This window comes from Sarcophilus harrisii, chromosome 4 (assembly GCF_902635505.1).
Source record: "Sarcophilus harrisii chromosome 4, mSarHar1.11, whole genome shotgun sequence".
Taxonomy (NCBI): Eukaryota; Metazoa; Chordata; class Mammalia; order Dasyuromorphia; family Dasyuridae; genus Sarcophilus; species Sarcophilus harrisii.
In genome coordinates this window covers 320,782,420-320,910,079 of record NC_045429.1, presented here as the reverse complement: position 1 = coordinate 320,910,079, position 127,660 = coordinate 320,782,420, and the positions used below count along the sequence as shown (strand labels likewise).

Below are 127,660 nucleotides of genomic sequence, written 5' to 3'. Positions count from 1 at the left end.
AAGAATGAGATACACCAAGAACCTAATCTTATACATGAATGTATAACTAATGTCAAGCAGATAGTAAAACTAAGAACTCCTTTATCTAGTTATATAGGATAAGTAATTGACTACAAATTCAGTTTTACATCATATTTATATCATATCATGATAACTCAGAGATGAGTATTGCAAAAACTTCTATAGTTTATCCTCCCTGATTATGGAAATTTGCTACGAGAGGAAGAGGGACACAGTTATCACAATATTAAGATTATCTCCTCAAAGGCATAGACTTACCTGACACAAGCCATTAACAAGGGGGAAAGTTACCTCTGTTGGATTCCAGATTTGAGTTAGAGTTAGCAGCCGATCATGAAAAAAAAAAAAAAAAAAAAAGTTCCACATCATTCACAGGGTATTAGAAAGAAAAAACTACAGTGGGAATCTGACTTTTTTTAGCCTACTCCAAAGTCGTCTCCTCAGTCTTTTCCAGGTACAGTTATCCACTCACAACAGTTCCCAGACTACACTGACTTTGGGCATTTTGGGGGCATGAGACTATTGGTCTCAAGACAAATCAGACAACCATTCCTGAAATCAAAATAGAATAATATTAAATTATACTTCAGAGAGATTTTACCCCAGTAGCAAATTTCACTCATCAGATTAGGACTGCATTATTATCACTATTTTCCCCATGTTGCAACAACAGTTAACATTGAGCACATATAAAAATATTTTGATTACCTTTTATTTATAATTTAAGAATAATTATATTCTTAAGTTTCATCCATATAGTGAATACTTGTTAATTAACTCTAAACCTCAGAAAAAATGCTGACTATAGCAAGCCTCTAATCTGTATTTCCTAAGGCAGCATTGAAATCTTTGTATCTAAGGTCTATTGTTATTAAGTTGATTCAGAAATGTAACTTCAATATAGACTATTTCTTAATAGGTATAATTTCATAATTTTCACAAGCAATAGCCAAATAATATATAAGATAAAGATCAACTCTTTGAGTATAAGCAAACTAGTAAGTTTCCACGCTTTGGTTGGGTGTGGCCCCAGTTTCTCAAATTTCAGTATTTTAATGTTACAATACATGGTCAGCAGGGCTGATAAGATTTTATGACCTCGTCCAAGTAGAAAGTCCTAAGGAACCTCACAGTTTAGGACAACTTAAAGAAGACTTTGCTACTTTTCCTCCCAAAAGGAAATTATTGCTTTAATTAATTAATAAAATATTAAATAAGTTTTCAAACATTTTTGCTGCATTCTTTTAAGAGGTCAAATTATAATCTAACAGTATCCAAATTAAAAGAGAAGTTACTTTTCTAATTTCTGCATTTCTGATACAATGACTTCTCAAACAATATAAGAAAATATATACAAATGTATATATTACAATATAAGAAAAATGTTAAGAAACATAATATCAACATACATAATATTATATATTTAAAAGATGAAATAAAATTTGTCAGGTGACATCAATTCAGTTTAATGCAGCTCCAAATTATTTTACATACAAAATCATTCATTTTATCACTTTGGGCATCAATATTTATCTCATCTAAAACCCAAAATAGAGTAATCCTATATTGAGTAATTACACTGAATGAAAGAATTAATAATAATAATTATTATTATTATTTAAACACATATATTGTTTATCACATGTCAGATGCTGTGTTAAATACTTCACAATTATGTAATCTTCACAACAATCCTGGGAGATGGGTGCTCTTATTATTACTCTCTTTACAAATTAGGAAATCAAGGAAAACAGAGATGAAGTAACTTGATTAAAGTCACACAACTAATAAATTTCTGAAATCAGATTTTAATTCAATCTGTGAATTTTCCAGAATATTAGCTTAATGCTAAATAGCAAATGTATTAAGGTCTGCTCTAGCATAATTAACCTAACAAGAGAACATATCTTATTGTGAGACCACATGATTTTTTAGTTCAGAACAAAATTTCAACCAAAAGAAATCTAAATTTATAATCATTAATAGGAATATTTAAATCTCAGTTTTTCTAAGGATCCAGTGTTTTCAGTTAGCTCATATTTCAAAAATTTGTGGTAGCACACCCAGCTCCCTAAACTTTGTATTTATTTCTTTTTAATCACCCAAAGAACCAAATTAATTCTTTTGTGTTCTTGATACAGCCCTACATTTTCATGAAACTTTTCAATTGTAATTCCTGGAAAATCAAAGAAGATAGGACAAACAAAAAAAAGTTACTTATTGAAAAAGAAAGAGTATGCTGTTCTCAAATAACTAAAAGCTACACACATATTTCTATATTTTCCATATAATAAAAAAACAACTTTTCTTATATCCTTCTTATCTTAAGGGGATCAAAACCTCTTTTTCCAAAACCCTCTTTCAAATCTTTCATTCATATTCAGTATAAACAGACTATAACTTTAATTAGTTTTTCTACCTATTCTCTTCTCATTCTACATGCTAAAACTTCTTTTTTTTTACATACTCCTAGTGGAAGTTGATTAAAGTTCTTCAAAATCATCTTTCTTTTTTCTTTTCATATTCTGATTCAACACTTCTCTTACTTGCTTCTACTTGCTTGATTCTACTAATCTTTATTTCCCAATCATATTTCAGATTATCTATAGAACTTATCTTCATTCTATTGTTTTTTCCTTACATTTAGCATAAATTTTTAATGCACAAAACCAATTAATTGCAATAATCTTGTCATTGAGGCTCTTAAAAGATTACAAAAACAGGGTCTATTACAAGATCTTTTGGTAATTTTGCCACTAGTTTATCTCAGCAATTAAGTTTTATGACATCTTTAACAGAAGAAATACAATGTAAAATAAAATATTTTCCCAAATTAAATCTTACCATTAAGTTTCTTCTTGATTTAAACAAGCTTCTAGAAAAGAGGTAATAATAGGCAGTTCTTACATACCAGATAATTTTAAACTGCAAACCTATTTTTCCCCCATTTTGGAACTTCACTGATACTTTTTTCAAACTAGCTCTAGTTCTCTTTCTCTAATCAGTTACCTTTTCCTCTTGCACTAAAACAATAAATCTGTTACTCTCCAGGGAAAGAGTGATGGGAAGTCTAAGTACTGTTTGTAACTGCCACTGAATTTTGTTCTAATTTTTCCTTTAAAACAAATTTTATAGAATGAGACCCTAAAACTCACTAAAATATTTAGCATTTATAGAAACATTAAAACCACAATTTGGAAATTTATAGTAGAAAAAATAAATTTAGTCCCTAATTAGTTTTACAATTCCATAAATTCCTGCAGACTGGGAATAAAGATCCCCTTCCTTCTTATCTGTGTCTTGTTTGTCTCCCTAATCTGACAAGAGTTCAGAAGGCAAAGATTTACTTTCTGAAGACTCAGATAATTTCCTCAGAAAGATTTTCACTTCTACCTTCTTTTTCCTTTTGGCTGATCAGGCTACATAAAAACACAAACAATATGACAAGAAATACACATAGAAGAAAATTTAATCTAAGAGTCAATGCATGTAACTTTCTAAAAGCATTCCTGAAGATGGCAGAGAAAAGTCAAGAATTTGCTTGAGTTCTCCCTAGTTTTTCTCAAAACAACTTTAATTCAAACCTCAAAACAAATAGTGGAGTGGCAGAACTCACAAAAGAACAAGGTGAGACAATTTTTCAGTCCAAGATAACTTAGAAGGACTTACAGAAGGTGTATCTCAATTGGGTAAAGGGAGAGCACAGCCCAGTGGAAGTGATGTCTGAGCAAGTCAGTGGAAGGCTCTTGGAGCCAACAAAGGTCAGTAACTGAGGCCTTGTGATCTTGGCTCAGTAGGCTAGTAGCAGTGAGTCAGCTGTAAGGTTATCAGCCCAGGGCAGCAGGTGAAGTGCCAGCTCCACAACCATCAGTGCGATAGGCATGGTTAAGCTGAGCAACCCCAGTGCAGGGGGCAAACCAGCACTGAGCCCTGAGTCCTGGCAAAATAGGTAAGCTACCAGCTGTAGAGGCCCTGGCATAGAAAACCAGGGACTGGGCCCCTTTCACTGGAGCAAGAATTTTGGGACAATGCTCTAGTAACCCAAGAACTGAGTTCAATTTTAAAAGTTATTAAATAGTCTGGAATATGAGGGAAGAGAGAACACTAAAATATCCCTCACCATAGAAAACAACTATGGCAACAGGGATGATCAAAACATAAATTCTGAAGAGGATAGACATGTCAAAACGCCTATATATATAAAATTCCAAAGACAAATATGAATTCGTCTCAAGTTCAAAAAGTCATCCTGGAAAAACACAATAAAGATTTTTATAAATAAAATAAGAGGTAGAAGAAATAGGAAAAGAGATGAAAGTGATATCAGAGAATGATGAAAAAAAAAGTCAATTCCTGGTAAAAGAAAAGAACTCCTTAAAAAGTACAATTGAGCAAGTGGAAGCTAATGACTTTGTGAGATATCAAGAATCAATTAAACAAAATCAAAAGAATAAAAAAAAACTACTCTATAAAATAGATGCAGGAGAGATCATTTAAGAATTGTTGGACTGCTTAAAATCATGATTAAAAAAAAAAAAAAAGAACCTGGATACGGTCTTTTAAGAAATTATAGAGGAAAATTGTCATGATATCATACAATCAAAGGGTAAAATAAATTGAAAGAATCCACTAATCACCTTTGAAAGTAATCTCAAAATAAAAACTTCCAGGAATATTGTAGATAATTCCAGAACTCTCAGGTGAAGAAGAAAATACTGTAAGTATCTAGAAACAATTAAAATATTGAGGAGTTACAGTCAGAATTACACAGGATTTAGTAGCTTCTACATTAAATGATTGGGGGGCTCCAAATATGATAATTCAAAAGGCAAAGGAGTTTGGATTACAACCAAGAATCAACTACCCAGCAAAACTGAGCATAATCTCTTAGAGGAAGGCTTGGGAGAGAGGGGGAAGAGAATGGCTATTCAATGAAATAAAGGATTTTCAAACTTTCCTTATGAAAACACCAAAGCTGAACAGAAAATTGGATGTTCAAGTACAAGACTCAAAAGAAGCATAAAAAAGTAAACAGAAAAGAAAAAAAAAAAAACATGTTATTCAATAAAGTTAAACTGTGTCCATCCCTACATGGGATGATATTTGTAATTCTTAAGAATTCTATTTCTATATTGTATTTAATTTATACTTTAACATATTTAACATGTATTGGTCAACCAGCCTTCTGGGGGAGGGAGTGGGGGAAAGGAGGGGAAAAATTGGAACAAAATGTTTGGCAATTGTTAATGCTGTAAAATTACCCATGCATATAACTTGTAAATAAAAAGCTATAATTGAAAAAAAAAAAAGAATTGTATTTCTATTAGAGCAGTTAGAAAGAGTATACATAAACAGGATACAGGTATAAGTTGACTTTAATGGGATGATATAAAAAAAAATTGAGAGGTGAAAAGGAGGATTGGACTGGGAAAGAGGAAAGGGAGAGGCAGAATGGGATAAATTGTATCACGTAAAGAGATATCAAAGATTTGTTACAGTAGCAGAAAAAAAGGTAGGAACTGGAGGTGATGAGCATTGTTTGAACTTTACTCCCATTGGAATGGGTTCAAAGAAGGAATAACATACATTTAGTTGGGTATAGAAATTAACTTACTCTGTAGGTGAGTAGGAAGGGAAGGGGACAAAAAACATGGGAAGCTGACAGAAGAGAGGACAGATTGAGAGAGAAGGTAAGAGAAGCAAAACACTAATGAGAAACAGAATAAAAGTACAGAAAGAGAAAAAATATAAATAGGATGAAGGGAAATAAACAGTAATCATAACTGTGAGTGTGAATGAGATGATCTCTCTTACAAAAAGAAGTAGATAGCAGATTTTATTAAAAAACAACAACAAAACCCACCACCAGAATCTTACAATATGTTATTTACAAGAAACACATTTGAAGTAGAGAGATATACCCAAAGTAAAGGCAAAAGGCTGGAGCAGAATAATTTATGTTTTAACTGAAGTTTAAAAAAAGTAGAGGTAGTAATCATGATCTCAGACAAAACAAAAGTAAAAGTAGATTTAATTAAAAGAGACAAGGAAGGAAAGTACATTTTGTTAAAGGGTACTATAAACAATGAAGTAGTAATGATATTAAATGTGTATGGACTAAGTGTCAGAGCATCCAAATTCTTAGAGAAAATTTTAAGCCACTTAAATGAAGAAAAAGACAGCAAAACTATATTAGTGGGGGACCTCAACCTTCCCCTCTCAGAAATCAGACAAATCTAACCACAAAATAAACAAGAAGGAAACTAGAGAGGTTAATAGAATTCTAGAAAACAGATATGATAGATCTCTGGCAAAAATTGAATAGAGACAGAAAGGAATACACCTTTTTCTCAGCAATACATAGTACCTAAATAAAAACTGACCATGTATTAGGGCATAAAAACTTCACAATCAAGTGTAAAAGACAGAAATAGTAAATCAATCATAGTTGATCATCACCCAATGTTATTGTTACTGTTATAATGTTCTCCAGATTCTGTTCACTTCATTTAGCATCAGTTGATGAAAGTCTTTTTAAGTATAAATTTCATGCAAGCATAATTTCATGTAAGGCTTTTCTGAAATCTTCTTGCTCATCATTTCTTATTACATAATAATAGCCCCTTACAGTCATATACCACAGCTTATTTAGTCATTCCCCAAATGATGGATATCCCCTCAGTTTTAAAATTTTTGTTACCACAAAAGAACTGCTGTAAATATTTTTATACATGTAGATCCTTTTCTCTTTTTTTATTATCTTTCTGGAATACAGACTTAGCAATGATATTGCTGGATCAAAGGGTATAGATAGTTTGATTGTCCTTTGGACATAATTCCAAATTATTCTCCAGAATATTTGGATCAGTTTACAACTCTACCAACAATGTATTAATGTTCCAATTTTCCCACATCTTCTCCAACATTTATCATTTTCCTTTTGTGTCATATTAGCCAATCTCATAGGTGTGGGATGGTGCATTAGAGATGTTTTAATTTGCATTTCTTTAATTAATTGTGATTTGTATCATTATTTTATCTGACCATAAGTAGCTTCAATTTCTTACAAAATCTGCCTGTTTGTGTTCTTTGACCATTTATGAATTGGGGAATGACTTGGATTCTTACAAATTTGACTCAGTTCTCTATATATTTTAGAAATGAGACCTTTACCAGGATCACTTGCTAAAAATTGTTTTCCATTTTTCTTCTTTCCTTTTAATCTTAGCACCCAATTACTAAAGAAGTTAAATGAATTACAAGAGCAAAAAGACAGTAAAACTACACTAATGGAGGACCATAACTTTCCCCTCTCAGAACTAGATAAATCTAACTATAAAATAAACAAAAAAGAACTTAAGGAGATGAGTAGCATTTTAATAAAGTTAGATATGATAGACCTCTCAAGAAAATTGAATGGGAATAGAAAGTAATATATCTTTTATTAGTGGTACATGTCACTTCGACTAAAATTGATCACGTATTAAGCCATTAAAACTATATAATCAAATGCAGAAAGGCAGAAATGTTAAATGCACCTTTTTCAGGTCATGATGGAATAAAAATTATATTTATAAAGAATTATGGAAGGATAGATTAAGAATTAATTGGAAACTAAATAATCCAAGAATAAGTGGATCAAAGAATTAATAATAGAAACAATCAACAATTTCATCAAAGAAAATGACAATAATGAAACAATACACCAAAATTTATGAGTTGCAGCCAAAACAGTATTTAGAGAAAAATTTATATCTCTAAATGCTTACATCAATAAAACTGAGAAAGAGCAGATCAAACAGAAAAAAAGCTAGAAAAAGTAGAAAATAAAAGCAGTTTTAAAGTTCTTTTTTCTAAGTCAAATTTGAGAACTGTTGAGTTAAAATTTTTTTTAAAAAGTTAAAAAATATTTTAGACCAATTTCTCCATGATTTGATAGTTTTATTTTTAGTCACTATGGTCTGACTTTGTCACTTTGTCCTCAGGCCATACTTCCATAATGGGGTTTCTATTGGCTTATTAGAGTTGATTCTCATGGCTCCCTTATCAGGGACCTTCTGGATATTGTTTCAGGAGGTTGTGAAGGGTCAGGGATAGGTAAGCCTTCCCTGAAGAAGTCTATCAACAGAAATCTTACTTAGCATATTCTTTCAGATTCCCATCATTACACAGAATCTCTCAATCTGAATTCCTTCATAATCACCATAACCATTATGGTAGAAAAAAGAAACTGAGCAATTGTATCCAGGCAATGATTTATTTGGTAATATATGTGGCTGAAAAATAAACTGGTAGCCAAGGACCCTGAAGCTTGGTTTCTCACAATTTGGAAAAAGTTAAAAACCAAATTATAGAGATTGAAACATCCGGTTTCTTTTAATCTTTTTTTTAAACTTAATTTTTTTTTTTTGCATTTGATATTTTACTTTTCCCAGTTACATGTAAAACAATTTTTAACATTTGTTTTTAAAAGTTTGAGTTCCTATGCCCAAAGGGCTATAAAACTGTGCATTCCCTTTGACCCAGCAATACCACTATAGGTCTGTATCTTAAAGAGATTTTGTACCCATGTGTGCAAAAATATTTGTAACAGTTCTCTTTGTAGCGGCAAAGAATTGGAAATTGATTGGATGTTAATCAACTGCGAAATGTCTAGAAAAGGTATAATTTATGAATATACTAGAATATTATTGTTCTATAAGAAATGATGAGCAGGCTGATTTCAGAAAAGCCTGGAAAGACCTGCATGAACTGATGCTGAGTGAAGCGAACAGAACCAGGAGAACATTGCACACAGTTATAGCAAGATTATGTGACAATAAACTTTGATAGACTTGGTTCTCTGCAATACAATTCTGTTCTGAGTCTGGCAGTTCTGAGACTTGAGATGAAAAATGTCATTTGCATACAGAGAAAGAACTAGCAAGACTTAATATAGATTGAAGCATAATATTTTCTTCTTTTTCCTTCATATGTATTTTTAAAAAATAATTACAACTTTTTATTGACAGAACCCATGCCTGGGTAATTTTTTTTTTTTTACAACATTATCCCTTGCACTCACTTCTGTTCTGACTTTTCCCCTCCCTCCATCCACCCTCTCCCCCAGATGGCAAGCAGTGCTATACATGTTAAATATGTCACAGTATATCCTAGATACAGTATATGTGTGCAGAACCGAACAGTTCTCTTACTGCACAGGAAGAATTGGATTCAGAAGGTAAAAATAAGCTGGGAATAAAAACAAAAATACAAACAGTTTACATTCATTTCCCAGTGTTCTTTCTTTGGGTGTAGTGAAGCATAATATTTTCACCTTTTTTTGTTTGCTTTTTCTTTCTTGTGTTTTTTTCTCTTTTGGTCTGATTTTTCTTGCACATGATAAATATGGAAATATATTTATTTATTTATAATTTTTTTTTTATTTTTTGCATGTATTTTGCAAAGATAATTTTCAACATTCACCTTGGCATAAAGGTGATTTGTTCCAAATTTTTCTCTCTCTCTTCCTATCTTGGCCCTCTTATAGATAGTAAGCAATTCGATATGGGTTAAACATGTTGTTCTTCTAAACAAATTTCCATATTAATGGCTTTGTGCTAGAAAAATCAGATAAAAGGGAAAAGAAAAACATGAAAAAGAAAAAAATAAGCAAACAAGCTACAATAAAAAATGAAAAAAACTGTGCTTTGATCCACATTCAGTCTCCATATTTCTCTCTAGATTGGAATGACTCTTTCCAATCCAAGTCTACCAGAATTGCCTTAAATTACCTTATTATTGAAAAGAACCTTCATCACATAATCTTGTTGTTGCTGTGTACAATATTCTCTTGGTTCTACTCATTTAGCATCACTTCATGTAAGCCTTTCCAGGCTTTTCTAAAATCAGCCTGCTTGTCATTTCTTATAGAACAATATCCCATTAAATTCATATACCATAACTATTCAGCCATTCCTCAACTGATGGGAATTTACTCAAAGGAAATATGTTTAAAAGGATTGTACACATATAACCTATATCAAATTGCTTGCCATCTTGGTGACGGGGTAGGTAAGAAAGGAAAGGAGAAAAAAAAATTGGAATGTTGAAAACTAACTTGACATGTATTTGGAAAAATAAACTATTATTAAGGGGGGAAAAGTTTGAATTCTAGATTCTCTTCCTCTTTCCCTACCCCCCCCACATTATGAAGTTATACAAAATATTTCCATAAAAGTCATGTTGTGAAAGAAAACATAAATCTTTCCTCCTCCAAAAAAATTCTCAAGAAAAATAAAGTTTAAAAAAAAAGTGTTCTTCAATCATTAGTCAGACATAATCTGTTCTTTCCCTGGATATGGATTTCATTTTTTATCATAAATCCTTCAGAGTAGTCTTGGGTCACTGTATTACTAAGAATAGCAAAATCATAGCTGATCATTCTAGAGTATTGCTATTACTTTGTACACAGTACATTTCACTTTGCATGAGCTCATGGAAGACTCCAGTTTTTCTGAAAGTATCCTACTTATTATTTCTTATAGAAACATCTGGTTTCTTATTGGTGGGACAGGGTTCAGGAGACTGAGATGAAAGGGAGAGAGATATTGAGACATTTTTTAAGTCAAGTGAAAATAGGAAGTACTAGCTAGGGAATACTCTTGTGAAATCTAAATCAGATGACTTACAGAGAGTTGAAACTTAATTTTTTTCTTTTTTGTTTGTGTGAAGCAATTGGGGTTAAGTGACTTGCCCAGAATCATATAGTTAGGAAGTGTAAATCAAGTCCTCTTGACTCCAGGGCTTGTGCTTTATCCACTGTACCATCTAGTTGGCCCCCACCTTTTTTTCTTTTTTTTTTAATTAAAAAAGCAATTTATTTGTTTTGCTTTATTAAAAAAAAAAAAAGCAATAGAAAAAAACAGAAAAGGAATACAAAACAAAAGAAAAGAAAACATTGTCACGTGTCCAGCAGAACACCAGAGAAGATTCAAAATATATAACAAATTACCAGTTCAAATAAGTATAAATGTTAGTAGAAGAAATTACATTCATGAGTGTCCAACTTTTCTTTACTTGTTTGTAAATTCTTCTTTTGTTCTCCACTTTGCACATTTTTTATTTTATTCTTTTTTCCCTCCTTTCATCCCCTCCACTACCTTAAAGCAGGTTACAGTTAACAAATGATATATTTATGTATACATATGTAGATATATGCATACATAAACAAACACATTCCTCCCTTCCCCCACCTAAACATTGACATATCTTTCCTATTCCTGCTGATTCTTTGCTTTAATTCTGCTCCTTAACTTGCTTTGCCATTATTTAACCTCCCCCTATCCATGGATCCCTCCCTTGTCTTCTTCCCTCATCCTTTGCTTCCCTATACACTCATTCTTTTCCCTCACCCTTATTTCTTTATAGATTTTGGAGGATGCTACACCCTTCATAGTATATATGTAATGTTGCCTATTTAACCCATTCCCAAAGTGAGTAGGTTTTTCAGAATTTCTAACCCTTCTTCCCTCTCTAATACTTCTGTGTCTATTCTAACTCTGCACCTTATTTGTATAACATGATTATGATTTTTACCTTCCTTCTCCCCCAATCTTTCTTTCAAGCTACCTTATTGTTCATATCAATCTTAAACATATGGTTATATTTTCCAAATAAAAAAACAATTTGCTCATGTTAAGTTCCTTGAAATTGAACTTTGTACTGGTTCTTATATGTTAAATTTTCTATTAAGTTTGGGTTTGGTTCATAGAAAATCCCCAAAATCTGCAAGTTCATTGAATATACATTATTTCTGATTTAATATAAATTTGCTGTATATAATAGTTCTTTTGAGTGGTAGATATGATTTCAAGACCTGACATCTTTTATTGTAGCTGCTGATAAATCCTGTACAATTGAAATTGTAACTCCAGCGTATTTGAATTGTTTTTTGTAAAATTTTCTCTTTGATCTAGGGGTTTTGAAACTTGGCAATAATATTCCTATGTGTTTTCCACAAAGGATCTCATTGATGTGGTAATTAGTGGATTTTTTTTTCTATTTCTACTTTCCCCTCATGTTCTATCACTCCAGGACAACTTTCTTCGATTATTTCTTACTTTATTGTGGCAAGGTTCTTTTTTTGGTCACAACTTTTAGGCAGTCCAATTAGTCTTACATTTTCTCTTCTTGATTTGTTCTCTAGAATGCAGTGGCCTATTCATAACAATATGATTTACATGTATGCAAAATGAAAGGATTAGACTTGATGGACTCTAATCTCCCATCTGCGTATAACCTCCTTAGTCATAAAAATTCCCATTAGGACAATTTCCATTGTCATTTAAAAATCTATATTATTTTATCCCTTCCATTGACTTTTTCCTTTTTCTTTCAATGATCTAAGGATCTTAAAGCAATTTACAAATATTTTATTTATTTGCCCTCATTAAGCTATTCATATCTTACTCTAATAGAACAAGTAGAAATATTTGAGTACAAGGACTTGTTCAGAACTATATGATACATTACTGGTGCTGTTTTTCTTATAAAATGTTTCACAAATTCTATTCTATTTTTTCATTCTTTATAATCTGTTTTATTATTTCTTGTTTTGTCATAGATTCATTGGCTTCCCCTTGCCCAATTCTAATTTTCAAAGAGTTATTTTCATTTTTGAGACTCTGTATCTCCTTTTCTAGTTGGTAACTTTTTTTCATAATCTTCTTGTTTTTCTTGGGTAGTTTTTATTTACTTTTTAGTTTTTTTTCAGTGTTTCTCATTTGATTTTTTTTATTATAGCTTTTTATTTGCAAAACATATGCATGAGTAATTTTTCTTTGTGTGTGTGTGTGTGTGTGTGTGTGTGTGTTTATTGGTTTTCTTTTTTTTATTTTTTATTATAATAACTTTTTATTGACAGAACCCATGCCAGGGTAATTTTTTTACAACATTATCCCTTGCACTCACTTCTGTTCCAATTTTTCCCTCCCACCCTCCACCCCCTCCCCTAGATGGCAAGCAGTCCTATATATGTTGAATATGTCGTAGTATATCCTAGATACAATGTATGTGTGCAGATCCAAACAGTTTTCTTGTTGCACAGGGAGAATTGGATTCAGAAGGTAAAAATAAGCTGGGAAGAAAAACAAAAATGCAAACAGTTTACATTCATTTCCCAGTGTTTTTTCTTTGGGTGTAGCTGCTTCTGTCCATCATTGATCAATTCTCATTTGATTTTTAAATTATTTTTTGAGTTCTTCTATAAATTCTCTCTGGGCAAGGAGCCATTTCACATTACTCTTTGGAATAGAAGCTTTTTTTTCTTCCGTGTCCTCCATTGAAGATGAATTTCTGTCTTCCCTATTCCCATAGTAAGTGTCTAAAGTGAGGTTCTTTCTTCTTTGACGGCTCATTTTTTAAAAAAAAATAAGAGGTATTAGTGTAAACACCTCTAATAATGGGGTAGGGGATAGGTGCCTCAAGCTTCACTTCAACTCTCTTCTCTGATCTGGAACCTCAAACCAAGAACTACCCCCTCCAGCAAGTGCTAGCCAGCAGTGTTCTTGCTCCATGGCCTCTTCATTTAAGATTCTTTTTTGCCCAGGGCCCTATCTCTGCTGCACAACTACGCCTGATGTTCCTAATCAGCTGAGGTTCACTTAGTCTTCCTGGACTCAGATCACAGCTCCACAAGCAGTCCAGGAGGTGAAAGCTTTCTGTGATTCTGTGGAGCTGAAGCTCCAACAAAATCCAGATAGCCCCAGGGCTTCCCACCTGGTGTTTCTGAGGAGCTAGCCTAGAGATGTTTGTTCTTTGCATAGGTTAATTCCCAGTTTGAGGGTCTTTCTTCAGATCTTCTCAGGTTGTATCTGGAAGATCCCTGTTCTGTCCCAAGTCTTCTTGATTTTTCAACAGTCTATGTTTGCCCTGAAGGGCAAATTTGTTCTCTTTGGGGGAAGAGGGGGGGGGAAATCTGAAGAGCTTGAAATTTATCAACCTACTTCCCATCCTCCCAGAATCCTCCTTGGAATTTAATTTCACAAAATGATAGATAAAAGCAAAATGGAGTCATCAATGCTAATTTTTAATATAATCTTTTTTTTTTTTTTTTTTTGGTCAGCTCTGTCAATCTGATAGTTTTGAGATAAAACTTTAAAGTTGTTTCAATTTGCATTTCTCTAATTTGGTGAGTAGGAGCATTTTTTTCATATGGCTATTGATAACTTAGATTTCTTATTTTGAATATTACCTGCTCAATCCCCTTCCAAATAATTTTTAAAATTTATAAAATATTTGAGGGACAACCTATCAAAACCTACAAAATACTTATATAGATTCATTATAAAATGTTCCTTAAAGAAATCAGGAACAATTTATATTGTTGGAATAATATTCAATGTCCATGGTTTGACTGTGTCAATATAATAAAATGACAATATGGGAAAAATTAGCTTAGTTTTAATGTTGTACCAATCAAATTATCAAAAAATTACTTTATTGATAAAATACAGTGATCAATAAACTAGAAAACATATTCTCCAATTAATGAAAAAAGCCATTGGAAAAACTGGAAAACAGCAGAAAATAGGCTTAGAATAACACCTTATAACATTTTGATTACATTTTAAAGAGATATGTAAACTTAATATTAAAGACCATACTATTGAAAAAAATGTGAAGAAAAGCAGATCATATGTCTTTCACAGCTGTGGGTAACTCTTAACTAAACAAGGAGTAAAGCCAATTTATAACTGATAAAATAGAGAATTTGGATTACATGAAACTTTAAAACTTCTACACAAACAAAATTAATAAGAATAAGAAGGAAAATGGTCAAATGGGAGAAAAACAATTTGCACAAATTTCTTTGAAAAGAGTTTGATTCCCAATATACATAAATAATTAATGTTACATACATTCATTGTTTTGATCATACATACATACACATACATGTGCCTCTGCTGTTACATATATGTCCCTACTTTAAAAAATGCATACACATATCTACTGGGATACAAATATCTACTATTTCCTTGTTAACTCAAATTTATTTCTGTACTCAACTATATGTATATTCTTCCCTCTTTTTTTGTTTGCTTATTTTGCTTTTTGTAAATAATATTTTATTTTTTTCCAATTATATGTAAAGGTAGTTTTCATCATAGACTCCATATTCTTTCTCTGAATATCAATGGCATTTTCCATCATGAGTTTTTTGGAATTGTTTTGGATCATTGTATTGTTGGGAAGGACTAAGTCAATCATAGTTGATCATCACACATTGCTTTTTTAAACTTTGTACAATGTTTTCCTGATTCTGTTTACTTCATTCAGTCTCATTTCATATAAGTCTTTCCAGGTTTTTCTGAAATCTGCCTGCTCGTCATTTCTTATAACACAATAGTATTCCATTATATTCATATACCACAGCTTGTTCAGTCATTCCCCAATTAATGGTCATTCCCTTAATTTCTAATTTTTGGCCATCACAAAACAGATGCTAGAAATATTTTTGTACATGTATGATATTGTTGAGATACAGATATACTAGTGGTATTATTGGATGAAAGGGTGTGGACTGTTTGAGTGCCTTTTAGGCATAATTCCAAACTGTTCTTCAAAAAGATTTGATCAGTTCACAACTCTACCAACAATGCATTAGTCTCCCAATTTTCCCACATCTTCTTCAAGATTTATCATTTTTCTTTTCTGTCATATTAGCCAATCTTATAGGTGTGAAGTGGTACCTCATAATTGTATTAATTTGCATTTCTCTACTGTTTGATTCTGTATATATATATATATTATACCTAGGATATACTGTGACATATTTAACATGTATAGAACTGTTTGCCATCTGGGGGAGGGGATGGAGGGAGGGAGGAGAAAAGTTGGAACAGAAGTGAGTGCAAGTATCCCTTGTTGTAAAAATGTTGTAAAAAAAAAAAATTTACCCAGGCATAGGTTCTGTCAATAAAAAGTTATAATTATTTAAAAAATTTAAAAAATTTTAAAAATAAAAATTTAAAAATTTGCATTTCTCTAATCAATAGTGAATTTTTTCATGTGATTATAGATAACTTTAATTTTTTTATCTGAAAACTTCTTGTTCATATCCTTTGACCATTTATCAATTGGGGAATGACTTGGATTTTTATAAATTTGACTCAGTTCTGTATTTGAGAAATGAGGTCTGTAAGGACCATTTACTGTGAAAACTGTTTCCCATCATTCTGAGTTCCTTCTAATCTTGTTCATGTTGGCTCTATTGTTCAAAAGTTTAAAAAAAAAGTTAAAAAGAGCTTTTAATTTTCAAAATACATACAAAGATAGTTTTCAACATTCACCCTTGCAAAACTCTTATGTTCCAAAGTTTTTCTCCCTCCCCTGCTTACACTTATCCCCTACACACCAAGTAATCCAATATATGTTAAACATATGCAATTCTTCTATATATATTTCTACATTTATCATGCTGCACAAAAGCAAGCAAAGAACAACAAAAAACATGAAAATACTATGTTGTGATTCATATTCAGTCCCCACATGCCTCTTTCTTAATGGAGTTGCCTTTCTCCATCACAAGTCTATTGGAATTGGCCTGAATCACCTCATTGTTGAAAAGGGCAATGTCCTGATCAGAGTTGATCATCACATAATTTTGTTGCCATTGTGTACAATGTTCTCTTGATTCTACTTACTTCATTTATCATCATTTTATGTAAATTTCTCCAGGCCTTTCCAAAATCACCCTGCTAACAGTTTTTCATAGAACAATAGCATTCCATAACATACATATACCATAATCTATCTAGCCATTCCTCAACTGATAAACATCCACTGAGTGTTTAGAAATTTTTTAATTTGATGTAATCAAAACTATCCATTTTATATTTTATAATGTTCTCTGGTCATAAATTCTTTCCTTCTCCAAAGGGAATTCTTCCCTTCTCCTTCCTCTCCTAATTTGGTGTGGTATCATTTTTTACATTTAAATCATGTACTCATTTTGACCTTGACTTGGTATATGATGTGAAATGTTGGCCCATGCCTTGTTTCTGCCATGTTATTTTCCAGTTTTCCCAGCTTTTTCTCAAATCCCAGAGTTTTCCCAAGCTCTTATCCCAGAAGCTTACTACCATCATTTACTACTGTGTCTAGTATACGTAATCTATTCCATTGATCTCTACTCTATTTCTTAGCCAATACTAACTAGTTTTAATAATCGTTGATTTATAATGTAGCTTTAGATCTTCTTTTGCATTTTTAAACATTCTTGTACTTTTATTAAATTATTAAATTCTTGACCTTGATATTCTTGATCTTTTATTTTTCCAGATGAATTTTGTTATGATTTTTTCCTGGCTATGTAAGATAATTTTTGATAGTTTGATTGGGAAGGCATTGAATAAGTAAATTAATTTAGATAGAATTGTCATTTTTATTATGTTGGCTCAGCCTACTTATGAGCAATTAATATTTTTTAAATTGTTTAGATCTCACTTTATTTTTGTGAAAGGTGTTTTATAATTGTATTCATATGGTTGTTAGATGTGTCTTGACACGTAAACTTTCAAATATTTTATATCATCTACAGTTATTTTAAATGGGATTGCTCTTTCTATCGTCTTCTTCAACTTTCTTGATAATATATAGAAATGTTGATAATTTATGTGGTTTTGTTTTACATGTTACAATTTTGCTAAAGTTGTTATTTCAAATAGTGTTTTAGTTTATTCTCTAGAATTCCCTATCATCATATCATCTTCTTTTGACCAGTTAAAAGTGAGATTCAAGTGGTCCCACTCTCTCACCTTTACTTTATTTGTTTAATCTTCTATTTTTGTAGTTACTTATATGAGATTTTTTTCCCTTTTCTTTCTTTTCCTTTCTTTTTTTTTTTTTTTTAAGTAACCAAAGCATAACAAAATCACTTTTAGACTCTCTTGTTTGACCTAATGATATTTGGGTTTTCCCAAATCTCCCTGAACTCTCCTAAAATTCTCCTCCACGAAGTTTTAAAATAAACATCTCAACAGAAATTCTATATCAGAAGAACCAACAAATCCTCTCCAGCAGTTGTCATTTTCCTTTTTGTCATATTTGCTAATCTAAAGGATGTGAGGTGGCAGCTCAGAGTTGTTTTAATTTGCATTTCTGTAATCAATAGTGATGTAGAGCATTTTTTTTTCATATGATTAGTACTATTAAGAACTATATTAGTTCAGGATCTCAGAGGAATCTTAGGCTGGAGATCTGAAAACTTTTAGTGCTAAAGTAGTCTGATCCAGGACAAGGTCTGAACACTATTTTTCTGTCATGAGTTCTGCAAGCTTCTGACCTGGGTCTGAATCTGAGTACCAAATCTGTGGTCTTGCCCTATTTGAAATTTCAGGAGACTATTTTAGGACACACACTATCACCTAGCTGGGAAGCTCTGTTCATTCCTATCAAAAAAACTGCAGGCTTCCATTCGGCCTAGGATTCTTATTCTGGTTATCCCACTTTAGGTTTTATACTGTACTGAAAGTTGGAATTGAGATCCTGCTTTCCTTTTGGGGTCAGAGCCACACAGCTTCTTTTTGTTTCTGAACTTGCTCCATGTTCAGTGTACAGTCTATGTCCTTGTTCCTCACCTGGAATGCTACCTCTAGATGTAGGACTTTTTCTCAGTCAGCCCTGGATCTATGTTCTGGAATTGGGTAGTCCCTGAAAGAGAGGCCTATTGGAATCTATTTTTGAATACTGAACATAAAGGTAGGTCTTTCTTTGCTAGATTTAGAACCTCTTCTTTCCTTGGTGCACAGTCTCCCTCTGCACTGGAATGCTCTATGTAGGCATTTCTGGCTACACACCATATTCACTAAACATGGTCTTTCTCTTTTTCTTTATACTAGCCTAAGTTGGAAAAATGACTCATTGTGATTTTTTTGTTCTTGGATTTTCTAATCATTTCAATTTGGTGCATTGAAATGCACCAAATCTATTTGGAGAGCTGTTTGTGAGATAAAGCTTGGCTGCACTTCTATTCTACCATTCTCCTTCCACTTTATTTTTACATTATACTGTCTCTGTGTGTATGTCTATTCAATCCTTCTATCTACTACTCAGATGAGTGTGGTCCATGAATTGTCCACTTCCCCATTCCTGCTTCCACATTTATGTATTTTTCTTCTAATATACACCAATTGTGAGGAATAATAAGTCTCTTCTTAATTTTTACTTTAATATGTTCCTTTTTCTTTATTCTATTAAACCAAACAAAACAGTACAAAATTCCACACCAGTCCTGAAATAGACTTTCTTTGTTCTTTCTTTGGCTCTTAGGTTTTCAAGGGCCAATTATTTCTTTGTCTTCTTTTAGTATGTAAACAGTTTATCATTTATTCTTTTCACAATGCTTAAAGAAGTTCTCTCTCTAGGTTTTTCTTGAATTTTGATTCTGTGTTGAAAAGAACCCAGTTCTGGTTCTCCAATAGGAATGCTTAATGTATTTTATTCTTTTATTCTATGATCCAACTTCTCCCCCACAGAACTATACTTATATAGGATCTGTTATTATTGGTTATAAAACTTTTTCTTTTGCCCTTTGGTATATAATAATCCAAGATTTGCTTTCTTTTAAAGTAGATGCAGCTAAATCTTCTGTGATCCTAACTAAGGTTCTTTAATATATCATCTTTTTATTTCTGACTGCTTGTCCTATACCTTTTGAAGTTAATCTGAAAACTGTGATTTTGGCTATGATATTTTGCAGTATGTTTGATTTGGGGTTTTTTAAGGAGATAATTGGTAGATTCTTTCTTTCATCTCAAAATCTATTTCTAGGCAGCTTTAATAAATCAACAATTTCTTAAGATATGGTGCTCATGTTTTTCATTGGATTTTCCAGTGGTCCAGTGATTCTTAGATTTTCTCTTTTTCTTATTTTCCAGATCAATCATTTTTGATTATTGATAACCTCACTTTTTATAACTTTTCAATCCTTTGACTTTGTTTTAGCATTTCTTATTGCTTCATTGAATCATTTAACATTTTTATTTTTTCTATTCTTTTTTAGTTTGTTGACTACTTAAGTAAGCTTCCCCATTTTTCTTAAAAATTGTTCCATATACGTTTTGGTCATGTATACTTATTGTGTATCTAATTTATATTTTAATATATTTAACATCTACTGGTCATCCTGCCATCTAGGGGAGGGGGTGGGGGGGTAAGAGGTGAAAAATTGGAACAAGAGGTTTGGCAATTGTTAATGCTGTAAAGTTACCCATGCATATATCCTGTAAATAAAAGGCTATTAAATAAAAAAAAAATTGTTCCATATGTCCTGTCATTTAAAAAAATATATGTTTTAGTTCTTTATTTATTTTACATGTTCTTGGAGAACTTTTGGCCAATCTAGATGGATTTCTTCCCTTGAACTCTGTGATTTAAGAGTTATTTTCTCTGTCTTATGACTTATCTATGTTTCATCAAAGTATTGCTTTATTACAACAGAGTTTCCCCCCTTTGTTTGCTCATACTTATAGTGAATTAATGTTTTGGGTTTGTTTTGGGGTTTTGTTTTTTTTTTGCCTAGGGCCAGGTTCTGCCTCCTCTTGCAATGTTAGATGAACTGACTAGGCCCAACTAGTAGAAGAATGTCCAGAGATTGCTACTCTCTGGTCTCTAAGTAGAAGAATGCCTGGAGCCAGACTCTGACTTTTTCCACAGTGATGTTCTGATATTAATATCCTGGCCTAGGAACAGGAACTGGTTGCACACTCACTCTGACTTCTGAGGCTTCCCCAACTAGTCATGCTGACTTTGTCAATTTCTTTAGGTAGTTCACCTACTGGAGATATATGGCTTCAGGACTCAAATCAATTGATAGCTTGACCCACATGAGCCGGCTTCAACCTGGTCCTCTATGGAGTCCCAGAACCTAGTAATGCTAGTATCCATAGTTTCCTTGTTTAATTACCAACCCAGAGGTGTGAAGTTTCAAGCTCTGGTCTGAACCTTAGCAACTGGAGTAGTTCCACCAGAATTGAGGCTGGCTTGAAGCTAATCTCTTGGGGAATCCCCAAATACCAGGCCATCACAATTGGCCAGTTTCTTTGAGCTGTATCCACTCAGAGGCCTCCTGGAGATGTTTTATTTTAGGCTTATTTCTTTGTGCTGTTCTTTATAGGTTGAATGATCTCAGAGGGGCTTTTCTTTGGTTTTCAAATTCCATTTGGAATTTGTTATTTATTAACAGATGTTTCTAAAAGTTGTTAGGTCCAGCTTAAATTCCTTTGAGTAACCATTTTAGCTAGGAGTCTAATTTTTGCATATTTCAAAGCACTTTCATATATACTTTCTCATTTGATTTTTATAGTAGACAGTGTAGCTGTTAATATCCCTGTTTCACAGAGGAAAAAAATGAGAGTTTAAGTGACTTGACCAGAGCCATACAGCTAGTTGGTGGCCAAGTGTAATCTAGACTGGGATATATCTTCTACGTGCAAGATTCTTTTTGCTCCATCAGGTTGCTTTTTAGTATTATATTCTATCATCATATGCATTTAAACCTTTTTTTTTCTATAAATAGAATGATCTTGGGCTTTGTTCTCTCAAATTGTCATATCTATACTGTTTTTAAAAGTGCCCAAAGGCAATAAAAATTGAGGTCCAATTTGGTCTCAGACATTGAGTTACTGTGTATTCCTGGGTAAATCACTTAACTTCAGTTTGCCTTAGTTTCTTTATTTGTAAATGAGGCTAACAATAGCACCTATGTCCCAAGGTTGTTGTGAGGATCAGTTGATATATAATAATTGTAAAGTATGTAACATAGTCTCTGACATATAGTTATATGTCCATTATTTTTAAAGGGGATTAACACCTTCATGGATGATCTCTTGACGTTCTCATGAATTTAATTTGTGAGGCACATTTGCACGAAGCTGTCAGACTCATTCTTCCTTTCTGAGTTCTCTAAATCAGTGGCATGACATAAGTCAAGATGATTGGCAATGCTTCAGGATATACTGTTTAGGGAGAACTAGAACCGCTAGAATGAGGGTATTCTAAGCCCTTTTCAGAGCTGCTCATCTACCTTTGGTATGCACTTGTCACCCAATTCTTATTTGTGGCTCCAAGAAGCTGTAGCATATGCAGCAGCCACATCCGGGAAAACCTTTTTGGCAGAGGGTCTAAACCAGTTGAAGGTAACTGACAGTCCTCAAACTCATGGGTTAGTTAGAGGGATGTCTATCCCAAGCATGTGAAGACTTCCCCTAGCAGAATGTGTAGATGCAAACAGTTTGTTTCAGTGGCTATGAAAGCAGTTAGCACATAGTAATCACTATATAAATGATGGCTATTATTACTTTCTCCTTTCATCTACTCTGGGGACTTCAAATATTATTTTTCTGTATTTGCACACACTATATTAATTTCACTATCATTTTCTGTAAGTATTTTGGAAGCACTTGCAGTGAATAGAACTCTATAATAGAATGGTGGGGAAATGGAAATGGAGATACTAAGTTAAAAAAGAATGCTACCTTTGCTTTCATGGTGCTTAGTGGCACACTAATAGGTGCAATGCCATTAATCTGCATTATTAATATTTTCTCCATCACTTTCTTAAGTCTAGAAATCAACCAAACAATAAATCAAAACCTGATTTTTAGCATTTCATGATCTCCAAGATTTAAATACTCACAGAAAATTTAACAATTGGCTCTCCTGAGGTGATATGAGTCAACTCCAACATATTCCTGGATATGGAAATATATTCTTCACTTAGAACCTATAATTTAGTATGGACGTAGGGCACATACAAATAACTATAATATAGAAGAATACATGATATGATGAGTACATTAGAAAGATGCAAGTATTATGTGAAGTCTAAGGGAAAAGAAAGAGCAGTCCTTCCCTGGACATATCAGGACAGGCTTCATGGAAGAATTAATATTTGAATTAGGCTTTAAAATGTAAAAGGAGATGTCTAGATCTACAGTTTGTTTATAGCTGATCATATATGCTAATTTAATGCTTGGTTTCTTTGGGGATAATGAAGTCTGTACTTCAGGCATAACTGACTCAGAACTAAAGGCTTTGGTTCTTTGGGTATGACAAAGCAAACTCTTTACTAGCCACTAAGAAAGGAAAGCCAGAAACACCATGTATCTTTAAAAGGAAATGAACTGCCCTCAAAAGTCTCTTTCTGTCTGCAAATCATAGCGGTATTATTAAAATCTGTTCCTGTAGGGGTAGAAGAGAATTCCGGTGACCTTCTTACAAATGAAGAGAGTTGATGAACTGTTGCTAGCCCGTAATAGCTAGGAAGGGCACTAGATGATCCGAATTTAGGATTTGGTATTCCACACTGCTTTCTCCTCTCTGCCCTGCATCTACTTTGCATTTTCTTTCCTGAGTCCAGATGACTGAACAGTAATTCCAAGAGAGACACAGCCAGTTTTGGAGACAAGTCTGTGAGTTCAAGAGGTTGGAGATTCAGGGTCATTTAGTCATGTATGTTTGGCAGAACCAAATGAACTATAGATGGAATATGAACCCAGTAGTCATGAAAACTGCATATTCTGAGGTTTAAGTTCCCGCTCTCTAAACAATATAATTGGAGTTATCATTGCCATTTATTTAAGTTTCTTTTGGTGTCTTCTGAACATAACAGTAATTATGATATTGAATTATATTTCAAATCCTTTGATCAATTTCTGCTTGAGTCATCTGTATGTTAAGCATTTCTTTTGTGTGGAGGAAATAAGTATTTGTCCCCTATTTGATTTATATTATATGTTAGTATTTTTTTACTCCCCCTTTTGGCAAAACCCTAGACATGGTAAAAACCTAAACTTTAATGAATTTTTTTCTGGGCATTTGGAGTGGGAGTGTGAAGAGCCAAAAACTTTAGGGAAATGAATCTGACCCATATTTTAGGGTCAAGTTTCCCCAAGAATAAATCTGAACTAGATCACACATGTGGTTCTAGAACTCAGTAGTCTAATGTCTCTAGAGATCACCTCCTCATACCTAGCAGCAGTTGTAACATATTGGAAAAGGATAGTTGGGAATTCAATAGGAATGGTTCAAGAAAGTCACATAGGTAAGAAAATACACATGGGAACAAAGAGTAGTTCATTTTATCTAAAGAGTAGAGTATGTGGAAGGGTGTAATATGGAATAAGGCTGAAAAGATAAAAGTTATTTCAGATTGCACAGGCATTTTAATGACAAGCAAAGGAATATGAACTGTACATAAAGGATAATCAGTTGTCTGGAAAGTTTTAAGCAAGGAAGTGACATGATTTTACTTCTTTCATAATCCTGACCCTTTAGTTAAGCCTTTCAATAGTATACTATCCTGTATTAATGAGTTTGTGGCCCCTGCATTTTATTTCCAGTCTTTTTATAGTTGCTCAGTTGTTTCAGTCACATCTGACTCTTTGTGACGCCACTTTGGGGGTTTTCTTGGCAGAGGTACAGGAGTGGTTTTTTGCCATTTCCTTCTGTAGTTCATTTTACAGATGAAGAACTGAGGCAAAAAGAGTTAAGTGACTTACCAAGGTCACACAGCTAGTATTGACATTGCTAGATCCCAGCCCTGGGTTATTTCTACTGTCTACTTACTCTGCTCCTATTTGCATGTTGCTGGATGGAATTTAAAGGAATTGTGATCTTCAGATATGCATTTTGTATTATGTATTTTAATTAGCCTTTCACTGCTGCAAGGCAATCTCAATACTTCTTACAATTTGATTCTCTAGCACACCATAGTATCTGTAGGTGCTCTTTTAATTCCCATTTTCCTACCTCCAAAAAATATAGGCTTCCCAGATTAACAGAGGAGAAAGTAAATTGCTTAAATAGTCCCATTTCAAAAAAGAAATAGAACAAGCTATTAATTAACTCCCTAAAAAAAATCCCCAAGACCAGATGGATTTACATGTGAATTCTACCAAACATTCAAAGAACAATTAGCCCCAATGCTATATAAACTATTTGAAAAAATAGGGAATGAAGGAGTCCTACCAAATTCCTTTTATGACACAGATATGGTACTGATACCTAAACCAGTTAGGTTGAAAACAGAGAAAGAAAATTATAGACCAATCTCCCTAATGAATATTGATGCTAAAATCCATCTCCAAGATAATACACCATGATCAAGTAGGATTTATACCAGGAATGCAGGGCTGGTTCAATATTAGGAAAACTATCAGTATAATTGGTCATATTAATAACCAAATTAACAAAAACCATATGATCATCTTAATAGATGCTGAAAAAGCATTTGATAAAATCCAACATCCATTCCTATTAAAAAATACTTGAGAGTATAGGAATAAATGGACTTTTCCTTAAAATAATCAGTAGCATCTATTTAAAACCATCAGTAAGCATCATATGTAATGGGGACAAACTGCAACCATTCCCAATAAGATCAGGAGTGAAACAAGGTTGCCCACTATCACCATTACCATTCAATATTGTATTAGAAATGCTAGCTTTGGCAATAAGAGTTGAGAAAGAGATTAAAGGAAATAAAGTAGGCAACAAGGAAACCAAATTATCACTCTTTGCTGATGATATGATGGTATACTTAGAGAACCCCAGAGATTCTACTAAAAAGTTATTAGAAATAATCCACACCTTTAGCAAAGTTGCAGGATACAAAATAAACCCACATAAGTAATCAGCATTTTTATATATCACTAACAAAATCCAACAGCTAGAGTTTCAAAGAGAAATTCCATTTAAAGTAACTACTGATAGTATAAAATATTTAGGAATCTATCTGCCAAGGGAAAAAATCAGAAACTTTATGAGCAAAACTACAAAACACTTTCCACACAAATTAAGTCTGATCTAACCAACTGGAAAAATATTAAATGTTCTTGGATTGGGTGAGCAAATATAATAAAGATGACAATACCACCTAAACTAATCTATTTATTTAGCGCTATACCAATCAGAATCCCAAAAAACTATTTTAATGACCTAGAAAAAATAACAACAAAGTTCATATGGAAAAACAAAAGGTCAAGAATTTCAAGGGAATTAATGAAAAAAAATCAAATAAAGGTGGCCTAGCTGTACCAGATCTAAAATCGTATTATAAAGCAGTGGTTACCAAAACCATTTGGTATTGGCTAACAAATAGACTAGTTGATCAATGGAATAGGTTAGGTTCAAAGGACAAAACAGCCAATAACTTTAATAATCTAGTATTTGACAAACCCAAAGACCCCAGTTTTGGGGATAAGAACTCACTATTTGACAAAAATTGCTGGGAAAATTGGAAATTAGTATGGCAGAAACTAGGCCTTGACCCACACTTAACACTATACACCAAGATAAGGTCAAAATGGGTTCATGACCTAGGCATAAAGAATGAGATTATAAATAAATTGGAAGAGCATAGGATAGTTTACCTCTCAGACATGTGGAAGAGGAGGGAATTTATGACCAAAGAAGAACTAGAGATCATTATTGATTACATAATAGAAAATTTTGATTATATCAAATTGAAAAGTTTTTGTAGAAACAAAATTAATGCAGACAAGATTAGAAGGGAAGCAATAAACTGGGAAAACATTTTTACAGTTAAAGGTTCTGATAAAGGCCTCATTTCTAAAATATATAGAGAACTGACTCTAATTTATAAGAAATCAAGCCATTCTCCAATTGATAAATGGTCAAAAGATGTGAACAGACAATTCTCAGATGAAGAAATTGAAACTATTTCTAGCCATATGAAAAGATGTTCCAAGTCATTATTAATCAGAGAAATGCAAATTAAGACAACTCTGAGATACCACTAGACACCTGTCAGATTGGCTAGAATGACAGGGAAAGATAATGCAGAATGTTGGAGGGGATGTGGGAAAACAGGGACACTAATACACTGTTGGTGGAACTATGATTACATACAGCCATTCTGGAGAGCAATCTGGAACTATGCTCAAAAAGTTATCAAACTGTGCATACCCTTTGATCCAGCAGTGCTACTACTAGGCTTATAGCCCAAAGAGATACTAAAGAAGGGAAAGTGACCTGTATGTGCCAAAATGTTTGTGGCAGTCCTGTTTGTGGTGGCTAGAAACTGGAAAATGAATGGATGCCCATCAATTGGAGAATGGTTGGGTAAATTGTGGTATATGAATGTTATGGAATATTATTGTTCTGTAAGAAATGATCAGCAGGATGAATACAGAGAGGCTTGGAGAGACTTACATGAACTGATGCTAAGTGAAATAAGCAGAACCAGGAGGTCATTATATACTTCGACAATGATACTGTATGAGGATGTATTCTGATGGAAGTGGATTTCTTTGACAAAGAGATCTAACTCAGTTTCAATTGATCAATGATGGACAGAAGCAGCTACACCCAAAGAAAGAACACTGGGAAATGAATGTACTGTTTGCATTTTTGTTTTTCTTCCCGGGTTATTTTTACCTTCTGAAACCAATTCTTCCTGTGCAACAAGAAAACTGTTTGGTTCTGCACACATATATTGTATCTAGGATATACTATGCCATATTTAACATGTATAAGACTGTTTGCTATCAGGGGAGGAGGTGGAGGGAAGGAGGGGAAAAGTCAGAACAGAAGTGAGTCCAAGGGATAATGTTGTAAAAAATTACCCAGGGATGGGCTCTGTCAATAAAAAGTTATAATTATGAAAAAAACCCCATATATATATATATATATGTTTCACCCATATCAGATTGTTTGCTGTCTTAGGGGGGGAGGAATAGGGAAGAGAAGGAGAAAAATTGGAACACAAGGTTTTGCAAAAGTGAATGTTGAATATTTAATATGTATGGGACTATCTGCAACCTAAGGGAGGGGGTGGAGGGAAGAAAAGGAAAAATTGAAACAAGTTTTTACAAGCGTCAATGTTGAAAAATTACCCATGCATATGTTTTGTATATAAAAAGCTATAATAAAAAAAGTTAATGTCAAAAATTATTTTTGCATGTATTTCAAAATACCATTTATATATATAGTCAAGCAAATTATTTTTGCATGTATTTGAAAATACCATTAAAATATATATATACATATATATATATATATATATATATATATGTATAGTCAAGCAAAACATATTCCCCAAAATGATCTTGGCCACCAAGTCCCAATGTCTCAGCCTATAAATATGAATCCATTACTTTATCTCAGGAGATAGGTAGCATGCTTTATGATGGGTTCTCTGGAAACACAGGTGGTCATTGCACTGATCAGAATTCCCAAGTTTTTCAAAGTTGTCTTTGCAGTATTATTGTTATTGTATAAATTATTCTTCTATTTTGTTACCTTAAACCTGCATCAAATCCATACAAGTCTTCCTAGGTTTCTTCAAAATTATACCCTCCATTCCTTATAATATAATAATGTTCCATCACATTCACATAGTATATTTGTTCAGCTATTCTCCAATTGACTGGAACTCTCTCAATTTCTATTTCTTGGCCACCACAGAAAATACTGCTATAAATATTTTTACAGCTAGTTCTTCCTCTTTTAAAAAAATTTTTAATACTATTTCATTTTTCTAAATACAATCAAAGATAGTTTTCAATATTTACCCTTGCAAAATCGTGTGTTTCAAATTTTTTTCCTTCTTCTCCTCTCTTCTCTCCCCAAAAGAACAAGCAATCAGATAAAAGTTAAAAATGTGCAATTCTTCTAAACATATTTCATATTTGTCATGCTATGGAAGAAAAATCATATCAAAAGGGGGAAAAGATGAGAAAGGGAAAAAAGCAAGCATACAAACAGCAACAACAACAAAAAAGATGAAAGTATTATGCTTTCATTGTATTATGTATTATGTATTATGCTACAATCAGTCTCCTTAATTCTCCCTCTGGATGTGGATGGCATTTTCCATCATAAGTCCATTGGAATTGCCTTGAATTATCTTATTGTTGAAAAGAGCTACGTCCATACCTAGTTCTTTCAACCAATGCTCATATACCATGGACTCAGTGCTCTTCACCATTCTGGATATCCACCAGCTTATATTGAACTTGCAGTTCATTAGAACCCTCAAGGACTTTTTTGGAACTGTCTAACCATGCCTCCTTTAATCTTGTACTTGGGAGGTTGATTTTTTTTTTTTTTAATACCTAAGTATAACACTTTATGTTTGTCTCCATTGAATTTCTTCTTTTAAAATCAAACCCAATGTTCTAGGTGCCAAGATCCTATTGTATCCTGACTCCATCATCCACTGTTAACTCTCAGTTTTGTGTCATCTGAAAATTTGATGCACATGCCATAATAACTTTATCCCTAGTCATTAATTTAAAAAATGTTAACACAGAACCAAGCACAAGTCCCTAGGGCACTCCACTAGAGATCTACTATGTTGACAATGAATGACTGATAATTACTCTTTGAATTTGTCCATCTAATTAGTTCTGAATCCATCTGATTTTGTTATAATCTATTTCATATCTATTGATCCCTTCCATAAGAATAATATGATTTTTCCCCTTAAGGCAATTAGAGTTAAGTGACTTGCCTAGGGTCACACAGCTAGGAGGTATTAAGTGTCTAGGTTAGATTTGAACTCAGGTTCCCTTCTGACTTCAGAGCTGGTACTCTATTGACTGTGCCATCTAGCTGTCCCTTAATATCTTTTTTTTTTTTTAATCAAAAGCATCACTAAAATCTTGGCAAACTATATTTTCAACAGTGCCCTCCTCTATCCATTTAGTAATACTGTCAAAATTTTAAATAAGGTTAGGATAGCATGATTTATTTTTGATGAAACCATGCTGTCTCTTTATAATCACTACTTCCTTTTTTAGCTATTCACTTACTATCTTTTTAATGATCTTTTCTGTAATTTTCTTAGGAAATTTTCAGATGCAGTTTCTCTCCTGAATGATATTCTCATATCAGCGACTTGTTGGGCATTCCAAACTGGATGACCCATAGACACTCAAACCCATCATATCCAAATGATTAATTAACTAGTTACATTTTCCTGATTACAATTTCCCAGGTTCAGTCTGGTTTCATGGTTTAGGATGAAGTTAGGATGAAATAAGCTAATTGAATACCATGTAACACTTAACCAAAAGGAAATTCGATGAAAATGGAAAGGATTTTTGGCAAGTATGCAACATTGATCAACTAAGTTTAGCCCCACCTTGTCTCCATTAGAAGTGCTTTAAATTGGAAGATTGTGTTGACTCTCATGGCAAAGGGAAATCTGTCAATCAAGCTGCATGTGTTAGCCAATTCTTTCAACCAATCCTTATGTTATGGATTCAGTCAACTTAAGGGGCACCAATTTCTCAGGGGAATCACTTTCCTACGTAATAAATTTCACTAGTTCCCCATTATCTCTAGGATAAAATAGAACTTCTCAATTTGACATTTAAAGCCATTTGCAATCTAACTCCAACCTCTCTTTCTAGCCTTATTATACATTAGTATACTTCTTTTACCTTTTGGGGCATCCATACTGGCTATATTACTGTTTAGCAATTGGGAAAATGAATTCAAAGAATTCACGGTATAGTTGAAAGTAAACACAAACACATTTCAGTCACTTACAGAGAATTTTCAAACTTTATAGAGTAAGAGCTCTAATAGCCCATTTGCTCATCTTTAGCAGAAACATAGTGCCCCAGAAAAAATTTCCAGAAGATTCCACAAGTAGAGGAAGGACATTAAAGCCCCTGGGTGCTAGAGGCATGAGTTGCTTTGACCACATATTTTCTTTTTTTTTTTTTTTTTAACCTTTATTTTGGCATGTGATTGATGTGCTCTCTTTTGTTTTTTATTAAAGATTTTTATTTTCAAAATATATGCTTGGATAATTTTCAACATTCACTTTTGTAAAATCTTGTGTTCTAAAATTTTTCCCTCCTTTCCTCCTCCCTCTCCTAGATGGCAAGTAATCCAATATATGTTAAACATCTACAATTCTTCTGTACATCTTTCCACAATTATCCAACTACATATTTTCTTTTGTGTGTTGTTTTTATTTTTTTGCTGAGGCAGTTAGGGTTAAGTGACTTGCCCAGGGCCACACAGCTAAGACATGTTATCTGTCTGAGGTCAAATTTGAACTCAGGTCCTTCTGACTTCAGAGCTGGTACTCTATCTCCTGTATCACCTAGCTGCCCCCAACATATTTTCTTGACACATAGCCTCATTTGTTGTTTTTCCTTCATTTTTGAAGACATTATGGATGAAGACTTTCATATGAATTGGATTTAAGTAAGTTAACAAAGTCATCAGTTTCATTCTCTCTTCTAGAATCATGGAAATTTGTTTGATAAGATAAAATTCAAGACAACTAGCCTGGAATGCATTGGGTGACCTTGACATCTTTGCTATATCACCAAGCTCTAAGCACTTCACTTGCTTCAGCCACCTTCATAGTAGTTGGAACAAATTTTCATCCACCCATTCCATGGTAGGGGTGGGAAGAGAATTTTCACATGCTTCAGGTAGACATCCTCTTAGTTTACCAACTGGTTTGAGGCCTGTTGGTTACCTGCAGCCTGCTTTAGCCCATCTGCCATTTGATTTACTAGTTGCTGCACATGCTATAGATTTTTGGAGATACAGGTGACAGTTGGATGACAGATGGATACCAAAGGTGAATGAATAGCCTTGAAAAGTTTTCAGCAAACTCTTGGATATCCTATGCATACCCCCAGTGCCATATATGGGCTTATTCATTCCACTAACACTGAGTATATTTTTGGGAGGGTACACCCCAGCCTTAATGTAAAAAATATTTTGTAGATAAAAATCCATAATCTAACTACTTCCTGCCTTTCTAGTTTTTTACTCTTTACTTCCTTTTACAATCCAGTAACATTGAACCCTTTGCTTTTCCTCATATATGATACTGTATCTCTAGACATTTGCCATGACTAGAATTTTCTCCCTTTGGTCTCCTAGCTTCCTTTAAACTCAGCTAAAGTTGTTTGCTTGCTTTTTTCTTTCTTTCTCATTTTTTCCCCTTTTGGGGCTGGTTTTTTCTTGTACAGAATGATGGATGTGGAGGTATGTACAAAAGAGTTGCACATGTTTAACATATATTGAATTGCTCACTGTCTGGGATGGGGGAGAAAGAGAGGGAGAATAACTTGGAGCAGAGATTTGCAAGGGTGAGTGTTGAAGACTGTCTTTGCATGTATTTTGAAGGTTAAGAGCTACTATTAAAAATAATTTTAAAAGCTAAAATTCCATGTTATGTAAGAAGCCTTTCTTGGTCCCTTTTAAATGCACTATCTCCCTTTTAGGATATTCTCCACTATATTCTCTAAATATCTTGTTTGTACATAGTCATCTATACGTTATCTTTCCCATTAGATTGTGAACTTCTAAACAAGAACTCTCTGGGGAATTTTGCTTTTCTTTGTATTCTCAGAGCTTGGTACAGTGCCTGGCACATAGAAGGCACTTAATAAATTAATGTTTGTTGACTTGATTATGCTATCTTAGTTAAATACCTTTGCTAAGAGTTAATTGAGTCTGTTGACTAATTGTTAATGATAAGCATCCCAGTGGAGGTTCTTGAATTGTAGTTGTAATAATAGGTACCTGAATCTGTACTCCCAGCTACCTCTGGGATCCATTCTCAAGTATGAATGCGAGCTGGGGGATAATCTAGAGAGAATGTTCCATAAATAATACTCTAAACCTAATTATTTACAATTTGTTTAAAAAGCTGCATACACAAAAACGTCCTTTTTGTTTCCATTTTTCCTTTCGAATTAATTTTTTTTCTGTGAAGTAATTTTCAGGCATTTTCAATGTATTTTGATTCTCCTTTTTTCACTCATTTTGTATGTCAATATTTTTTTTTAAATTCCATTTTGTTGATATACCACAATTTATTCAAGTCATTCCCGAATCTTCAGACAAAAAGATGATTTCCAGGTTCTTTCCCTATTAGGAGCGATACTGGCATGAACACTTTATTTTTTTTGCACAGAGAAGACTTTTTCTCCTCTCTCATCTCTTGTCATCTTTAGGGTACCCTAATAATGGGTGATGTGTTATCATTTTTACAGCGCGCGCTGTCAGGAAAAGACACGATCAAGGCTAGCAAAGAGTTACAACCACTTCAAGAAGGCGAGAGGGAAGTCTGGAGGGCAGGAGGTGGCGTCTTTGCTCTGGTTCTCAAAACAGTTACAGCTTCCTTTAGGAGGTGGGGGAAGGGTGGATGCCTGCCCGCCTGCCCGCCTGCCCCTTGACACCTGCTCGGAGGCGGGCCGGGACCAGCGCTCGGGTTTGCGCTTGCGCAGAGGGACACTCCGCGAAGGTTTCCCCACCTGCTGGGCAGGGCCGGGGAGTGAACGCTTGCGCTCTGGGGCCCCTTTCACTGGGTGGCGGGGGAGGGGAAGTAGAGAGGAAGAGGGAAGTCTCCTGGGGGGGCGGGGCCTGGACGGGCCGACGGAGAAGAGGAAGTTCTCGCGGGAGTACATTGGAGGAGCGGAAGCGAGGCGGCTCTGGTGCTGCGGCTACCGGGCGGCGGCGGGCGCTGCTCTGCGGGGAGCGCCGGGATCTCGGCAGCCGCTCGCTACGAGTGGACGGGCCGGCGGGGCGGAGAGCGGGAGCGCGGCGCCGCTGTGAGTGCGGGGGGCTGGGCGGGGAGGTCGGGGCAGGCCCGGCTCTTTCCCCACCCCCCTCCTTTTTCTTCCCTTTCCTCGGGGAGGCGGCCCTGAGGGGGAGGCCGGGGCCGCCTCGGGCTGCGGGGCTGTGGCACCTCTGCTGCGGGTGTAGGGAGAGCAGGGACCTCCGTTCCTTCATTCCGCCTACGGGTAGGGAACGGCCGACCGCGGGGCAGCAGTCCCTGCTTGCACTGACTGACACATCCCTTGGAGCCGGTTCGTTTTCCGGGGCTCCATTCCGAACGATCCCCTCTTGGAGAACCACCCTCAGTCGAGTCCTTGGGGACTTCCCCTCCTCCCACGCCGGGACCCCCGGGAAAAGAGGCTGTGCAGCTCCCCTGCTGGGGGCTTTTGATTTCATTTTGTGTCTGTCTTGGGCTGGAGCGTTTGAAGACCAAGGCCAGGGAGAAGCAGAAATCCTTTACTGTGTTCTGATGACTACCAAGGCAGATGACTATTAATTCTGTCATAGTGCAGGAAGCAGGGGATTCAGAAGAGACTGCCGGGATGGTGGGACGCCAGTTCTCTGACAGCCTCGGGCTTACCCTCCTGTCAGTTGTTGTCTGGTGTCAGGAAGAACCCCCCCCCCTTCTCCCCCAAACTTCGAAGAAGCTTGCATTTGCTTAGGAAGAAAGTGTAGAGAAACCATTTGAAATGCATTTAGTTTTGTGGATTTATTTTTTACTAATGTCACTGAAAAAAAAAATGTGTAATTGAAGCAAAGACATGGGACGTGTAGAGAATAAAATCAATCACTAGAAATCTTGTTTGGAAAACTTTTACTATGAAACTGAATTTAAAACACTGTTTAGAAAGTAATTCTGGGTCTCTTCATATATGGTAGTAATATGAAATTCATTTTAAAGAAGAAACTTTGAAGTATGCATGCATTAGACCTTAGTTTCAGGTACTATTTAATCTTAAAAAGAATTGACCAAGTATGTTAGAAAAATAAATTTTAGATTTTGATATTTGTTTTTATGAGGACCATCTTTCTAAACATAGCCTGTACTGACTGATCCCTCCCATGTTTCATGTAAATAATTTTAGTTATCCTCCCATCTTTAACTCATTTTTATTCACTGCCCTGTGGATATCGGCATTTCCCCATTAACAAATCTCTTTTTTGTTTATTGTGCATCATCAATTTCCTGCTTGAGTTTTTTACTTCTCTTTAGAAAAAAGTCATATTTTAACTTTGCTGTTCCTATTCTTCCACTTACTCAGTGTAGCAGTAACTGTTCAGTTTGAGAAGGACCAAGCCAGATGCTATATACATTCCACTATATTCTTTCATTCAACCAGGAGGGTTGCCAGAGATGCATGTGAGACTCGGACTCCTCTCTGGGGATTTAGTGGACTCAAAGGATTGAATTCATCCCTAAGTAATTGACACTGCCGTAGGTCATAAGTGTAGTTCTCTCATGTCATTTGTATTGATTTTCTTCTAATCTCTTTCACTCTAGGATGGGCCTTTGTGTTTGCTGTACCCTGTAGGGGCCTTTCTCTTTGCCTGTGTGGGACACTATCATATTAAGGATTAGGTTATTCTGGGGTTTCTGGGAGTGATATGGATTTAGAATGATTTAGCTGTGAATTCTTAAAAATGAAGGCTGAAATAAGGTGCATGATGTTCTTATGGATCCACTTCAATTGTAAATTTATGTATTAGAACATAAAACCTTAGTGGAAAATAACTTCTTAGACTAATAGTGAATCAATTAAAGTGTGCATCTTTGTAGTTATAGTTACATATTTAGTATGAACAGGTCCTCTGTTCACATTATTTTCTTTGTCTAGTCCTTGAGAATTACCTAATCATAGAGAAGTGAAAATGTGTGTGTATGTATAAAATAATTGAGGAAGCTACTTCTGGAGGAAAAAAGCTTTCTCGTTGGGGCTATCGTGTTCAGATCTCAAGATCTTATGATTTGTATACAACAGTACAGGACGAAGCATTTGTGGTTAAGGTCCAAAAATTGTGTATTGTGATCCATTTGAAGCTTTAAGATTTCATTGTAATACATGTATTTTTGCTTAGTAATTGTAACTATATTTAAATTAATTTCAGATATAAAGTATCATAATTTTTCAGTTGCTTCCTCTGTCTTCGGGATTCTTTGTCCACTTATTCTCATTCACTTCTATGATTGTGGTTAGTGTGTACTCCATTCTTCTGGTAATACATGTATCTTGACTAACTACAAAAGGCCTACCTTCCTAGGAGACAGGTCCTGCTATTAAAAATGTATAGATTTCTCCTTCCTTTCATGAGAGAGGTTGGGGTGGGAGTGGTTATGGGCATGGTATATTGCATATGCTGTTGGATAGATGGATTTTTTGCCTTTTTTCCCCCTTAAAATAGATTTTTTTTTTTTTTTTTTTAAGAAAGTCCTCAGTGTAGGGGAAGAGTGGAAAAATACTTTTGGAAATGAATGTAATGTAAAAACAAAAAACAACAATAAAAAGGGATTTATTAAAAGTAATGTGAAAGCAGCCATTGCAACCTTCTTCCTCCCTTTACACTTTAGGTCTAATCCCATTACAAGTTAGGTTCTTTTCATTGCTTCTTTTCACTGTTCTTTATAAAAATCAAACTAATTAATCTATGAAATAGAATTCCACTCAGTATTTCTTTGGTTTTAGGGAATAGATCCAGAAAAAAGAAAGAGGTAAAACAATTCAGAATAGAGATCTGATTTTCCTGTGGGGCAAATTTAATTTCATTATTTACTTTTCATAATAATTTTCTAGACCTGGCTTCTGCATAGGCTACATGAGATTCCTCATTTTTTCTTATAACTGCTTTGGTACTTCTCATTTGTGGCAACTAATGTGTAGCTGTGCATTGTTTTTTTTTTGGGGGGGGTGTCATATAACACTTGTAGTACTGCACTTTAAAATCTGATTAAGGTGTCCTTATTGTACTACCACAAATTATAAAGTCATTAGAAATTCTTTTGTGGAACCCAGCTTCATTATTCACAATATATAGTTCTACTTGATAGTAATATTTGAAACAAAGTTGATGATTTTTCATTATTGTATATGATTAACTTTTATATATTTAAATATTTATTTGATCCTGTTAATATAATGTGTTTGGTTGTTTTTTTTAAAGTCCACTACAAGTGTTTTAGTTTTTTTAATTGAGATTTTTTTGCTAGTTAGGACAAAGAAATGAGGTTTTATCAAGGATCGAGGAACACTCAGATAAGGAACATGTTGACGTTTATAGAATACTTAAAATAAATTGGACCTGATTAGTTGGTCATAATACGGTAAGCTTCAGGGATTTCCTTTTTTATGAATTTGCAAGAGAAGGAAATTAAATGAAAAAAAAAGAAAAATTCAGAAAATAAATCTGTGAATTTAATTGTTACATTAATTGTTTAATCATGGAGTTGCACACGAACAAAAGTAATAAAATGTTATTTTTTTCTTGTGGAATGGGAAAGGCCAATTTCAGAAGTATGTTTAATATAATTGTTAACTTAGTCTTAAATGTTATATCCATTTCCCAGGATAATGGGATAATGATGTTAAAGATATTAGTGAGTAAGTAAACTTATTTTTTATTAAAGTTTGTTTAGATTCTAAGTGTTAGATGTCAGATTGCATCTATTTAGTTATTTAAGATATTCTTTTTAGTTAATTGAGAGTGGAATTTTTTCCTCCATCTTCAGGAGGACACACCCTTTTGAATCTTTAGCCAAGGAAAATTGGCTTATGATAGATAAATGTGGTATCATGTTTACGGTGAATGTTCTAATAACCTTCACTAAACTTATCATTCTGAGCACCACACCCAAGACATTTCTCTAAATTTTATAAATGGCATGTAAATTTTTCTTTGGCACATCAACAGAAATGCTAATTAGATTTGGTATCTTTTTTTTTTTATCAATCAAGCCATGTTTTACATAGTAACAATTGCTGGCCTAATTTGTGGCTTTCAGGGTCTGATAAAACCAGGTAATTCAGACTAGGTAATCAGCACCAAAATCGGTGTCAGAAAACTGTAAGAACAATTTCATGTTATTCAAAGTGCTTTGCAAACCTTAAAGCACCATATTAATGTTAGCGATTATTGTTGTCTTGAATCTTCATATATCTTTAAATATGGATATCATTGTAGCATGACATTTTTTAAATATAGGTCCTTTATTAGATTTAGAATAGAGCAAGGATGCTGGATTGGGAACTCAGACTCTCAAGGTCTAAGCCTACCTAGTTCTGTTGGTAACTATTATCATTTTTGATAAGTCACCCTATTAATCTGAAGTCTGTCATTTCTAAAATGAGGTCAGATTAATTCCAGCTGAAAACTTTGATGAATCGATTAGAGTAGGTTAGCTTGGCATATGTAATGTAGCCTTGAATTAGAGATTGCCCTTCCAACCCAGTGTTGGAAATTATTCTTAAGGTCATTGTAACAAATTGGCAGGTGTGGGGAGAGTTAGATAACCTCTTTGCTGTTTACTATGTGCAGAAATCATTTGGCTGATTTCTCCCAAATAATGCCTGTTTCTTGGGGCTGTAGGACCTTAGCCTGGCATCGTGTTAAAAATAAATAAATAAATAAAAAAGCTTTGAATTGAGCAAATGTTCCCAGATTAGCTTTTTTTGGTAGTGACTAATTTAATTCCACTTCATCAAGTTCTTTCCTTCACAAGCCACATCTTTGTCATGTTCCTATTTTTGTAAAAATTTCTTTATTATATGCAACAAAAGTCTTTAGAACCTTTTTTTTTTTTTTTTTTTTTTTTAAAGCCTACTCAGGCCTTCCTGATAACTTCTTCCATTTGTAAAATTTAGGGCCCAACCTTAACCCTATGTTAATATTCCCAGTTGGCAGGACTAGACAATTGCAACTGTGTCAGTCAGAATAATGTTCAAATTGTTAACTTGTAGGAGAACAAAAGAATAATAATCATCTGTGCCCCTCCTAAGAGCTCTCAGGGGTGCTTGTTATCTGATCTAGGTGTCACTATAAATATCTGTCCCTATTCTACAATTGTGGCAATGCTAAGTGCTATTTTTTTCTTTGTTATGAGTATAGTGACTAAGAATGAGAATTACAGTATAAAAGTAAGCTGGCATTTTCCCTAATCTCAAAAAAGCTAAGTTTTTATGGTATATTAACCTAGCTGAGATTCACTTTTTCCTTAGAGGTGATATTCTAAAGTCCTTTCTAAACTTGTGGCAAAAGAACTATGTCACTTGTTCAACCTCTAATTATAGTACCTATTTTATATCTTCTTTCTCTGGGAAAAAAAGTTTCTTTCTATTTAGACATTCCTGTGTGAGGATCTGATGCTTGGCCTTCTCCCACATTTATTCCTCCAGATGCCTGGAACCTCCAATTTTGAAAGAGAATCCATTTTGAATGTCAGTGGCAGGCAGCACCACTTACCCAGTACTCCAGGTTTGAAACCTTACCTTTCTTATACTTTTCTCATCTTTAATGGCCAAAGCATCACTAAGTCTTATCTTCTAATTTGATATCTTTTACTTTCTTCCCTCTGCTGCCATTTCTCTATAAGTCCTATTGTAGTAATCTAATAAGTCTTCCCTTTTTAACTTTCACCCCAGTGCTGATAATTAATATTATGTCTCTACAATTGTTACTCTTTTAAGCATCTTACAGTAGCCTCCTAGTGTCTCTTAAGTTCATATTTATCTTCAGTAACACATTTTTTTAGCTTTAAAATTTACAAAATGTTTTCTTCACAACTACTTTGGGATAGTAAGTATTATTTAGAAAGATCACCAATGTTGCCCTCATCCTGCTCTTTTTGTCCCCATGTGTTTGCTTTTGCTTTTTTTCCCCATTTCTAGTGTGTTCTTGCCCTTAATTTCCTGCCCAATTCAAACAATACTCTTCCATAAAACCTTCCTTAATTTACTTTATACCTCTCATAAGAGACACATATGAATTTTTTGATATTACATGCGATGTAGTTCCCTTCTATAATGGAAACGCTAAGGGGCAGGAATCTTATCTTTTGTCTTTTCAAACCTTTGTCTTACTCAATACCTAGCACTCTGTGCTATAAATAGTAAGCACTTAAGTAGTCCTCAGGCTTGAATTTGGATTTTAGTTCTTCAGGTAGTTGAGCATGATTCATTCTTGCCAAGAAATACATTGTTTTCTTTAGGGATGCTGGTCCCTAGCTGGTTTTCTCAAGATGGGAGATAAGCTCTACATTGTAGTGGATGAGGGTGGAAAGAACATGGTAGTCAGAGTCAAAGGATCTGGATTTGAATTCATCCCTGCTATTTATTAGCTTTCCAGTGTTAGTGTAAGTCGCTTAATCTTTCTAGGCCCCTGCTTATTAGCTCCAGAGTGAGAAGTTTGCAATAAATTGTCTCTCAGGTCCCTTTCACTTCTTTTTTTTTTTTTTTTTAATAGCTTTTTATTTTTCTAAATACATGCAAAGATAGTTCTTAACATTCATCCTTGCAAAATCTTGTATTTCAATTTTTTCTCCCTACCTACCCTTATCCCCTCCGGTAGACAGCAGCAATCCAATATAAATTGAATATGTTCAATCCTTCTAAACATATTTCCATATTCATCATGCTACACAAGATCTCTTTGATTTCTAAACCAAATGATCCTTTAAGATAAGAACTCTAGGCTCTGTGGGTATCCCTTTTTTTTTTTAAGGAGGCATACTTAGGCAATTCTTTCTATAGACAAAGACAGTTTTGAGGTTTGGTCATAATTTCTTAGGGCTATCTTATAACACAGGTGGGATGGCTGTTCTGGCTATGGGTGAGAAATGCACCAGGAAAACAATCTCTTTGAAGTACTTTTTCTTTTAAATTTATTTAGGGTAAGTTCCTTATTCTTTCCTCTTTCTTTACCTTCTGGTCTTTGAAGATAGGTTTATCCCCTTCCTGCTGGGGAATGGGAGTAGAGCAAGAAAAGCATTCTAAATCTGAAACTTATTCTCTGATTTGAGCAGCATCCAGCCAACCTTAGGTTCCCATGAAGTTTTTCAGTGGGGGAGAATGGAGGAAAGGTTGGTTTTGGAGAACTGACTCAACTTGGGAATTGCTGTCTGTGCTCTCATAGGAAGCTTTCCATGTCTTAAATTTTAGGTGGGAAGTGGGATAGAGAAGGGAGGAAGACTTGATCAAGGCTCCTGGTTATATATACACCTAGCCAGTTAAGAAGAAGCAAGTCTGGAATGAAGTAGCTTTAGCAGATGACTACTCTTGCCATCTTATTATTAGTTGGGGCCCAGAGCTAAGGCAAAAAGGGGAAGAAGGAGGGGAATGGGAGATTCAATGTAGAAGGCCAAGTAGAAGGTTTGAAGACTCAATATAGTCTGGGGTATTGTTAGATTGGGGCTATTATTAATGAGGACCACTCTTGATTCTCACTTATTATCTTTTATTCTTTTCCTTTCAGGGCAGAATCTTACATATCTTCTACAAGCAGTTTGACCAAATCAGATCTCAGAAAGGGAGGAGAATCTGAGCCTAGGTAGACTGCTGCAGCAGGGAGGTCTCCATTACCTCCTGCCCCAAGCTGCTGAGCATTTAGCAGATCTCAGCATGGAAGCCATCGCCAAATACGACTTCAAAGCCACTGCAGATGACGAGTTGAGCTTCAAAAGGGGTGACATCCTCAAGGTAAGAGTTGATGCTCAGTGCCAGTCCCTCTTCTAACCCACCAACCTTTCTTACTCAGAGATCCAAAGAAGCATTGCTTATTTTTCTATTTTCACACTATCTTTACTCTGTTATTTAATCTGAGTAATTGAGATAACTGCTGAATGAAATGTTTATTATCGTTTTGAAGTTTGTGTGTTTTTTTTTTTAACTGCCTTGATTGCTTCAGTCAATTGACAAGCATTTATTCTAATTATTTTCTAGGTTGGTTTATATGGATTTGACATTAGCACTATCTATAATTAAAGCAATGTGATTGAATAAATTGATTGAATTGGTCAGAGTGGAAGTATTTTCCAAGGGTCTCTTGGAAAGAGATTTTAGTGGCCAAGATTTTAAGACTATCAAACTGATTTGTACAAAAGTATCAAGTTAACATCATCTTATGTCATAGTCATAAACTTTGCTTTTCCATGGTCCTGACATTGGGAAAAGCAAGGAGAGTCTTTCCACTTGAGAAGGTATTTGTTCCAGATTTTATGGAGATTAGAATATATACAAAATGGGCTGCATATTTTTATCCCTTTAAGACAATAGTCATCTTGAGGGGTAAATAAGGTAGTTAACTTGCTCTTGTAGAAGTCAGATTTTTATTTTTTTAAAAGAAACTTGGGAAGCAATTACCCCATAATGTACTGTAATTGCAGAAAAGAAACTTGCTGACAGTTTAAAAATAAGCTTCTACACGTTTGCAACTCATTTTGAGCCCCGCTATTTACACTACGATTTTCTTTCCACCTGGCACATGTTAATTATATTGTTTACACAATTGACTATAGCAGCTTTGCCCTTTTAGATATATAATTTACTTTTACAGCTGTGGGTGTATGGAGCAGTGTGTCACCTTTAAATGGAGAGATTTTAAAGTTTTGTGTTTGGTCATTTGATTTTTTTTTTTTTTTTTTAAGTTGCTATATGTAATTTTTACTTCTGCTAATCTGAATTGCAGTCTTGTGGCTTGGGTATTACTAGGAACTTTCCTCTATCTACTGTGACTGAAAGAAACTTGTGAAATTTTCTAAAGAGGAAGAAAATGATGATGCAGAAACATAGCCTGTTGTAAAAGTGCTTGTGACTTTTTCAAACCTGTGTGATTATGGTTAGAATGATCTATTTTCCCCAATGTTCTCTTCTTTCTAGATGTAAGGTTGAGTTTTGTGGTTCTTCACAGAAGTTGGTTTTTTTTTTTTTTTTTTTTTTTTTTTTAAGTTTAAGTTCAAATTCCCCAGGAGCTTATCCTTTAAAAAAACAACAAAAGATTTTTTTAAGCTCTTATGAAATTGAGCTCCTTGAATATATGCTTAAAGATGTATAATTTAAATGATCTGCAACATATAGGACTAGTAATAGAATTTAGAGTAACAGATGTATACTTTTAGAATAATAATTTTTTAAAGGTACTGAACAGGTTGATTTTAAATATTTAAAAACTGATTACTGATTTCAGCTGAAATCAACATATTCTAGATTTGACAAAAGTCTCTTTTGGACTTTGGTTTTATGTATGCAGACTGGTAGATTTCTCCATGAAAATCTATTTTCAAGACTTGTACATGATGGTCTGACATTCTGTATCTGTCTAGATTCTGCTTTTTGTTGCATGTTCAGCACTGTGGATCAAAGAACTTGAGCTCTGCTTATGCAGAAATTTTCTGAAAATTTACACATGGTGACCACAACCATGAGTCAGAAGCATTTTGTTAACTTAGATGATCTCTGTATCCTGAAGCAATTGTATAATTCTACTTTGACATTCTTAAAAGAATAATTGAGAAAAACAATGCTTTTTGACATTTCCCCGAGAGCACATGTATTTAGTGTTTTCAAAGAGCTAAATCAATTTTTCAAGAAAATGGCTTTGGCATTAAAAAAAAAAAAAAGTTGATTAGAGTGTTAACTTTTTCCTTTCTCAAAGTACAAAAGTAAAAGATTGATTTATTGTTTGTCATTTTGGTAGATAATTTGAATATGAAGTCATAATACCATTACTGCATATTCTCTGGTCTCAATTGAATAGCAGTTTGTTAGTAATCTTGTGGCTTAACTCCAAAAATGAATGAAGATGGTTGCCTTCTACTCATAACTGAAACAGCTGGATGAAGAAGAAAATTGCTCTCTCTTTTTGGGGGAGCAATTAATAAAAAGCATATAGTTTTCCTTTTAATTTTTAAAAAAGTAACTGGATCCATTTTAGTAATTTGACTGACTTTTATTCTTTTTGTAATGTTAGCTTTCTAAAGATGTTTGGGACCCAAACAAAACAGCTGGAATTGTATATATAAATATTGAAATCGGCATCTGAATGCTCAATGCTAGTAAATGTTGAGTGATTCTATTTGATGAAATGTAGATCTTGGAGTTATTAGTTGCTGACTGGAACTGAGAACTCCTATCTTCTATTTCTCACCAGTTACTTCAAAGAATAATTTTGATTGTTTTTTCCTGTGCAATATAATATCTTTATGTTCTCTCTGTATGGTGGATAATATTGCTCCATAAATATCTTCAGAAGAGACAATATGATTTTGTAGAATTAATCCTGGCTTAGAGCTGTAAGATATGTGTTATATATTCTTAGTTTTTTTTTGTTTTTTTTTTTTTTTACCAGACTAATTGTATGATCTTAGTCAAGTCATTTCACCTCTCTGGGCTTCACTGTTCTCATCTACCTGAGGAGATTAAATTATTTTTGAATCTGTGAGGAGAATGTGCCAACTCTTTGCTTTCCCAAAAGCCTAGTATATACTGGTCCCACTTGGGATATATAAAAATGAAGAAAATTCTCTTATTCAGTCTAGTTATGAACCCAGGCTTGGAAGATCCCAAGAAAGCTGGAGAAATTTACATTTCTTTCCCCAGTTGTCCATAAGGTGGGCTCTGGATAGTCCCAGGACTCTTATACTAAATTAGACCCTGAAGCAGACCTAAATGTAGAATAACCTAGATGATGTTTCTCTTTTTGGGGCTGAGGAATGACACAGAATTGGGCTAAATTTCTTGGACCCGCTCTAGATTTGAATTCTTCCATCCTGAAAACTGTTCTTTATAAAGTTGTTGGCATTTTCCTATTTGTTAAATTCAGTAGTCTTCTCTGCCTTTTCGTTTGACCTTTCAATAGCATTTAATAAGCATTTAATCATTCTTTCCTTGATTTCTTCTCCTTTTAGTCTCTGGGTTCCCTTGCTCTTTGATCACTCCTTTTTTTTTTTTCATTGTTTCATCTTCCTTCTTAACTCTTACGTGTATGTATTCATCAAGATCTGGTCCTCTGCCTTTCCCTCTCAGCAAGCTAATGGCTAATGCCTAGTTCTATGGCTTCAGATGTCGCCAAATTCTATATTTCTCTACTATGCTTTAGTCCTATTACTTAGATTGTGTGTGTGTGTGTGTGTGTGTCTGTGTGTGTGTGTGTACTTATTCTTGAATCTGATACTGAGACAACTGTGGTTTTTCTTTTAATTGATATCTTTTGGTTTTGTATCATCTTCATTTCCTTTCCTCTTAGAGAACTATTTCTTATTATCAGAGAAGAAAAATCTGCCCAGCAAAACTAATACTTTAATCAAGTCCCAGTGCAAATTGTGTCTCCTTCACAGTGAAGGGAAGACCATAAACTCTTTAGAGCTATACTTAGTTGTTATAATTACATAGTATTCAGTTTCTCATCTTATGGTTATTGTTGTTCTTTTCATTTGCATTTTTGTAGTTTTTGCAAACCGTTTTCTGTTACCTATAAAGTATTTTAGGATTTTTAAGTTCAAAGCCAGAAGAGACCCCTAAGGCTATCCAACTTACTCTTTTTATTTTATAGATAAAGAAACTAAGAACTAAAGAAGTGAAATAACTTGCCCAGAGATGTATATAGAACCTATTGGAAGCAGGATGTGAATCTTAAGTTTTCTCACTTCAAAATTCAAGATTTACTACCTTTCTAGCTTTATTTTACTCTACTTCTTTTCATGTTCCAAAGAAATTGGACTATTTAGTCTTTCTGTCTTCTGATATCACAAGTTTGCTTACATCCTCTGTGTGCCCTTTGCTCTGTTATATGCTCTCACTTCGGTATATAAACCTTTCTACCATCCATCCAGAAGGGATTCTTGCATCCTTAAACCCTTCTGCTATTTTTGTTTCACTGCTATTAAATAGTCACATTCTAACACGAAGGTAGGGGATATCAACCCAGAAAAAAAATTTTTTGCTTATCTTTGTATTTGAAATGCCTTGTGTATAGAAGGTAGCAAGTGGCCTATGTTCATTGGACTCAAATTTTGAGCTGAATTGTGGGAACCAGAGTACCAGTCATCTACTATATACTCTCAGCATCACTTTTTATCTAATCCCTATAAAGCTGATAGAAATAAAATTTAGGAGTTCCTGTATTCACTAAGGTTCCTTCCTTCAAAAGTATAAATGGTTTCAATCAATGACACATTTATTAAGCATTTCCTGTATGTCAGATAATGTGCCTTAGTACTCTGAATGTGAAAGATATAAAAAATATAAGGCTTTTCCCCTAACTTTACAGTGCTTAGGATCTCATTGGATATGGGAGACACAAAGCTAACATGAAACTAGGAATAATATATCATGAAATGCTGAAATGTTTGGTAAAAATTTATTAGAGGAGTTACATAAATTTGAAGTCTCTGAGATGGAAATGTCTGTAAAGACTTTGTGGAGGAGGTAGGACTTGAGGTGAGTTTTTGTGAAAATTACTTTAGGGGTGGCTATGGGACAGTCTTGGCAAAAATGTGAGCTTACTTAGAATGTGAAGAGACAGACCTGATTGGATTTGAGGGTTTATGTTAGGGAGTAGTGGGAGATAAAGTTGAATTAGAAGATGAGGTCATAGACACCTTAAAAAATCAGAAAGGCAGAAGCGATTAGTTTAGATATATAGGACTAAGAGAGTAATTAGAGGATTTTTGAGCTTAGAGTGAGGAATGTGATTAATTCAACAGTTAATGGTATGTCCAATGGTATATCTATGTTAGGTGCTAGAGAAAATGCAAAAAAATTTTAATATGTGCAGTTCTCTGGACAGTTTCATATTTGTCATATACAAGAAAAATCAGATCAAAAGGGGGAAAAATCCATGAGAAAGAAAAAATAAACAAAAAGTGAAAATATTGTGCTTCAATTTCCATAGTTGTCTCTGGATGCAGATGACATCTATTCCAAGGCAATATGGAATTGCCTTGAATCACCACTATTTTGTGAAGAGCCAAGTCTAACACAATGGATCATCTTGCTATTATTGTGTACAGTGTTCTCTTGGTTCTGCTCACTTCACTCAGCATCAGCTTGTGTAAATCTTTCCAGGTCTCTCTGAAATCATCCTGCCAATCATTTCTTATAGAACAATAATATTCCATAACATTCATATGCCATAATTTATTCAGCCATTTCCTACCTGATGGGCATCCACTCAATTTTCAGTTCCTGGCCATTACAAAAAGAGCTGCTTTAAACATTTTTGCACATGTGGGTCCTTTTCTCTCTTTTATGATCTCTTTGCGATATGGACCAATAATAGTGAAACTGCTGGATCAAAAATTTCACAGTTTTATAGTCCTTTGGGCATAGTTCCAAATTATTCTCCAGAATAGTTGGATCATTTTACAACCCCATCAGCAATGTTTTAGTATTCTGGTTTTCCCACAACCCTTCCAACATTAATCATTATCTTTTCCTGTCATCTTAGCCACTCTAAGAGGTATGAAGTCTAACTCAGAGTTGTCTTAATTTGCATTTCTCTAATCAATAATAATTTAGAGCATTTTTTCATATGGTTATATATATATATATATTTACTTTCTTCATTTGAAAATTGTTCATGAGGCAGCTTGGTGGTGAAGTGGATAGAACACCAACCCCTAAGTCCAGAGGACCTGAGTTCAAATATGATCTCGGACACTTAACACTTCCTAGCTGTGTGACCCTGGGCAAATCCCTTAACCCCAGTTGTCTCAGCAAAAAAAAAAAAGAAAAGAAAAGAAAAGAAAATTGTTCATATCCTTTGAACATTTATTAATTGGAGAATGACTTGTATCCTTAAAAATTTGAGTCAGTTCGGCTATATAAAAATGTAGGTAAAAGAGACATCTTTTAAGAAAAAATTGATGGGACTTTTGATTATGTTTTCTTAATACCATGCAGTGGTATTGGTACCAATTATTCATTTGCTCATTTTCATTACATGTCCAAATGAGTATTTTCCTGAAAAATAGAAGCTCCTTTTTGACATATACCTAATAATGTAGGTCTGATGATTACTTATAAAAAAATGGAGAAGCAAAAATCTGATCTTAAGATTTTGGCTGGTCAGAATTTTTCATACTCCTGTTTCTTGAAATTCAATAAAAAGACTTCTAATTTCAGGTAGTTCCAAGCATGAATTACAAACTGAAATGGAAGGCATTTAATATGAATGTGCTACTTAAGGTTGCAGATATTTTGTTCCTATATATGTACTTTGTAGAAGGATTTCTTTGTTCATAAAAGATGAGTTCTTGGTTTTCTTCTTTGTTCATTAAATGCCAGAGTTAAAAGGCTACGTTGAATCCTTATGTATGGAAGAAAGTTCCTTGTTTGGGTTCTCTGATTTCAAATTACTTGTTTTCCTTGTACTGTGCTCATTTTTTTTTCCTGTCAGCTGAATAAATTGTTTCCAAATAGCAGGTGCTGAGAATGTACTTTCAGTTCCTACACAGCTGGGGGGGTGGGGAGAGAGGGTGGGTAATAGGGCAGCTGGCTAAAGATCTCATATAAAGACTATAAGGAAATGATTCTATATTGGGGTGGCACTGGTGCTGCTATGTTGTCCCTGAGGCAATTAATGTTGACTGTTTCCCAAATAAAAGCACATTACTTTCTCTTCTTTATTCATCATAGATTCTACCTTCCTACTTCCCTCCCTCCCCCCCTTAAACCTACTAGTGGAAATTGAAGCTAGAAAGGTTACTCTCATTTGTTCTTTGCCACCTCTAACGATCATACTACTTAAGGGTTCCTGAAAGTCTAGAAGTAGGATATAGTTTGTTGGTATAAGCTCTTCACTTCGATCCCAGATCCCATGAACAGTGTTGGAATTCCTGTCTTTTATTTCTTGTTTTCTTCTCTACTGAAATCTCTTTTCCTTTCTCCCAGACTTAGAAGAGAGTTCAATTGATAACCTAATCATTTTAATAGTTGTCATGTGGAAATGGAATTAAGACTTTCTGCTTAGCTTCAGAAAACAGAACGGGAAGCAGTTAGGTGTTTGTTTAGAAAAGAATTTTGAATTGACTGCAGAAAAAAAAGCATCTTAACAATTAAAATTGTACAAAAGTGAAATGGACTGTCATGAGGCATTTAGTTAAATCTTTCCTTCTACCCTGCTTGGAGATCTTCAAGCAAATAACCTCTGTTGAGAATATTAGAGAGAGAGAAGCATTGTGCTAGTGAGACCAGATGGCCTCTGAAATCTTTGTAGCTCTTAGTATGTGAAACAGATTCCCTTACGTGTTCTTGCCATAACACTTGTGTTCAGTTAGCCTGTGCTAAATAACTTTACAGTTGTTTATTTCTTTCTTCTCATCAATTACATTGTAAGATCCTGGCAAAACCCAGATTCTTATAGTTGTGTGCTATGTTCGCTGGTATTCAAGAATACCTTATGTCTGAAAAGATCATGTGTATATTTTAAGGGAGGAACATCATGTGATTAAAAGACTTGGGATCTATTGTTTAGAGCATGCATCCATTTCACTGTTTCTTCTAATAATAGGTGCTGATTATAATACTTAAATACTTTCAACATCCTTGACTTTGTCAGTGTGGATTTTCTTGCAGATTGCAACTCCATTGCAACTTGATAAATAGTTTTGCAGAATTGTTGTAGCCAAAAAAGTTAATCTGGTGAGGAACCTTTCTTAAGGGACTGTACATCTAGTCTGTTACTCTTCCTATACTGGAAGCCTTTTCCGTTTGGATGCAAGATTTGCCAGAGCTTAGGACCTGAGCTCTACTGAATCTTTCAGATACATCTTTTCAGTCTACAGACTCTTTCAGAATCTGTAGTTACCCCCATCACATGATAAGGCATTATTTTGAATTTAATGGAAGACTAATTACAAACCAGACATAAATTGGTAAAGGCTTTTCAAATTTTATTGTATTTTTCAGTTAAAATTAAGTAATCTTTAATCCACTAAACTTTAGTCACTAAATTTTAGTGAAATGATAGGGTATAATTTTCTTTTAAGAACAAACATAACTAGATGGAAACAGCTGATTGTCGATTTTTGCATGGACTTGATAATTTAAAAAGCTTCAAAACTGAGTTGAGAAATATTTGGTATCTCTGGCTTTGTATCATGAACTGAGGGAACACAGAAGAGAAGATATTCTTGAATTTATGTTCTTAATATTAATTAAATATTTGCTTAATACTAATTCTTTATAACCTTTCTTATGTAATAGGTGAAATAGTTAACATACATATCTTTATGCTGAAAAAGAAGTTCCAACAGAAAAATAATAGATTAAACCTGGTTGCTTTTAATTATAATTCTCTCCTGTGGGTATAATTGACCTTCATCAAAAAGCAAAATAGGTGAGTGTCATTATGTCTTCTGATTTGGAATAACAGCATAGGTAGGCTTTTATGTTTCTTTCATACATTTATCTGTGTTATTTAACTCTAGCACTTTCTAAAATGTTAATTCAGAATTGACTCCCAGTATCTAAGTTGCTATTAAAAATTTTTTTTCAGAGGTAAATCTTGGGTTATTCTTATGTTCCTTTGAATTATTGCTTTGATCTTAATAGCTGTGATGAACTTAGTTTAACTATGTTAATTTGAATATTTATTGAAGTATAGCCAAAATTGAATGTATATTTAATAGTGTTGCTTTCCATTTCTACTTCCAGTGGTTGAATTATTCCTATTCAAATGAAGACATTTTAACACTACTTCAGAAAGGAGTTAGAAGTCAGGTTTGGGTTTTTTTGCTTTTTTTATTTTTAAATTTATTTTTAATAATAGCCTTTTATTTGTTTCACATTTTTCTCCCTCCTTTTCTCCTTCCCCTCTCCCCAGACTACAAGTAATCCAATATATGTTAAACATATACAATTCTACTAAACATATTTCCATTTATCATGATGCACAAGAAAAATCGGATCAAAAAGGAAAAAAAAAAATTAGAAAAAAGAGCAAGCAATCTTTTTTTTTTTTTTTTCCTGAGGCAATTGGGATTAATTGACTTGCCCAGGGTCACACAGCTAAGAAGTGTTAAGTGTCTAAGGCTAGATTTGAACTCAGGTCCATCCTCCTAACTTCAGGGCTGGTGCTCTATATCTTGGTTTTTTGTTGATGTTGTTGTTTTTACTGAGATTTGTTTTTATTCCAAGAATGTCAGCCTTAGAGTTAGGAAAAATGACTTCTTAGGAGCTTCAGAGGTAGATAAAGATTTTGCCTTATTTAAACATGAGTTCAAAGGGTTTCTAACAGACAACTCCATGTGGCTTCATAGCTGATTCTTCTTATTGTAGCTTTGTGTTTCTGGCTTTTGCAAATTACTGAGCAACTAGGATGACTTTCAGTTTCAGCAGGCACTTATTGAATGCTTAACTGTATATTGTGTTATGAGAGAGAGAAACATATACATCAGAGAAAAAATTTTATTTTCCTGTAATTATTTAGTGATGCTATAAATTTCACAGTAAGGTATATTAGAATAAATTAAAGAGATGCCCAGTTTTTGCAGCTTTAAGAGTTTCTTCCTATGTCCTTGTTACTGATGTATTCTTTTTCTAGCTTTTGACATATAAATGGTCTTCTGTACTCTCATTTTATCCTTTAATATAAGTCTCCAAATTAGGCTAAAATCACAAACAAAGCTAGTTCCAAGGTAGCCCGGTTCCATCCTCTTTCATTTTAGTTGTTTTGTCTTGTATTATTGGAGATTTAGAGGTGGGGAAAAGATAAATCATTTTTTAAAAAAATCTCTTTTCCGTTATTTAGTCCTTAGTTTCAACTTTCATGATCCCTGTGTTCACACACCTCAATTCTTTGAGAAAATAGCTCATTGAACAGGGTATATTCTGTGGAGAACTTTTTTGGGCTCTTAAGAAGATACAGACATAAATACATTTTGTTTCCTAATAAGTCCATAGCAAATTTTTATTAGCTCTAACTTTTTTTTATTACCAAAATTCTGTACTTAAACCTTTTTTTTTTTTTTTTACTTAAAACTTTTGAGCTCGAATTTATTCTCCTCCCATTTGTCTCTTGTTTCCCACTCCAATCAGAGCACCTTTAATGTTAAGATAGAGGTGCACAAGAGAGAATTCTGTGATTGCTTAGTAGAGTTTGTTTTGGGAAATGGCCCAGTATAATTTTGTTTCACAATGTCATTAATACTTTTAGCTAGAATGCACCATAATGTTCTAAAACCCTGCCTAGGTTGCTTCTTTTAGTCAGACCTCCACTTTTAATATTGTTGGTATGTATCTGCCTTCTGTAACATAATTTCTAATATAATTTTTAAAAGTGTTTTATTGATACCTTTTGTCTTTTCTTCTGAGTCTTTTCTCGGGTCATCCAGATTTTATTTTCCCTTATATCAAAAACAATTAAGCAAAAAGTATCTGATTACAGCAACCATATTTGATATTGTATACTATATTCTGATTCAGTTCCAGACCACTGCAATAATGTGAATACCACAAAAAAGAAAGTCAACACAAATTTTTTCATTTCCTAATGTATATACAAAGTTAGTGGTGGTTCCTCATTTAGCTTTTATACTCTTTTTTTTTTCCCATTTGATCAGTTTTGTTTTTTAAGTAATTATTTTATTTTCCCGAGCTGTTGATCCTTTTTTCTTCACTCTCATTTTTTTTTTTCATAAATTTTCATCTTATATGATTTTTAAGGACCTTTTTTGAGCTCTTCCATGAGTTCTTTCTGAGTTTGAAACCACTTCCCATTTTTATTTGGGATTTTGTCACAGTTGTTTTGGCATTGTTGTCCTCTTCTAAATTTGTGCCTTGATATTCCCTGTCACCACAATAACTTTCTGTGTTCAGACTCTTTTTTGTTGTTTTTTGCTCATCTCTTTTGGGCTTTTGCCTTTCAATTTTGAACTCTACTCCTGAGGTGGAAGGAACACTGTCTCAAGCTTCTCATGCCAGGGCTTGTAGGACCTTGGCTGTATAACTGGTATTGCACTGATGTTGCTCTGTATCCTATAGGGGACTCAGGTCTGGTCCTGAGGTGTGGGAGTATAGAGGGGGACAGCTTGCATGGCTGGGGACTGTAGAGGTCTAGCAGTTTACCTTGTTCCAGAGTCCTGTTGCTGGTGTCTAGCACGTCCTGAAGCAAATGGAGTGTTTCTGCATTTCCTAAAGCCTGTGCGGAAACACATGAAGGTCTGATTGCTGGGGACTACCTGTTTGCCTAGAGGTATGCTGGAGCATGTGGAGGTCTAGCCTCTACATCTTATACAAATTAATTACATACAATTAAATAATGCAAATGAAATACATCATATACATTAAAGGTTTAGTCTTTCAACCTGGAATGTTCTCCTGTAACAGTTATAAGTCTGTTCCCATAACTCCCAGTTAGCACTGGAAGATTGGAGGAATCTAGAAAAGAACTGTTTTTCAGATTGGTTGGTAGGAAATTCCAGGAAAGGAGCAAGGTTGTTCTCTCCTCTGTTGTCCTTGTACTTATTTTTCCCGTCGTTTTCTTTACTAACCATATAATAAGAAATGGACAAGGGAAGACAAAAGTATTTTTTTCTCTCCTATAGGCTCTAAGAGTCAAGCCAAACAATCATATTTAAAGTTCTAGCTATATGCCAGATACTAAGGATGAATCTGAAGTTATAAAGACCAGCATCAAACAGTCTTTGATGTTAAGGAGCTTTGTCTTTTAGGAGAGCCCAGCAGATAGATAAGGATACAAAATTTACACAATGTAATTTGAAGGGGAGAGATCAGGAAAGGCTTTACATAGAAGGTGCCATTTAAACTGAGTTCTGAAGGGAATAAGGGACCACTCATTATGGGTGGGTGTGTGTGGAAGGCTCATGTTTTCAGGAATAAAGAGCATCTTGGAGAAAGGAGGGTAAGAAAGGACTTTCTTTCCTTCCACCTTTCCTTCTGTCTCTCTCTAGCCTTATTTCACTACTAGTTTCTACCACTGCCTAGTAGTGTATCAAGTTAAAAGAAGATGAAGGAGAAAGCTGTTTGCTATGTGAGAGAGAGGTCCACAACTTAGTCATATGTAAACTGGGATCTGCCTGTATTCTAATTTGGGATTCTTGTGTCAGTGGCTGTGTAATGTGGTTTTGAACTAAATGCATATACAGCTCAGAAGTTAACGCACTTGCAAGGAGAAAAGACAACTTCTTTTAGTTCAACAAAAACATAATTTTTACATAGTTTTTTCAGAGACCTCTATAAGTAGAGAGTCTTGGGAGAATTCTCAACCTTGTCATAGACTCAAGCTGCTTTTTATTTTTAAATTGCAGCTAAGTTCTTTAATTGCTCTTATTCTGAAAGTTTTCAATATTCATTTAACAAATACTTTTTCTGGAAATAAATGTTGAATATTGGTATAAAATTAGAATCAGTCAGTAGCTCTCAGTTCCTTTAAAATCAAACTAATGATATAGTGAGTTGATACTGTGTTTCTAGCAGAGTTCAGGCTTAATTCTTATGTAGCTTAGAACTTAGTCTCTGGTTATAGTCTTATGTTTAATCTACTAGGTCATATAGCCTGAATAAATTTTAAGAGAAACCATATTATCGGATTAAGACTTTCCATCAGTGACTGGAGAGGAAATTGCTTAATATTTTAGCTTCCTTGCCTAAGCTTTTTCTTTGTTTTTATGTTTTTCCAAGTTTCTTTTTTACTATGAATTTAACTTATTAAGTAAATATGGTTCTTTCAGTATACAGAGATTAATGAAAGAATTGTATGTGAAACTTAGTTTTCTGAAATATGTTTTTCTTTCTTCTCTTCCTAATAACAATAACTTGGATTAGGGTTTTTTTTTTGGGGAGGGGGGACTGTTATAGTTCAAATTTAACACGGTTGTTTTGACACTGCCGGCTTTGTTTCCCCTTCTGAACTTCCTTCTACTTTGGCTTATTTAAAAATTATTAAGTGATGCTTTTTTCTTTTCTTTTTCTGATAACCCTATCTCCATTCCTGCTCCAAAATCTCCCCAAAATAAAAATAAAAGTCCTCCCTTATAATAACTATAGTCATTCAACACAAAGACACATATTGACAGAAAATGTATGTTCTTTAGACCCCAGCTACTTAAACTGGGTTTCTACCTCATATGGGATTTTGTAACTCAGGTTGCAAAATTTATGATTTATTATCAGTAATTGTTAGATTTGTATATCTATTTTATAAATCTGTATACCTAGGGTTATTTAAAATTTCTCAGGAAAGGGGGGTCATGAGTGGAAAAAGTCTAAGAAGCCTCTAGACCATCTTTTTTTTTTTTTTTTTTTTTTTTTTTTTTTTTGAACAAATGATGGGAATTATTGATTTGTGTTAAGTCTTAAGAGTCATAAGTAGTTATTATATTGAACATAGTTCTTAAGCCTTTCATAGTTGCTTTCTATACAATGTTGTAGTCTTTTAAATGGATATACTGCATCAATTCAAGTCTTAGGTGTCTTTGAATCTATCCTTTCTGTTATTTCTTATAGAACAATAATATTTCAATATATTCATTTAAAATTGTAATCCGCATTTATATAGCACTTTAAGCTTTGCAAAATATATGCTTTATATATGCTATCTCATTTGAACCTCACAATAATCCTGTTAGGTAGATGCTATTGTTATCTCCATTTTGAATAGATGAATGAATAAAGCAAGTAACTTTTTGATTTAAATTGCTATGAAACTGAATCTGTAAATTAATTTTGGTAATATTTTCATTTTTATTATACTGTCAGGGCCCAAGTATGAGCAAGTAACATTTCCAATTATTTAGACTGTTTTTTTGTGTCTTACAATTGTATTTTATTAGTGCTGTGAGCCTTAGTAGCTACTAGCCTCACAGATACTTTGTACATTCTATAGTTCTTTTGAATGGGGTTTCTTTTTTTATTTCTTCTTCTTTGATTTTATTGGTTATATCCAGAAAGGCTAATCATATTTTTGGCTTTGTTTTATATATTACTACTTAATTGAAGTTATCAATTGTTTAAATCAGTTTTTAGTTGATTTTATAGCATTATTTAGGCTATCTAGTCATTGTAATGGCCTTGGAGTGTAGAGGATTTGAGTGCAAATATGCCTGAATGACCTTGGGTAACTCACTTAGTCTTTTGTACTTCAGTTTCCTCTTCTGTAAAATTAGCTAGAGATGGAAACAGCAAACCATTCCAGTATCTGTGCTAAGAAAATCCCAAATGGTGTCATAAATTGTTGGAATTTGATTAAACAACAACAAAAAGTTTATCTAAAATCATATCATTTGTAAACAGTGATCCTTTTGCTTATTTTTTTACTCCTAAATTTGGTGTCTTTGTTTCCTTTTCTCTTATTGCTATGCTATAGCTAGCATTTCTAGATAGAATTATTCCTTTTTTTTTAAGCTTTTTATTTTCGAAACATGCATAGTTTTCAATATTCATTCACCCTGCAAAGCTTTGTTCAAATTTTTTTCTATATGCTTTCTTCCCACCCTTTCCCCCAGATGCATGTAATCCAATATATGTTAAACGTGCAATTCTTCTAGAAGTATTTCAAATAATATTGGTGATAATGATTATCCTTGCTCCCTATTAGATAGTGCTAATTTTTAGTTTTAAATATATTTACATATTAGGAATATTTTAAAAGTTTCTTTTAAATGAATTTTGTATTTGGTCAAAAAGTTATATAATGTGATTTTAAAATTATTTTTGTTATTAAAGAGACAGTGATTGTACTTGTGATTCCCCCACACCTGCTCCCCTCCCCCGGGTAGTTGGGGTTAAGTGCCTTGCCCAGAGTCGCACAACTAGAAAGAGTTAAGTGTCTGAGACCACATTTGAACTCAGGCCCTCCTGATTTCAGGGCTGGTGCTTTATCCCACTGTGCCACCTAGCTGTCCCTTATGATTTCTTTAATATAGAAAACTCCCCAATGAGGAAATTCCCCCTATACCAATGCAGGCATCTTTTCTGCCATTTAGTTGAGATGTTTGGTGAGGGTCATACAGCCATAGTGCTCTGATGCCAACTCTCCATCCACTAGTGACATCACACTCCCCCACCTTTGTTACTAATATGATGTTATGTTTAGTTTTCCTAACATTGAATCAACACTGCATTCCTACTGTAAATCCAACCTGGTCATAGTGAGCATAATGGTCTTTAACAGGTTGATATAAGACTATTTGTTTCATGGAAGAATTTTATTAGGATCTCCTCATTTTTATTTTTTTAATTAGAATTTTTCATTAAATGTGGACTAGATAGGTTTACAAGATTTTTATTGGAGGAGAGTTAATTTATGGCTTGTGCAATTTATTTTTTTATAATGAGATATTTAAATAACCTATTTCTTTTTCTATTTAAGTATTTACATTTTTGTATATATCTATTTTATTTAAGTATCTTTTTTGTTGGCATGTAATTGGGTAAAGTTTACTTTTATTATTTTTTTTAAAGCTTTTTATTTTCAAAATATATGTTTGGATAATTTTCAACATTCACCCTTGTAAAATTTTGTGTTTCAAGTTTTTTCCTTCCCTTCTCCACATCTCCTCCCTTAGATGGCAAGTAATCCAATATACATTAAACATGTGTAATTCTTCTATACATATTTCCACATTTATCATGCTGCACAAGAAAAATTAGATCAAAAAGGAGGGAAAAACGAGAAAGAAAACAAAATGCAAGCAAATAACAAAAAGAGCAAAAATACTATGTTGTTGTCCACATGCATTTCCCACAGTCCTTTCTCTGGGTGCAGATGGCTCTCTTCATCACAAAGATGAATGGAACTGGCCCGAATCATCTCATTGTTGAAAAGAGCCATGTCCTTCGAAATTGATCATTCCATAATCTTGTTATTACTATGTACGGTGATCTCCTGGTTCACTTAATATCAGTTTATGTAAGTCTCTCCAGTTTTCTCTGAAATCATCCTGCTGATCATTTCAATAAAATATATTTTAATGATTTTCTCTATTTCATTTTAATTTATCATGAATTATTTCTTCATTTTTTAATTTAATATTTAAAAAATAATATTGGCAATTTGGTAGTTTTTCTTTTTTTCTCAGCTTAGTTATCTCTTAATTAGCTTCCTTCTACCCCTAGGCTATAGTTTTATTTGTCATTTAAGTATGTTTTTCTTTTACTTTCAGTTTTGTTTATCTTTCCTTTAAAATAAAGGAGAATGGCTGACAGTTTACATTCAAGGTACACAGTGGATCATAGATTTAGAAGAAGGAAGGGGTCCAGAAGGAGGGAACAAATATTTATTTATTAAGTGAATATTTTATACCAGGCACTGTGCTAATAAGAGCTTTACCAAAATCTCATTTGTTGGAGACATTAGACTTAATTTAAATCAGTTCTAGGAAATTGAAGACCAGAGAATTTGTGATCTGCTTAAAAGTTTCTCAAATCATAATTAATATTTGTAAAAGGTAAAAAAGAGAAATAAGTGTGGAAAGGAATATTGAAACCAAAGTTTGAAAAGTCTTATTAGGCATTTATTTGGTAGATGGATATTAGGGAGCCATTAAAGATTTGAGTGGGTGATATTAGACTGGACTTTTGAGGATTTTAACTGGCAGCCAGCAGTATATCGATAGATTGCTTTCTTACTGCAAAGGAATTTCACTGAAGTAAGTTATCTGCTTTTTGCTTTTCTGATTGAAAGATCTAGTCTGTTAACATTTGGTTGAAACCTAATAGATTCTCTGTGTTTCCATGGAAACTTTCTTGCTCCATTTCAGCATCTTTGCAGTAAACCAACTTAAACCAGATGGCATCCTGTTATGGTGACAAAGATATATCTAGCCTGGATTATATCCAAACTTAGTAAAATATTAGTCAGAGAAAGCAAAAACTTTTGTCTTTCAGTATATATAAAATCTTGACTCCTGTGTTTAAGGCAGAGGAAAGGCTTTTGGAAATATGATCCCAGAGTGACATCTCCAGATAGATTCCCACTTGTAATTGATATACAAGTTTTATTTTTATTTATTCACCCATTTATTTGTTTGTTTATTTGTGATGCTAAGAAACATATATTCTGATTCAAAAGGTAACTTAAGTCTTTCACCTTTAAATTCTCTAATATTCTCATTAGATATTACAAATTCCTCTTCCTCTCCTTTCTAAAAATGTCGGATTTTAAATTGTCCTTTCATTCTTTGAAACTATGTAAGTTTAAACAAATACTCTCATACTCTGCTGTGTCTGTATATCTGAAGGGCACACTTGAGACGTTGTTACTTAAAAATCAATATAAGTGTTAATACTACAATTGTTTAATTTTAATATAAATTTGATTACCAACTAATAAATATTTCATGTCTAACGTGAAATTTCTCTAGTATTTCTTATTAGAAATCTTTCTTCATTTTCATATTTCACTCTAAATTTTTCATTTTCTTTAAAAATTTTTTTCATTTAAAAAAAATGTAACCTGTCTAGTATCAATTTCTCACAATTTCAATGTTAGTTGCTGACTGAATTCATAGAACATTCCATCCTCATAAAATGTTATTTATTTATCATAAATTCTGTTTTCTTTGACTCTTAGGATAACCTTTTTTTTTTTTAATTTCTCACTGAAGATTGAGGATATGTTTAGTTATATGCAATATCCTATATGCATCATTTAGAAGTCATTCAGAGCATCAGAATTAGTCTTTGGTATTGTCAAATAGTTTGAGTGCTGAGACAACTTTTTGAAGATTCCCTAACAATCTTAATATTTTTATGGGTTAGAAGTTACTCTGGAAAAACAAAATATTTCCATTGGTCCTAATTCACAGCAATTTTGCTTTTTAGAGTACAGGTTATTAATCTAATTCCACACAGATTTTGTTAAAACTTTTTATTTGTCTTTCTTTTTTGAGGCAGTTGAGGTTAAGTGACTTACTGCCCAGGGTAACACAGCTAGAAATTAAGTGCCTGAGGTCATATTTGAACTCAGATCTTCCAGATTTCAAGTTGATGCTCTACCATCTAGCTGCCCCAATTTTTTATTTGATGACCATTCCAGACTCTTAAGTCTCAGTAACCTGAGAAGACTTTTAACATTTTTCCATAAAAGAAAGTTTCCAATTTTTGGTTGATAATACACTAATGAATAAGACATAACTATTTAGCCTACTAACTGCTCACTAAATAGATAATAGGAAATCATATTGACAAATTGACAAGACCTCAAAGTTTTAATACCAGGACCTTGGTAATTTTCTTAGTTTCTGTCATTTAATGATTTTTAAAGTAGAAAGTCAAGAAACTTTTTGCTTAATTGTACAGAGGCAGAGATTAGAGTTTTTTAAAGTAAATTCTTTTCAGATCTTCAGTATTGCTCCTCATAAAATCAGTAGGTAAAAATAATATATTTTTATAGTAATTTTTTAAAGTAACGACCTTTGAACCACTCATTGACTTTATACAATTTTTCTGTAGTCCCCATCCCTAGCATCAGTCTTACCTGTACCCATACTTGGCCTCTAGATATTTCTGCCTGTATTATTTAGTGCAGCGTAATACTTTGGAAAGAATATTGATTCTGGAGTTGTGGATCTTGATTTGATTTCAAATCCCACTTCTTGATATTTACTATTTTGTGTTGTTGAGCAAAATTATTTAAGTATCTTCTGAACTTCAGTGTCCTCATTTTTAAAATGAAGGAGTTAAAAGGGTTTGGAATACCTGGAATGGTGGCACTGACCTACTAGGGGATCTTGATAAGAACTTAATTGAACTAGATAACTTCTGATCATCATCTATGATCCTTAGAGCCTTGAAACCTTTCCAGTTTTTGTGAATAATTTGTAAGCATGTATTACATAACATTTTCCTTTTTTCTTTCAGTTTATTGGTTCTTTCTGTTTCTATATCACCTCTATTATCTTTGCCCTTTCTTCTAGATTGACTGGTGGTTGTCCTTCTTGAAGAGGACCAAAATGACATCATTGTGTTAGAGTTACACCATTTCTGATACATACTTGGAATGCTCTGCTACAGATTGGACACAAATAGTCCATTTGAACATTTGGGTTGGCTTCTCTAGAGATACATTCTCTATAACAGAATTTTAAAAAGAGGGGGAAAACAACTAATTAACATGTTTAAATCTGACAGTATTTGGTTAGGGCAGCTCTCCTGCCTGTGAAATCTCTAGGCCTGTTCGTTTTTGAACAAAAACTTCTCTTCCCTTTCCCCTTTGTTTCCTTCCTCCTCTCCCACCAATAAATAAATTAAAAGGGACAAGCCAGTGAGTTTTACTTGTCTCTGGTTGGAGCTCTTGGTCCCTGTCTTGTAATTTCTGCCTTGCCTGTCATTATGATTTGTGCCAATCTGGAGTGCAGCTCATTTGACGCCTCTTTCTTTGTTGGGATCCAGGACCACTATCTCCAGGCAAGGCCCACCTTAACCTCATAGGCCTAGACAAGACAGTCAAGGGGACCAAGCCAGAAATAGAGTTAGGAATTGTGTTTCTTGTGCCTCTTTTCTTTTCTCTCCCTTACTACTTCTTTGCTGCCAGTCTCTTGATTTGGTGTGAAATCCTCAGAAACAGATTTGGAATTACCTGACTGCTTCTTATTAGATTGGGAAATAAACTCTAAATGACAAAGAAACAAACAAAATCTAAACAGTATTCCACATTTACGATTCCTCATCTCTGCAAAGAAGCAGAGGATGCTACCATCTCATATATCTTCTCTGGGATCAAGCTTGATTTATTATTTTTCAGCATTTAGCTTTAATTGTTTAGTTAGATTGTATTTAAATGGTTGTAGCCATTGTGTATATTTTCCTGGTTCTGCTTTCTTCACTTTGTATTAGTTCATAATTGTATAGCATCCAGCATCTGTTCTAGTGTAGAATTCAACAAAAACAGAATCTACAAGATGTTTTCTTCATTTTTTTTTTCTAGGACTGTAATGATTTTCCTTGTCACTAACTAGATTTTATAAAACTGTTCCTTAGTTTTAGAAAACAAAAGATTAACCTGTACAAAAATTGACCATATATTAGGACATAAAGACCTCAAAATTAAATGCAGAAAGGTGGAAATAATAAATGCATTCTTTTCAGATCACGATGCAATAAAAACTACATTCAACAAAAAGCTAAGGGTAAATAGAAAAGAAAAGATTTCCAACATGCAAGGGATTTTCTTTGGTAGCCTTTCTCCCTGGTAAGTACTGATTGACCACTCAGCAGCCTAGTGATAAGAATTATGAATTGAGGTCGGAGACCTTGACAAGAGTTTATTTGCATTATATTTAGTATGTCCTCGTTTGACTTGAATCTTTTCTACTTGATTACTTTATTATTACAAATAATTCACATTTGTATCCACTGGTCTTTAAAAAAAAAAAAAAATTCCATATTCTCCTTGATCTGTCTACCTTTTGCTATTCTTGATAACTCCTTACTTCTAATAGATGTTTCATTCTTCCTTGTTTTCAGAGGATAATACCTTCTTTAGGTTCCTTATTCGTTTTATTTGTTCCTCATCTCCTTTTTGGATCCTTTGTTATATGTTACCTCATTGTTTTAAGTGTATTCTTTAATCCACTTTCTTTCTTGGCATTTATATTTACCACCATACTTTAAGTTGACATCTCTTTTTATTCTTCTTTCACCTTCTTCCCACCTTTTATATTCTTACATTCAGTTACTAGTTTCTTTAGACTGAATCTGTGTCACAGTCTGTTAAATCCACCGTTCTTATTTCTATTCTCATTCCTTTTACACAGAGACCTTTATCACCCACCTATGTACTGTAGTAATCTCCTAACAAATCTTTGCACTTCATTCTCTTTCAATCCATCCTTTATGCCACCACCAGAATAATTTTTCTTAGACAAGTTACAGCTATGAGACAACTTGATGTCATTTTAATTTACCAGCCTTGTCCGTTATTATTTCTCTCCATAAACTTTTCATCCTCCCTCCACAGAAATATTTGTCATCTCCATGCCTTTCTCAGGCTTTTCCTTGCACTGTAGCTAGAATGGCTACCCAGTTAAACTTCTCTTCTCTCCTCTCTCTTTTAATGTCCAATTTAAATGTGGTCTTAGATGCTTGTTAGATTTGTAGCCACTGCCTAAATTTGCCCAGCTGTAAAATGAGGATAATAAGAGCATTTATCTCTGAGAGTTATGAGGATAAAACTAAGCAATATTTGTTAAAAAGCACTTTATAAAGTTTAAAAACACTACATTAAATGTTCACTGCTTTCCTCCCCTTTTATATCATATAAGAGAGATGTTTAGTTGGTAACAACTTTTTCCAAAAAAACCTTGATTTAGCACTTTATTTTGCATCTCTGATAAAGTCTTATGGATTATTGTTATTGTGATGGCTGTGTTGGTATCTTATTCTCCTCCTACTTTCTAAATTGTCTGCCTGAAAGGACCACATCACCTAGTTAGTGTAGTATATAGTTGGTACCTAATTAGTATATGCTAGCATATTCCAGACACGATCATATGAGAAGCCACTATGGAGGTATGTGGGACTAAACTGAGATAGCAGTCTTAATGGAAAGACAATCTTCGATTTAGAGTATTACAAAGGAGGAACCCATAGGAGTTCATAATTGATTTGGGGAGAACTGAGTAAGATAATTCCAAGGTTTCAAAATCTGATAGAATAATGGTACCATTAAGTGAAATGGAGCTTCTTGGAAGGGCAAACCTTAATTCCTGAATGCTAAATAAAAAAAAATAATAATAAAGTATTCATGCAAAATACTTTTGACCACTGCCATTTGTGAAGTACAGTAGAAGAATTGCAAATCTGTTGGTAATAGTAATTTAGCTTGATAAAGGTATTTTACAGTGCCCACTGTGAGTATCATTAATGAAATAATGAGTATGAATCAGTAAGGAATGAGTGAGGCTGGATTTAAAGTCATCTATTTCCTGAGGTGCTGTCACATTTCCTCAGGCTTAGTTTATGCATATTTACTTGTAACGACTAGCACCCAGGACACCCCACAATCAGCCGGAGTCAGGATAAGCAAAAGTCCTTAACCTCTATTCTTGGTCTCAGGATCTAACAGGATGGAAGCAGATTCTCCGCCACCCGACTACTCCTGTCTACCACCCAGAGTAGGTCTTGCTCGTCTTACTCCACCCCCTAGTCCCTCCTACAATCCTCTATACACCAATCATTGAGCCAGTACGGATAGTGGAAAGGACCATTTTCCAAGTATATGCCCAGAGTATTGTCCAATCAGTAGTTAGCCTCAAGGACTTAGCAGTCCTGACCTCAGTGCATTGAAGTCAATAGTTTCAGCACTCTACATTTACTGATTAGCACTATTATTCCTGCCAACTTCTAGGAAGCCTGAAGTCCAGAAAATGTTATATAATAATTGTTATTATTAGTTCTAGGTTGAAATGATTTTTGGAGAAATTGAGTTGATGTCTATAAAATGGATGTGGAAATAGGATCAATATCATTCAATAATTCTAGTAGAAAGAAGAAATAAAATTTTGATTTACTTCACATTACCACATATATACTATATAAAAATCATAAACCTGAAATCCCAAATGAATGATCTGGAGAAGTTAAACGGGAATTCAGAGAAAGGGTTGGTTTGATCCAGAAAAACTTGAAAGCAGATTTTATTTAGTCTAGGTCCTAAAGCAGAATTTATATGGATAGCAAGAAAGGGGAAAACTCTTACTCCTGGGAAAAGAGGAATGTTAATAAAAGCTAGGGGCTGAATCTGAATGTGGAATTGGAATAGATTGCCTGTTCTATAGGGTAATTAATTTGCTGATTCGTAATTTATAAAATACATAAATAATACATAAAATAATTTAGAAGGACAAAAAATCAGCAGACCTTGGATTGGTGTAATGGCATTTGTGAATGGTGCCATACACAGATGAATTAAAATGAATAATTTTTGAGAGAAAACAGTAGGAGATATATCCCTTGCCTTTGTTTAAAAAAAAAAAGGGGGGGGGTGGTGAGAAAAGAAACCATGAGTATGGAATAATGGAGATGATGTAAGATTGCTTTATCATTTGGATTTTGTTATGTAAGGATAAATAAAAATTGTTCATTAAGAAAGTTAAAAAAGATCGCAAAATAGAAAATTTCGATTATACCAAACTGAAAAGTTTTTGTACAAACAAAACTAATGCAGACAAAATTAGAAGGGAAGCAATAAACTGGGAAAATATTTTTACAGTCAAAGGTTCTGATAAAGGCCTCATTTCCAAAATATATAGAGAATTAACTCTAATTTATAAAAAATCAAGCCATTCTCCAATTGAAAAATGGTCAAAGGATATGAACAGACAATTCTCAGATGAAGAAATTGAAACTATTTCTAGTTATATGAAAAGATGCTCCAAGTCATTATTAATCAGAGAAATGCAAATTAAGACAACTCTAAGATACCACTACACACCTGTCAGATTGGCTAAGATGACAGGAAAAAATAATGATGATTGTTGGAGGGGATGCGGGAAAACTGGGACATTGATGCATTGTTGGTGGAGTTGTGAACGAATCCAACCATTTTGGAGAGTAGTTTGGAACTATGCTCAAAAAGTTATCAAACTGTGCATACCCTTTGATCCAGCAGTGTTACTACTGGGATTATATCCCAAAGAGATTATAAAGAAGGGAAAGGGACCTGTATGTGCACGAATGTTTGTGGCAGCCCTTTTTGTAGTGGCTAAAAACTGGAAACTGAATGGATGTCCATCAGTTGGAGAATGGTTGAATAAATTGTGGTATATGAAAATTATGGAATATTACTGTTCTGTAAGAAATGACCAACAGGATAATTTCAGAAAGGCCTGGAGAGACTTACATGAACTGATGCTGAGTGAAATGAGCAGGACCAGGAGATCATTATATACTTCAACAACAATACTATATGATGACCAGTTCTGATGGATCAGGCCATCCTCAGCAACGAGATCAACCAAATCATTTCTAATGGAGCAGTAATGAACTGAACTAGCTTTGCCCAGAAAAAGAACTCTGGGAGATGACTAAAAACCATTACATTGAATTCCCAATCCCTATATTTATGCACACCTGCATTTTTGATTTCCTTCACAAGCTAATTGTACAATATTTCAGAGTCTGATTCTTTTTCTACAGCAAAATAACGTTTTGGTCAGGTATACTTATTGTGTATCTAATTTATATTTTAATATATTTAAGATCTACTGGTCATCCTGCCATCTAGGGGAGGGGGTGGAGGGGGGGCTAAGAGGTGAAAAATTGGAACAAGAGGTTTGGCAATTGTTAATGCTGTAAAGTTACCCATGTATATATCCTGTAAATAAAAGGCTATTAAATAAAAAAAAAAAAAGAAAGTTAAAAAATTTTTTTTATAAAATGTTTCCAAAAAATTAAGAGAAATGTTAGAGTAATATAAGCTACAGATGTTTAGGTTTAACATTATAGAGGCATCAAGGCCTTAGACACTGTCTAAGAAGTTTACCTCTCTACTCCACTTCTCTATCTAGGTTGGTGGTCTGGAATATTCATTAGACCAATTTGCTTCTTATTTTGGTTTTGAACATTTTGGGTTGCAGTCTGTTTTCTGGCTCTTCCCTCAAGTTACTCATAAGCTACCTCTTAGTTCATTACTACTTTTATTATTCATCCTGTTATAACATGGTCTTTTAAAATATCTGGTACTACTGGTTTGTTCTCTACATTCTGTCCCTTGTGGTCCACACATATGTATGGAAACCCTTCCCCCCCCAAAAAAAAAAAAAAAAAAACCTCATATTTGGATGGCAGATTGATTTTATTGGCAAGGGCACATCAGGTGCAGATTAGTAATTATAGTTGCTTAAGATCAGTGTTGCCAAGAAAACTTGATTTTCATTCATTTCTATGAAAAGGTGGGATTGTATTTGGAAGTCCAAAGAAAAGTCTCTGCAGATGACAGTACTACTAGTTGGGTGAATTTTTACATTTGGTTTCAGTTTTTTTTTTCACAATGTAATTAATTTGGTTTCATATCTTGCCATTGTTATATATTAGCTCTATGGCCCTTAGGAATTTCATTATGATGGACCACCTGAGGGATAGTTTACTTAGACCCCTCTCCCCCAAAACAACAATAATCTACAGTCAGGGCAGAGAATAAGACACTGTAGTTAGAGGTGTTATATTCATTGCTTGGTTTTTGTAACTTTTTCTTGGTTACCCACGGAGGTTCTAATGTGGGAAATGACTGGTGTTAAAACCAAAAATTAAGCCAACACAAAATTTCTTCCTCACTAGTAAAATATATTAGTAAATGGCATCACACAGAGTAGTCTCTGTTTTAAAAAAATAACAAATTTACTTTAAGGGAAGAATCCAGTGTCTTGTACGTGAGACATTCCCCATTGTATATAGTGGAGAAGCGACATATTTGAAGTGTAGGTTTGGGGTAGCAATTATAGAAGTCCTCACTGTTCCTGTTTTTCTTAGTACATTACTAGCTCCTAGCATCTTCATACCCCACAGCAGTGAAGAAGAAAGAATTTTGGAAATATGTCGTAGTGAATTTTAAAGTTTTTTGTGTTCCAATTTTTTCTTCTGCCCTTCCCTCACCCACTCCTCTGGACAGCATGTAATCCAGTGTATGTTAAACATTCTACACATAGTTCCACATTTATTATGCTGCGTAAGAAAAATCAGATCAAAAAGGTGGGTGGGTGGGTGGAGAAATGAGAAAAAGCAAAGAAACAACAATCCAAAAGCTGAAAAAACTATATTGTGATCCACATTCAATCCTGACAGTCCTCTTTCTGGATGCAGATAGCTATCTCTGTCACAAATCTGTTGGAATTGTCCCGAGTCATCTTATTGTTGAAAAGAGCTGATCATCACATCATCTTGTTGCTGTGTACAGTGTTCTCTTCATTCTACTCACTTCACTTAGCATCATTTCATGCAAGTCTCTCCAGGCCTTTCTGAAATCATCCTGCTGATTGTTTCTTGTAATGTTCGGACTAGCTTCCTGGAGGGCCTCAGGATCAGTCAGAATCAGGATTAGTCAAAATTCTTGGTCTTTAGGGGGAGAAGTGAAGGAGTCTGGCAAGCTGCCACATAGCTTGGCAAAGATTCTAGATTCTGGAGTCCGTAGTCTCCAACCTCTCTCCTCTTCCTCCTGCCGCCAAGTGACTCTCACTTCTCTCCCCCAGTCCTCCAATCCTTGCCTACTATTATCTCATCATCAAACATTCAGCAAGCACCAATGGTGAGGAGAGCCATCACATCACCATCTCATCTAAATATGTATATAGAGCTATTATCTCACATCAAATAGATAATTAGCCTTAAGTGTTCTGCTGTCTGATTCAAGCATACATTTTCGGAGTTTCAGCCTCCTACAGTTTCTTATAGAAAAATAATATTCCATAACATTCATTTACCATAACTTATTTAACCATTGCCCAGCTGATGAGTATCCATTCAATTTCCAGTTCCTTGCCACTACAGAAAGGGCTACTATAAATGTTTTTGCACATATGGGTCTTTTTCCCTTTTACATGATCTCTTTGGGATATAGGCCCAGTAGAGATACTGCTGGATGAAAGTATATATATATGCACAGTTTGATAGCCTTTTGGGCATATTTCCAAATTGCTCTCCAGAATGGTTGGGTCAATTTACAACTCCACCAAGAGTGTATTGCTGCCCCAATTTTCCCGCATCCTCTGCAACATTTATTTATCATTATCTTTTCCTTTCATCTTAGCCAATCTGAGAGGTGTGTAGTAGAACCTCAGAGTTGTCTTAATTTGCATTTTTCTAATCAGTAGTGATTTAGAGCATTTTTTCATATAACTAGAAATGGTTTTAATTTCTTCATCTGAAAAGTATCTGTTCATATCCTTTGACCACTTATCATTTGGAGAATGGCTTATAGTATTATAAATCTGAGTCAATTCTCTGTATGTTTTAGAAATGAGGCCTTTATCAGAACCCTTGAATGTAAAATTTTTTCTCAATTTTCTTCTTTCCTTCTAATCTTGTCTGCATTGATTTTGTTTATACAAAATCTTTTTAATTTAATATAATAAAAATTATCTATTTTGCATTTCATACTGTACTCTAGTTCTTTCCTTCTTCTGAGAGATCTGATCTGATAGACTATCCTGTGTTCTTCTCATTTCCTTATAGTATCACTTTTTATGTCTAAATCATGAATCCATTTTGACATATCTTGGTATAGGGTTATCAAATACTGAGTTCTTATCCCAGAAGCTGGGATCATAGGATTTAGCATATATTAGGTTACTATAGTCAATTAATAGTGTTTCTTGATAATTATACCTGTTTATGTTTTTGGTGCTGTTTGGAGCCAAATGTATTGCTTAATTCCTTACGTTTTGTTTGGTAGGAATGTCTGTTTTGTTAAAAGCTCATCTTTTTTTCATTGACTTGACTCAGCTTTATAGATTTTATTAATTGGAGTTGGGTTTTGTACTCTTTTGGAAGGAACTATCTTATTATGTTGTCCATTTTCTTTTTGCTGTGCAATAATCCTTAATGGTTCTAATTTGACATTCATTTTTAGCTAAAGTCTTTATCTTAGCAGCTTGCATCATTTTTTAGTATTGAAATTGTGATGTTTGCATACTATATAACATTGAGGTTTCAAACATAGAATCTTCAGGTAGTAGTTTGTGAATTTTTGGTCAGCCCTTACTTTGTTGTCTCTTTGGGGCAATTTCATATTTTCTGCAGTATGGCATTAAGGCTTTTGAGAATTTTTTTTTTTTTAATCTTGTCTTGAGAGACTTATGATCCTTTAAGATAGCTGCCCACATCGCATCTTAAGATCAGTCACTTTGGCTTACATATAATTTGCATTTATTTAAATTTATTGCCTTTAGCTTCTCATTTGTCAATTTTACTTATACTTAATGAATTTTTTTAGTTTCAGTTTTGTCATGTTCTCTTTTAAAGCCTCTATTTTGGAAAGATTCTTCATCATGTTTTTGAAATTATGTACCAAAGTATGTTTGACTTCTTTAGTTTTGTTTGGAAATCTAATTTCTATCTGAAGACCTTCTTAAACTTGTTTTTTCATTTTGAACTGTTCAGGAATTTGTTTATTTTTCTTGTTCTCAAGACTATAGAATTCTTGGCACATATTTTTGTTTAATTTTCTCTTTATATTATACTTGTTCAGTGTGCTGTGATTTCTTGTTTTGTAACCATTTTCCTTAAAGAAAAGGCAAGGACAGGATAGAAGCGAGGGAAGAAACACTAGGGAAAAAGATGGGAGAAAGGTTGATAGAAGATTAGGTAGCGAGTGGAGTGAGTTTTAAAAAAATACAACTAAGGATAAGATGGGAAGAGAGATCAAAAGTATATACAGGGGAGAAAATAGGATGCAGGGAAATACAAAGCTGGTAATCATAATTGTTAATGTGAATGAGATGAACTCTCCCATAAAATGGAAGTAAATAGCAGAATATATTAAAAAACTAAATCCTACAATATGTTGTTTGTACTCATTTTCCTTTCTGTTTATCTTTGAATGTCTCTTGCTTTTTTTGTTTGAATATACCTGGCCTTTTATTCCTAGACTCATTTATTTATTTTTACTTTTTAATGTTATCTTGTCTTTCCAGAATTCTGTCCTGATTTCCATTCCTTTATTCCTTAGTCTTTCTGTTGTTACATAGATTTCCCCTTACTGTTACCTCTTTATGTTTGGAGAATGTTGGATACTTAATGTTTTCCTGACAGGAGTTAATGCAGGTGTTGTGGGAGGGGAGAGACTAAGGCCAGCTGATTTCTAATTCAGAAGTCAGAGACCATAGGTATTCCCTAGCTAATTTTGTGATACTGTCTTCTACTTCCTGTCCTGTTGTTGCTCTTCTTTACTTCTTGTGCTAAGAAAATCACTGTCTTCCATTTTTTTATGGGGTATTTCATTTTGGGGGGATAAAGGAAGAGTCTTTCCTGAGTCATTACTCTTTGAGGAGCAGACAGTATATCCTCCATTCCTCTACGAGCTATACCTGAAAACTAAACTGAGGTCATATTTGCAATGTATAGTTAGCCAGCATTGGGATGAGAGATGTTTGAAAGAGGAGGTTAGACATGAGGAGGAAAGAAGACTTTACATATTTCATTTTTCTGGTATTTCATGAGGTTTATACCTTGTGATAATTCTGTTTCCTTGTCTTGTGGATTCAATTTTAATTGCTTTCTCTCTCCCTATATTTACTCTTTTTTGAGATTTTAAGACAGTCATTTTGTTAGTCATGTGATCAAATTATATTTTAACAAACTACTCATTGTTGATGAAGTTTTATGGAAACAGCTCTTTATGAAGTCATTATCAATGTGTTATAACAAAAGTGGAAAAAATTTTCAGAAGAAAGAATAAAAATTGACAAAAAGATGGCATACAATCAGAACAATTCCATCCTTGGTATTTGAACAAATTATTGACAAATTGGACAAATAAATTACTGATGAAATAGATTAATTGTGTAAGAAAGAGCTTAAAACACAGATTATACTCTTTATTCTGCAAATAGTTGGTATATTTGCCAAGTGGAGAGATATATAGAAGAACAAAATACTACATTTTAGCCAGATTTATGAAAATTTCACTTAGTAATGTGTGTACTGTGACAAATTTATGAAGTGTAATGTTAGAGGCAAGAAATTGACAGATTTAAGAGTGTGCCCATTCAAACTGCATTTTTCTGAGAGTGATTCTTTTTTAGAATAGAGGACAAATATGGACAGATTCGTTTGTACTTTGAGTATCTCTTACACATATGAAAAATATAGATGAGCCACCTGCTAACCCCAGGGAATGGTTGCCTCTACTTTTTTTCTACATTGATTTGCCGACAGATATGGAAAAGGACTAATTTTTGTTTGTAACTTTTGAACTGAACCCCAGAGGTATTTGGCTTTGAATCTGTTGTTATTCATTTCAATTGTTTCCAATTCTTTATGAGTTTTAGGATTTTTTTTTTTTTTTTTTTTTTTTGCAAAGATGTTGAAGTAGTTTGCCAGTTCCTGCTCAAACTCATTTTATACATGAGTTGCTGAGGCAGACAGGGTTAAGGGACTTGCCCGGTGTCACACAGCTAATAAATGTCTGAGGTCAGACTTTATCTCTATGGGAGTACTCCATCTAGCTACTCTAAGGCCTTGTATGAAGAGATTTGTAGGAGCAGCAACTGCAGTATTTATATAGTGATTTAAGATTTGCAAAGCATTGTAGTTCAAATGAGTTATGTGATATTTGATTGAAAGGACTCTTTCATGTACCAAAAAATGTTGGTGGAAAAAAATACAAAATCTAAGGGCTTTATGTTATGTATGATAATCCTGTTATTTAACCTCCTTCCTAGGAGGTAGTAAACCTTAAAGCTGTGGTCCAGCTTGAATTGAACTAGGAAGACTTCTGCAAGTCTTAGGAACTTTAGTTGAGCCTGAAACTAGAGAGCATAGAAACTATGGCTGCCCAGAACAAATGCCTACTGGAGAAAGAACATGGTAAACATATCACAGGTATAAATATCATATGAATAAACAACTGTTTGGAGAGATTCACATTCAACAGAAACGTTTCTCTTTTAAGTTAACAGTGATTTCTAAATTGTGAAATGTAAAGATCTTTTCTCAGTTTTCTTCCTTTTTGATCTCTGCAGTTTTTGACATTGTTGATCATTCTGCTTCTCCTTAATAACCTCTTTTGTTTTAGTAACACTGCTTTCTCTGGTTTTCCTTTTTTTATTTTTATTTTTTTTTTTTAAATTATTTATTTATTTATTTATTTATTTTTTGACTACTCTGCAGTCACTTTTGCTTGATCTTCATCGGTCTGATATCACCTAAATATGCCTTCCTAACTTCATCCCTCCTCCCCCTCAAGCTCTGTTTAGGACATTCTTCTTCTTACCCTATGCTTCTTGGTGATTTCAACTCATGTATTCAATTATCATTTCTGTGCATGTGATTCTTAGATCTCTTTATCTAACTAGGAGCTCTTTCCTGACTTTAAGTCTTTCATCTACAAATGCTTTTGAGATATATAAATACAACATATTAAAAAATGAAACTTACTATAATCCCTTCTAATTATACAGTTATTGCTAAGGACATATAATTTTCAATTGTCATCTTCATTGTTTCTCACTTTATCTTTTTCTCTCTACTCCCTATATCCGATTGTTAAATACTATTATTTTTACTTTCATGACATTTTAAATGTCCCCTTCTCTCCTCTGATAATACTTTCATCCTGGTGCAAGCTATTATCACTTCATATTTGGACAATTGAAATAATCTTCGGATTGGTCTTCTTGCTTCAAGTCTTTCCTCACTCAAAACCATCCTTCACTCTGATGTGAAATTGATCTTCCTAACGTGCAGTTCTGACCACATTCTCCCCATTCAGGATGCTTTAATGGTTCCCTGTCATCTCCAGGATCAAATATAAAATCCCTTGCTAGGATATCAATGCCCTTCCTAATATAGCCTCCTCCTTCCTTTCCAGTTTTCTTAAACCTTACTTCCTACTGTTTACTTTACAATTAAGTAATACTGACTTTTTTCTGTTTTTTCTGTTCTTTGTTCAAGACATTTCATCTTTTCAGTTTTGTGTCTTTTTATTGCTTAATAAATGTTTATTCATGATTTACTGTCCCCTTTGATTGGATTTCTCCCTATTTATATATTTCCATGTACTATTTTCAAGACTCAGTTAAAATTGTACTTTCTACAAGCTTTAAATTATCCTCCTTAATGCTAAGGGAGATGAGATAGATATTCCTCTAAAATAACTAATATATCCTATATATATATATATTTTTTTTTTTTTGTTCATAGTTATTTGCATGCCATGTTTCTGGTACATGTTAAGTTCTTTTTTTTTTTTTTTTTACACTTTATATTGTATTTAAGATATACTTTTTTTTTTTAATCCTTTTTTTTTTTTTAAATTTAATAGCCTTTTATTTACAGGATATATACATGGGTAACTTTACAGCATTAACAATTGCCAAACCTCTTGTTCCAATTTTTCACCTCTTACCCCCCCTCCCTAAATGGCAGGATGACCAGTAGATGTTAAATATATTAAAATATAACTTAGATACACAATAAGTATACATGACCAAAACATTATTTTGCTGTACAAAAAGAATCAGACTCTGAATTATTGTACAATTAGCTTGTGAAGGAAATCAAAAATGCATGTGTGCATAAATATAGGGATTGGGAATTCAATGTAATGGTTTTTAGTCATCTCCCAGACATGTTAAGTTCTTAATAAATAATTATTGACTTGACTAAGCTGCCTTCTAAATCAGAAGACTCTCCCCTCTCCAAATAGTCTTATTTGAGGGGGGAGCAGGAGACTGTTTTTTGCCCCTTTTTTGTATCCCATACTTAGCATAATTTCTGGTATGTGTTAAGCTCTATTTTTTTTTTCCTTTTTTTTTATTCTTTTTTTTTTTTTTTTAAATTTAATAGCCTTTTATTTACAGGACATATGCATGGGTAACTTTACAGCATTAAAAATTGCCAAACCTCTTGTTCCAATTTTTTACCTCTTACCCCCCCACCCCCTCCCCTAGATGGCAGGATGATCAGTAGATATTAAATATATTAAAATATAAATTAGATACACAATAAGTATACATGACCAAAACATTATTTTGCTGTACAAAAAGAATCAGACTCTGAATTATTGTACAATTAGCTTGTGAAGGAAATCAAAAATGCAGGTGTGCATAAATATAGGGATTGGGAATTCAATGTAATGGTTTTTAGTCATCTCCCAGAGTTCTTTTTCTGGGTATAGCTAGTTCAGTTCATTACTGCTCCATTAGAAATGATTTGGTTGATCTCGTTGCTGAGGATGGCCTGATCCATCAGAACTGGTCATCATCTAGTATTGTTGTTGAAGTATATAATGATCTCCTGGTCCTGCTCATTTCACTCAGCATCAGTTCATGTAAGTCTCTCCAGGCCTTTCTAAAATCATCCTGTTGGTCATTTCTTACAGAACAGTAATATTCCATAATATTCATATACCACAATTTATTCAGCCATTCTCCAACTGATGGGCATCCACTCAATTTCCAGTTTCTAGCCACTACAAAGAGGGCTGCCACAAACATCCGTGCACATACAGGTCCCTTTCCCTTCTTTATAATCTCTTTGGGATATAATCCCAGTAGTAATGTGTTAAGTTCTAAATAAATGCTTATTGACTTGATTAATTTTCCTTCTAAATCAGAAGACTTTACCCTTTCCAAATAGTTTTGTTACTAGAAAATCATGTCATAGTAATTGTAAAACAGAAATGCACAATTCCAGTTATGATTTTTAGAAATTTTTAGAAATATTAAAAGGGATCAATATTATGAAACTGCTGGATCAAATTTAATGTCCTCTTTGAATGTGTTCTATAATAAGCAAAAGATAAGTTCTCTTCATTTGGTTCATGAAAAGACATACTACTCTTTCCTTGACTTATAAATTCTAATGATCTAATTCTGCCCTTTTTGAGGAATTTAAAACTCTCTTGTTTTGATTCTTCCAGGGAGATTTAGGTCTTCCTTTGATGGAGCCTGTATTCTGCAGGACACATCTTTAATTTTTATAATAGGACTCAGATCTCAGTGTAGTTTGCTTCTTTGTTTGGAAATCAAAGGCATAGAAAATAAACATTTTTATTAAAATCTTTCAGATTTGATGTAGCAAACAATGAGAGCTAGCCTTAGCAATTTTCAAGACCAGGGTTTAAGTCCTACTTCTGATATATAATGGATTTGTGACCTTGGACTAGTCCCTAAGTGTTAATTCTTCAAAGCTGTCAAATTGATTTTCATAAACTGCAAATCTGATCATTTCACTCTGCTACTCAGTAAATTTCTGTAACTCCTTTTAGTTTTCTCTAAGACTATAATTTGCTTAGGTTTTCATTGGTATTAATAGAGGTCATTGCTAACATATAGCTTCCTATTTAGAGGGAATCACAGGTCTTGTACCAAAAATGTAAGGATAATGAAAAATGAGAAGTATTAACATCATAAAACAAGCAATAGAGCCATAAAATGAGTTTTAAAGAAATCTTTGAAAGAGACTCAGTTAAGCAAAATAATTCCAAGAACATTTAAAAGATGAAAATGGAAAGGAATAGTCAGTCAATGTATTAAATACTTACTATGTCCCAGGCACTGTGATAATGAGATCTGGCCCTCAAAGATTTCACATCTTAATGGAGGAGATAACATGCAAAAAAGTTGTACACATAAGATATATAAAATATTTGTGAGTGCAATGTGATTACAAAGGGAAGGAAGGTAGGAGAAGAATCTGGAAAAAAGCCTTGGTTTTGAATTCCAGTTTTTACTGATGTTATTTTTACATCACAATTATCTTCCTTCTCCACTCCCATCCTCTCCCTGCCTAAGCCATCCTTTTTAACAGAATAAAAAAGAGGGAAGGGAAATAATTCAGCAAAGACAACCAAGTCTGACATAATATTAAGTGTTTTACTTGCATATCTTCCTTCCTCCACTACAAAGAAAAGAGGTAAATACATTAATTTTTTTTCTTTTTTGCATTTTCTATCCAAAATTTATTATGATTGTTTTTGATAACTGAACCAGTTCTTTCATAGTTGATCATCGCATAATCTTGCTGTTACAGTATATAATATATTTCTGGTTCTATTTGTTTTGTTTAGCATCAGTTTGTGTAAATCTTTCCAGGCCTTTCTAAAATCAGCTTGTTCATCAATTTTTTAAAAAAAATAGATTGCATTATTGCAAAATATTGCATTATTTTCATATACCAAACCTTATTTAGCCATTTCCCAATTGATGGGCATGATAAGATACATTCTTCATAGCTATTCTTTCAGGTCTATCTCACTTTTATAAAGTTCCCTACTTTATTTGAGGTCACCATCAACCTTCCAGTTAGCCAGGATCTTAACTTATATGTTAGTCTTTATTCCTTATTCTACCACACCTGTCTGTTCAGTTACTAAGTCTTTTCACCTCTGCAGCATCTTTTTCAGCCTATCTATTCAAATATTCACCATCCTGATTTTTAGTTAGCTTTTTTTTTTTTTTTTTTTGGAGTAATGTGATTTATTGATTGACTTTTATGATTTAATAGCTTTTTATTTACAAGTTATATGCATGGGTTATTTTACAGCGTTGACAATTGCCAAACCATTTGTTCCAATATTTCCCCTCCTTCTCCCTGCCCCCTCCCCTAGATGGCAGGATGACCAATACATGTTAAATATGTTAAAGTATAAATTAAATACAAATTAAATATACAGGTGCAGACCATTATTTTGCTGTACAAAAAAATCAGACTCTTGAAATAGTGTACAATTAGCCTGTGAAGGAAATCATAAGTGCAGGCGGGCAAAAATATAGGGCTTGGGAATTCTATGTAATGGTTCTTAGTCATCTCCCAAAGTTCTTTCGCTGGGTTCACTTCATTACTGCTCCATTGGAACTGATTTGGTTCATCTCATTGCTGAAGATGGCCAGGTCCATCAGAACTGGTCATCATATAGTATTGTTGTTGAAGTATATAATGATCTCCTGGTCCTGCTCATTTCACTCAGCATCAGTTCGTGTAAGTCTCTCCAGGCCTTTCTGAAATCATCCTGTTGGTCATTTCTTACTGAACAATAATATTCCATAATATTCATATACCACAATTTATTCAGCCACTCTCCAATTGATGGGCATCTACTCATTTTCCAGTTTCTGGCCACTACAAAGGGGTCTGCCACAAACATTCTTGCACATAAAGGTCCCTTTCCCTTCTTTAAGATCTCTTTGGGATATTGCCCCAGTAGTAACACTGCTGCATCAAAGGGTATGCACAGTTTAATAACTTTTTGAGCATAGTTCCAAATTGCTCTCCAGAATGGCTGGATGTATTCACAATTCCATCAACAATGTATTAGTGTCCCTATTTTCCCATATTCCGCATTATCTTTCCCTGTTATTCTAGCCAGTCTCAGAGTTGTCTTAATTTGTATTTCTCTGATATAATAATGATTTGGAGCATCTTTTCATATGGCTAGAAATAGTTTCAATTTCTTCTGAGAATTGTCTGTTCATATCCTTTGACCATTTATCAATTGGAGAATGGCTAGATTTCTTACAAATTAGAGTCAGTTCTCTCTATATTTTGGAAATGAGGCCTTTATCAGAACCTTTGACTGTAAAAAATGTTTTCCCAGTTTATTACTAACCTTCTAATCTTGTCTGCATTAGTTTTGTTTGTACAAAAACTTTTTAATTTGATATAATCAAAATTTTCTATTTTGTGATCAGTAATGATCTCTAGTTCTTCTTTGGTCATAAATTCCTTCCTCTTCCACAGGTCTGAGAGGTAAACTATCCAGTGTTCCTCTAATTTATTTATAATCTCATTCTTTATGCCTAGGTCATGAACCCATTTTGACCTTATCTTGGTGTACGGTGTTAAGTGTGGGTCAATCCCTAGTTTCTGCCATACTAGTGTCCAATTTTCCCAGCAGTTTTTGTCAAACAGTGAGTACTTATCCCAAAAGCTGGGGTCTTTGGGTTTGTCAAACACTAGAGTATTAAAGTTATTGGCTGTTTTGTTCTTTGAACCTAACCTATTCCACTGATCAACTAATCTATGTCTTAGCCAATACCAAATGGTTTTGGTAACTGCTGCTTTATAATATAATTTTAGATCTGGTACAGTTAGGCCACCTTCATTTGTTTTGTTTTGTTTTTTTTTTTCCCCATTAATTCCCTTGAAATTCTTGACCTTTTGTTTTTCCATATGAACTTTGTTGTTATTTTTTCTAGGTCATTACAGTTAGTTTTTTAATGTTTCCTTTTATATTGTTGTTCTTGATAAAATAAAATCTTGTTGGATAAAATGGTCAACAATCACAGTACACCAAGGTGGTAAAGAGTGCTAGAGAAGCGAAAAGGACATCTCTGAAAGATGTTGGTAAACCAAATTGCTTGGAAAAAAAAGATGTCTTTATCTTTCTACAATCTGTCTTCCATCTTCAAAGACTCAACTGAAAATGCCCTTTTCAAAGTTATCAATAATATCTAATTGCTAAATCTGGTGACTTTTTATCAGACTTTTTGACTACCCTGTAGCATTGGCACTATTCAAGTGTTGCCCATTATTGTTTCTTGATTCTCTCCTTCTTCATGTGACTACTTCTTTTCACTTTCTTTTACTGAATCATTATCCAAAACATGCCCTCGCTGACTTTGGGCATATCTTAAAGCTCTATTCTGCATCCTTGTTTCCTTTTTCTATATTCTTGTTAACCCCTTCTGCTGGCATAGGTTTAATTTTTATTCCTATAATGATGCCTCCTAGATCTCTTTCCAGTTTTGGTCTCCTGAACTCCAAGCTCAGGAGTTTCAAACATTTTTTAAAAACTGTTTTAATATTCAATTTTTTTCCCCAATTACATGGAAAAACAATTTTTATCTTTGTTTTTTATAATTTTGAGATCCAAATTCTCTCCCATCCCCCTTTCTCACTGAGAAAGCAAGAAATTTAATAAAGGTTATAATAATGGGTGCAAAACATTTCCATATTAGTCATTTTGTAAAAGAAAAACCAACAAAAAAATCCTAGAAAAATAAAGTTTTTTTTAAAGTATGCTTTAATCTGAATTCAATTTTCATCAATTCTTTCTCTAGAGATAGCATTTTTTATCAAAATTATCTTGAATCTTTGTATTGTTGAGAATAGCCAAGTCATGCAGTTAAATACTGTACAATATTGCTACATTGTATAGTGTTCTGGGTCTGCTCACTTCTCTCAATTCACATGATTCACATAATTCCATATTTTTCTGAAAACATCCTGATCATTATTTCTTATAGCACAGTAGTATTACATCACAGTTATGTACCACAAATTGTTCAGCCATTCCCCAGTTGATGGGCCTTCTCTCAATTTCTAATTATTTGCTGCCACAAAAGTGCTGCTATACACATAGGTCCTTTCCTTTCCTTTGCTTTTTAAAAAATCTCTCCAGATTATTGACCTAGAAGTGGTATTACTGGGTCAAAGGGTATTCAAAATTTTATATAGTTCAAATTACTCTTCAGGTCTGTTGTATCAGTTCACAGATCCACCAACAGTGCTTTAGTGTTCCCATTTTCCCTCATTCACTATAACATTAGTCATTTTCCTTTTCTGTTACGTAGGCCAATCTGATCATTAAATATTTTGAACTGGTTGTATCACAGGTATATCAATGTATCAAAAACTGAGATTAATCTTTTCTCTCAAACCTTTTAAATTCCCTGCTTCATTCAAGCATGCCATCATAGCTTTCTAGTCAGCTAGGGAACTAACTCCTGTGTTGACCTTGATTCCTCACTTTCTCTCACCCTAGCATATCTTTTCAATTTTTGAGTCTTTTCTATGTCCACAACACCTTTTCCAGTCTATCCTTTTCTCTACTCAAATGTGTACCACCCTGGTTCTGACTTTTATATCTCTCCCCTAACCCCTAACCCTCATCTTCCTAATTAGTTTCCTGACTTTAATTTTCTTCTTTTTCCATTCTATCTTTCACACAACGGCTATATTGATTTTCTTAAAAAGCAGCTCTACAATGTCACTCCCTTCACTAAACAAACTCCATTAGTTCTAGTAGTTCCCTTTTGTGTCCTAGAACAAAAATAACTCCTATCTTGGACAATTAAAATCTTTCACAACTTGGTCCTGATATGCCTTTCCGTGTGAAGTGTTCTGCTTTTGTACTCGACTTGCATGCCTAAAATATACTATGTCCTAATCATACTGCCCTCCCCACTTTTTTTTTTTAAGAATTCCTTTTTTTTTTTCAGGACTCAATGGAAGTATTCTTTTTTTTCTTTTAAATCGTGCTTTTAATTTTGGATTCCAAAATTTTTTTTTAATCCCTCCCTCTTTACCTCTCCTCTCTCCAAGATAGCAAACAATCTAATGTTGGTTATACATGTAGAGTAATTTTTAATATATTTCCCTATCAAGCATCACTTTCAAAATTAGGACTTGCTTTCCTGTCAAAACCTATTAAGTTTTCATCTTACTATCTTCACAAAGTAGACTATAAAATCCTTAAGTGGAAGATCTTTTACTTCTTTTTTTTGTTTTTGTATAACCAGCCCTTGGCAAAGTACCTCATACAAAACGGGAACTTAAACTAAATGCTTCTTGATTAATTGTACATATTGTTGTCCTGTTCTCTTTGCATTTTGTTGAATCAGTTATATGTATGCCCATGCTTTTCTGAAATTTTAATATTCATTATTCATTACAGTGCAGTAATATTCCATTACATTGTTATATCATAATTTGTTTAGCTATTTCATGACTACTATAATAGTAGTCTACTTTTTTTCCCTCTCTTTTCTGCTATTTCAAAAAGTGTTTCTATAAATATTTATTGTATTTGGACTTTGCTCATTGACTTACTTGAAATATATAAGAAACAGTGGATTCTTTAGGTCAAAGATTTGGACATTTTAGTTACTTGGGGTAGTAGCATGTTTTAAAATTTCTTTCCAGAATGGTTAGACCAGCTATAGTAGAGTACTAGTATGTTTTTTTTTCTATAGCCCTACCAACATTGACTAGTTCCATCTTTTGCCATTTTTGCTTGGTGTTCTATGAAACCACAGAGAAGATTTGTTTTAGTCTTACTAAGTTACTTGAAGCAATCTTTGATGTAGCTAGTAGTTTCATAGGTTTTTATAGTGAATTTTCATCATCAAGGGCTGAAGGGACACATCAGTAGTCTTAACTGTGATATGGTTATATAACGGGCATTATGGAAAACAGAAATGAGAAAAGCAGCTATATTAGACAAAACCTACATAAAGAAGTTTTGTACTAGAAATAACATACTTGTAAAAACCCTGAACAATTGATTTCTAAGGGAAAAGATGAAATGTGTGTGTGTGGTGGGGAATCTAATACCTAAAAAGATGACACAGAGAACATTAAAATACCTACTTTCCTAGCTATATAAATATTTTAGTAAGAATTTATCTAATTTATATATTAATCAAGGATATCCTTGATGAGGGTTTCAGTAGAAAATACGGTTTCACAGTATATCATATAATAGGTCCATGAGAATGTAAGATCCCATTTTGCTTATTTTATTATTATAACAAAACATCTGATTTATTAGAGCAAAATGCCATCTTAAAGGTCCTCTTCCTACAAGGTGCTTCCAATTGGTACTTGGAAATTTTTTTTAAGATTCCTGGAATGCTGTGATCAACAATCTTGTTTAAACTGATCATTAGTATCAGCTAAGAAAGAAAATAGGCATATATATATATGTAAAAGTATTTGCATTGTGGGGTGGTATAGACTCTTGTATTCCCTCCTTCCTTCCTTCCTCAGTTCTTCCCCTATTCTGTTTTGGCATAACTTTGTGTTTATTATATCAAGCACTTTTTAGATTTAAGAGGCTCCTGGAAGATATTTAAGAGACTACTCTAAAAATTTTTTTACCATGGGGGGGGGGGGGAATAATTATTCATGTGCGAAAAATCAAATGAATAATAATTTACTGTTCAGATTTAAAAAAAAAAAAAAAAACATTTAGGCAAGATATTTTAGATCCTGTCCATCAGAATATATGAATAGTATAGATTCAGTGTTATTTGGACCTAGAATTAAGCTAGGGGGAGTAGAGTGAGCTGACTTGCCTTTAAGAAATTGTAAAGGCTTTTTAATGACCCCACATTTCTCCCACATCAAAGGTCTGGTTTTTAAATTTTTTTTGAAACCTTAATTCTAGTGTTATAATGCTAGGAATCATGTAATAATTCAGTTTTATATTAAAAATGAATTTCATTCAGAGAGATTGTAACAGGAAAATGGTCTGAGTAGACTATAACATGTGAAAGATGAGAATACATATGGCAGCCAAATCATCAGAAGAATGAATGAATGATCTAAAAGAAGGTGGGTTGGAAAGTTTATGAGAGAGAAGAATTATCTCAACAAGTCATATGTTCTTTGGTATGTTGGAGGTATGGGGGGAAAATCTCTTGCACAGGTTTCCCTGTGGCAAAATATAGAAAAACAGAAAAAAGGTATATTCTTTTTACCATTTCAACTCTCACATCAAATCACATGGGATGGATTATAGTATTCATTGTTGGAAGAATGCATATACTGAGGAAATCACAGGGTTTTTTCTTTGTTTTGTTTTTTAATGTTGGTTGTTCATTTTTTCTCCACTTTTGTCATTTCTATTGCCACATTTTTTACACATTTCTTTCTGCCTATTCATAGAAGAGCTATCATCCTTGTTCAGGCCTTCATTACTTTTCACTTCTGCTTCTAATTTTTTCCATATCTTTCCATATTTTAAAAAAGCAAAAATAATTAATTTCCCTAAAGCTCAAGTCCAGTCATATCATCCCATATTCAGTAAATTGTATCTCTTTTTTTTCCTCTAGAACTGATATAATCTTCTCTGGTTTTAAAGCTCTTTACAGACTGATCCCATCCTAATGTTCTTTGAAACTTCCTCACCTATATCTGTGTGCCTTGGCATTTGTTGTCTTCCATGCTTAGAATGTTCTTTTCTCACCTCTACTTCTGATAATCCCTGGTTTTCTTTAAAACCCAGATGAAGGGCCATTTTGTACATAAGCAAATAATTTTGAAAATCAGTTTTTCAGTTTCTCCAAGTATGATAGTACAGTAGAAAAAACAGTATTTGTAGTCACCAGGACTATGTTTAAATCTAACCTATTACCACCTATTACCTCTCTTCATAGGTGGCAAATAATTTCACTTTGGCCTGTTTCCTTATCTGTGAAATGGTAAAGGACTAGATATAGAACCCTCTGCCTGTTGGTCTATTAATGACACCAGCAGAAGCTTCTGCCTCAAGTCCTCTTCTCCATTCTGCAATTTGAAAGCTGAATTTGGAGTTTAAATCAACAACTCTTTCTCCAACTGTAACAGGATAAAGGATTTTTGCCATTCTAAATCTTATGATTATAAAACTACAAGGAAGAATTCAATTCCTTTATACTTACAAATTTGAAATGCCTGAACAAGGGGTCCTCAAACTTTTTAAATAGGGGGCCAGTTCATTGTCCCTCAGACTGTTGGAGGGCCAGAATAGTCTGGTAAAATAAATAGTAAAATAAATAGTAAAAACAAAACCTTTGTTTTGTGGGCCTTTAAATAAAGAAATTTCATAGCCCTGAGTGAGGGGGATAAACGTCCTCAGCTGCTGCATCTGGCCCAGGCCATAGTTTGAGGACCCCTGGAAACTATCTGGTACAGGCAGGCCTGAAGATACTGAGACTTAGATAAACAGTTTGCCCAAGGTCACATAGCTAATTAATGGTGGAGTGGAGTTGGAAACTAGACCGAGTACTAAAGTTCATTGCTGTTCCTTCTGTATCATACTGACTTTTCTTAAAATGTGTAATCATGTGTAGGTGTTGGTTTTGAAAAAAATTTTAATTGAAAAGTTTTAAATTATTTATAAAATATGTACATGTAAGGAAGGATAAGTAAATATTACCTATAAGTAGATAGTTTTCTTGAGAATGTTACCTGGAAATCTAAAAATAGAATAGTTATGAGTCTTTCCAGGTAGATGTAACTTGTTCTCTTTGTGGGCTAAATTGTAGACTCTAAATCAGATTATCTCTGATAACGAAATCAACTCATTTCAGGAGTTGATCCTGATTTTTGGTGGTAGTCTTAAATTCATTTTTGCAAGGAACTCTAGGGTGGAAGGTGGAATAGGCATCCTGCTGAGAGGTTTGAATGAGGCTAGAAAAGTCAAATTGAATTTTAAAGTAAAGGTTAAAATATAGTTGCTTGAAGGTCTATGAAATTGTATTGATAACAGAATTGCATTTTGCATGAATCATTGGGAACTTTGTTCCCATTTAACAGAGTTTAAGATCTAATACCTATTCTTTAGCATCTCCAATTGGACTGCCATTTTTAGATCAGGCCTGTAGAGTGTGACTTGTCTTCACTGCTGGAGGAGGGAAGGGGAGGGAGAGAGAGACAGAGAGAAGTATTTAATTTTATTGATGCCTTTTGTTTTTATTTCACATTCATTTTCAAATACATCCCTCCCCCCTTTCTCTATTCAGCAGTGCACTATAGCTTTTTAATCATGAACTTAATCATCAACAAACGTATTTCAGTATTCAAATCAAAAAGATTGTATATGAACTGTTGTGTACAGTTTTAAATAAATATATATATATATTATTTAACAAGGTATTAACAAAATTGCCATATTTGTGCCACCCTCTGAATGTCTTTTTGTTTTCTTCTGCGTATTTTAATGTTGTATTGATGCTCTTTTCTTTTTCTTTTTTCTTCTTCTTTTTCTTTTTTTCTTTCTTTTTTTACATCTCTGCCACTACCCTCTAACTCATACTACCACCCCACCCCCCAGCTCTCTTCATTGTTCATCTGCAGGTGTGCTCACTCCCACCTGTCCCCTTCCACTGTCAGCTTACCCAATGTCTTAGCCTACGAAATGGTAGAACTGTTCAAAGGTCCCAAGCAATGGCTTTGCTACTATAGCTAAATTAGCTTCAGAAACGTTGAAGTGTCAACTGAGCTATCACTCTAAAGGCTTCCTTTGTGGTAAGTTCTTTTTTCTTTTTTTTTTTTTTTAAGTACTTAAAAACTTTTATGTCATTTCTTTTTTTTTTTTTTTTTTCCTTTCCACAGCTGGGACCTTTTTTTTTTTTTTAAGTTTTCAATTGTGACCTTGATCACTATTAACAAAGACAAATAATGAAGTAAAAATACTTAAATTTAAGAAAATAGAACCATATGAATTAATAGAAAGTACTCTGAGTCTCTTTAGAAGTCAAGGTGAAGTTCTGGTACTTATTTTTTCTCTTTTGACTTAATTTTATATAGTTGTCAGTAATTTGGTTTTGGTGAATTCATTTTATATCACTTAAAATTGTAGCGTTCTTAGTCAATGAATAAGCACTTTTAACCAAGTACCTAATTTGTTCCAGGAGCTTTGTTAGGGCAGGTAAGCATGGGATGCAAATTATGCCTTGGAAGAGTTTGTTTACATTGTGTTGAAGATGTATGTATACATAAGTATATTCAAAGTATTTGGAGAGATAGCATCATTAGTGAGTGGTAAGGCACAGAGATCAGAGTCCTGTATAATGTCTGGAAGGCTAGGTTGGGGCCAGGTTGTATAGGGCTTTAAATGGCAAGTAGAAGTTTATATATGATCCTTTGGACATTAGGGAGCTACTGGAATTTAATGAAAAAGAAAGTGACATCAAACCTAAACTTTAAAAAAATTATTTTGGCAGCTGTGCAGAGGATGGTTTAGAAATAGAAAATTTTTGAAGAGAAAGATCAGTTAAGAAGCTACTGTATAGCTAAAGGGTGATAAGGGCCTGAAGAATATAGTGGCTTCTGTAAATAATGAGAAGACAACAAATGGGAAAGATATTATAAAGATAGAAATGTCAGCATTTGGCAACTGAATAAATATGTGGAATGTTGAGAACAACCCTCAGGTCACATACTTGGGAGATTGAAAGAATGATGATGATGATACCCTTAACCAAAATAGAGAATGTATGAGGAGGAAGATAGTAAAAAGTTTGTTTTTGGGCTCAAGGTGCTTACTGGACATCTAACTAGATATATAAATCTGGACATCAACTGCATAAAGATGGCAATTAAACTCTTAAAAACTAATGAAGTCACCAAGTGAAACAGTGAAAAAAAGAAGTGAAGATGACTTTGGCCAGAGCCTGGGAGTTCAACATTTAGGTACTATGATATAAATGACAGAAGTCGTCTCTAAGTTGTCAGCAACAGTGATTTAATGTTATATTTGAATCTTCCTTGTAAAAGCTGCTCTTTAAGGTGAAAAAAAAATGTGCCTCTCTCACATCATTGGAGAAGTAGAAGAATGATGGGTTAAATTATATTACTGTCAGGTTCACTTAATTTGTAGGTTTTACTGAAGGTTTATTTTTTAAACAAGGGATAGCTTACTGGGTAGAGGAAGCGGAATATATTCGGAATAAAGATAAAAATAAAAGATAGCAATAAAAAATCAAAATTTAATAAAAAATAGGTGTTAAATTTAATATTGTCTAAGAATTCTAGCAGGTCATTTTTTCCCCCTCAAAAAAAGGCTCTTAGAAATTTTGGTGGTTGTCTTTATGACAGAAATACCATTATTACAAGACTTTATCAATTTTGTTAACATTCTCCTTGACAGTCCTTTAGCAGTCAGTGAGAAAACTTCATGCATGTCATGTGTGAACAATAATAAAACTGGGAAGTGTCCTTTAAATATTGGAATTCTAAGCTCTTATTGAACAAGTGAAACCAGTGTAGTTTCAAGAATTAGCAGGAACTGTAAATATTGGTGGGGAAATTAGATTTATTTTATAAAAGTGAAATTATACCCCATCAGATAGGTATTAGAAATTTTAAGAACTTTAATAGTACTTTTAACCTGACTTTGTTCTTATTGTGAAGTCATAAAGTTATTCACAAAAGACAAGGACATATATATATATAAAATATGAAAAGTATTTTCTTTATTCTTTATAATTCTGATGTTAGTAACTCCTTCCTCAAGTGTTTCTTAGCCTACCTAATCTGTTTTGGGAACAGGTAGAATAAATGACTCCCCAGTCTTTATAACAGCTGCTCCCCAATACCTGCTTTCCATCCCAATTGTCTTGGAATTATTTCACCAAAAAGAATCTTAGAAGTGGAGTTAATTAGTGTTTTCAGGTTTCCAACATTCAAATATCTGATAGATTGGGTTATTGTGTATCCCATCTCCTCTCCTCCTTTGGAAAGGGATTTTTAAATTGTTTTTGTTTTGTTTTGTTTTGTTTTTAGCGGCGGCAGTTGTGATCAAGTAACTTGGCCAGGATCACACAGCTAGGAAGTGTTAAGTGTCTGAGTCCAGATTTCAACTCAGGTCTTTCTGACTTCAGAGCTGGTGCTCTATCCATTGTGCCACTTAACTACCCCTAGGTTTTTAAATTTTTAAAGCTTTTTCATAAACTTAGATTTCATTTGAAATGGTCAATAAATGAGGTTCTCCATTTATTTTACTTTTACCTATAATGATGAAATCCATATTCACTTGGTAATTTTCAATAGATGCAACAATCAAAGAAAAAAAATGTCCTTTTTTCTATAAACTTATTTTATTTGATGCTTGGCACCTGTTCCTGAACAGCAGTGAAAGTTCAGGTCGAACCAAATTGCATGATTAGAATTCCAGAACCTTTGTTCAAAATCTTTTATTCAAGAAGCTTCAACAATGGCCAATAACTAGAATCTCCATCAAGAAATAAATTGAATAAACTCTGTTCTACTGTTGTAGTTCAATTTTCCTTAATTTTATGGGTGAGAGGAAACATTACTGATTTATGTTTTAACCTAGTGACTTTTAGTCTGCAACAGGAGGGAAATTGGGTTTGGGGAAACATTCACCGTTGGCTGTTGGATATCAAGTGATTTAAGTAGTTTCCTCTCTGTATAGAGAAGATAAAAATAGCACCATATAACTGAAGAAGCATTTATATATACTGCTATCTGGGTCCTACTTATTTTGATATTTTAGCTGTTCATAAGCCTGCCATTTTATTTGTGGTTTCTCCTATTTAATACCTAAAGGAATTTTTTTTGGGGGGGAAGGGAGAGAGTAAACAGGAAGAATAATTTTTTTCCCCCTCATGCTTGATAGAATATTGAAGGTGTTCTTTCTTTTCTCCTTTCACAGTTCCATGTGGGCTGAGAGAGAGAGATTAAAAAAAATATTTTGTCTTCTGTGACCTTGATAACTAATAGGTTATAGTTGGCTATACAAATTTAGACTACTTACCAACTCTGGGGAAAGATGGAGTAACCACAGTATTTGTTAATATTCTTTTTAGTTCCATTTGAAAGTAGCCACTCAAGAGTTTTGTGTATGAGAGCCACCCTGTGGAAAGTACAGCTACAATAGAGAGTCTTATTTGCTCAAGAATTTATTTAATTTTATAATTTTAACCATATTTTATATTACCATAAACTGACTCAGAGATGGTGGAAACATCTTCAAGTCCAGAGGTATTCGGGGGGTATTTCTTAGTAGTGTATGGCTAGTTATTATCATTGTTGTTGTTATGCTGACCTGGACCCCTTTGGAGTAAATATAATTTAGTAGTTCTTTAAAATACGCCATGGATGATTGTAGGGTGACACCATGCCAATAAGTTTTTTTTGTTTGTTTTAATGAACCAGAACACTGATTCTGGCACTAGCTGAAAAATCACTTAAGTTCTCCAGCTAATGTATTGATCACATTGAGGCACATGAGTATATCAAAACAAATCAGTTGTTGAAAGGTATTTTCTTCTCTTCCTTGTTCACCATCATTTTGTTTTTACAATATACACATTTTTTTTAATTTGCCACTGTGTATGTAATGAATGAATTAAAGAGGTCAGTGGTAGGAAGTAATAAATGGGCAAAGGTAAAAAATAGTCATGTGTGTGTGTGTGGTTTTTTTTTTTGTTTGTTTGTTTTTTGTTTTTTAATTTGAGGAAGAAGCTGCTTGGAATATACTGGACTAGTTTTAAAAGAGTCATGGTTGAGTGGAAATTCTTTATATCCCCTTAAATAGAAATAGTTGTTTCAGAGATTATATAAGCAGCTAAATTTCACTGACTCAAGACTGAGTGGAACAATAATACCTAGATTAAACCATCTTTACTGTTTTGTTACTATGTCATGAGGAGTTTTTTTTTAACTATGTCTGATCTTTTAACAAGACATATTTACAGAACCTATAGATATATTGGGAAATGTTCTTAGGCATCAGATATTCCGATCTCTTCATTTTATTGAAATGGAAGGAAACAGGCCAGGTAGATATTAACTTGACCAAAATCATGCAGGTTTTGCTAATTATTAGAACCAGAATTCAAATTTAAGTCCAGGATTCTTTGCCTGAGCAATTGGTTCTTAATCTTCTTTTGGGTCATAGACCTCTTTGGAACTCTAGTGAAAAGTTTGATTTGCTTCTCAGATTAATGTTTTTAAATGCATAAAATATATGAGATGACAAAGGAAAGAAATTATTTTGAAATAGTTATCATAACATTTTCATTAAAAAGTTTTTTGATCCCAGACTAATAATTTCTGCTTTATTCTTCTTTTCATCTTCTTCCATGCTTATTTCTTATTTATATTTATATACACTTCTTATATGTATAATTTCTTATTTATTCTTATATTTTACAGTATATAAAAACCTTATTTACATTATCATTAAATATTAAGTTCTTTCCATACAAACTTTTTCCCTCTGTATCTTTCTAGCTCAAGTTTGTAATATCTTGAATACTAGCCTGTGGGTTGTTTTTTTTTTTTTTTTTTTAAACACTTACCCAAATGATTGTTCTCATCTGAGCCCCTGTCCAACCATCTTCTACTAGCTTAGCTTTTACTCTTAGGAAGAGTATATATAGTTTAAGGATGACATATATCCAACTAGTGTTTTTTGGTACTCTTTGTTTCTATTTTTCTTGTAAGAATTAAATAATATTATAGTTGAGAAGCAGCTGTGGGTTACAGTGGAAAGCATGCTGCATTTAGTCACAGGGCTTGGTCTAATCTGGGTGCTGCCACTTACTAAATATGTGACCTTGGGGGGAAGATCACTAAACTACTCTGATTTTCAATATCCTTCTCTAAATTAAGCACATTGGGCTAGATAACTTCTAAAGCCCTATCTAACCTTAAACCTTTTCTCCTATGCTCTGCAAAACCAATATGGCTTAGTTTAGAACAGAACACTGCTGCTCAATGGCAACTGACCAGTTTCTTTTGTTTTGTTTTTATGATGAACTTAATTATAAGTAAACATGGACATTTCAACAAAAGATCACAAAATGAGATTGTGTATGAAACTGAACAACTTTTGCAATTTGAATTTAATACACCAAAGCTTTTCTGTTTGCCCCCCTATTCTCTTCTGAACTTCCTTTTACTTGCTTCTATGTATGTTTTAAATGTCTTATTAATGCTTTGTTTTCTTCTTTTTTTCCATCATTTTCATCTAACACAACCAGCTAATATAGCTAAAAGGAAAATAAATTTAAACATTGGATATCGTAACCTGTGAAGAGTTCGAAATCATGCTTTCTCATCAGTCTTTTGAAATCATATTTAATCATTATATTGATCAGGGCTTTGAAGACTTTCAGAGTTGTTTACCTTATTGTGGTAATGATTTCCTTGGTGTAGAGAGTATGTGAGTAAGGCTAATAGTAATAACAACATACCCAACATTTATATAGTGGCTTAAAGTTTCCTGAGAGCTTTACAAATATTATTTTATTCTCACAACTCTGAAAGTTAGGCATTGAGGAAATTGAGCCAGAAAGATTAAGTGACTTTCCCAGGATCATACAGATAGTTGTCTAATTCCAATGTGAATTTAGGTCTTCTTCAAATTATAGTTTGATGGGCAGTCAATCTTTAAACAAATACAATTGCATCGTTGGAAATGGAGGGTAAAAATGATTTGTTCTTAGGGGAAACAATACATTTACAACTTAAAAATTGATATTTGGTTCATCTGCATCTTAAATATTGCAGTATAGTTTTCTCTCTTCTTAGATTCCCATCATTATGTATTTCTTTATGGGCATATAAAGTAACAGACTGGTGTGCGCGCGCGCGTGTGTGTGTGTGTGTGTGTGTGTGTGTGTTTTAAGCTAAATGACTAGTGGTAAATTTTAATCAACTTCAACTGTAAAGAAAGAGTTAAAAAAAGAAACTGTTTCTGTGAATATATCCCTTTTCTCAATTCATGCTAACTCAACCAACTTTTGACTTTATATTAAATTTATAAAAAGAAAAGTAAACAAATTACCTCTTCCCATACTTAGATGAAAGGGCTTAGGTTATGCATGTAGAATTATGGAATTGAGTGCTTCGTTTTTTTCATTATGGACCAATCAACTTTGTGCCAGTACATTGTGTGTACTCCACAATATTAATGGATCACATTAGTCCCTTTTTTTTGCTTTTGAGCAACAAAATCACACAAAACTATTTGCCTTGATTAGATATTTGCAATATGTTTTCTGTCATTATGAAAGTAAGAACACATTTTTAAATTATAATTTTATATTTAGTTGTAATCTTTTTTACACTCAGGGATAAATTACTAGAATTGATGCTAAATCATTTTCCCTTCAAGCAAAATATTTTGGTTATTTAATCTTCCATATATATCCATCTATACACACACATACACACATCTAATGGTCATATAAATTTCTCCTTTGCCCTTTACCAGTTCAGATCCGAACTTGCAGGAGGAGAAGAGAGAGGAGGAAACTAATGGTGTTTTTATTTGAAATTATTATTGAATTTTAATTCATCCAACACTACTCATTTTGAGGATATTTCATATGGTAGGTCAGGTTGTCTGGAAACTTCCATGGCATTATCTTATTTACCAGCAAATACCAGTAGGTAGATTTTCCCACAGTTGATATAAGAAGAGAACATGGTCAAAAGGCAGTTACCACAGATTTTAGAAAGTGGAAATGGATCTTAGAGATCATCTCCCTATCCATAGTTAACAAATATTTATTAAGCACTTACCTATGCTAAGTACTGGGGATACAAATATGAAAAAAAAAGGACAATCCCTATTGTCTAAGAATTTACAATATAATGGAGAGAAGGAAGTTGAGGAGTAGGGCCGGTATCCAGTTTAGAAGCATGCTTTAGTCAGTCAGAGAAGTCCCAAAACTGAGTTCCCAGGTGAGAATAAAAAGAATCTGAGCTGAACATTTTCCTTAAATGGAGATTTGAAATTCTTGCTCCCACCTTCCAAAACAGAAGCATGGGGTAGAGTACCAAGGCTAATGACATTTTGCAGGATAGTGACATCATCTCATTAATTAGCTTCTTTGTGGCATGGTGAAGATCAGTCCCAAAGTAGTATAGCTTCCACTAAGAAATCTATGAAGCAGTTGCTGCAGCTACACTGGCAACTGCAAAAACTATGCAAAATATGTGAGATCCTAATCTCTTACCTATAGAAAACACAACATTTTTATGAGTGTAGTGTGATATTTTGCTTGTTTTATGAAAAAAAATTAAAAACTAGGAAGACTTACATGAATTTATATGCACTTAGATAAACAGAGTGAAAAAAATTTACATATCATATATCATTTAATTCCATTGCTTTCATAGGTTACACTTTGTTCAGCCATTCTCCAATTGACTGGCACTCATTTTGTTTCCACTTCTCTGGCTGCTATTAAAAAATTTTGTGCCCATGGCTCTTTATCCTCAGTGTTTGATATTTTGGGTGTTTGCATGTAGTAGTGGTATTCCTTGGTCAAAAAGTATGCCCCATTTAGTGACTTTGGGAACATAATTCTAAATTACTTTCCAAGAATATTAGTTCATAGTTACTAATAAGTCGTTTGGGCATATTGTTTTGCTTTTAATTTCAACTACAGTCTTCCTTCAATATCATGGGAGTTAGGGGTTACAGGATCCCTGCGAATGTGAAAAACACCAAATACTCTAGTCTCCATTATAAACCTTTATTATTTAAAAAATTCTGACCATATATATTTAACACAAAAAAAAGTATAGCCAGGTGAGAAATTCAAAACCTTCACCCACCTCATATTGGGAATGATGAGAATGAGGCCTTAAGAAATTATGAATTGCCCAAAGAATGTACAGTGATGATAACCTACTTTTTCCACGACCCTAATATAAGTCAGATTTTCTTACTACTTAATTTCACTCCATCACCAACCTAACAGTCCCTTATCCTAACCTTGCATTTAAAGATTTTACTCTGCTCTAGGGAGATAAAATTCTTGTAACTTACGTTTAAAGTTTCAGGAAGAATGATTACTTAATTCTATTACTTTGCTATTGCTACGTGTTCTTTTTTTTGGGGAAAGAACATTTATTCCTCCCAGGAAGGAGAACAGAACACCTTTTTTTTTTTTTTTTTTTAAGTCATTTTGAAACTTGATAGAAGAATTGTTGGGTTTTTTTTTTAATTTTTAAAGATTTGTGAGACTGACAAAGAATGTACATTTCTCATCACCATATGGTACTTTTGCAAAAATTGGCTATGTATGGCATAGAGAATTGCAGGTAAATGTATAAAAGCAAAACTACCAAACACTCTTTACAATCCATAATTCACTAAAAATGGTAAGGTAATCATCATGATGGCACAATATGCCAAAATTTCTGAATTGCCCCAAAGCAGTCTATAGAAGAATTATGTCACTAAAGTCATATATGAAGAAAATAGAAGAGGATTAATGAGTTGAATATACTTTTCTAAATAAATTTTGTCATAATTCAGTATTTTTTTTTTCTCCTTCCCAATCTCCCCACCTTTAAAAAAGGGAAGGGAGTCCTTTCAAGGATTTTTATAATACTGAGTTTAAGTACAAATCATTCCACTCGTTCAGTGCACTTCACTTTGCATTAGTAAGGTATACATTTCCATGTTTCTGGGAACATGATTTTTCTGAATTTTTCTGAAAACATTCCTTTCATTATATATAACAGCACAATAGTGTTCCTTTATATTTATATACCACAATATGTTCAGCTATTCCTCATTTGATTAGTATCTTTATTTTCCAGATTTTTGCTACTATATAATAAATGTTTATGTATGTATTAGTTGTTTCCCTGTTTCTGTCTTTGGGAGTAAATGCATAATAATATTATCACTGGGCAACCAGGTGGCACAGTGGATAGAGTGCTGGGCCTAAAGTCAGGAAGACTCTTTTCTCTGCCATTAGACACTTATTTGCATGACTTTGGGCACACAAATCACTTAATCCTGTTTGACTTGGTTTCCTCAACTGTTAAATGAGTTGGAGAAAGAAATGGGAAAACTATTCTAGTATCTCTGCCAAGAAAACCCCAGATGGAGTCATGAAGAGTCAGATATGACTGGGAAGGAGGAAAAAAAAAAAACCACTAAACAACAATGATATTTCTGGATAATTAGGCACAATTGAACAACTTTTAGGACGTTGTTCCAAAGTACTTTCCACATAGCCTGAACCTTCATAGTTCTAGTAGTTCATTAAATGTACTTGTTTTTTCCCTCAGCCCCTCCAATATTTGCCATTTTCCTTTTTATTTTTTTGCAATTTGACTTAATCTGTTGGATTTGAGGTGGAACTTCAGAATTGCTTTAATTTGCTTCTCTAATTATTGGTGATTTCAAGGATTTTTTTCCCCCATTGAGAATTGCCCATTCATATATTTGACCATTTGTCAATTGGGAAATGCCTTTTTCTTATAAATTTAAATCAGTGAATATATCTTGCACATAAGACCTTTATCAAAAAAAACGTAATTGTTAAAACACACACACACACACCCCAGTTGTTTTCCTTTCTAATCTTAGTTGCATTGGTTTTGTTTATGTAAAATTTTTAAATTTTATGTAATTAAAATCACCAATTTTGTCTTCTGTGATTCTGTGCATTCCTTGTTTTGGTCTAAGTCATATATCCATTTAAATTTTATTTTGTTATAAGATGGGAGTTATTGGTCTAAATATAAATTCTATTAGCCTGCTGTTCAGCTTTCCAAGTAGTTTTTTTTTTTTCCTTCAAATACTAAGTTCTTTTTCAGTAGCTGGGTTCTTTGAAATTATCATTAGTAGGCTAATTCATTTACTTTGTATATTATGTATCTAAGTTTTCACTGATTGTTCTCACTATTCCTCACTTGTCCTTCCACTATTCCTAACCAGTATTAAATCATTATGATGCTTTGTAATTTAGCTTAAGATCTGGGACTGGTAGGAACTCTTCATTCCCACTGTTTGTTTTAAATAAGATTGTTGTTTTAGTTATGTTGTCTGAACCTATCCATGAACAATTAACATTTATCCAGTTGTTTAGCTCTTTTTTTTTTCCCTGTAGTGTTTTGTAGTTGTATTCATATAGTTTTCCATGTATCTTGGTAAGCAGACTTGGAGGTATTTTTTAAAATTTTGTACTTATTTTAAATGGAATTTTTCTTTCTTTTTGAATATGTATTTTTAAAAATTAGCCAGTAAAAATTACCAGTTTGGTAAACTGGAAATATGCACAAAAGAGGAAATCTTGAAAATTAGAAGAAAAAAATAAATGAATTAAGAGACCAGAAAGATTTTAGGACTGATAAAAATAAAAGCTTGTACTTTGAGAAGACTGACAAAAACTTTAGCCAACTGATCAAAGGGAAATGAAAATGAAACCAATAAAAAAAATTGAACGTGAATTCAGCAGGACAACTAGAAGAAACGAGAATAACCAGAATCTGCTGTGCACAGTTATATGCCAGCAAACTGAGAACACAAAAGAAAATATAAAATACATAAAGAAAACAGCAAAGAGAAATTGTAAATAATCCATTCACAAAAAAATTACATGGAACTAGCTGTAAGGGAATTATGAAAGAAAAATACTCTCCAGTCCTGACTTATTCACAATAAAATTGTTTAAAATGTTAAAGGACAATTCAAAATCTCAAAAGTTGAGATAGAAAATACTATAACATACTCCTCTTGTGAGATAAATTCCTAAAACAAGGAATAATAAATCAATAAAAGAAAATTATAGAATGATGTCATTTATTAATATTGATTTAATTTGCTTAGAACAAAAATTCTATCGAATAGATTATAGGAATTTATCCAAAAATTTATTCATTGTGACCAAATTGGATTGTGTCAGAGCTTCAAGGATTGCTTGACATTAGGAAAACAGCCAACATTACCATATTAACAAATAAAAAATCCTGAAATTAATGATTATTTGGTCTGCAGTGTTTGTCCAGATTATGTAGCCTTAAAGAATTAATGACAAATAGAAGAAATATCACACAATTGTCCTATTCATTTGAAAATAAAACACATTTTGATATGTACTATGAAAGATTAGCCAAGAAAGAGAGAAATTGGTATGGGGTTAGGTACCCACAGGTATGGGGTAAATTGGGTAAGAATCTGTGAAAAGGCTGGTATTTGAGCAGGGCCTTAAGGTTACATAGATTTGGAAGAGATTAAGAAGAGAGGAGAACAGTATTCTAGGTAAGTGGAATGCTATCCTATCCATAAAAGTGCAGATGCAGGCTCTCCTATTTGGGAAAGAGTGACTAGACCATTTTTGCTGTGTGGACATAATAGGAGATTGGGAATTTGGGAAAATGTTAGAAACAAAAATTATGCCAGTCTAGACAAAGCATTTTGGATTTTATAAGATATATAATGAAGAGATAGTCTAGGTTTTTGAGCTAGGAAATAACATGGTAATAACCACTACCCTAGTTTAGGTATGTTCTAATAGTTCATGACTCTTCTAATAACTTCTCTGTTCATTTCTTTGACTCAAGTGTCTCCCTATTTCAAATTACTCGTCATATTGATGCCAAAGTGATTTTCCTAAAGTGCAATTTAGGCTATGTTAACTACTTCCTTAATTAGTAAATTCCAATGGTTTCATAATACTTCTAGGCTTAATTATAATTCCTCTGTTTGGTATTTAAAGTTCTTTATAATCTGTCTTGATCTTATCTTTAGGATCAAGACTTTATTACATATCAATAATAATAACAACAATGACACCTTTTATATAGAGTTTATTATATACCCAGCACCTTGCGAAGACCTTTACAATTATTATTTCTTTTTCTTTTTTTGTTTTTTAAGAGAAAAGGATTTATTTTTAAATATTAAACATGATAGAAATATGTTAAATCCAATTTATGCATACATATTTATACAATTGTCGTGCCACACAAGAGAAAATGTGAAGCAAAATAAAATGCAAGCAAACAACAGCAAAGAGTGAAAATGCTATGTTGTGAACCACACTCAGCTCCCACAGTCCTCTCTCTGGGTGTAGACGGCTCTCCTCATTACTGAACAATTGGAATTGGTTTTAATCATCTCATTGTTGAAGAGAGCCACGTCCATCAGAATTGATCATCATATAATTTTGTTGTTGCCATGTACAATGATCTCTTGGTTTTGCTCATTTCACTTATCAGTTCATGTAAGTCTCTCCAGACCTCTCTGAAATCATCTACAGTTATTATTTCATAAGATCTTCACAACATCCTTAAGAGGTAGATGCTATTATTATCCTCTTTTTACAACTGATGAAACTGAGGCAAACAAGGATTAAGACTTGCCCAAAGTTGCACAATTAACAAGTCTTAAGGTTGCATTCGAACTAAGGTCTTACTTATTTCAAGTGTGCCTAAACTCTCCATCCACTGCGCCACACAGCTGCCATATTATATATATAATTTATATATTACATTTATTTTATATATATATCACATTTTCTTTGGTGTAGCCAGTCCAGAATCACACATAACACTATTTAACATCTTTGTGCCTCTTCACTGATGATTCAACCCCAAATTACTGTTAAATCTCTGCTTTGCATATGAGTTTATATTCCTATCAATGTTCTTATTGTCTGCCTCACAGTACCTGGCATATAGTAAGCAATTAAGAAATGCTTGTTGATTGGTGATGAAAACAATATTGAAAGAAGATTAATTTAATTTTGATGTATTAAATGTGCTTGAGGGGATGAGCCTGCAAGCCAGAACACTTGTTGAAAGAATTAAAATAAGTGATAGTTTAAAGAAGTAATGATTTATCTTCATTTTCTATTTTTATGGGTGGTTTCTTTCTTGGAGGGGAAAAAAGGACCTATTTATTTTTAGACTATATTCTTTTTATTTATAAATAAAATGATTAATTACTCACCAAAAATAAGTAATGATTTAGTTAGCTCTACCTTTATTCACTCAAGCAGCAAATAGTATTAAGTACCTGCTGTGTGCCAACCATTATGCTAGGCTCTGAAGATATAGATATAAAGAAATAAACTTTTTTTTACTTCCAAGAAAAATAAATATTATGAGGACAGACAACAGATTCATACATGAATGTGTAAAGAATTGATATAAACATAAATACAAATAAATATAAGATAATTAAATACAAGGTAGTTATGGTACTGACAGTTTCCTGGAAGACCAGAAAAGATTTCATTTAGAAGTTGGTACATGAGCTGTGTCTTGAATGAAGAAAGGGATTTTTTGAAGTAGAAATGAGAAAGGAAATGTATTCTAGGTATGATGGGCAGCCATTAAATTGAAAAGGCATGGAAATGGTAGATGAAGTACTTTGCGTGAGAAGCAGGAAAACAAGGCCAATTTGGCTGTATTAAGGAGTAGTACATGAATAGTGAAGTTGGAGTGATAGATTTGGGCCGAGTTGTGACAGGCTTTAAAACCTAAGCAGATTTGTTTCTGGAGGCAATGAAGAGTTATTTCCACAAAGAAAATGGTAATGATTAACATGGATGTGAGCACAGATTTATTTACTAGACATCATAACTATCATTTCTGTGCTCACCATTTCAATTTCTGATTAAACCATTATCATTGAAAGCTCTTGAGATAAGACTTCCTGGTCAACTGTTTTTAGTCCTGTGGGATCTACTCTATAAGCAAGATGATCTATCTATTATCTCTTTACTGCTATATGACTACTGCATTAATATTATCCCAGCTATTTGTGCCAAAAACAAAATCACAACAATAAGCAAGGTAGACAGCCAAATGGCAGCATTAAGAAAGGGGAACACAGGTTTAAGAACAAACTATTCTTTTCAGTATTATTATTTTTTATAAGTGTATTTTTTAATGCCAGAAATACTATGAGCCAGGGACTATAGTTATTTGGTGTTGGTTACATGTGTTTCATTGGAAGCCTCAAAACTTATTCATCAGATCACAAGTTTCAGTACATGATTTTTTTTTAATGCTGTCTGATACTCACTTTTGTTCGTTACTTTTAATTCAGCATCTGATATGTTCTGGACATTAGTAATAAAAAGATAAGTGGATTTACCTCTTTCAGAAACTTAGATTCAAGAGGCTTAGGTTATTGCATGTAGAATTATGGAATCGAGCACTTCATTTTTTCATTGTGGACCAGCCAACCTTGTACTACTCTAACATTGCATGTCCTCTGCAATGTTCTGCCTTGAATTTATATCTTTTCTATAATGTCACTCTTAATGAACTTATCAACTACCATAGATGCAGTTTATCTCTGTGAAGATAACTTCACAGACATATACATACAGTTCCAAACTCCTAAGCTTCACTCCTACATTACCAGTTCCTGTTGGAATCTCTACCTAAATATCCCATACCCATTTTAGATTCTAATGTCCAAAGTAGAATACATTAGTCCCTTCTCAAGTCTTCCTTCACCTTAAACCAGAACAAAACAAAAAACTCAGCAACATTTTTTCTAAATATTCCCATTTCTTTTGAGAATACCACTGTCTTATCTAAATGTACAATCTGTCACACTTAAGTTCTCTCCTTTATCTGCCATGTCCATGTCGGTTGCTGTCTTTTAACATGTCTTGCCTAGAGTGTTGAATGACCTACTGATTGTCTCTTTATTCTATATTGCTTCCCACTCCAATCCATCCAGCATAAATTGGCAAAGCGATTATTCAAGTGCACTACATTCTAATCAAGCTGGCACTTCATTGCCTGTCTCTGTTCTTCTTTAATAGCGTCCCTTGTGTCCAAAATGGACTCTCTCCTCTGCCCCTCTCAGAATCTTATTTTCATTAAGATTCAAGCACAACCTTCCTATTTTTCCCATATGGTAGCATGATTCCCCTGAAACTTTTATATGTTTTCTATGGGTCTATATGTGTTTATATTGTCCCTCCAGCAAGATTGTAAACTCCTTGATTATAATGACAGTTTTATTTTGTCTTTGTGCCTAAATGGCAAATACATGTTTCATAATACTTGTTAATGAATTAACGTGCAGTGTTCCTAAATTGAGGGAGAGGGAGTCCTAGAGTTTTAGAGAAAACTTTTAACTAACATTAAAAAGATGCCCTCACATTAATGCATTGTTGATGGAATTGTGAAATAATCCAACAATTCTGAAGAGTAATCTGGAACTATGCCAAAGGGCTGTAAAACTGTGCATGCCCTTTCACCCAGCAGTGCCCTTACTGGATCTGTATCTCAAGGAAATCTTAAAGGAGGGGAAAGGACCCACATATGCAAAAATGTTTGTGGCTGCTCTTTTTATGGTACCAAAGCATTGTAAAATGAGTAGATGCCCATCAATTAGGAAATGGCTGAACAAGTTGTGGTATATGAAGATAATGGAAATTATTGTTCTATTAAAAAGTGATAAAAAAAAAAAAAGCTGATTTTAGAAAGGCCTGGAAAGATTTCCATAAACTAATGTAGAGTGAAACAAGCAGAACCATGAATAAATACATTGTACACAATAACAGCAAGAACATGAGATGGTCAACTATGAAAGGCTTGATTCTTCTCAGTAGTTCAGTGATCTGGAGCAATCTCAATAGACTTTAAATAGAAAATGCCTTCTATATCCAGAAAAAGAACTAAGAAGACTGAATGTAACACATGCTATATTCACTTGCTTTTTTTGTTTGTTTATTTTTCCCATGGTTTTTCCCTTTGCTCTGATTTTTCTCTCCCAGCATGATTCATAAAAATAAATAAATTTGCTAGGGGAAAAAAAAAAAAGATACCCTCTCTGATTTCACATAATATAAGGAATTAATCTAAAGTGGACCTACCCAGTATTTCTATTACACCTAGTATGGTATTCCAATAATTGACAGATATAAAAGGTTAATTCTCTATGATTTATAATCTGATTGTTGACTTTCTTAAAGGTTTGGAAATATCCAAACCAAGTGACTTCTTCAGATTTTTTCCTATTAAATATTTTGTGAAAAATTTTCTCTTTATAGGGTGAAAATAGGGGAAAGAAAGTAATTACTAATTCTATAATTCAATGAATTTTGGAATGGATGTCAAAGGAGTAATTCAATTAATGAGTTGATTCCTATTTCTTCAAACCTATCAACTGTAAGTTGAGTACAAATATAATAACTAAAAATATAGTTCCATCTTTTTTTATTTTTTTTCCTTCTATGTTTCTCTGTAAATAGTTCACTATACATGGATTTTCCTTCAAAATCTCTTTAAATCTTAGTGTATGTCTTAAATACTTGAATATTTTGAATTACAGTAGTATGTGTACTATATGAATTCACTCCCAAAAGCACTTTTATTTGTAGCTAGAATAATAAATTAAAATCCAGTTTATGTTTTTCAGTTTTGTTTAGCAGTTCTATATAAATGTATAAAGTTTCTGCATAGAACTAATATTAAGTTGAATCAAAAGAAACCCTCTTTTAAGCCTATTTAGTTTAAATTTTTGACAATTCTAAGTATGCTTCTTTAAGGTACTCTTGATAAAAACTGTCTAAGAACAGTTGCCTTTTGGAGTTGTGAATTGATCCAACTATTCTGGAGACCAGCTTGGAACTATGCCAAAGGGCTATCAAATTGTACATACTCTGATTCAGCATTGTCTCTACTTTATGATCCCAAAGAGATCATAAAGGAGGAAGAAAAAAACCATATGTGCAAAAATGTTTTGTAGCAGCCTTTTGTGTAGTGACATGAAACTGGAAACTGAGTGGATGCCGATCAGTTGGAGAATGGCTGAATAAGTTATGGTATGTGAATGTTGTGGAATATTGTTGTTCTATAGGAAATGTTCAGCAGGATGATTTCAGAAAGGCCTAGAGAGATTTATGTGAACTAATGCTAAGTGAAGTGAATAGAACCAAGAGAACACTGTACACAACAACAAGAAGATTATGGGATGATCATCTCTGATGGAGTTGATGGCTCTTTTCAACAATAAGGTTATTCAGGCCAATTCTAATAGAGTTATGATGGAGAGAGCCATGTGCATCCAAAAGAGGAACTATGGGGACTGAATGTGGATCACAGAATAGTATTTTCACCTTTTTTTTTTTTTTTTTTTTTGCTTGCTTTTTCCTTTTTCTCATCTTTTCTACCCTTTCTGTTCTGATATTTCTTGTGCAGCATTTAAATTTGGAAATATGTATAGAAGAATTGTATATATTTAACCTATATTGGATTACTTGCTGTCTAGGAGAGAGGACAGGTAGAAAAATTTGGAACACAAGATTTTGCAAGGGTAAATGTTGACAACTATCTTTGCATATATTTTGAAAATAAAAAGCTATTAGTTGCTTTTATCTGAGTATATTCTTGACATTTAGCCCATGGATCAAAGTTCAATGGAATTAACCTTTGTAAAAAATCAATTCTCTTCTCACTCCCTTGCCTGCCGGATCTATTAGTGGCTGAACGGTAATAACTTCTAATGCATATGTGTCTTATACAAAGGAAAGGAACAGTTGTGTAGGAGGCTACTCCAAAATAACCTTAAAGATCAAAATTCTAAGTCAAGGTGTTGTGTTTTAACTATCATTGAAAAAATATCTCGATGTGAGCTGAGATATCCCCTTTTGTATAGAGGAGAGAAGCTTTTTGGATTTCAGAGGGACATGGGGATATTGTCATGATCAGATATTGAAAAGTAGAAAGTGTTTAATGTTATTTTCAATAAGGAGAATTTTATTTCTGGAAAGGGATTTTCTCTTAGTATAGTGATGTGAAGTAGTCAGTGGCCAAAATTTGTAAAGTACATCTGTATCATTCCCTGTTTTTCTTCCTTCCTCTGCATCTTTTCAGTAGTGTGAAAAGATTATTTCTTTTTTTGCTGAGGCAATTGGAAGATTATTTCTTCTCAAAAGAATTTTAAGAACCTTGAAAGGCTTCTCTTCTCATGTGAAGTTGTCATATAAGTCAGTTTTTGTAATAAGGTAGATTTGATGCTCTTATGATTTTGATATTTTGCCTTTTCTGCAGATAGAAATCTTCTTGATTTATTATCCACTGTTGACTATTTTAATTATTACCTGCAAAATGTCTAGAGCTTTTTAGTCTCATGTCTTGATCAAACAGCTTTTTATTTAAGGGGCTTTGTATTAGCCAGTACTGAGTAACTTTAGGAAAACTTGGAGTTAAGAGTAGAAAATACAATTGTTCTGGCATATTAACTGAAAATATTCCATACAGTTTGTAAAAGTGAGAGAAAATTAGTTTGTTAATCTAGGCCATACATCCATAAAACTGGCATAAATAAGTAGGTAGTCCATAAACTTTTTCTTGCAAGGAAATTGTGAAACAATTGTGAAACAACAAATCTAATGGTGTTGTTCTGTGTTAATCCCATTTGAAAAGGAATTGTACTTTGAAATAAAATCACATCATACACTTGCTTTATAGACCCATCATTGTTTACATTTGTTCTCTCTCTCTCTCTCTCTCACACACACACACACACACACACACAATTTAAGTATATTTTATTAGTCATTACATTTAAACTCAACTATTTTGTTTAATAATTGGGTTTGTTTGTTTGTTTTTTAACTGGGTGGAGAGGTAACCTCAGAGTTAGAAAGACCTGGCCTTATATCTTGCTTCTCATATATATACTGGTTATGTGACTGAGCAAGTCACTGAATTTCTTAATTGTTACAGGCAATTCTCTAAAACTGTGTTGCTGAACATGAGAGCAAGTGTTTCCTTTCTGGGTACATACACACCACAACTACAGACTAAAAAAAGTGGAGGGGAAAATATATGTATAGTTTACAAGTATTATCTCATTGGAGCCTCACAACAAACCTGTAAGAGAGGTAATTATATAGTTATCCCCATGTTATGTCAGAAAAGTGAGATAAACAGATTAAGTGACTTGCCCAGAATCACACAACTAATGTCTGGATTTGATCTCATTTTTTCCTCACTTCAGGCCCAATGTTTTATTCACTACCCCACCTAGGTCCCTCTTTATTATTCAACAAAGATGTAAAATGACTTCTTGACTTTTTCAGTGCCAACACTGTCATAATTTGCTTCCTTTAGTAACTTGAAAAAACAATCCTATGAAATCAAAATATCTTATACATTGTCAGGCATAGGTGATGTAAAAAGGTTGCAGTGACGCTTTAGTGGATGTGGGCATGGGGTTCTCATGTAGGAAATTTAGCTCCCACAGGTCACAAATTAGGGTGAGCGCATTGTGTATAGAGAGCCTTTACAAATGAGGTCATAGAGTTTAGCTGTAGCTGATGGAAGAACTATTACTCACTAGCCACAGTAAACTCCAGCCAAACTACCTCAGTGCCTTTAATAGCCCCAGTTCCAGATTAAAATGGCAGTAAAAAGCCCTAGAACCTGGGGCAAAGTTTAAAACACCACCCTATGATCTTCCACAGCTTCACCTACTATATCTCTAGCCCTTCCCTCAAGGGATACTTTTCTTTGTGAAGCTTGCATTTGTAGATGTTGGGGTGTTCACAATATTCTTTTGTTCTCACCCATGGAAATCAGGGACCCTTCCTCTCCACCACATTTCTGAAAAATGTAATGTTTCCCCTCTCTAAAGGCAGTTTATTTGTCCTCCAGTTATTATTATTAAATCATTCTAGTAAGGATTCTGTGGCCATCACATTTAATTTATAACAAAGGGTATTAAATTGATAGCAATGAAAAGGACAATGGGTAGTACTTTTTTTTTTTCTGGATCACTATAGACCTCATGAGACAGAAGAGATTTCTCTTCTTTTTCTTTACCTCTATTCTGAAAGGTACTAAATTGTGATGACCACTAGCACTCAGGATACTTTAGAATCAGTCAGACTCAGGATAAGCAAAAGTTGTTAATCTTCATTCTTTGTGGATGTGAGAGGAATGGTTGTAAGAATCTGGTCAGGAGTTGCTCTCTTTCTTACTCCACCCTTTTATCCCTCCTCATCTCTCTCTACACCAACAGATCAAGCTGCACAGAATGGTGGGGCAGGCCATTTTCCAAGCAAATGCTAATAAGAGTATTGTCCAATTGGTAATTACCCTTGAATGCTTGCTTGTCTAAACCTCAGTGCATCTGCTCAGTTTTAGCTCTTTACATCTCCCACTTTCTTTTGTTTTAGAACACAGGTGGTACGCCATCCCTGACCTCTCAGGGAAGTGAGAGTGCCCAAGGGGAGGCGATCACGCCTCCCCTGACTTCTCAGGAAGGGAGGTGAAAACACTAAAAAGGAGATGGTCACTCCCTCCCTGACATCTCAGGAAGAGAGATGAAAAGCACCAAAGGGAAGTGGGGATTGCTAGCATGTTTCTGAGCTGAAGGGTCTTATTAGAAACAGGTATGCACAAATCCATGAGCATGGGAGGTATTATACAAGCACATAGCAATAACGCACAGGCTATTAATGATGATTCTCCCCACAGTCATTGTAGGCTCAATGTGGTGTGACAAACATGAATTGTACCTGCAAGTAGTGATATAACAAACAATATGAATCAACATGGTATTGTTAAAGATTTCCAGAAGTCCTAGAAGGAGGGTATGTAAACAACAGTCACACATATGCCTTCTTCAGCAGCCAAGAGATAGTCCAAAACCAATCTATTGTCCATTGCTTCATGTGTCAGGGAATCCAATGATTCCAGCAGATTTTGAAGTCCTGCAACAGTTTTATCATTTCTCAGAAAATCCAATGATTCCTGAGGGCTTTCAAGTCCTACAACAGTCTTATCATGTCTCAGAGAATCCAGTGATTCCTGAGGGTTTTCAAGTTTTCAATGCTTTTCTTATTGGAGTAAGAGCAGGAGCAACATACATTTGACACATCATACTAGGGTTGTTTTTCATTACCCATGGCAAAACTGGCCATTTATATCTTTTATAGGGCTCAGCTAAGTTAACGCTGGGCACTTAAAAGGCAAATCTTTTCATATCCTCCTTATTTAGAGAGATAGAATAGAAATAATCCTTAATGTCTATAACCCAAAGAGGCCATTCTCTAGGCAATTGAGTAGGAGGTGGAAGCCCAGGCTGAAGATTTCCCATAGTTTCCATCTGTTCATTTACCTTTCTTAAATCAGTCAACATCCTCCATTTTCCAGATTTCTTTCTTACAACAAATACTGGGGAATTCCAAGGACTTAGAGAAGGTTGTAAGTGTCCTTGGTCAAGTTGCTCCTGTATTATATTTAATAAGGCCTGAATTTTATCTCTGTCTAAGGGCCACTGTTCTATCCACACTGGTGTATCAGTTTTCCATTGGACAGGAACAGATTAAAGTGTTGGCAGGTCTTCAGCAACAGTCCTGCCTAAAAAAACCAAAGTACTCATTTTTAATCCTAATTGTTGTAAAATGTCTCTTTCCCACAGATTGATAGGGATTTTTTCAACTATAAAAGGAATAAAAATTCCTGTTTCACCTGCAAAAGTCCATCTCAAAGGGGTAATACTTACTTCAGCTGCTATTGATCCTCCTACACCAGACATGAGGGTGTCTGCTTTAATCTTTGACCAGTGACTGGGCCACTTGGCACCTCTAATGACTGCACCAGTGTCTACCAATCCTTCTAATGGTATGCCATTTATATAGATAGTGAGCATAGGTCGGTCAGCTGTCACAGCTGCTGTCCAGTATATTCCTGGATTTTGTTACTTGGAGTCAGAATCTGGGCAACTATCACCAGATTGCTTATTAGGAGTCTTTATTAGTAAATCTGATGCTACAAGTAGTAGACGCATTGTCTAACATATTAGTGACTGGGATATTATCTACACATTCACCAGTTTCCCACATCAGTGTATGGATGTTTTGTACTTAACTCTCAGTAGGTGAAATGGTCAAGCCTATTGATCCATAGGCTGGAGAGGAACAGATTTCACTTCTCCAGGGGGTATCTCAGTTGTCCCAGCTGCATACAACTCTATTCTCCCCAATTGTAATCCCTTTCTCCCATCAGATGGCTTCCTGGCTGATTGGTCATGTCTGGCTGGGCACTGGACTTCTAGGCACTCTCTGGGTGTAGCCTCAGCTGCCATCATGCCCCTAGTGTTTTTTGCCTGGGGCCCTGGAGGTGGGCCCCTCATCTCGTTTCCCTGAATCAATCTATATTCTGAGGCCCAATGGAAGCCTCTGTTGCATTTTGGACATGGGGTATTGGGTCTTGTTCTCCCACCCTGTTTTCTTACTCTGTCTCTGTGCCAGCATTGAACTTTCAGATGCCCTACATTACCACATTGAAAGCATTGACGAATATCTCTGGAAGTCCCTTGCCAGAAGGGACCCTGTCTTCCCGTGTTGGGATCTTGGGATGTCTGCATCATACACTGTGGCACAGCATCTTATGATCTCATCTAAAGGAGCATCCTTGTGTAGTCTTAGTATAATTCTTCTACAAACCTCATTAGCATTTTCTTTAGCAAGTTGCCTTATCAAAATGTCTGTTACTGTATTTTCACCATTAGTTCATGTGATGGCTGTCTGCAAATGTCCCACAAAATCAGCAAAGGGTTCATTTGGCCCTTGTATAATTTTTGTGAAGGCCTCACTCTTGTTGTTTTTATTATGGAGAGAAGCCCATATTTTGACAGCAGCAGCAGCAATTTAATCATATGCTGCTGTGAAATTTCTGCATAATAAGAACCTATACCTGTTAGTCACAGGTGACTGAAATATTAACTCCACTTTTACTATTTTGTTGGGCTTGTATCATACAGAGCTCACTATATTCAGAATGCCACAAGTTTTGTCCAGGTTCTAAGCATACCCTTGATATAGATTTCCAATCATTAGGGGTTAAGACTTCATAAGCCAAATTCTGTGATAACATCTTAACATAAGCTGATATAGCCCCATAAAGAGTGCAAGCGTTTTTCAGGTCTTTGAGGATTTCTCTGTCAAAAGGAGTATATATTCTACTTTCTTGACCTGAAGAGTAAAACTGTTGAATCACAGGATATATATGTAGTTTTAACTCACCCATATCCTTCCTTTCCTCTGTGGCCTTAAGTACTGTCTTTTGCAATCTACTCATAGGAAGGGGTGGTTGCCGGGGTGTGGGGAGGAGGGGGGGAGTGAGGTGCTGGTGGTGTCACTGTCCCTCCCACTACTCTTCATCTCTCCATCCCAGAAGGTGGAGTTGATGGGGTTGTGTCAATTATCTGCTTTGTAGGCAGGGTTGAAGCTGCCTGGTGAGATGGAAAATCACCATACCCTTGAACCTCACTTAAATCTCCATGCCCTGTGGGGATATGGTCATTAAACTGTTCTTTGTCTTTGTTCTCTTTTTCCTCACACTTTCTCCTCTGGCTGTTCTGAAAATTTTTCTTTTTTCTATAACTTGCAGGATTTTTTAAGGCCAATTGTATTATGTTGCGTATATATAGAATGTTTCTTTGGAAATTGACTCCGAACCATTATCATTATAATATTCACATAGTTGATCTCCTACAAGTTTTCAATTAACTAGCCCTATCTTTTTCATTGAAGAACCCAGGGCACATACGTTCTAATGTATCCAGGAATCCATCAATCTGCTCCCAAGTCATAAATAAACCCTGTCTCTTTATCAGTCTGAGTATGCTTCCTGCAGATCTAATTTGGGGGGTGGGGTTGGGGGTGTCATTTTGTGTAATGGGCTGAAACTGAGCAGATGCACTGAGGTTCTGCCCCATTTCAGCTAGAAAAGATTACTAGTTTAGCCATTAACAAAGTAAGTTTGTTTGTCTATTAAACAAACTTTCTGTCTATTTTGTCTGTTTGTCTATTAAAATACTCACTCAATTTCCTGGTCTCTGGAGACTTCTTCAGTGAAAGTAGGGTCCTTGGTTTCATGATGGGCGCCAAATGTGATGACCTCGTTATCACCCAGGATATAAGTGCAAAACACTACATATTATGCCTAACTTTTTCTAATATGTTGGTTAGTTTGACTGAAATTTTTTCATTGCTTATTCTTTTTATGAGAAATGTATTTCTGGGAGGGGAAAAGATATAGTGGAAAATATAGGTGATATGAAAATAATAAATTGATTTTTAAAATGTATTTGGAGACAGAAGAAACCATCAAGTCCTCAGAAGCAATTAAAATCTAAAAAGGTCTTGACATAATCTCTACTGCTAGTTGGACATTCCACTGTGTCTGCCTTTTGCTATTCTCATGTAGTCTTTCTTTTCCATCTCCTTTTTATCTTATTTTTCATTTTAAAAGCCACTCAATGGGTTTTTTTAAAAAAATTATTATATTTATTGCCAACTAGAGTTCCTTTTTGGGAGGGAGGGGGACTGTTAGTGAATAATTTCAGTATGTCAGTTTTTGCTTAGAAACTCTTGTTCCACTTCCACGGTGAACTTGTTAGTTTTAAACTTCAAAAGTTCAGGATTATTTTAGATCCTTAAGATTGTTAGAACTCTGGCTTGTAGTTAACAGGAAAGTTATTGGGACTGCCAACCCAACATCTAGCATTTTCTGTGAAGGAAACCAAATGTCCATGTGTCTATGTTATCTCCAAAGCTACCCATGTTAAGAGGAATATGTGACTAATCTGGTGCCATGTCTTCTTCTTTTTTAGGTATTGAATGAAGAATGTGATCAAAATTGGTATAAAGCAGAACTTAATGGAAAAGATGGCTTCATTCCCAAAAACTACATAGAAATGAAACCACATCCGTAAGTTAAATTCCACTAATTTCTAGTGTCAAATTGACTTACTTTCTCAAGAATGGTTCCTTATATATAGTAGGTACTCAGGTATTTAAGAAATTAGTATGATGGAAGACTCAAAGTTTCTTCGTTAAAGTTTGTACCAAGTAGTTTAAGTGTTTACAACAACTGAAAGAATTTCTTCCACATTTGACTTTTTAAAAAATTTCAAATGTCTCCTAGATTTGTCACTTAACTAGACTAGTAATCCCTTTCACTTTGAGAATTCCTGTTTCTGGTTACTAAAAGATTCAAGTGGCAATAACAGTTGCCTACAAGAAGAAGAACAGGAAGCTAGTAGCAGATAAATTTTCTGCAACTATTAAATGAAAAAGTGTTTATTTTGAGTTTGGAGGAAAGGACAAAAGGAATAGTCACTGAAGCTGAAAATGAACCTTTCAAAATTGAGTCTACAACTTTTTGGAAGAAGTGGTCATTTGGAGACTTTGCAGAGATAGAACTAGATAAGTGTTTACATTTGATGAATCTGTCTCTAAAATTGGTCAGATATACACTAACTAGGTAATACATACAACTTTGTCTCATATCATCCTCAAAAAAAAAAAAAAACCCCACACAAGTACAGTTTATTGTTTGATCTAAAGTTCTTTGTCATTGTGGTTTTAGAACTTTGATAAAAGAAGATATATGTTTTTACACTGGAAAATATTGCATTAACTGGTGTACATGGCTATAAAGCCTGATTCTACTTGAAATTACTTCAGATTGGATGAATGTTTTAAATCATAACATTTAGAAAAGACAAGAAAGGCCAAATCATTTCAGAAGTTCAATTATTCATAGAATTGTGCATAGAATTCATAGAACAAATTCATAGAATTTGTTGAGGAGGAGAGTCATTTAATTCTAATTAGTTTTTTTAATATTACATTTCTAAGAAATTTGGAGGCACATTAAAGTTTTTGACTATAACATATAGCATGCATCATTTCTCTACATATCTACAAGATAATTGGGAACTGTGATCCAGTCATATTCAACCACTTTTGAGCTCTGAAGAATGAAAATTAAGGCCAGCTGGTAGAGCAGTGAATGAAGAGAGCAGTAGGCCTCAAATAATGAAGATTTGAATTCATATCTGCCCTCAGACACTCACTAACTCTGTGAAAACCTGGGCAACCCATATAACTTTTGTCTGCTTCAGGTTTCTCATCTATAAAATGGGTGTAATTATAGCATCTCACTTCCAGGGTTGTTGTGACGATAACATGAGATAACTGTAAAATGCTTAACAAAGTGCCTGCCACCCAAAATAATAAAGTAACTTTGAAATTACCTCAATTTATCATACTCTTAAAAAAAAGTTTTTACACGTCAGAAGTATATAATTTCATTCATGTTTCATATTGCAAGACAGTCTCTATAACTAAAGAGTTTTAAATACAGGATCATTGATAATTTCTGAACTATGATGGAATATTATGTGCTTGGTTTTCTTTCTCTTAGAAAGGAAGGGGCATTTGACAGCAAAGTTTTTAGAATTACAAATTAAACACAGTTTAATTTTAATAAATGAATTAAATGCCTTTTATGCCCAAATTAATTTTCTAGACGGACAACAGTCCTTTTTCTCAGGGAACACACATTCTAATGGGGCAGCAAAGTATAATCTTAAATTAAAGAATGAATGATGGAAGCAAGAAAGATGTCCATTCCAAGCTTTCTTAGAATATTTGAGAACATAGTCATAATAAAGAGACCAGCTATCTCATTTTGCAGATGAGAGAACTGAGGCCTAGAGAAATCAAGTGACCTTCAGATCACTTTGGGAAAGGAGGAATCCAGGAATGCAGATTGAGTATTGTGAAAATAGAATTGAAAAGGAAGTTGTAGATGGATGGAGATGGGACATGGAATGTTCATTGAGAAACTTCTAATCTAGTTTGGTTGTATGTAAAAAGGCATGATGTTTAAAGTAACTCTAGTTGGAGCCAAATTATGAAGTTATTTAAATGCCAAATTGAAAATTTTGAGTTTTAGCCTAGAAGCATTAGAGAGCCATGGAAGATTTTTGAGCAAAGTATGTGTATTTTGCCTGGATATCCCTTTGCCCAGAGAAGTTTGCTTTATACCTCTGTTATAAAGGGTAGACTGGAAAGGAAGAGACTGTAAGTAGAGAGGCCATTGAAGATGTAGTCTTGAACGATTGTAGTTGCTGTGTATTTGTAAAGAAGGGGATAGATACTAAAGGTGTTAGGGAGGTCAAACTGACAAAATCTAGCAACTAATTGAATGTAGGAAAAGTAGGGACATGAAGAATCAAAGATGACTCCAATGTTTATCCCTTGCAGACTAGAAGGGACAAAGGCTGTCAACAAAAAGAGGAAATTTTGGAGGAACAGATTTTAAAAAGGATTGTGTTGAAAGTAATTTTGCTTTTGACATATTAATTTTGAAATGCTTATGGAGTATCCTATGGGAAAATCTTATCAGTCCAATTACAGGGTAAATTTAGGGGAGATCAAATCTAGATAAAGATTTAGAAGTAATCTACTCAGAAAATCTAATTGAACTCATATGTAGGTAATCAAAAAAGGCAAAAATGTATATAGATAAAAAGAGAGTCAAATGCAGAGCATTAGGTCCACCTATACCTAATGGGCAAGATGATGAACGTCAAGTTAATTAAAGTAATATCAAGGAGGAAGTAGAATGCAGAGACCATATAAACTCCATGGTTCTTGAGAACATTACTCTGAATCTTAAGAGCTTACAGTACAGGGATCCTAAAGCAGTTCATCCAACTCCATTTCTCAGATGAAAAAAAATCTGAGGCCCAGAGAGGTTAAATGACTTATTCCAGGTCACTCAGGTACCAAAAGTAGCTAAGTGGGACAGTGAATAGGGTGCTAGGCCTAGAGTCAGGAAGGCTCCTCTTTGCAAGTTCAAATCCAGCCTCAAGACATTTAACTAGTTAACAAGTTATATGAATCTGGGTAAATCATTTTAACCCTATTTGTCTCAGTCCCTTATTTGTAAAATTAGTTGGAGAAGTATTTCTGGCTTAAAAAGAGTATATGTGGGAATAAGTTATAAGAAGACTGAAAAGAGTTTTGAATGCTAAGAAGAAGATTTTATTTTGAATCCTGGGGACATTATTTGTCCGCTGCTTTAAGGAAGTCACTTTGTTGGCTGAATTGAAGATGAGTTGGAGTAGAGATAGATTTAAAGCAGCCAGACCCACCAGCAGATTATTGTAATAGGCCAGGCAGTGAGTGAGGAGGGCCTGCACTAGAATAGTAGCAGTGTCAAAAGAGAGAAGGAGGAATATTTGTGACATATTTTAAAGGTGAAATTGGCTGACTTTTGCAACAGATTGGCTATGGGAGGTGAGAGATCGTGAAAATTGACTTCTAGATTGTGAACCTGAGGGACTGGAAAGGTGATATTGACATTAACAATAAAAGGTTAGAAGTGGGAAAAAAAATAAAAATAAAAATAAATAAAATAAAAAAAAATTAAAATAAAAAGGTTAGAAGCGGGACAAGAGTTTAGGAGGAAAGGTGATAGATAAGTTGTATTTTTTTATCTTTAGCTTAAGACATCTACTGGATATCCAGTTCAAGATATCTAAAAGGAAGGATAGGTACATTTCAGAATCATCATCAGCACAGAGATGGTATTAAATCCATGGAACCTATTGAGATTAGCAAGTAAAGTCATGTAGAGGGGAAAAAAGAGGGTCATGGTCAGTGTGAGAGATATCTAGGATTAAAGGATATGCTCTGAATGAGGATCCAACAAAAGAGACAGAAAGAGCGATCAAATGGGTAGGAGGAAAACCAGGAGAGAGTGATTTCCCAAAAATCTAAAGAGAAGAGAGTATCAAGGGGGAGATAGTAATCAAAAATTTCAGAAAGGAGCTCAAGGAGAATGAGGGTAGAGAACTAAGAAGTCATTGGTAACTTTGGAGAGAGCAGTTTTGGTGGAATGTTAAGATGGAAGCCAAATTGTAAGGTAGGTCTGTGTGTGAATTGGTGGGGGTAAGGGGTAGCAGGGGGAGAGGGGGACAGGGATTAAGATAGTGAGAGAGGAAAGAAAGTGGAGGCACCTACTGTAAATGGCCTTTTTCTAGGAGTTTAGCTAGCAAAGGCAGAAGAAATACAGGATGATATTGGGACTGGAAGGATCAAGTGAGGGTTTTTTTCTCAGTAGGGGGAGACATGGAGTGAGCCAGTAGAGAGGAAGAAGTTGAAGATCAGTGGTAAAGTGGGAGTGACATGGGTACCATCTTTTGAAATGGATGTGATGGAATTAGGATCCCTTGAAAAGGTAGGGTTTAGCCTTTGATAGAGTAAGACCCCTTTCTTCATGAGGAAACAAGATAGTGGCAAAAGGATTATAGAAGAAGATAAAGAAGGGGGAAAGGGGTAGTTCACAGCAATGGCCTCAATGTTTTCTCTAAAATATAAGGTGAGATCTCATTTGAGAGGTTGAGAGGAGAGGAAACCATAAGCGATCTGATGAAGGATGAAATGGAAGAATCATTGAATAGAGTGGACAGTGAATTGATAAGGCAAGAATCATAGTATTTTCTAGCAGCAGTGAGGGCCCAATTGACGTGTAACAAATTTGTAATGGATCCATTCGGAATATTGCATAATTTTCTCTAACTTCATTTCAGCAATGTGTATGTAGGAGTGAAGGTGTCAAATGACGGAAATGATTTGAGGCTGATGCTTAACAGGGTTTAATCAAAATAATATGGAGGCTAGTGATTCAAGAGATGAGGATAGTCTGGAATTTAATTGGCTGTACCAAGAAGTCAAGATGGAGAAAAGAAGAGAGATTGACTAGTTCATGGAGAAATAGTCTTGGAGAGAAGTAAGGAGTCAAGGGATTGGAAGTCATAATGTGGTTGTAAGGGAATGCAGGGAGAGAGATGAAAAACCAATAGGTTATGGTCAGATGAGGGGATTTCAGTAGTTTGTAGAGGTGTTACATTTGTATATGGTGGCAAGATCATTTTATGTATGAAGGTAGGGGTGGGTGGAGTAAGTCATGGGAAACAAGAACATTTAGGAGTTTGAGAGTGTGAAGTAATTTTCTGAGGTGGGTCTGCTGTGGCCTCCTGGATAGCTAAAATCATTTTGAAAAAGGGAATGGGAAAAAGCTATTAGGATGGGAGAATGGAAAAGGAGAGAGAGGTTTATAATAGAAATCAAATTTTCTGAGCTGGCTTTCCTTATATAATAGGTTTTCATTATAGGACTTATTCTTGAGTTGCATGTACATATGGAAAGGTGCAAACCTTGTGAAGTATAAAATTAAGAAATATATTCTAAGGATACTCTGTAGAAGTAGATTTCTCTTGCAAGTTAATTAGTCTTTTATTTTATTCTGGAAAAGATATGTCCTCTATAAAGTTGAGAAGTACTCTAGATGTTAACATAGCATTGTGGATTTTCTGAACTGTGTAACATTTTTTTGACTTATAACTTAATGATAATGTATCATGAAATAAGCAGAACTAGCAAATAATGTAGATAGGTAGGTAGATATAGAAAGGTAGCTAGAATGTTTATTAAGTGCCTTGCTCTCAAGCAGCTAATGAGGGAAAAACAAATGGGAGAATATCAAAATTTGGCATTGAGATTAAGAGATCAGAATTGGCTCATGATATGATAATAGATGTAGAGTTGTAAATCATCTTCAAGATTATCAAGTGAAACTCCTTCATTTTACAGAAATGGAAACTAAGGCACAGAGAGATTAAATGGTAGATTAAAATATAGATTATTTGACTCCAAACCCAGCAGTGTTTCCAAATATATGGCACAGTCTCTGAAAATATTAGATTTGGATTTTTGGGGGGATGGAGGGATATAGAATGAAGTTCCTTACCCACCCCCAAAAAATTCCACACAACTTCATAAGCAACTAATTGGTAAGTCTCCTTAATAATTTAATTAATTCAGCTATGTGGTCTGCCTAGAGTGGCTGGGCTATTTAAAAGGCACCTTCACTTTCTCCACCAGTCAGGATTGGTGGTGTATTATGATAAAAGAAGGGAATATAGGTTTTTTCCTAAAGAGAAAATACAACTTATTGTGTATCTAAGTTATATTTTAATATATTTAACATCTACTGGTCATCCTGCCATTTAGGGGAGGGGGGGGGGTAAGAGGTGAAAAATTGGAACAAGAGGTTTGGCAATTGTTAATGCTGTAAAGTTACCCATGTATATATATCCTGTAAATTAAAGGCTATTAAATAAAAAAATAAATAAATAAATAAAAAAAAAGAGAAAATACAGATTCTCCCCAGGTAGAATCTCTTGATTCTCCTACTAGCTTAATACAATTATTATCCATTTTCCTAACAAGCATAGCATTACCTTAATATGCTTGTTGGTAAAAGGCTGGCTTTTGCTTTGGAGGATGTTTCCATGGCAGAAAAGTTTTACTCCTAGCTACTCACCTCACTCCCCACTCTAACATCCACCTCATTCTATTTTTCTTAGTAGCAAAGTAATATGAATAGCAGATGACTACATAAAGCAGGTCTCTTTTTCCCTATTGATTCATTATGTACATTTTTTAAGTCTATGTAACTGGGGACTTCCCCAAGTATCTCTCTAGTGAGTGAAAAGCTTAACTGTGGTCTTTGACCTATCTGACATTTTTAAAGTATCTACCCATATAGAAACTATTTAACATTGTAATGAATTGCTCTGTAGTGATTCACTTTCCTAGGTGGAGGTTGGGAGGTGGATATTGCATCATTTAAGAGGATTTCACCTATAAACCCTCATCTACATTAGCCCTGAGTTAATTAATTGTTGAGTATATTGATACTGAAGGATGGTTGTTCACTTCCTTTGCCTCTTTAGAAAGGAGAATCATCTTTTTGCTAACACTTCAAGAGCCTAAATATTTTTTTTTCATGTGGGGGAGCAGACTTTGACTGGGTTACTTTGTTCTGTAGGTGGTTTTTTGGCAAAATCCCCAGAGCAAAGGCAGAAGAAATGCTTGGCAAACAGCGACATGATGGTGCCTTTCTTATCCGGGAGAGCGAGAGTGCACCCGGGGACTTCTCCCTCTCTGTCAAGTGAGTCTAATTACTTTCCTTCTTGCCCACCTCCAAATTGACTGAATTTTGATGCTAGCCAGAGAACTGGTTTTTTACTTTACAACCTGACAGTTTTAGAATTTCAACTATTTTGAAATCTTGGAGAGTAAAAATCTTAAGACAAAAAAAAGAAAAATGGTAAATTTTTAAGAAACTGTGGGAAAATAAGCATATCTCTGCACTGTTGAAGGAGCTATGAATTGGTAAAGCTATAAGATCAGTTTAGAACTGCACAAAAAAGTCCACCAGATGTTAATTCGCCTTGGAATTCCAATACCACTGCTAGTCCTATTGCCCAAGGAAATCAAAGAAAGAGGGAAGCTGAGGGAATACCTGTCTGTTGAGATATGGCTGAACAAATCATAACATATAAAAAAAATAGAATACTATTATGCTGAGAGGAAGTGGGAGAGGAATATGGCTTCAGAAAAACCTAAGAAGACATATATAAATTGTTGCATTTTGAATTTGCAGAACCAGGAACCAATTTATGTAATAACAACATTGTAAAACAACTTTACAGGACTTTAAACTTTAATCAACAGACCAGTCATGATTTCAGGGCAACAGTGATGAATATTACCAGTTTCCTAGCAGAGGGATGACTCAGGATTCAGAATGAGACATATTTTTGGTCATGAGTAAATGAATTTGTTTTGCCTGATTGTATTTATTGCAAAGTTTTGTTTTTCTTGATTTTTTTTTTCCCCCCAACTTGTAGGGGGGTAGAAGAGGAATTAAAATCTGAGCTGTTAGAATTCTGGGTAGTTCAAATGTCTCAATTTCCTCCTCTGTAAATTGGAGAACAAAAAGCAGAAGGAAAAGAATGGCCTAAATGAAGTCTGGTGTCACTAATTGCAATTAATATTCCAATTACTTTTATGATCTTCAGTGTGCCACCTTTTTAGACTTGCCTAGGGGCCCTCATTCCTGCCTATTGGTGGCAATTCCTGTTGAAGATATAGAAAAGGAACTGAGTGGACTCATTCCTTATTCTCCGTATATTCTGCTCTCAGTGGCCAAGTTAATTGCTGTATTTTAAAAAAAAAAAATTTTTTTTTTCCTGAGCATTAAATGCTAATGTGCTCTGATAGGTGTTTTTTTTTTTTTTTTTTTTTTTTTTTTTTTTGTATATTATGGTTTTTTTTTTTTTTTTTTTTTTTTTTTTTTTTTTTTTTAAAAAAAATTTTTTTTTTTTTGACAACTCAGTGCTGCCACCTGATGGATTATTTTTGTGGAAAACAGGGGAAAATATTTGTATTCTTTGGCTTTTGTTAGGAAGCAGAGCCTTCGTAATTGGGGGTTCTACCTTTACCAAGTGATTCTAAACTGTATATAAAAGAACATATGCAACTAATTTTAGATTATAACAGACTTAATTTCTGTGGTACTTGAATGTACATTTTCTTTCCATTTTCCCTGGAGTTCATTTGGTCTAAGTTGAAAGGAGTCAATAAGCATTAAAAATGAGGTATTGACTTATACGGAATATTAGCCATTCTGTTGGATGAATCTACTTTTCTTTTAACTTGTATTTATTAATTTATTAATCATGAGATAAAGTTCTATGCCATGAAACTAATATTTGGTCAAAAGAAATTGGTATTTTTCTCATTTATCTAGTAGATTTGAAATATATGTATTCTTACTCCTTGCCTGATATCTTTGTTGTAACATATGTATACTTATAGCAGAACTCTTATATACTACAATGGTAAGAAGGTTTCTAGTTTCCTTGTAGTTGACAAGAATTTTTTATGTATGTCTGTAGCTAAGAGATCAGTTGATGAGGAAGGACTAGAAACCTCTAGTTTTATACATCTAAACCATGTGTGTTAACCATTAACATTAATTGGCAGCTAATATAGTTGAATGCCTGTATTCTTCCTAGCAAAGGTTATTTCATTTTTCCATCCCTTGTTTGATAAATCATAGTAATACTTTATGCTGGGAGAAAGGTTGACAGATTATTGGCTTTCTTCCCAATGAATTTTTATAGTAAGAGATGCCCTAACTAAACTTGGGAGAAGGAACTCTTTGACTACTTAATATATATCCTCTGGTCTTTCCCAGGTTTGGAAATGATGTGCAGCATTTCAAGGTGCTCCGAGATGGGGCTGGGAAGTATTTTCTTTGGGTGGTAAAGTTCAATTCTTTAAATGAGCTGGTAGATTATCACAGATCCACCTCAGTTTCCAGAAACCAGCAGATATTCTTGAGGGACATAGAACAGGTGCCACAGGTAAGTAACATGTTTTCTTTTTTAATATGCTTAAGACTTAACTTCTCAGTAAATTAGCATAGAAGAAAAAGTCCTTGGAATTGCCTTAGAGCATTAAATTACTTGGAAGAGCTAAGTCTTATAGTTAATCATCTTACAATCTTGCTGGTGCTATAGTCTTGTGCTACATTAAAAATGGTTATGTCTCTTAATCACTATACAAAAAAAAAAAAATGGTTATGAAAAAAACATTGGCATTCTGAAAAATTATAAATTAAACATATCAATGGAAATTTTTCCTTTTCTTTTCACATGTTTCCTTCATGGAGATCTATCTTTGTATTTTATCTTAAAAATAAAAGTATACAGCCAAAGTACTACTTAAGGGAAAATGTATATCTCTAAACACATTATATAAGAGAGAAAGGAGCAGGTTAGTGAAATAGGAATGCAATTTTAAAAAAATTTTTAAACCCCCCAATTTAAAATTAAAATCCTGAAAACCAAAGGAGAGATTTAAAACAATTAAAAAGTTTTTTTTTTAAAATCAATAAAAGAAAAAAACTGTTATCTTACAGTGAAGTTGAAGAAAAGCAATTATTAGGAACTACTCTGCCCAGATTATATGCTAACAATCTAAGTGGATATCTACAAAAATATAAATTTCCTGGATTAAGGGGATAAAAAATAGAATACTTAACCTTATTTTAGGGCAAGGAAATTGAACACCACCACCACCATCCCCCTACGAAAAAAATCCCAGGACCAGATAGTTTTTCAAATAAATTCTACCAAACATTTAGATAATGATTTCAATTCTACTTAACAAACTGAAAAAAATTGGTAAAGGAGTCACGACACAGATATGGTCTTGATACCTAAATCAGTGAGTCAACACAGTAATAAAACTCTAGACCAATTTCCTTTTTGAATATTGATGCTAAAATTCAAAACAAAATTCTAACAAGGAGAGTAAAACAATATTAAAAAAAAAAAAATACACATTAGACCAGACTGGTTCTGTACCAGGATTATGGTGTTTTGTTATTATGGAAACTATGATGTATATAATTGGTAGTGTTAATAACAAAACAAAAATCATAATTATTTCAGATAATTATGCAAAAAAAAAAAGCTTTTGACAAAATATAGCATTTAAAAAAAAAAAAACACTAGAAAACACAGGAATAAATGGAACTTTCCTTAAAATAATAAGTACTTATCTGACACCAGGAGCATGTATTATGTGTAATAGGGATAAACTAGAAGACTTTCCAGTGGATCAAGGATGTCCATTATCACTATTACTCTTTGGTATCATTCTAGCAGTAATACAAGAAAAATAAATTGAATGAATAAATATAAGCAAAGAATAAGCAAGACTGTCACTGTTTTGCAAGTTTTATAGGATTTAGAGGATCCACTTTAAAAAAAAAAAAAAACTAATCAAAGGGCAGCTAGGTGCCGCAGTGGATAGAGCACCAGCCCTGAAGTCAGGAGGACTTGAGTTCAAATGTGGCCTCAGACACTTAATACTTCCTAGCTGTATGACCCTGGGCAAGTCACTTAACCTCACTTGCCCCCCGGGGGGAGGGGGAGCGCTAATCAAAACACTGAAAAACTTCTGCAAAGTTTCAGGATATAAAATAAAGCCATACAAATCATTAGCATGTTTGAGTATTATCAGTAAAATCAGCAAGAAGAGGTAGAAAGAGAAATTTCATTTAAAATAACATTAGATTGTATAAAATACTAGGAACTCTACCTGCCAAGATATCCACAGCAATATTAATATATACATATACATATGTATGTGCATATACATGTACAGAGAAAGAGAGACAATTACAAAATACTCTTCATACAGATAAAGAGTTCTAAATACTTGGGAAAATATTCATTGTTTGTGGGGAGGTCAAACATCAATGTAATAAAAGTGACCTTATCTAAATTAATTTACTTATGCAGTACCATTCCATCTAGACTATCCAAAGACTTAGTTTGTTGAGCTAGAAAGCTTGACGACAGGATTCATTTGGAGTTACAAAACACTGAAATTTTTAAGGGAATCAATGAAAAATATATGAAAGAAGAAGCAGTATTGGATCTCAGATTATACTACAAAGCTTGTAATTATCAAAATAATTTGGTAATGGATAAAAAATAGAGTGGTTGGTCAGTGGAATAGATTAGATAACAAGTATATAGTAATAAATGAACACAGTGACCTAGTGTTTGATTGACTTAAAAATCTCAGCTCTTGAGCTCACTATTTGTCAAAAATTAGGAAAACTAGAAAGTAGCCAGCAGAAACTAAATATAGACTAACATCTCACACCATAAAGAAGATAAACTCAAAATGAGTTCATGATTTAGCTATAAAGGGTAAACTCATAAGCACATTAGTGAAACATGGAAGAAATTACCTATGGGATAGAGGAAGAGATCATGATTAAATGAGATAAATGATTCATAAAAGGTAAAATGGCCAATTTGTTCATGTAAAATTAAAGTTTTTATAAAAATAGCAATAATGGAACTAAAATGAAAAGAACAGGAAGGAGGCACAGAGTTGGCAAATGCATCAAGTTTTTTTGATAAGATCTCATTTCTTATAAAGGTGGGGGGAGGGGGAGCTGGGCCAAATTTATAAAATTAAGAGCCATTCCCCAGCTGATCACAAGATATAAATGGGTAGTTTTCAGAGGAAGAAATCAAAGCTATCAATGATCATATTTTTTTTTAATGTTCTAAATCACTAATAGCTAGAGAAGTAAAAATTAAAACAACTTTGAGGTACTACTTCATCAGATTGGCTAAGATGACAGGAAAAAAAAAGACATGCTGGAAAGGCTATGGGAAAATAAATACAATAATGCTCTGTTGGTAGAACTATGAACTAGTCCAACTATTCTAGAGAACAATTTGGAATCATGCCCAAAGGGCTGTAAAACTATCCATACCCTTTGGCCCAGCAATACATAATTTTAGGTTTATATCACAAGGAGATAAAAGGAAAAGAAAAAGGACTCATGTGTACAAAAAATAATTATACCAGTTCTTTTTGTGGTGGCAAAGAATTAAAAACTAATGAGTTAGGGAATAGCCGAATGAGGTATATTATTTTGCTGTAAGAAATGATGAGCAGGATGGTTTTACAAAAATTTGGAAAGATTTAATTAAGTGATGCAAAATGAAGTGAGCAGAACCAGGGGGACAGTGTGCATAATAATAGCAGTATTGTAATGACAATCATCTTCAAAATTAATTTATTTAATCAATATACATCTGAGTTCCATAGAATTCATGATGAAATTTGGTTTCTACCTCTAGAGAGAGAATGGATGGATTCAGAGTGTAGATTGATGCATATTCTTTTCTCTATCTCTCTTTTTCTTACTTTTCTCTCTTTTTTCTTCTTTTTTTATTTTCTTTTTTTTTGGGGGGTGGGGGAGTTAGGCATTGCTAATGCAAAAATGTATTTACGTGACTAGATATTTATAATGGGTTTTCTTTTTCTTGCTTTCTCATTGGGGGGAGAGGGAGAGGGAGAGGAAGGCAAAGAATTTGGAACTGAAAATTAAAATTAAAAAAAAAAATAACAGTATAGTTGCTAACCTCAGAGTTAGGAGACTCTTGCTCCATATACTACTTTTGACACATCCTGGAATTGTGATCCTGAGCAAGTCACCGAGTCTCTTAGTGACCCTTTATCTCTCAGTCTTAAATTGCAAAACAGTTGCTGATCTTCCTTGACAAAGTTACCTCTACAAATGGAGCTACAGGTCTAGTTTCTTCTTTCCCCCTACTACAAGCACAGGAGAAAAGAGCTAAGATAATGCTTTTGAGGGGTAGTAGGGAAAAGACAGTAACTTCCTTTAGTTCCCTAACTTTTGATTCTTGCTTAGACTTAGTCCTGTAGTAATGGTATACTGTTCATTCTTATCACTATTACCTATCTTTCTGTCAGTCCTGGAATATATAAGAGCTTGTTGCTGTTGTAAATTATAAAAAGTAGTAAAATAGCTTCAAAACCTTTAGTATAAGCAATGACTCAGCTGCTAGTCTTGCAGAGACTAGATTTTGCTGTTCTTAATATTTAAGCCGTCTCATGTCACTTATTGATTCTTTTAAAAAGATGGCATTATATGAAACAGTTGTGGGAGATAGGATTGAACTACTGAGGATTGAACTACTTAGGTAATCATTTGGACAACATTAAATAAAGAGTTTTGTTGTATATACAATGAGGTTTGGTTAGAGTGTTACTATCTTTGCTATGAAATTGTTAGGGCAACATTATGTAGAATATAACTAGCCTTAGATGATGCTGGTGACCTGTTATCAGTAGAGTATTTATTTGAACTGTTTATCTTAAGTGATATAATAGACTGCACCTAGTCATTTATTATACACTTCAGGCTATTTTTCCCTGTGGCACACATTTGAAAGATAATGGACCATGACTATTTGTGACATAAATTTTAAATCAACAGTTTAGCAATTGAACAACCTAATTCTTTCTTTCCTTTTCAGCAACCAACATATGTCCAGGCCCTCTTTGACTTTGACCCCCAAGAAGATGGAGAGCTGGGCTTCCGTCGGGGAGATTTCATACAGGTCCTCGATAACTCAGACCCCAATTGGTGGAAAGGAGCCTGCCATGGCCAGACCGGCATGTTTCCACGTAACTACGTCACCCCAGTGAACCGGAACATCTAAGAATCAATAAGAAATTATTTAAGGAAACATGAAAATTTTAAAACATACACACATACAAAAGTAAAATCCACATGCTGCATCTAACAGCAGCCAATGAGGGAGCTCTGAGCATCTGGCCATAACACCTTAGTCACCATAGGGTGACCCTCTCTCACTCTGGATGGAACTTTGGTGAGGGGGGGGTGGGAAAGGGAGTTGGATATAAAATGCCAAAACTTACCTTTAAATTAAGAAAAGATCGTTTTTATTACAGATTTTCACAGGTGTTCCTATTTCCCTTCCTTTATCCCTTTTTCCCCATTCTTTCTTTTCTGTCCATCAGTGCATGACATTAAATGACACACCTAATCTTTAACTGATGCAGATAATAAAAGATAAGAAACCAAGTGGACTGGTATTTTCTCTATGCAAAATGTCTGTTTCAGATAAATGAGAACTTGAAAGAAAATACTTTATTGTCCTTTTCTTACAAAAAAGAGAGAGGACTCCTGAAATGTTCCAAATTCAGATCTTTTTGCTCTGAGAAAGTATTTGTAGGTTTGGGTAAACCTTGTATTTGTCAGTTTGGAAACAAAGTAGAATGAATGGAAGATATTTTGCCAATACATGGGCCATCTTGCAAAATTCTAAGTAGCAGAAGCTTGGGTTTTGTTTTGTTTTGTTTTTTCTTAGCCATGTTTTTTTTCTAAATGGTGTGTTGTTGAACATTTTTTTATAGTGCCTTTTCCATTATTTTCAGGGGTTTTTGTTTTGGTAATTTTTAAGTTAAAGACAGTCCAGAACTTTTCAGCCAATTTGTCTTCTCTTCTATATATAACTATATTTGTCAGGGAGGGAGACAGGAAGTCAAAACAGGGAGAAGTTATAAGTTCTTATTTGTCTCTTTGAAGCCAGAAATCTTTAAGAATTAAGCTTTAAAGTTGGTGAGCAAGTACATATTTCCAGAGGTAATATATCCAGGACTTAAGAAATGCTACCAATAGCAGTGTGTAGTATATGTAAGATAAACACCCCATGGAAGAAGGGAAGAGTTGTAGCCCTTCCAGCATTTGATTCAATCGGGCAAAAAGAAAGCTGAAGGTCACAGGCAATCTCTGGTTCATTCTTGACTGATGGGAGACAATAATTCTCGCATATATCTCCCTATGGCCAGAAAATGTCCATCTGCAAGAAAACCAAAAGAGAAAAATAGCTGAACGTTAAACTATCATTCTTGAATCTTTAAAAAATAATCCTGTATTCCTACACTGGTGTAGGAATGTAACTATTTATATTGTCTTGCTCTTTAAAATGGGGATATCTCCTTGGAAGTGTGTGTGTGTGTGTGTGTGTGTGTGTGTGTGTGTGGGTGTGTGTGTGTGGGTGTGTGTGTGTGGGTGTGTGTGTGTCTGTCCTGACCTGCTTAAATGCTTCAAGAAGCAAGGGACTAGTATCTTCACTTCCTAGTTAACAGCAGGCTGTTTATGACTAGTCCATCCCACCCACCCCTTAATGCCCCTACAAAACTTATGAAGCAGAAAAAAGTATTTGGGAGGAAATAATTTTTAACTGAAGGGAGACTAGTTTAATAGCAATGCCCTTAGTGTCAGTCTTTGATTACTTTATTATTTTTCTAGCAACTATATTATTTTTAATGCTTATCCCCTTAAAATAAACAAATAAGACCATTTTTTCCTTGAGTGTCTTTTTGGTTTTTTTTCTGAAATTTTCTTTGGGCACTTGTAGAGATGGATGCTGCCTTTAACATTCTGATTCACCAAAAGGTAAGCAACTCCAATCTGAGCATTCCTTGTGTTCCTCCTCATGCTGTTTGGTTCTAGTTCTTCTTCCATCAAAAATGATAAAAGGAAACTATGGCATTCGACACCTGGACCATTTGATTGTTTATTTTGGAATTGGTGTATATCACGAAGCCTTGCTGAACTGTTTTGTGTATATATATATATTTAAAAAAAAAAAAAAAAAGAAAGAAATCAGTGTTTAAATAAAAAGACCTATGTACTTAATCCTTTAACTCTGCAACAGCATTTGGTAGGTAGTAATTAACTGTGAATAATAAACATACGATGTATTCTTCACTTTGTATCTGTATTTATTTCTACTTACCCTTAAATGAAATTTAAATACCGTGTTTTAAAAGGCTTGGCAGTCAGAACTCCTCAATTCTTATTTCTAGCTTGTTGTCTAACTTTTGATGTGTGATCTTGATAAAGCCTTTTTTTTTTAATCACTGCATGTCTGATCCTGGAAGAGCTCTGCAGAATGGAAGTATGGAAGCTCCTTGAGGACAGATTTTGTATCTTACTCACTTTTCTGTTCTTTAGAATAGTCTGAATGACTGAAAGGCAAGATGATCTTTGTAATAAGTAAAGCAGCTTCAAGATTGTAAAATGTAAATTTTTTTGAAATATATTTGCAATAGATTGCTTTGAGAATTAGAACAGGCTGGTGTTGACAGCACAGCCTGATGTCTTGTAGACCTGTGTTCCTCTATTATGAATTACAAGGGACTAGAATTTCAGTTCACTAGGTGTCTCCTGTAATATCCCTAATCAGTCAGCCTGAAGAATTCCAGGGAACAGCTAGCAGATACTCCCAATTTTGGAGGGCTCTGATTTTTAGAAAGTTCTTCCTTTCGACCTAAATCTCCTCTGCAACCTCCTCTCCAAGGTTAGCTAAAGCATATCTGATTTCTCTTGGACATGACACCTCAAATAATTTAAAGCCAGTTTTCATCCTTTCTGCCTAAGTCTTCTAGCTAAATTACCTCTGTATCTTCTATGAATTGTATGACGTGTTAAGATTAGAAGAAGTAAGTAGAACTAAGCTTAGAATCATAGAATCTAAACTGGCATATGCCCCAGAGGTCATCTGTGTCAATCCCTGTCTATATGAGAATACCCTTGACAAAATTGCTCCCAAATATTCATTCTGCTTTCACTTAAACTTAATTAATGAGGATCTCACTTTTTTTCCCAGCAGCCCATTCCACTTTTATCAGCTCTAATTGTCAGGAAGATCTTCCTAATATGATAGGGAACTAGGAGACATACCCCACCATAATCTGATAAATCTTGAACATGTCTTTAAGAACTCCAAGTGTGCCTCTACCCCTGGTGAGAGAAGATCCCTCATTAAAGGATATTCAAAATCAAAGGCTTCTAATTGATCCCTCGTTTGCTTCTCTCTGACCTAATGACAATATTGTTTGAAAGCAGATTGGCACCTAGCAACAAGAGCCACCCATTTGGAAGACCTTAAAGGGAGCAGTAACATGTCCTGTTCTTCTGAATATGTGATTTGAGTCTCTTGAACTTTCTGTGAAAGAATTCCTCTCCCCACTCCCAATGCCTAGGCAGCTATGGCAGCAGGTCACAAATGGCATTCAGAGGAT

The 127,660-nt window shown here is 34.0% G+C and overlaps 1 protein-coding gene across 2 annotated transcripts; it reads left to right on the top strand.

Annotated features, from left to right (window-relative positions):
• The first annotated feature begins 33,459 nt into the window (after positions 1–33,459).
• GRB2 (growth factor receptor bound protein 2) lies at positions 33,460–126,344 on the top strand. Of its 2 annotated transcripts, XM_031965788.1 has the most exons (7): positions 33,460–33,620; positions 39,012–39,090; positions 41,086–41,309; positions 110,101–110,198; positions 117,180–117,302; positions 119,397–119,565; positions 124,081–126,344. In XM_031965788.1, the coding sequence occupies exons 3-7, from the start codon at positions 41,232–41,234 to the stop codon at positions 124,264–124,266; spliced, it is 654 nt and encodes a 217-aa protein (XP_031821648.1). In that variant the 5' UTR covers positions 33,460–33,620; positions 39,012–39,090; positions 41,086–41,231; the 3' UTR covers positions 124,267–126,344. The 2 variants fall into 2 exon arrangements, with proteins under 2 accessions (XP_031821648.1, XP_031821647.1); XM_031965787.1 differs by lacking the exon at positions 39,012–39,090.
• Positions 126,345–127,660: the final 1,316 nt, after the last annotated feature.

Coding starts and splice junctions, on each gene's coding strand:
- GRB2 (XM_031965787.1), top strand. CDS start 41,232: ATGGAAGCCATCGCCAAATACGACTTCAAAGCCACTGCAGATGACGAG. Junction 41,310..110,100: donor AAAGGGGTGACATCCTCAAG/GTAAGAGTTGAT, acceptor CTTCTTTTTTAG/GTATTGAATGAAGAATGTGA. Junction 119,566..124,080: donor ACATAGAACAGGTGCCACAG/GTAAGTAACATG, acceptor TTTCCTTTTCAG/CAACCAACATATGTCCAGGC.